At 34.2% G+C, this 144,179-nt stretch overlaps 3 protein-coding genes across 4 annotated transcripts; 2 read left to right on the top strand and 1 right to left on the bottom strand.

Annotated features, from left to right (window-relative positions):
* Positions 1–26,082: 26,082 nt before the first annotated feature.
* Positions 26,083–27,882, top strand: LOC120623856. The gene is made up of 2 exons (XM_039890126.1): positions 26,083–26,656; positions 27,201–27,882. Exons 1-2 carry the CDS (start codon positions 26,309–26,311, stop codon positions 27,777–27,779), a joined length of 927 nt encoding a protein of 308 aa, XP_039746060.1. The 5' UTR covers positions 26,083–26,308; the 3' UTR covers positions 27,780–27,882.
* On the bottom strand, positions 27,876–29,437 carry LOC120623855 (protein ANTAGONIST OF LIKE HETEROCHROMATIN PROTEIN 1-like). The gene is made up of 2 exons (XM_039890125.1): positions 28,969–29,437; positions 27,876–28,804 (listed from the first exon to the last, which is right to left on the bottom strand). The coding sequence occupies exons 1-2, from the start codon at positions 29,416–29,418 to the stop codon at positions 27,983–27,985; spliced, it is 1,272 nt and encodes a 423-aa protein (XP_039746059.1). The 5' UTR covers positions 29,419–29,437; the 3' UTR covers positions 27,876–27,982.
* Positions 29,438–39,609: 10,172 nt separating this feature from the next.
* On the top strand, positions 39,610–99,677 carry LOC120624117 (carbonic anhydrase-related protein 10). 2 transcript variants are annotated; one of them, XR_005658742.1, is made up of 11 exons: positions 39,610–39,833; positions 58,232–58,456; positions 75,127–75,177; positions 84,370–84,506; positions 85,020–85,211; positions 88,456–88,551; positions 91,066–91,132; positions 92,260–92,414; positions 98,193–98,310; positions 98,591–98,639; positions 98,950–99,677. XR_005658742.1 is itself a non-coding variant. In XM_039890473.1 (11 exons), exons 2-11 carry the CDS (start codon positions 58,393–58,395, stop codon positions 98,970–98,972), a joined length of 966 nt encoding a protein of 321 aa, XP_039746407.1. In that variant the 5' UTR covers positions 39,610–39,833; positions 58,232–58,392; the 3' UTR covers positions 98,973–99,677. The 2 variants fall into 2 exon arrangements, 1 of the variants encoding a protein (XP_039746407.1); XM_039890473.1 differs by having other exon boundaries at positions 98,179–98,310.
* Positions 99,678–144,179: the final 44,502 nt, after the last annotated feature.

The following is a 144,179-nucleotide window of genomic DNA, read 5'->3' as shown; positions in this document are numbered from 1 at the left end:
ATCCGCGTTTTCCGCGCTGAATAACTGAACCGACCCCTTAAAAAAATGAGCATACACTTTCTGTCTACAATAAAGTAGTAGTTTACGGGATTATTTACAATTAATTATTCTCCTAATGTATAACAATAATATTTAAAGGTAAAATACATTGTTTCGTTTTGTTTAATCCTCGTACTATATTCTATTCTATTAGCCATTTCCACGATCTTACTTCCTGTATAGGATGAACACAAAACTTTTTTTAAACATGAACATGATGTAAACATTAACCGACCTAACTACAGCAAAAGGAGTTGTTCTTGATCACGGAAAGGCAACCAACGTAAACAAGATACAACTAATGTGATAAATAATGTATAGAGGGCAAACGTGAAATCGAGGAGGGATCGGGTACATTTTCATGATCTTGCGGTTTGTGATGCTGGCTTGTTAATATTAGTTTATAACCCTCTTACTGAATTGTGTACAAGAGTCATGAATTTCTTATCTGCCTCAGTACAAACATTTGGCCTACATAACCTAATTTTATTATATTGAATGAAACTTATTTTAATATAGCCGACATAATAAATGGGTTCTCCCTAGAAAAGATAACTACTAACTATCATTGATAAAAGGATAGTAGCACATTAAATCAATGGTTATAAGTAAGATTGGTGAAACATGAAATTGTTGTCGTAGAAATTGATAATGTTAATTTTTAAGTTGCTTATTTGATTACGATTACCCATATGACGGTTGTTATAAGGCTCTCCCCAGAAATTGTTTAAAGGGGGTTGAGTCGTTCACTTAGAACGCATTCGTTCGCATAGATTTACGTTATCTGGTTTGCCTCTACCGCTGTAACTAATTTAATGGTGGTCGTAACGAATCATTAGACTTGATATAACTACTCTATGATTGGACAATAACTTTTTATAATAGGTTAAAAATTGAAGTTAGTTATTTATTCGCGAATGGCTTAAGTAATGTTATGGCCTTGAATGAATGAATGAATGAATGAATGAATACACTTTTATTGTACACCAAAGAAAAAAAGTAGTTACAGAGATATAAATACATATCAAGAGAGTACAATTTGGCCTTATCGCTACATAGCGATGTCTTCCAGGCAACCAATGGCGTAAAAGGAAAAAACATAGAAAAGAGATAGGTGGTGCAATAAATAATATTTAAAATTATACAAATATATAAATAAAATATATATATTATATATATATATATATATAAATATTACATATTAATACAAAAAAAATATATAACATAAATACCTATATAGATAGATAACAAATAACATCCTCAATTTATATGAAATACATAAATAATTAAAATTACACACTTAAAATGATCGCGGTACGCCATAAAAGTATATTCATTCATCTTAATGAAGGACATAGGAAAAATCGAGTATGCCGTAAAGTCGAGGGCCTCAGCTGGTAGCAGATAGCATAAAATATGAAAAACCAACAAATACATAGATAGATATTTGATAAATTCCGAGTTCAAATGAATATCCTCCGGGCTAGCGGCCGTAAAATCTGGCAATAGGATGTATGGCAAACACTAATCATATTTTGCTTTTTGTTTTCTGTTTTATTTCGTATTTCCATTACCGTATTTCAGAAGGTATTGACAAACGAGTCAGTTTTACGAGTTCTATCCCACGTTTACTGTATTTCAAACTTTTTTGTTGCCATAACCTACTGGGTTCTTTATATTTATTTACCTGTGTGGCTTTTGGTAAATAACGTGAATTCAAAATTAAAATTAAATAAAGGAAGTAATCCATTCAAATTCCATCAAACCCTGGGGCAGATTTGAGCTCTTTTTTTTCTTATATGAGAAAAAAGCCATGTAGTTGATATATGTATGAATAAAGCCGATTATAATTATGTAGAAGCTGTAAACTATTTTAAAAAGTAGAAAAATATGCAGAGGTTGAAGACTAAGACTTTAATACAGTTACCGTAGTTCAAAAATAAGTAGCATTGAATATTTCACAGGAATACCAATAATAGTGCGTCCTTCTTGTTATTTTTATAAAGTTATTCAAATTGGGAACAAAAATTGGGAACACTGGTTTATTTCCTGGTTGGGTCATTGTTCATGAATTGGCGAATGGTCAAAAGTGCTTGGGTTATATTTAATGAGAACGAATTATTATAATCCGAATCCGGTACGAAATACCCTGTGAAGCCTGAAGGCATTCAGCGGCACATGACTGAACGGTTGTACGTCTCCCTAAGTTCCGGAACGCAGATACACCGCTTCCCTTTCCTGTGCTATTCACTGACGACGTGAAGTGTTCTGTGGAAAAAGTTAAATGTATACTTTATATTTTTCCTATTTTTTAGAAAAAAATTATACTGCTGCTTTGGCAGTCCAGTAAAGTCAAATTAAAAATTAGAAATACTTTTGATATCTGCATTAAGGCTTCAGATGCAAAATCCCATTTGAAAAGCAGTTAAGTTTTGTGGGCAGAAAAATCCGTTAAGGTTAATTTACTAAACAGAAAAACCGCGAAATACAGATTATCTGAATGACTACCTTGTGTATTTTGGTGATCGCGCTCAGTATCTCCATGCTTTGAATGGCAGCCTTTTTAAATATAATAAATAATTGTCTGTGCACATATTTAGTAAATTACAAAAAAATTACAAAAGCCCTTAATTGGAATGCTATCAACCCACGTACACCGTAAACATGTACAGCCTAGCTATGAAAGATATATAAACCAAAGCCTTTTAGCGAACGCCAATTTCGATCCACGTAAATTCCCAATTTACGTTTGGTTTACAGATCTGTTTGACATCCGGCAAACGAATGTAGGGAAAAAATAAAATTTTTGTTACTCAGGTCAGACACCGTGCACGCGGTAATTCAATCCCGTATCACTTTGATCAACCTTTAAACATGGAAACGTGATTCGCTTACCGCCACTTGTTGTAGGCATAACTATCGTTGAACTTAAAATAAACACAACATGTAAACAACTTCGGGTTGGTACATATCGCGAAAGTTTTGTTTATTTATTCGGTATTTACACACCTTGCCGCAGTTATGTCGTGACCACGGATCATGTTACTTAGTAAAACTGACAGCAAATTATTTTATGGATCTGCAATTTATTAAATTACAGATCATTAAAATTAAGATCATTAAAACTATAGTAAATTATTAAAACTTCTTGTTTAGTCTAATATTTAGTGTGCTCAACAACCAATAACGAAGTCCTAGATTGCCGGGTCGGGCCATTAATTTGTATTGATTTTTTTCCGCAGTGGAGCAGCAAGGTGGGTCCATACTTAAAAACCCACTCTACTATGAGAGAGAAGGCATGTACCCAGCAATGAGAATTTAATAGGTTAGTGATGATATTCACTAATATCATTATACATACTGCCGTTCATACGTATTTTGTAGTGATTTTAAAATCATTCTGTCTGCCGTTTATGTACGCATACGTCATGCGGCAAATTCGATGTACGTTATTCTCGTACAAATAATCCCTATCCCTACTAATATTAAAATTTTTAATGTAAGTTTGTTTGTTACGCTTTCACGCAAAAACTACTTAACCGATCCTCATGAAACTTTGTACATATATTCCTGAAGGTATTAGAAGTTATATAGGATGCTTTTTATCCCGAAATTAAGCTCAGTTCCTTTGGGAGAGGGGACGAAAGTGTTTGACGATTTAACACCATAACGCCGTCAAATGATAACCGATTTAAATAATTACTTACTTACTTTTTTATATAAGAAAACACATCTTAAAAATTTCAGTATTATACCTGAATTGAATGCCACATGTCTTTCAAATACAAACGCAGACGAAGTCGCGGGCAACAGCTAGTTGTATATAAGTTTCGAATCCCTAAAATTTACTTATCTAGTTTAAAAAAAGTAAAAAAACTGTTGTTTACGGTTGTAAAGAATTTTTTTGAATTTTTTCTTTTAATGATCAGTTAGAATCCAATTGTCCGCTTCGGTTGCCTCACAAAGTTTTCATTAGATGCGAGTAAGTTGCGGTTGATGTGCTAGCGAGAACCTTTTGCACAAGGCCGATAACACAACAAACAACTTGTTACAAACGTGTTTAGTTTTAGTTGCTGCTTCGAGCTCGACGCTATAACTTATTCCCGCAATAATAGAAGGACAGCGACGTCATCAGTGACTTTTGGATACCTATTGACGTACGTCTTGTAAGTTTGTGAGAACACAGTATTGCCCTTTTTTACATTGCATTATAATAATAATAATAATAATAATAATAATAATAAATCCATAGCACAAACAGACTACAAGCACCGCCATGATCAAGTGGCTGCAATAATTCATCAGAATTTAGCTTTTCAATATAAATTAATATCAGAGAAAGTACCTTATTATAAATACCAACCACAATCAGTCTTAGAAAATAAAAGTTACAGGGTTTACTGGGATAGAACTATAGTAACAGATAAAACTATACACAACAACAGACCAGACATAACAATTCTAGATAAAGAAAATAGATCAGTTTATTTGATAGACATTGCAATCTGTAACACCCATAATTTAACCACCACCTACACCGATAAAATCTCAAAATACACAGATCTAGCCATAGAAATAAAAACACAGTGGAAAATCAATAGCTCCAAAACTATCCCTATAATTATTTCATCCACAGGAGTAATACCTCACACTCTCCACGTAGGGCTTAAAACGCTAAATATACATAAGTCTGCATATACACTCCTACAAAAAGCCGTTATATTAAACACATGTCGCTTGGTGCGAAGGTTTTTGACATGATTCCCCTGATTTTGCACTTGGCTCCGGCCCGTGCTCTGTTAATTATACCTTCGTAAAGAAGAGATTTGAATTTAATACAAAAAATATAATAATAATAATAATAATAATAATAATATACTTTATTGGGCACAAAGAAACAAGTACAATTATAATGGTATACAAAAAGACACATTATTTATCAGTTAAATTGTTACAGCAGCAAAAAAATTGACAAAGATATCAAAGTGTCATGTTAGTTATTTCAGATCAACCAATTAACGATTAATCAGCTTTACATAATGCAGCTTGAAAGTAAGACTTTTTATTTAGTAGGTTAGTTAGTTTTTTTTTTTTTTGTTAATTCATTACATTATTTCTGTTTATGCTTAGTTCTGCCGCAAAACAGCATTGTTGTAATGCTGTTTTCTGTAATCGGTATCTACGCGGCATTGCACCGGAACGCTAAATTGCTTGGCGCACGTCGAGTCGCCACCAGACCATACCAATATAGGATTCAGAATTTATTAATTCCCAAATTGTCTATGCCAGAAATCGAACCCTGGACTTCTAACTTATGAGACCACAGCGCTTACCACTGCACCAGGCAGGTCGAAAAAGCTGTTTTTCTTTTTAAGGTATACTTGCAGAGAACAGTTTCTATAACAATTCAATAGTATCATTGTAAGTTGTGCAAATGTGTTCTAGTGGGAAGCAAAAGTAGTTGTAACAAATGTATAGCATCAGTCAGGGCCCAGGGCCAGCAGTCGTCGTTAGTGGTCGAGCCGACAGCAATAAATCTGCGCTTCTCGAGGACAGAGACTATAAAACAATCCCTTGATCGGTTCCCTTACGAATTATTAATGCGAGCGGTTCAATACGGTTGCTACAATTATTCTATGTATGTACATAAAACGATAATTTTATGAATATAAGTTGCATTACGTAGTAGACCTTGCTTGGATTTTGACAAGTCATACAATATCCTTTTTACTGTTTTTTTTCTGTAATCCTGAAATGAAGATTTCATTCGAAAATAATTATTTGTCAACTCTCCCCGTGCTTTGGAATTATATAAATATTGCGCATAAGTTAAGTAACATAAACTTACTAGGCGAGGTCTAGAAGGAAAATAAGGTAGACACGCAACAAATAACTTTGTAGCTAGATCGCAATACTTGAAAATCAGTAAATATTGTGGTATACCTATGAGATATTGGTTTTATTAAAAAAATCTGGCCAATGAATGTTACACTAGTTTACGTCTAATTATTTATTATAATATTTTAGTTTTATAAACTGAAATGGTTTATGCAAAAATAATATGTCCGTTTTCTTATAAATTATGAAATAAAAATAGATTTACAGCACACACAACGCGACTTACCAAAAACTCATAACACAAAACGAAACATAAAAACTATTGCACGATAGCCTTAAAAGCTTTTCCGCGCTTTGATCACACACAAAATAGACAAATGGATATAAAAACTGGAATTATGGCGCAATCCATCCCCGGCACGATGCGTTTTATTTTGTAGTTAAATACGGCTAGCATTAATCATAACGTGGGGGTGGCGTCACTGTTCCGAGTGCGTGTGCAGTGGTGCACTCAGACAACGGAGCCATGGGTGGTGTGCTATTGCGAACAACTGTACCGAGCATTTAATCTTACGAGCGTCGAACGGTCTGCACAACATCGACTGATCTTTTTTTTAATATATGAACTAGTGCTAGGTCTCAATGCACATGCGGCGTAAGGAAAAACACGCTTGCATAGCATATGCCTATCCACTCATGATTTGAAGAAACTCATAGATAATAAAAAAGATAATAAAAAAAGTTGGATTGCGGTGTGTATTAAAAACAAAAGCAAAGCGCTTCGTACGTTTCTAAGGGAAATAAGATACATAACGGAGCAGATCCTTACGATGCCAGTCTCTGCTTAGCTTTAAAATAAGAACGAATAGTTTTTTTATGAACATTGAATTGCTTGTATTAGCATTCTTTTTTATGAATAGATGTTTTAGCTTCATCATATAAACCCATTACCGGTCCACTATAGAGCACGGGTCTCCTTTCACAGAAGAGGTTAAGGCCACCGCGCTGGTCCAGTGTGCATTGTTGGACTCCACACACTTCACCGTTGAAGCATATTTTATGCTTAAAACAGGTATAAATTAAAAAAGGTTAGTGGTTAGATAGAGTTAGATTCGAACTCAGCTCCCAGAAAGTGAAATAGAAATCCTACCCACTGCGCAATCAATCGTTAAAAAGCATAAAACCGCTTCTGTTGTTTAAGCTCGTTTGACTTAGATATAAATATATCATTATAAACCCTACTGACACAGGTCTCGTCTCAGCGTGAGCAGTGAATTTTTGCCGTATTCCTGGTGGCGGTATTGACGGATTGGTAGACTTTGACATAATTTACAAGCCTTTAACATCATTGTAATCACAGTCATGTGGGGTCTCACGATTTTTTCCTTCACATTTATATCAAATTAATTAATTGTTTAAAGTGCACATAACTTCATAAATTTAGGTAGAAAGTCTTAACCACCGCTTCAAGTTTAATAGTATAATAACAGAAAAATGTTATTATAATGTAAAGGATTGCTTAAACTATAAAAAAGGTATGTGGGAATTGCTCTAACTTCATAGCTTTTTACTGTAAGACGGTGATAACAAAAAAAAATTACCCGGCTAAGTTTGTTGTGGGCTCTTCTTAGACCAGTGCGCGTTTAGAACCCTCGTAGCCCTTACATGTAAACATATATGTATGAACGCTTACTAAGTGCCTGTGATAGGTCTAAATGAATAAAGGAATGTTGAATTTGAATAATATGAAATTTATTAATTAAAGTCAAAATGTTACTAATTAAAGTCTTGTAACTTGACTACTGATTGATCCATAATAACTATCCAATAAAAGAACTTTGGGATCGTTTGTAAGAGCCTCGATAAAGAATTTTTATACTTACACAAATGTTATAAATAAAGTAGTGTAACAACGGCAATAGCACCAAAATATAGATTAATCTCAATTTCTAAACTCAAGTAAATTTGCGCGAAGAAACAAAAAAATATATTAAAGATTTAAATTTTATATGACCTTTTTTTAATTTATTATTTAATATTCTGGTTAGCACCATAGAAAACTTGAGTGTATTAGAACTTTATACCTTTCTTAATTGCATTATAAAAAGCATCGGACAAACATGATTTCCAAGGAAACTCTACGACTTCACTTTGATTGGTCGATAATTATATATTAGTATATAAATAATAAATATGTTACCATTTTATATTTTCTTGTTTAATTTACCCGTCGTTTTTGTCGCGATATAGATAAAATGTCAGTAGGCTAACCAGACATTTCCTATTTCCCAATTGATTGCATTCGCGGTCGGTCTGCAGTCTACGGAATACTCGTATAGTAAGGGAAGTTTTAATGTCTCTAATGCTGTTAAGAACTTGAAACCGTTATTAATTTATGTAGTATATTAAAAAGAAGGCTTCGTAAATATAAGGATGAACAAATTTTATTTAGAGATTTTGCTTATTAGAGCGTTAATATTATCGGTATCCGTATGAATTATGCGCTTAGGATTTTATTTTACAGCCAAAGAATTCGAAGTAAGTTATTTGTTTCTAGATATGGACTCCACAGACCTTTGATAACATTATGTGAGAACTCTCATGCCTTTAGGTTTTCTCACGATATTTCCTTTACTGAAGCAAGTTATCTTTTAGTTGCATAAAACGCACATTACTTGGAAAGGTTAGGGTTGCGTGTTGGGATTCGAACTCGGCCCCCGAAAGTGAAGTTGAAGTCCTATTAACTGGGCTATCACCGCTTCAATCGATTAAAAATTACCTTATACAACTTCTCCAGCTTTTCGCGGAGTATAGCATATAAAGCTTCATTTTCATAACACATCATGGAATTCCTTACAAATAACGTCTGTTTCTATCCAATATCTGTTTAAAGTCGTTTATTATCAAAAGTAACCTGTTTCAATCAATTATACGAAGTAGTTGTTAGTTCACGTAGAACGTAAATGCAGTAGGTATCAAAAAGAGCAAAAACGGGTGGAAAATCGCTTAAGCAAATCCTTCGAGCGCGACGCCTTTATTTGCGTAGGGTTCTGGTTATAAAATTCCACCGTCTTTTAACGTTACGTTTATTTTTATAACTCCATCTACTGTGCTCGCAATATTACTGAGAGGAATTAAGAATACACCTATTCTGCTGTTTCATGATTCGTTGGCCTACGTAAATAATGTGTGACATGTCTGGGTGTTTTGTATATAATAAGTATTTATGTTAATTATCATAAAAATATTCATCAGTCATCTTAGTACCCATAACACAAGCTACGCTTACTTTGAGGCTAGATGGTGATGTGTGTATTGTCGTAGTATATTTATTTCTTTAACCATATATATCTAAGTCTTTAAAGTGGCACGGTAACACTTGACCAACCAACCTGATCAGTCAGGTTGATGAAGCCTTTTCTTACTCTTTAAGAAAAGGTTTAACCGAATCGACGCTCAAAGCAAAGAGTTTAAGGCTAGACCACCAGCAGCCATCAGTTATAATGTTAACGGTGCTGTCATGTAGTGAATATGGTCGCACATTTACTAGCAAAGATAGCTACGTAAGCCACCAGGGAGCCCACGAAGAACTCGCGTAACAATAAACAGAAAATCACTGAGCTTTTAAAAATCATCATTATTACTACAGTATTCGACTGTAGTAATAATGATGGTTTTTAAAAGCTCACTATAAATATAATATAAATTAAATATAAATATTTATGTAGGAGCTCATTACCATAGCTTATTTTAATAGCTAATTTTAATTCTTTGATTATTAGGTATATCATTTACACTGCCATCTTAAAACAATACCAAGCAATGTAGTAAGTGCCTGCATAGTGTGCAATTTGCTAATTTTTCAACACAATATATAGCGGTTCCTATACCTACACCACAACGTGGATATATAATATATAACGTGTAAGTACAAAACAATGTAGTGTACAAATATTTAAATCATTGATTACTTAATTAATTTTTAAAGCAAATTGTATATTATGTATCCACGATGTGCAGTGGCGTGCATAGGGTTTTCGGTCAGGGTATGCATAAAAAAAAAATAGGTACTGAACATGCTATTTTGATGTTACTGTATAATTTTATTTGTGAGTAGGTACCTAACCTAACATTGTTTGTGATACCCATGTAGATCTTCTCATCATCTCATATTTCCAGTAGGTATAGTAAGCTCTGAGACGACCGACTAGCGAGTTTTTAAAATTGTCTGCCATTGCGGCAATTACATTAAATAATGTTTTTTAGTGTAAACAATAAACAAACATAGGTATTATTATAAATAAATAATGAAACAAAACATTGATCACTGCTATTCGCCTGTTTCTGTAAGTCAGTCAGAGCTCTTTTTACGTGCCGCTCCTTGTAGGTGCATTCCTTCCTTTACGAATAATCTCAATTAAACGTTAGTTAAGAATTAGATCTAAACTTACCTACATTTTCCAAGCACACTGAACCATCAGATCACACGCCGAATATAAGAACTTTCTTACACTAAGAATATTCCTCACAATCATTTACAAACAGTACACTGTCACAAAGGTTAGTGTTAACAATAATAATTGTAACTATTTACAAACAACCGTACAGCAAACGAAAAAAATAGTAATTAATTCTAATTCGGTGAATATAAGTTGTTATGACAGAAGGTAAAAGGTAAACAATAATGGCGCTGAGCGATCGCCAGCGATAATGAGAATATCATAGTCAAAATATGTCCGTAATATTTTCTTAGTACACAAATGCTATTAAACCTGGTACCTATACGTTAATAATTTATTTAACATAATTCGGCAACTTTTAATTTGTTTATTTTAATATACTTTTTGAACAAATTAGGTACTTATAAATTTCTAAAGACCTTGAATGTAATAAAATACATTGATAAATTTTTTAACTACAAAAAAGAATTATTGCCGTTTAAAACAATAACCAACAAAGCAAATTACTTGTGCTTATAAAAAAACAAAGCATACATTTGGATTTCAAATTTCCGTAAGCAGTGCTTTTAAGATTTGCACACAAGCGAAACCCCTATACTGGAAACCTGAAAAACTCGCACACATAGAAAGAACCAAATATTGTGTAAGCACGCACGCGATTATATCACTACACACCAGAACTTCCTTGTGTGCTGGTGCACACAAGTAACGACAGATGCATTCAATCGCCGTGCTTCTATGGAGACTGCGGCGGCGCGGCGCATTAATTCGAGCGACGAATAAACGATTTGCCCGGCAATTGATACTTAATCGTGAAAACCCCAGCTAATTTTATGAGATTTAAATTATATTTAAAGCGTTACTTTTTATTTAGGGATACTGTTTACAACTCAAAATTAAAATATAGTCGAAATATTATGCAGTTTGTCTATTTTAGTTCTAAACCATGACACGGGACTTGTCCATTGATTTACATAGAAGTGCGGCCGGTTTTAACTAGATGGCGCTTTTATAGTTATCTATTAATTGTTTAATTTTTTTTTTATCTTTAAATTTTAAATCGTCCTTATGGTCTGAGAGGCCCTGAGGTCAGGGTATGCACTGCTTATTTGCATCTATGAGATGCACGCCACCGACGATGTGGTGTAGGTATAGGAACCGTCCTATATAGGACTATATAGGGCTATACTGTCAAATATTTACTTATAATAATAAACTACGACTGCGGATTTCTAAAATAGTAAAGTACTGTATCGCAGCAACTCTTTTAAGGTGCGCGTAAATGTCTACCGTAAGAAATACGAGAGCAGCTAATGACGCTATTTCCTTCTTCCCGACCAGTACGCAGAGTAACTCCAAATATAATTTCCAAACGTATTCACTACCTTTATAGGTAACATATAAATAAAAAGGCCGCTGGTATTCGCTGTACGGCTTAAGATAAGTTATATAATAAATTAGAGATGAATGTTTTTGTACTTAAAAGAAACGCATGAAATATAGACGTGGAAAGTTGACAAACTATTGCCAATGATTGTGACACGACAAATGCTGTGTCAAATGAATTTGAAACTAAGAATTAAAATGTCTTTTTTTATCAAAATCTAAATCAAATCTTATCAATCCAAGTAGGTCTATCATAGGCACTTAAGAAAACCTTGTACATAATTTAGTTTCAGTATTCTGAGGTGATACTTTTAATTAGCAAAATACTAAAAGATAATTTGTAAACTTGAAACTAACGCTACGGGGATTCCAAACATGCTTGCCTCGAGATAATTATCTCCAACCTTACTCGGATTTTTTCTATAGCGAGGGTAATGAGTAAAAATAATTTTCTCGTATCGCCCATGCTGGCCCTACTGGTCTAAGAAGAATACTACAACTTAGACAAGAATTAGATAGTTACAGCATTTCATACCCAAGCTTATCTAATATTATTTAGGGTAACAGTTAATTTTGAACTTATTAATTACACCGTGTTTAAGTATTAAAATCAATTTCGTACTTCTGGATGTAAATAATAAAAGGCGATACTCTAGTAATATGTTTAGGCAGAGACGAGCCTTGGATAGCGTTTTACAGCAGACAAATACTCTGTGAAATTAACTGCTTCTCGCCCGGCCGTTTTGGACGCTTCCACTTATCTCTCAAAGATTTAAAATGATCTAGAAGAGGCATATTAATATATAACGATCCTATGATGTCCTAGAAAGCTAATATCATGATTACCCTCAGTCTGCTAATAACTTATCACTGCAAGAGTATAGCACGCTAAGCGTTTTAAGCTTATGAGCAATTATGAAAATAAGACTATTTCTCTCCGAACAAATAACAATAATTCAAAAAATATTGTTTTCATGCAAGCCTCTTGTATAGTCCCCATCCCAAATTTCGATATACATCAAGCGTCATTGATAGTAATTCAATTTACTTTAAAATAACCCTTTAAAATGTTTATAAATTCTTTTTAGCTCGGTTTCCATAGAAACAATGAAAAATAAACATCGTCAATACTTAATCCAGAGATGGTTATGCAAAAAGGAGAAAATAACAGATTAGTTTTTTAAAAATTTCCAAATACACACAAATTAACATGCAATTTATACCCTCTTACTTGCCCTGTTGTATTTTGTTATTTTTCTCTGTGGTATTTATTCATTCATATTTGTGGGTAAAATTGCAGTTGACTGCACTAAATATTATGCCACATCCGATTTACTCAATTCTATGTGAAATTGGGGAAAATTGTATGCACAAGAAGCTAGTGGAGGGTGTGTGTAACAAGTCGAGTGGGAACAAAGGAAACTAACGGCAAGCGGACTGTTTAAGAATAGTTTGCTAACATGCTACTTACTCTTGTTGGCAATTTTAACTATCGCTCCGAGACCAAATATATGGGATGCAATTTACAACGAGATAGCATTGCAAATTACCATTTACTTACGTCCTAAATAAATTCGGATTGAATAAGAGATTTTACAAATAAGTTTATCTGTTGCAGACTGTTTTTGTGTAGAATGTTCAACTACGGATGTTCGAAATTACGTCGATTTCCAGTTCGGATCAAAAAGGGGTAGGTTTTGGATTTTTAGGTCAAAAGTTCTCAGACCCATGGTAACCTCCGTACCTCGGGGAGGATGTAAAGCCACCGGGTTATTTTTTTTTTGTTTCACTACAAGTTAGCCCTTGTCTGCAATTTCACCAGGTTGTAAGTGATGTTGCAGTCTAAGATGGTAGCGGGCTAACCTGTTACGGGGTACGGTAGTCATACCCCAAATTAATTTCTACGCGTCATCGCACCCACAAAATCAACTAAACTTTGAATCGCGTATTTGTCGGTCTCTTAATTAAAAATAATCTCGCGCTTGCCCATAATCCCAACTGACGGAAAGTATAGATTTTATGTTAAAGATTGTAAGAGTAGAGAGAGTAAGAATCAGGAAACACATAATTCGGGAAGAGTGTCCAAACCCTAGCTCATAAGAACATAATCCTGGCTATTATCACCTCGATTGTGATAAAAATCGTTTAAGCTCGCCAATTCATCCTGGTGTCCTGTCCAACTGGCCTTTCATATTCTTTTCACCAAATTAAAGTATACCGAATATGCAGTTATTTATTTATAGACAGGTAAATATCTAGGTAAGTAATGTTAAGTCCACAATTAAAATAGTAGGTATAATATGTAGTTGGAAAAGGGGTTATTTTGGATGTCATAATATTATGCTATCTTGAGACTGCGGTAAAGTTGCGATCGCCGCAAGCCTCGCTTGTAAGCGGTTCTGTAGAATGAACGTATGACTACTTTACATATTTGTAGATTCCATCTCGAACTTGGCGGTATTATAAACGTAGGGTCGCGACCCTTTTTCTGCGTGATTCCCCTTTAAGTAGAGCATAAGTAACTAGTGAAAATATTGGGAGCGGTCAAAATATTCGCTACTATTAACGCAACTTTGGCTAAAAAAGCTACATAAGTTGGTTTTGCTTATCAGGAATATTATTGAAATAAGTAACTAGCTGATAAATGCTATTCCATCCGTACCATTTGTTTTTATTTCTCATTCCAACTTAGAGTATATACAACCTACTTTTCATCTCTTTTCAATGTGCTACCTATCCTTGTAATAAATTTACATATGGTAAGTACTATAATTTTATTGATTGCGTACAAAATGTCTCACCCGATGTTGATTTTTTATTGTGTGTCTACATAATATTACTGCGTTACTGTCAATAGGATTGTATTAGGCATGTATTGGGTTCTGTTTTTATTGGCTAACATTTTTTCACCTCTTTTAATAGTGTAAGTTCTAAATGGATTTATAGCTTTCAAGATATCAACATACTCATAACTGCAACCACCGGTACAATTTTGGGCTACAATTCTACTTGAAACTTGTTAAGGGAAGCACGATACTCTGCCTCCATCAGCGACCTTAACGGCTTGCAAGTTTGCGTTAAGCGTTCGGTTAATCATTAGAAGCGTGGGCTCACAATACAACTATCCTTCCTGTGATCTGTGAGTGTGAGAAATCTATTCCATTGTGAGTGGCAGAACCAAAAATTGAAGGTCACTTAGGATGCCATAAGACGTCGTGTAGTTCACTAAAGTGTTTGATAACTGAAGTAGGTTGATTAAATTGTCTTGTTCAACATTCTACTCTTTATGAAATAACGTCAAAGATGTTCTACTCCTGGCTAGGAAAAAGGCCCCATGCCTGATATTACAATTATGAAAAAGTACCTACTAATTAAAACGAATTTTACAAAATGTGTCGTAATATTAAACAATTTCATCAGCATTTCAACCAATTGACATCCACTGCTGGACATAGGTCTTTTGTAGGGAGTTCTACAATCCACGGTCCTGGGTCGCCTGCCTCCAGCGGCTCCCAGCGACTCACCTAATGTTATCCGTCCACCTTGTTGGAGGCCGACCTACACAGCGCTTACGGGTGCGTGGTCGTCATTCCAGCACCTTAAGACCCCAACGTCCATCGGTTGTCGGAGCTATGTCCCCTGCCCATTGCCACTTCAGCTTCGCGACTCGCTGAGCTATGACGGTAACTCTATTTCTTCTACGGACGTATACGATTAAACAATTTAAGTAATCAATAAAACTATCCTATAACGTTGGTGTTTATTTAAGGTATGTTTTCTTTTTGCTCGGTTGCTGTTTTGTCATTATTTTTATTGAAGAAAAAAGCATGAACTGATGAAAAATGCTGGAAATAAACTTCTTTGATTATTTATTGCACGTAATATTATTATAATAATAAACGTTTTCACATTATTCATAATGTTCATGAGGACTCTTTGTCATTGAACCCCGACTAAATTGCAATAGCAGCAGACTTGGGCCTCAGACCTCCTCTCTCATAGAAAGATGGCTTAAACATACCACTATGCTCCAGATAAAAAATGACTGGCTTAAGCTACGACCTTAGGTCTATGTAACTTAATGCTTAATTTAATAATGCATAGCAGAAAATTTAAATGTATATCTTGATCTTTGTAATGTTTTAATCCTTAACCTGAATGAATGAACGTTTGGTGTTTTTCCTACACAATAATAAGGTACTATGAAAACTACAATACCTGTTTCTAAGATGCTTTGTTAGTCGTTTCAAAAATCAGCGTTTAGATAGCCAAATCTTGCTTTTGTTTATTAAAAAATAACAAGGATATTAAAACATTTTTGGAGGGTGCTTCTTAATTTTAATGATATGGCCAAAATATACCTGAGTACGCCTCTTAACGTGAGTGCGCATCTTAAAAAGGTCTAGGGTGCACAAAGTTCACCTCTTATGATAATACCGCTATAGACCCCACTTCAAATCTGACGCAAGATAAACGGGGCTGCTCTTATTTGGAATATGAAGAAATTGGAAATAAGGTCCTATTAAAAATATTTTCGTACGGGATTGGTTTCATTGTGTTGAATATTACAAATGATGTCGGATTCTTTTGTTCATTAGGTTATTTTAAGACGATTGACGGGATTTTTCGTATTCTTGATATATTTAGATTTCTTGTCATTTATTCAAATGAATCTTAACCGGTAGATTTTAACTCGCATGATATTTCATAACAACCACAAACCTAACAAAATAGATAGTCAACTATACAGCTACTTTATCTAATGGATGTTTGGTGTTTCAATCAATAACTCTTACCGTTTTTCTTAGGAATATTTTATTTAGAAAATGCATAAAGTTAGAAAGTAAGTTTCGATTAAAACTCATGATAATGGCTTTAAAAAAATTGGCTATGGAACGACAACCTATTGTGAGTGCGTGGTGCGGACCACGGAAGGCACAAAGATTATGACTAACTCCACTAACTAAAATCTGACGCTGTTCCTTCTCAACATACAAACTCAACTGTATAAGCAGACAGCTACAGAAGCGAGCCATTTTATCATACCTACCCTTGAATAACCTCATATCATGTTCCTGAGGAAATATAGGAACTAAAGCTTATTTCACAACTTTCATCCTACTAATGCTAAAAACGTGATAGGTTGTGTTAATGTTTCGATGTATGCGTTTTACTCTTTCACGCTAAATCTAGTTACAGAAAGCACGCGAAAAGGATAAAACTGTAAAGTGACATAGCCCATGCATCTCATGACACATAAGCTATAAATTATAAATATTTAATATTATTAATTGTTTCACTGCAACAGTGCAAAAAACTCACAAATTCAATCTTACCGGAAATCACAAATTCTACGCAGACGATGTTGACGACATTCGCTAGTTGCAAAAGAAAACTGGAGCAAGTATTGACAGATCAAAGGATATTTGAAGTAGACTTTAGTACATACTACGGCTTTTTCATAGCTATAGGTAGGTAGAGTTTATAATTATAATCCAAGGGTTGTCTAGGCGAGGTGAACTTATTGCCAAGTTGCGTGATATCAACGAATACATTACAAAGTCTAGGTTTAAACAATCCGGTCTTCAATCGTGATATTTAATATGCAACTAAAATAATAAGGTCTCTACGAATTCTTAATTTCCTAACAAGTCAGTACCCCGTTTGGCACTATCCCGTTCTCTTGCTGTAAGTAGGAAAAGGGGGAAGGGATCTCTGTAGTTGGCAGGTAATGGGTTCATATGATGATGATGATGATGAATAGAAGTTTCCATTTGCCGGTCTTTTGGCGGTTTTCGGCATGAAGATCTCTTTATGAGCCACTCAAATGTTGTTCGCAAGAACTTATAAAACATGTGAGATTATATAGTCGTGATAAACTATATCATTTAATTAGCATTTTTTATAAGATTTGAAAACAATATTTTGCGGTAAAATCTTAAAATATTATATCTACAGAAAATTGTAGGAATGAATCCTATCTGCTATCTAGAAACATATTTTTATGAGGATAGTCTTCACACATTTATTTTTCACATCCTATTATAGGGAGCCTTGAGGCAATGGCAATTTTACCGCAGTCGGGAGAACATATTATAACATTAGAAATAACTTATTTTTCACGAAGCTTGATAACTTCACAGATGTTATTCCAACGTTCTGGGCGCAATGTTTCGAGGAGAAAATAAATCCGTAGTTCAATTCCATATAAGTTACAACAACTCATTGTGGTATGGTATTATAAAAAGTGAGTATAATTTTAGAACGGATAAATTTGAGTTAGGACGACTAAAATAACACGTTTAAAAAAATCCGAAACGGTTTTAATCTGTGACTAGCAACAACAAAGTTTCCAAACAATGCGTGTTCAATAGATAACCTAAGCTAACTCTTTAGTAGACAGACACAGACATAAGTCTGCCTTTTCCGCTCAAAACTGACAAAGAAAACTAAGGTAATATTATATATTATCTGGTTTAAAGTGTACATACTATTAGTTTCCTACTTGCTTAATTGTCCGCCAAAATGTTTTTGTATTTCCTTTTCATACGATATAGAGAAGCTTTTACCTCTCCTTTTAACGTATTTAACAAAAAAAAGCCGGGCGGTCACATAGCGCTGTGAAACCATTGTACAAGACAAAACTTTGCAAAACGTGCTTCTGGATGCGTAATAGAAACGCACGTTTAGAAAGCTTTGTCTAACAAAATCACTGATTAGGTCGGTGATCAAAACCAAAATTATCGCTCAAATTATCAAAGCAAAGGTAGTTTTAGAAATCACAGACTTTATTTATGTATTTAACGATAACGTGTAATGGTAATTTATTACTATCAATTGGTAAGCCATGGAAGAAAACGGCATTTCCTCGAACTTCTTTACTTAGACCGTACTTTATGCAGTAACGGAAATCGTTGTCAATAAAGAAACGCAAAATGAATATTGTGAGAAATGATAGCTAAAGGAAGAATAACAAAAGCCACAATAGAACGCCATCAGTCAGAAGTGGTGGAGTGCAGTCAATGGCTGCTGTCAAAACAGCGCCATTGAATACGACTGCTTATGATTCAATAATGGCTATCACTTCTACCATCGTAAATAAATCAACGTCCAATTCCTGATGTTGTATTATAAATGTCTTTAAAGAAATCTTGGATATATTCTTAGAAATCAGGTCATTCTGAAATTTTAAAAAGTCAGGCCTATGTTTGACCCACTGTCAATACTAATATATAATGCGAAAGCGGATGCGTTTTTTTTTTTGGCTTAGTTACTGCACCAATCTTGATGGCCTTTTTTATCCGAAAAAGGACAAGAGCATTATTTCCTGGTGAATTAAACATAAAAAATGTGTTAGTGCCTGTGATAGGCCTACATGAATAAAGATATTTTGAATTTGAATTTTTTGAATTTGTTACTTATTCACAGCTTCACAGCTCAACCAATTTTGGAAAATTTTGCATAGAGATAGCTATCATCCTGGAATAAGATACATTCTATACTACAGTAATATTGGATTGCTGAAAAACATAAAAACGCTGCCTAAGTCCCGGGCAAGAGCGAGTTTTATTTGCATATTTTGACGCAACAATACAAAATTTTCTTTCTTCCAAGATGCCATGATGAATTCTCAGTTAGATAACAAGATAGTTGGAAATCTACCTGCGGCAAATTACCACAATAATAAAGAAACCGTTTAAAAATTCATGTATTCTATTATTCTACTTAAAATGTTTACTCCTTCACATTTAAATGTCTACCACTTCTATTTATTGCCCCAATAATGGAGCGCAGCAAACAAAAGCACTAATTTTTCTTAGGAGATTTATATTACTACAAAAAGTGTTGCAGCAAAGAAATAGGTATTTTCCACGTCTATTGTCAGGAACACTGAGAAATCCGAGAAAACTCATAGCATATATAAACTTTTTGAAACTTATTTTAAGTAATTTTTTATATTAATCAACCTTACTATGACAATTTAGTATAAGAAGTAAGAATGTGCATTTTGTTTTTAAATAAAGTAGGTAATTTATAAAACCAAATTGTAACCTATTCGTAACCTAAATTAATGTACGAAAACGTACAGCGAACGAAGTTTAAGCTCGAAAATAGTGCACGAATAAAGTACCTAAGTATGTGGCACTTGTATTCAAAACAGCCGTTACTTCCTTGAAATTCTTTTATAGAAAGGAAATGTTCCGATCGGCGAAGTCGCATTTTAAACTGATATAAACGGAGAAATGTTGAAAAGCGCGCTTCCCAAGAGGGCGAGTCATCGCAACGTACTTCCGTTGCATTCAGCACGAACAGACAGTTTGTTTTAGTTTTATATTAAACAAACAGTTACCCCTGACTTTGTCCGTGTGTAATTTCTGTTATGCAATTTCCCGTGGCAATCTACCTTTCAGTGGACCATCGAAAAAAATCGGTTCAACCGCTCCAAACACCAGCCTAGACTTGCTTGGTCTATTAATGTCTCACTACATAGCACAAGCCTCCTATCACATTAGAGCGAAAGGTTTTGTGTGCCAACACAAACACGCCAATCAGACAAAAATACTGAAAACATTTGGGTTATGCTATATAATGTTATTAAAGTGGAGGCAGTTATTTCTTCGCACACAAATACTTATTTGTGTAGAAGATTACTTAAGACACATATTTATATTATTATAATACTAGTACGAATGAGTCGACTCCGACAATTTCGACAATTCTGATGTATTCACTTCATACTTCCGTCGTTTGGCGTAACGTTTACCGTTCACGCATCGCAAGCATCAGAATCTCTCGAAAAGGATATTTTTTGCATTTATTGCAACATTTTTCATTAATGATAGCAGCCATTGGTCTTAGCGTGATGTTGTAAAGCCAAAATTGTTACTACAAATCCCAAAAAAATAATAAAAATCATCGAACAAGCATTTTCTGAGATTAGCGCGTTGAACCAAACAAAATTGGAAAGCTTTATAATATTTCAATTATGCCTATCCAAAAAACCACGTCAATCTAACACTCCGTTGCGCGGATTTTGAAAGACAAATGCGGAAAAAAATGTTATCCTGCAGAAGCTGTTTTCTGTTCCGGGGTAAAAAGAAGCATATGAGCTATTCCAGACTATATTGTAGGTATTTCTAACATATTTTAGCCAAATCGGTTCATTCGTCGTGGCGTTAAAGCGTAACAAACATCCATCCATCTATCCATCCATATATACATTCATCCATCCATACATCTATTCTCACAAATTTTCGCATTTATAATATTAGTAGGATGGTACGCATGCATTCGATCGTTGTCCCATATGCCTTGCGACTTGCTGTTATCTGTAAAGAATTATGTCCTTGATCTCTGACAATATTCATCAGATCTTCATTAAAATTGCAACACAACACAAATTGCAACAAAAACACACTGTCAAATAAAAAAAGTATTATCAAAATCGGTGCAAATTTAACGGAGATATGAAGTAAAATTGATAAAAATTTTCATCCTATTTCCCGGAGGAAGCTTATTGTTTATCGGGATAAAAAGTATCCTATATGTTGACCCGGGATATCAGCTACCACTATACCAAATTTTATTTAAATCCGTTCAGTAGTTTTCACGTGATGCCCGGACAGACAGACAGACAGACAGACAGACAGACAGACAGACAGACAGACAGACAGACAGACAGACAGACAGACAGACAAAAATTAAATAAAAATCAGTTTTGTACTCAGTATCGATTATAAAGCATCCCCCGATCAAAATTTTCAAAATATATTAAATGTACAGAAATCTTCCAGTTACAGTTTTATTATAAGTATAGATGTGTAAATAAATAGTTGTGCAAAGCACACACACACACATAACTTAATTGGAAGAAGGAATCGGTTGGTAATGCACTTTTGAATATTGCAAAGGTTTTCATAAACTTGCTATGACGTTTATTAACTACTGTTAGGGTTGTGACAACTTAAAAAAAAAAACAAAAAAAATATCACCTTGTCACATAAAACTTGTGTGGTTTGAGACGAGGTGAGTTACCGAGTTGTCGTTAATTGTTTTAGTCGAAGTTGATCAATAAAAATAATAATAAAAAAAAACGGCATTACGCTCATTTTTATATTATTTGTTGTAAGCTGGATTAGTTTTGGACTCGTTTGTGTTTCTTAATCATAAGCTCAACGTATGATCAGGAAACCTGTCCGAAACTAGTCAGACATTATCGTAAAAAACTGTCACTAACCCTTAACGACCCCCGATATTTTAAAATCGGACCACAACATCTATCGGATGTAATATCGTATATAGATAGGTACCTATTACCCAATTTTTAATTACTTGAACTGTATACAGTTAATTTATAACTTTTAATAATACTGGTGTTGACTTTAATGGAAAGTAATTTTCGCTGTCATTGAATTTTGGAATTCCATATTTTTTCAATAAAAGATATAAGAGATATTCTAGATACTGTATTTTATTTTCTTATAAGCATTATTTTCTGGTTTATCCTCGCTCTTTGGAACGGCGTGTTCACTTCATATAATTCAAACCAAAAAAATACGAATCAATATCACTTTTGTGTGCCTTTATATACGGAAATGATTTAGTAGAAATAGTTGTTTGTAAGTAAACAAAGCAACGTAGTAAACAGAGACGTCTAAGCCTAGACGCTGTGATGTATCGGGTGCTAGCACGCGACGTTGCAATATATGCGGCTCACCTTGTGCCCTTACAAAATAATTATAAATCCTGCAAATAACCTCAATTTGTTCCTGAGACTTTTGCATTTATACAATTCAGTCTTTCTTCTATGTTACAGGTAAATGGGTATTAGGGTGCTGAGAGCTGCTAAATGAGGTTGAGAGAACTGAAACTATAAATAATATATGCAATTATTCACAATGAAAAAAAGATGTCGACCATATTTCTTATTAAATAGATATCTGTTTTACACGATTTAGTGATACTTTCTTGATAGAACAAAAATGTAACAGAAATAAAATAAAAAAATAAAGTATTTTTTTCTAATAATATCAAATTTATAACGAACTCGACGACTTTTGTTAATTAAAGCAAGAAAAGTTTTAAAATCATACACCACTCTGTTTTATTAGAATTATATACAAAAAGATCAGGAACCTGAGTTTATTCCTGAAAGATGAAAAAAATAATTACGTGGAACTATGAAGATTCTGTTACATACACTGCGACAATCATATTTTTTTCAGATTGTATTTATACAAAATAATCAAATACAGTCACAATAAAATAAAGTGAAGAAAACCTTTAAAAAACAAGTTTCGTTTTATAAACTAGGTACTAGATGTCCCCACTTCCCAGCGGTTTCATATGCGTTTACTAAGAGTCGTAAAGTAGGATAACCTCTTCATACTCTTAACTGTACGTATTTTTATTTAACATCTTCTTCTAAACTATGTGCCCAATAACGTTTTGCAAATTGCATCATTCTGTGCCTAATAATGATGATCAAAATTCAGCTTATTATTTTAAATTTATTTTGAGATAAAATGCGCATTACAAAATATAGCTAGGTGATTATATTGTTCAGTGGATTTTTTCCAAATGTACTCAATATTCTTGTAATATTTAGTATTTATGTATAACGGACTATCGAGTGAGCTAAACTGGAACTCGGTTCAAAAGTTTTAGAGTTCATAGATTTCAAAAAAACAAACAAATCCTTCCCCTGAAATGGGTTTCGAATATCAGACTGAGTCGCAATAAAGCGTAGCTGGGTTTAAATACTACTAAACATAATTAAATATGTTAACATTTCAGTCAATCATCAGTCCAAAGTACCTACTTTCTTGTCTAGACTGATCCGATGACTAATAACGACAGGATTATGTTGTGTAGTACTAAAGCCAAGTCTGATCTGATCAGGCGAATTGGTCAATATCATACCATCCATTTTCAAGCTCTTACTGGTAAGAGCTTGAAAATGGATAGCAAATTAAAAACCAGAAAGACAAAGGAATAAGCTCGATATATTACTCTTGTTAAAAATATTCGTATGTAGTGCGTCTGATTTTGAAGCGTCACATTCATTCTGAAATGAAATAAAAATACTTACATAATAAAATTTCATCGCGATATATGATTAGTTTTCTGTCTTGTTTACAGAAATGCGGCCTTATTACTCAAACATAATATACGAGAAAAGGTCGTGATTACTTATTCACTCATAATGTCAAGATGATGCATACCGCTCATACGGCTAGTCCCACGTCAAGATTAAAGGACAGGTGCAATATTACCAACATTTTTGGGATATTGCCCAATTTTTTATTTTTTTACACGCGAATGAAACTGACAAATGATATAGATCACATGGCCAGCACTAACAAGCTGTGAAATATACACACAAAATTTTTCAGTAATAGCAGAAGCGCGCTACTTCATCAACTTAATTAGAAAAACACATTCGAGTTTTCGTTCATTATGCACCGGAAAAATACTTGTCATTCGCTTTTTTTTTTTGCTAATACAACTTCGGTCACAGTCATTTTGTAAACAGTGGATAAATAACTTGATTTGTACCAGATTTTTTTTTAAATTTATATTTTATTTAAACGAATTTGCATATAAAAATGCTTATTTAATGAATGTATAGTTTTCAAGGAAAAATTGAAATTATACTAATTGATTCACAGCCAATTTTCTTAATATTGGCCCGAAGAGTATTTTGATATAAGAAAAGTGCCTACGGGTGCATTTTCGACACACTGAATTCATTGTCACTATTGTTGTGGTGAATTGTCTTATAATGAGACTCGTTTGACGCAAATTACCTACTGTTGTCATCTTTATCACGTCTCGATAGGTAGATTAGACTTCAATTTTCATGTTAACCCTCTATTTTGTTGAAAAATTCAACAATAATTTCCAGAGCAAAGAATATATATGACAATAAACATAAATGGTACATTTTTATAGTATATTATAATAAATAACGATTTATAAATGGAGAAAGCCATGCACGTATCTTATTTTCCATTTGGAAGTAACTGGTTAAAAAGTTAATTAAGCTGTAGACGGGTCAGTCCCAGGGTGGTTTAATTTATTGCTTTGCACATTTTTCTCGCACTGCAACTGCTTCAAAATTTTTTAAATAAATTCTCATGATTTCTACGTTTCAGTTCGGTATTTTGTAGTTTTGAATACTTTATATTGTGTTGAAGAACCAAAAATTTATCATACGATACACCATTCAAATATACACGATTTTTATTTAAAAGTACGAAAATTGTGACGACTTTAGTTAGAGATGATAAAAGAGCATAGAGGCGCACCGCTCACCTTGCATCTGCCCCACGATGAGCGCGCGGTCCAGCCCGTCCAGCCGTAGTATAGTGCCTTAATTTCAGTACCATTAACATTTGACAACTTGACTATCTTTCAACATTATTATTTATTGAGTATTTTAAATATTCTTTTCACTTAAATATGTGTATTTCCCAAATATAATTTCAGAAAATATATATTCATAATGAATGTGGCGAATTACTCTACCTTTTTAGTGTTGGTCATATTATCATTACTTATATTTTCAGCTCGGTAGGATCTTAAATCAAACCCGATCCCTGGTCTTTTACTATCACAGTTTAAATTTATGTGAAAGCTATCGTTAGTACCTTTAGAAATTATATTTAGAACTGCGCACCGGTTAGTCCGGTTAAAGGAAATAGCATCATTAGCTTTGCTCGTATTTCTTACGGTAGACATTTCATGCTCACCTTAAAAGAGTTGCTCAATATAATATTATTAATCTTTTTTTGGAAACCGCAACTTTGATTGTAGCTTAACTTAACTCTTTTCTTATTTTTTAATGTCACCTAATAATATTACAACACGTTTTCAAACTTACTCCAGTAGGTTGCGATAGTGATGTTCCGTTATAAAATGGAATACGCTAACATGAATTTCAGATTATTATTATTATATTAAGGTGACGCTTAAACGATTTCTATATTAGGATTATACTTACGTTATCTTAGTATAAAACTATATATACTATCATTTAAGGGTAATTGTATATATTTTTATAACAAATTACCAGATGAAATCCTTGATATGTCTCTCAATAAGTTCAAAGTTTACATAAAACGTAAGCTTATAGAAAAATTCTATTATAATATTAAGGATTACATGTATGATAAAAAAGCATGGGTATGAATTGCTCTAACTTCATAGCTCAACATTAACTAGACTGTGAGATGGTGATAAAAAAAAAAAACCTGGCTAAGTTTGTTGTGGGCTCTTCTTAGACCAGGGCGCGTTTGGAACCCTCCTGGCTTTAGTTTTAAGTTAACGAATACAGTTATCACCATCATGCCGCATTTTCATTAGGGGACATTTGTAGCGCGACTCTGTCGCTCGACACGAAATTCACGTGTCTCGCGCGATGTCGCCCGACGTCGTCCGACGTCGCTTGGGACATTTACGGGTCGCGCAACTTGTCGCTAGTCGATGGTCTGCGAGCGTCGACGCGCGCGACTTTCGTGTCCCTCGACAGTCGCCGGACAGGCTTTGAGTGGTGAAAACGTGTGTCGCTTTGTGTTGCGAAAATGGCAGTAGTGTGGTCCAACGAGAATATATTGACCCTGATCGAGATGTATCAAAATTCGCAATTATTGTGGGACACTTCACATCGTGATTATAAAAACAAAATTAAAAAAAATGATGCATGGGAATCTATCGCGACTACATTAGATATACCTAGAAAAGACGTCGAGGGAAAAATGCATAACTTAAGGTCTCAGTTTCTCAGGGAGAGAAAAAAAATTGCAAGCTCAAAATCCACTGGAAGTGGAAGTGGGGATGTTCACAAAAGTACCTGGTTTGCGTATGATTCGCTGCTTTTCCTAGTAAAAGGGTCGACAAGTTCAGGCAGTATGGACACTATGAATACTCAGGTAAGCTCCCGTTAATATTGTTTCTATTTTTTTTATTTTGTACCAGTTTACAAATCATTTTTTTTTGTGCATCACTGGATATTGAACTATAGTGTTATATATTTTTGGAATCTACTCATCATTTTCTAGTTGATGATAGTATACTTAATCTCATTTTCGAAAAATTTTTTCAACTTCAGTCTTTAATGCGGGACCATAGTCACCCCATCAATTTTTTTTTAATTTTACTAGCCTATGTAATAAGCTAAGGATTCTAACAATACCTCATTCATAAAAACCGTTCAGGCGTATAGAAGTTATGGTGGAATATAGGAACTCACATACATACATACATACTTGAACCCTGAAAACAATATACTCCTTTTTTCAAGCAGTCGTATAAAAATACAGCTTATATTCTATAGATAATCTTCCTTTGGTAATAAATGCACAATTAAAATCTCTGTAGTTTTTTATACAATTTATTTTTATTTCTTGTCTTTTGTTCTTCGCCTGCGAAACTGTGATTTAATGTTTGTTTTACACTGATTTTTTCCTTTTATAGTCATCCGAAAGTTCGGTGGCACTCGAAGAAATACCAGTGGCATCGCAAGTATTAACGCAACCACCAGAGGCATCAACGTCGCCGCCATTACCAACTCAACCAATACCGGTGCCGCTTCCAAATACTCAAAATAAAAGGAAAAAAGATGATCTGAGTGAGGTATATGAAATAATGAAGAGCGCAAAAGCCAGGATGGATCAACCAAAAGACGAATTTCAAGTTTACGCCGACTATGTAGCTTCTGAGTTAAGAAATATAAAGAATGAACATGCTGTGCTACAGGCGAAGTACTTTATTAATAATATCTTATTAGAGGCTAGGATGGGAAAATACAACTATGCAGAATACCAAACGGGAAGTAATTCAAGCCATACTCAAAGTTATGGATACCGTTCTGCTCCTCAACAGTCATCCTATTCGACAAATTCTGTTAATGATGATATAGTAACTGCTAATGCTTCTCATGTTAATAATGATAATGAAGCACCAACTGCACCAACTTTCACAGAATTACGACAAATTGAGAATATTGAAGAACTAGTTTCCCACTTTGAATCAGAAACGCAGAACAAAGAATAATTATAATACTTATAATAATACTAATAACGTTGATTTTCTGTCACTTAAACATAGATTTTTAAAAAATAATAGTTAATAAATACTTAAAAATAATGAAAACTTATTAGTTAGTAGTTTTTTTTATATGATGCTAAGTTTATTATCATTTATTCCTTGGTCTTTAGCCCAAAGCTATAAAAAACATCATTCAAATTTCTTGCAGCCTATGATTGAATAGTTTGCCATGGGACACTTCCTTGAGCACTGCAGAAATATTCAGCAAAGAGGTTTCTTATTGTCTGAGCGGATTGAGGAGGAGGTCTGCCTTGCCTACTTAAGTTCCTCATATTATTATTTGTCAACTCCCTTCGCCACGAACCTTCCACAACATTATGACCAGCGTCTTCAAAATCAAATGTGGTATTTGGTGTATACCTCGCGGTTGAAGTTGTATTACGTCTCAGGAAATTATGTAGGTACACGCAAGCCATTACAACTAATTCAGCATTTACTGGACGTAATGGGATAGCTTTACGAAATACGCGAAACACTACAGACATAATGCCAAAAACATTTTCAACAATTCTTCTTGCTCTTGACAGCCTGTAGTTGAAAATCCGCTTTAAGCTTCCCTTTTCATGAATGCCGGGGTAGGGCCTCATCATGTTTTCAGAAAGTGCAAATGCACTATCTCCCACTAGAACGTATGGTATTTTCGGACCACCTTGGACCAGTGGCTCAGGATCTGGTAAATTCAGTTGCTCTTCATTAAGTGCTTTATAAAATGTAGTCTCCTGGAATACTCCACTGTCAGACGACTTCCCTTTTGCACCACAATTAACATATACAAAGTTATACTCAGCATCCACAATTGCTAAGAGAACTAAGCTAAAATTCTCTTTGTAATTATAATAATCACTGCCAGAATTGGGTGGCGCTTCTAGTAACACATGCTTTCCATCTATCGCTCCGATGCAGTGAGGAAAATTCCATAATATTTCAAAATTACGAGATTTCTCTTTCCATTCATTTACATCGGTTGGCGTCTGAAATACAAGAATAATATTAATAAATTAACATACAATATTAAGTATCAATATAAAATTTAAAATACCAATATAGTTTACCGTAACCCTTACTTACGGTAAACGTTTATGGTATTATTACTGTAAGTAAGGGTACATGAGATTAAATAATATTAAATACTTACTTTAACAAAAGAATTTAATGCCTTTATCAATTCTTTGCAAACTTCTGGTATAGTATGACAAATTACTGATTTTGACACTCTAAAAGTATAGGACAATGAACCATAACTATCGCCAGTTGCCAAGTATCTCAATGTTATAGCGAGTCTGATGTGAGGGTCGATAGATTTCCGAAACTTTGTATCTTGCTTGACTACGGCCGGCCCAACCATATTTAAAAGTATCTCAAAATCGGTTCTAGACATTCTAGTAAAATTTTCGAAAGATCCATCGCGCATTCGAAGACTGGTTATTAAACTTGAACTTTCCCTTTGGAGCAAATATTCCCGGACCCACCACCTCTTTTTTTTACGTTTTGCTAATGTCTTCCGAATAATTATGTAAGCTGCACTGAACAACACTACTTCCTCGGGCGACATACTGATCACGACTGGCCAATGTGAACGAGTCATATGTCGCGGGACATTGTCCCACAACTTTTGCAGAGACAACTACGTGAATGTCGAGCGACAAGTATCTGCGACATGTCGCCTAGTGAAAATGCGCCTTCACTAACATTAGTCTAACATGTTAATTGTGTGAACGCTTCATAAGTGCCTGTAATAGGGTCTACATTAATAAAATACTTTTGAATTTGAATTTGAATTTATACTTTTATACTAATATTAAAAAAGGTAAGATTCGTTTGTTTATTTAGTCTATAAATTTATAAATTTTGAAACTACTGAACTGATTTTGATAATTCATATGTGATTTTCTGTTTTTGTTGTAAGGGCATTCCAAATTGCCGTATGTATCTTAAAACGGTAAGCAACTACATAACAGTGCAGATCTTTTCAATGCCTAGCGGTTTCATGGCGGAAAGGTGGAAGGGAACTAGATCGCATATAGTTCAGGAGCCCACTCTGTTTTGAGTGATGGAATTTAAAGTAGATTCTTTATATTCTTTCTTTTAATTAAATATATATATAATTCTTTCTTCTAATAATTATTGTGTGTTAAAATCTACTTATATAAATTATGTTTGTTATATATTTATAATTTATATATATTGTGTATATTTTATATCTATATAAAATATTTATTTGAATTATATACGCATTTGTATCTTTACTTTTTGGAATTTATGTATCAATACCCTTGGCACTATCCTGTTCTCTTGCTGTAAGTCCTTTTTACAAAGGTTGCTTGTAAGAGATTGCTTGCAGCAATAGGGCCGCCTTTGCATGTCAACATTGTGTACTGTATACTTCTTTCTTCTGTTTTTTTTCCTGTATGTTATACGTGCAATAAAGTGTTTCTTCTTCTTCTTCTTACGACGATGCTCCAATCGTTGGAGTTCCTGTTAGGTCAACGATAAGTCTTCTAGCACTGTGAAATATTTGGGTACCTATAATGCTGCTACACAGTTTAATTCATCTTTCTTTTCAAAGACCGACGAGAATAGCAAAAACGGATGGTTATTTCAATTTTATTGTAGAAAAGATAGGAACAAGAATTCCCTCATACGAACGCTCAAATAAAAGATTCTTTTTTGAACCGAAAAACGAATGGATTAGAATACGAAAGTTATCTAGCGAACCGTGCGAATGAAGCAGGTGTTGGGCCACACTTTTTATTCTGCCTGCGGGCTATACTTGTATTGCAAGAGAGCACAGTTGTCGATCAACCTTTTGAATACGTACGTACACGTGGGTGAATTGTATATCGTTCACATTTTCAAATCTGTAGAAGCCCAACTAGCGCAAAAAAAATTCAATCACAGCTAGAACTTTATAAGATTGTATAATCTTTTATATAATAGCCTTATTGCTATGGCTACGAACACGAAGTCCGACAAGTCCGAAAAAGGACTCTTACGGGCCTCAGTAGTAAGAGGCATAGTCTCTATAGGCTATAGCGCTATCTAGACGATGTCTGCATTTATTACGAGATCAAAAACGTCAAACAGTAGGTTAAGAATAAGAAATACAGTGAAAAGTAATAGACTTGGTAATGAAGCGGTGAAAGCCTAGTGGTTAGAACTTCGGCTACACTTTTGAGGATCGATTTAGATGGAATAATTATTATTACTTAATGAAAGAAGAAAATGATTATGGAAACGGGATAGTGCAATTTTACTATATATAACAATTATACATAAATAGCTAATACAAATACAAATAATATAGAAAAAAATACATATATATATATATATATATATATATTATAGAAAAAAATACATATATATATATATATATATGTATTTTTTTCTATATTATTTGTATTTGTAAAATATAAAAATACATTCAGAGCAAATATATAAGTTTATGATTTCGTAGATAAATAATATTCTTTTAAACGACATTTGAAGATGCTTAATGATGACTATGTTATGTCTCTTGGCAATCCATTTAGAATCCCAGGCACGCACCTTTAACTTTTCTAAGTTATGTGCGTTTTGAGCAATTAAAGTATCACTTGCTTTAACGCTGTAGAAATACGTCGTGAGCATTTTGGCAGCTCGGTGGACTACGGCCCTGACCCTTCTCATTGTGGAAGGAGACCCGTGCCCTGTAGTGCGCCGATATAGGGTTGATATAGTGATGGGATTTTTCATAGCAGTTTTTTTGATAATATCAGAAATGGTACGCAGATAAAGTCACAGGAATCCTAGTCATCATCATCGTCAGTCTATCCGTCCTTCTGCTTATTTCAGAGCATAGAACAACCACCCGCTCGCATGCGGGTTGGGTAGCTTTATCAGTTAATATATTTTTTTATCATGTTACTAATAATAACTGAGACCATCGGGTTCTCTGAAGCTCCTAGTTCATCACCAAGTTCCTCGATCTGGTAGTGACATTTATAACATAAAACCCTAATAAGCAAATATTCTGTAGTTAATTATTCTTACCACCTGATCTAAGTAATAACCTATTATAAATTCAGTAGTGGTACCAACTAATATTCTAAAATACTGAAGTCAACTCTAAAACATTTGCATGGTGCATAGAGAAATATATTTCTGTAAACAAACGTAGTGGCCGGGACGGTATATGATCGAACGAACCACAAAATTCAATTACGTGGCAGACAAAATAAAAACGTTTCAGACTCCACCGTATCGTTGATTTGTTTCACTTTGTTGTGTCGTTTGATATTCGGGTGCGGTTGCAATCCATTTTTCAAATGGAATGGACACAGGTTGTTTATGAAAATTATGAGATTTATCATATTTCAATTCCGCCACAAACCCTATCTGAGATATACCCTATATTTTTAAAACTGGAGATATTTTTCAAATCTGAGAACATTCTACACTATAAGCAGACTACAAGAGAATAAAGAAGTCACTTTTTTGTTAATTACTCCACTCCTATCTACGCAAAGTTACAGCTTGTACGTAAGTATTAAGCTAAGCCACAAACAGATAGGCGAAACTGTATGGGTTTCTTGTTGATAACGGAATCCTAAAAACCTTATGAATCCCTTTTAGGATTCCGCGAAAACGCGGAAGTTGTATATTTAATATACTATTTAAATAATTGTCCATATGCTTTACTTGAACAATATTTATAAATACATTTATAACTGTTATATATTTTCGACCTTAAATTAAATGAGAAATGACAGTCATAATTTTAAATCGTAATGAATTGTGACTGAAACGTAACTTTCAACGATGTCGTTTCAATTTATGTTTGAAATCTTATGTTTGATTGACTGGAGGAAATTAAAATTTTCGTAATCTAATTTGAGTGACAGGTACTTTTTCTGTTGTTAACAACACGAGCTCTAGTTTGCAACACAAAATTACTTACTAGTATACCATTATAAATTTGTAAACGAAATCAGTAAAACATAAATTATGCTTAACATTACCTTAACGCTCCCGGAAAATACTGAATTAATCCGGTTCTTAGTTTAGATTTAAATGAACAGTTAACAGACAAATGATATTGGATGATCTCCTCGTGTAAATCTAAAAGAATGTAATGATCGCACAAAAGCAAGATTTTTTATTTTAATTCAAGGATTGGGTTTTAGGCTGTCCTTAATTGGGTAACACTTTTCAATTTTACCATATTTATTAAGTACTTTGGTCAAGGTTACTTGTTTTTGTTTTACTATACTTTAATTTTATTTCTTTTTAAATTTGTATGCAACATTTTATTTATTTTGTAACGAAATTTTGCTATAACAATGGAGGTAAGATTTTTCAAAAGTGGTTTTCGTAGCAGATAAAACCGTGCTACAGTTTTGCTATTGTGAAATACGTCAAGAAAATAATGGCGTGCAAGTTTTGCAGCGCCTCGGCTGCTTTCTGAGATAATGTCTTAAGATGAAGAAAATTGTATGGTAGATGGCGTGACAGACGTTTTATCTCCCTTTGAAAACCCATGCTTTGGGTTTTTTTAATGTGCTCGAATTTAATCTCACAGAATTTATGTTTTGAGTTTATTCTTTTATTTCGTAACACTTACAAGCGTGAACGAGCAATTTTCCCTCGTTTTCATTCAACATGCTCTTTTTATTATAGTATGATATGAGTGTTATTTTGTAGAACTGGTTACTAAAATACTTTTACTTTTTATTAACATTATTTGTTATCTTAGAGATATGAAAAAGAACTAAGAGATACGAGAAAGCACGAGAAAAAATATTCATAGAAGTAATTTGACAGACTTTTTGGTTTTGACGTATTTTTTTATATGCGGGTCCCGGGTTTTTTCCACGTCCGGGGCAGTTTCAGATTTATAATTTAAATTTTCTCTGGTCTGGTCTGTTGGGAGGCTTCAGCCGTGGCTAGTTATCACCCTACTGACAAAGATGTGCCGCCAAGGGATTTCGCGTTCCAGTACGATGCCGCGTAGACCCATTACGGGTATGGGTTAATTGCCATACCCCTAAAGAGTCGGCTCGTTACAATCGTAGACTACATTATCACTGACCACCAGGTAAGATTACAGCGAAAGGTTAAATTGTAGTGGAATAAAAAAAATCTGGAATATGTCTAACATAATCACCATTATAGTTATACTCGTATATACCGTAAGACTCAACAAGAATTTTATGGAAATGTATTTAAAAACAGTTACCTTGCATCACAATTTTCTGTCACGTTATTTTATCATTCACAGCGAGTTGGACTGTGGCCATTGGAGCCACGCCGCACTGAATTTTGGAATGTTTGCAAATCCAACATTCGGAGTGATGCCACACAGTCCACGCGGTTTTTTACATTCACGACGAGTTAATGTATTTTTTTTTGAGCGATGGATTAAACCGCTTCCTAATGGAGATTTTTGAATGGAAAACCTGGAAGCTGGAGAGAGTTATTTTCTTGAATACATGTGAGTTTGAGGAACTAATATTATCATTTGTAGATAAAACTTATTGAGGAATGGGTACTAATATAACTGATGAATATTTTTATGAACACAAAACTACATAAATACTTTTTTTTTTTTTTTTTCAACATTTTCCAGTTGTGGGAATCGACGGCCACGGCCTTGGACTCAGAAAGCAGGGTCGCTGCCCACTGCACCAATCGGCCGACAAATAATATGTTCTCATGTTAATAATAAAAGCCGAGGCTGGTGGTATCGTCCTTTTCCAGACACAGGGTTGGACTCTACCAACTTAGGAAGTTGGTAGTGTCCCGCACTGCAGGCTGGTTCTGACAATCGTTAAACAAACTTTTTAGCTAAGTTGTATTAAGTACCGATACTAAAATTATAAAGAGGCAAGATTTTTTTGTTTGCAAACCCAATAGGCTCCTTAAGTCCTAGACCGAATTTAACCATTACTCCTGCTAAGCTATAATTTTTTTTTTTAAATATTGAGGATCCTTAAGAGAATTGCAAAAATGTGACCCCAATACCTGTAAAATTCGTTATTTTACGAAGTGTTTGGAACATCGTCGCAAAGTTTCCTGCTTTCAGTATTCTATAGGATATATTTCGGAGAGTGTGCTCAAGAACTGTTTGATCTAGTTCCCCCTCGCCTTTTTACCATCGAACCGCAAGGCATCGCAAGGATCTGAATCCCTACGTGATCGATATACCGCGGACGCGTACGAAGCGCTTCGCATCTTCGTTTCTGATCAGCCCCGCAAGAATCTGGAATGCCCTTCCAGCTTCCTTTTCCACAGTACCTATAATATGAGTACCTTCAAATCAAGAGTGAATAGGCATCTTCTGTGCAATCGCGCTCCACCTTAGGCTGCTTTATCGCTTACCATCAGGCGTGATTGCAGTCAAGCGCGCAAGAATAATGTGATACATGATTAAAGTTCTCATAATTACCTACAAAAAAGTCCACGAGGAAGGATATCTAAGTATCATAGTAAAGTCGCAATAGCAGATTTTGTTTTCTCAAATTGTATTAAATCCCGGCGATTTGGAAACAAAAGTGGCTTACAGTAGTATCACAATATTGAAATAAAAAGTTTTATCACCCAAGATATTTAATTACTTAGTAGTAAAACAATTTCTAATTTATTCCAATTGGACATGTAACATGGAAGCAAATTTAACAAATTTAAGGACTACATCTAAACAAAACAGTTATTTTTAGAGATTTACTTTAATGAAAAAGTTCTTTTTAAAACTACACCCGATTTTGAAAACAAGAACCTACAAATATTAATACAAATAACTAAACCTTCATTCATCTCCCAAATAAACTGTCTTCGGGATGCTTAAAAACGAAAAGAAACGCAAACGAAGTCGCGGGCAACAGTTATTATATAATGTAGAGCTATTATATATGTCACTACCACGTATAGTTCACCAGTTTTATTTCTCTACAAGTTAGCCCTCGACTGCAATCTCACACTATTACGTTCGTTATTCGAAAAGAAAAGTCCCATTATTCTCATTGTTCATGGCAAAATAATATTACCCCGCTCAATCTCAGTTTATCTTTTGCAATTCACCTCAACATAGAATTATCTGTTCGTGACAGTTGGCGGAGTTATAAATGCAAAGTATCCTAACTAACTAAGCAGTGGTTAAACGTCTACTATATAACTTAACCAAAATACGTGACAATAATTTAGTTTTCTTTTGGAGATTTAATAATTGAAATGAATTTTTTAGTTCTGATATACAACAATTAGGTAAATAAACTACTCTGAAACTCCAATTAAAGCAATTGATACTTACGTTAAAGCTTATAAGCGTACCTACTAAATGTAAAACAAAAAAAAAGGTACGCCTCCGTTGTAATGACTAGGAAGAAATAAATTAATTCTATTTTACACAAGAGTGCTCTAAAATAAGAAGGCGCTTTGCTGCGGAAGAAATACTCCGTGAAATTAACTCTTGGATTCGGTTCACACTGGACACTTCAGGTACGAAAGATAAACGACCCGAGGGCAATCATGGTTTTCGAGGGATGTCGCAATGTTAAAGTATAAGATTGGTATTTTATTTCAAATACCTTGTAACATATATTTTTTTTATCTTAAGAATTGTAATTTATTTTCGAAAGTAATTAAAAAAAAGTAATTACGTTCAATCTAATTTGCCCAGTGCCCGTTTATAACTGGCTAACTAAGTCTAAGTTTAATGTCATTACCGAGCAATAATAAACCAACTAAAGAAATTTACGAGCCCAATGTTTGACCCTAAATTCGCGTAATAAATTATGGTTTACTTTGTCGTTTATGAGGGCTGCTGTAGACATAACCGTGCCCGAACATGTGTAACAGATTGCGGCAATAAGGGAAATTGTCTTTTTTATGAACGCCCGCCAACAACGTACAGTAACGACAGGAACAAGCTGACACGTCTGAACTCTTTCCTCCTTCACTTAAATGGCTGTTTGATTCGAAATGTCTTAAGGCTCAAGTTTGTGTACTTATTATTTAAATGTTTAACCAAGTTGAACGTCTATATCACAGGCCACTAGTAGTTCACTCCCAACTTAAACTTTTAAGGTAAAAGTTCACCTTGTTATTGTTGTTTGACTGACACCCGGTTCGAAGCTAAGCGAATGTTGTTTTTTAAGTTTACGAATGTCGTCATCACCATCATCTCATTACCGCATACAAAATCTATGTGTGGTAATGAGATGATGTGAATATATTGAAATAATCAAAAAAATATTAAACTTTGCCTTTGATAAGTATTCGACGCGAGAATTTTCCAGACTTCAACTTGGAAGATAAAGCCAGACTAAATATGTCCAAGCACAACAAGTTTGTTAGCCCCATCATACCGTTTTTCATCATTTTCAGTACAATTTTTACAGTACAGTAACACACGGTGTTCCTATTTTTTAGCCCAAATACAAATTTCTTAGGTCTATCTTGAAAAATGGGAAACTTTCATTCAAAATTAAAAAAAAAATTCAATATTCAAAATTCATTTATTTCAAGTAGGCCTAATATAAGCACTTTTGAAACGTCAAGTCTGTCTGTGTGTAGTGACTCTACCACCGGTTCTGAAGGCAGATTCTACCGAGAAGAAGCCGGCAAGAAACTCAGCAGTTGCTCTTTTCGAACATTAACAATTTACATTTTACATTTCAAAATTCATTTTTCTATCTTGTGAGAGATGAATGCGGAGCCGGATGCTTCCAAGCAACCTTGTCATTAAGAAATTCATCAATTGTATAATAACCTCGCTGTAATAAATGTGTTTTAACACATTCTTTAAACTTATGCATTGGTAAGTCCAAAATTACCTTAGGAATCATATTATAAAAGCGTATACTCAGTCCCACAAATGACTTCTGCACCTTTCGCAGACGATGTGCAGATGTCACTAATTTATGACCATTTCTTGTAAGTCGACTGTTTTTATCCACTTTTTGTTTATAAAGACTAATATGTTGTCTTACAAATACTATATTGTTATAAATATATTGTGAGGCTACCGTAAGGATACTTATTTCTTTAAATTTTTCACGGAGGGATTCACGTGATTTAAGTTTATATATTGACCGAACAGCTCTTTTCTGCAATATGAATATGGTTTCAATATCAGCAGCTTTGCCCCATAATAAGATCCCGTAAGACATCACACTATGAAAGTACGCAAAGTAAACAAGTCTTGCTGTTTCTACGTCAGTAATCTGTCTAATTTTCCTGCCGGCGTAGGCAGCCGAGCTTAGTTTACCTGCTAGTGTATCTATATGGGTACCCCACTGAAGCTTGCAATCTAAGGTCATGCCCAGAAAAACTGTGGAATCTTCCATTTTTAGTGATTCTCCATTTATTATTATATTTTTATTAACTTTCTTTACATTTGGTAAAATAAATTCCACACACAATTATTGACGGTAAACCAGTGCGACACATGCGACATAGCACGGCTTACATCGTCAGAGTTATCTCTACCTCTATCAGTTTTAAAAATTAGAGATGTATCATCTGCAAACAGTACAATGTTACAGGTCTCACTGATATGGTGTGGTAGATCATTTATATACACCAAAAATAGGAAGGGACCCAAAATTGAACCCTGTGGGACACCCATTGACGTAGCCGACCCCTGCGACTTAATGTCTTTTATGCAAACCCTTTGGGTTCTGTCACTGAGATAAGATACATTCATACTTTTTTCCCTGTTTAGGTTAAAATAAAAAAAAAATCAGGGTACAGTAATTTCTCCAAAACTTATAGAACTACTAAAAGAATATTTTGGGTACTTAAAGAATATTTTCCCCAATTTTTTTTTTTTAAGTCCGGCCCTTTGAGCTGTAGATAGCCTATCAGTCCGTCGTAACAAAGCCTTTTATAGTTATACGCTTTAAGACTCTCGTATTATTATATTTTAATCAAACAATTGCTATTTCAAAAGGCTATTAAGACCAAAATATGAAGAATACGTATAACATCCAACGTTGCAGTAACGACCGACACGCAACATGAGAAATGGAAGTATCTTAAAGAAATATACTAGGTAAAGTTTTGTAAGTCTGAAACATAGCTCTTCTTTTATTCATGTCCTGACATGTGGCGTTTTCTCCGTTGTATACAGGCTTTCTTCCTTAACAAAATAAACAACATTTTACTTTGAGTTAGGTCCTTTGGAAGTCTTCTTTTCGATTTATAAAAGAGCTCTTAAGTTGTATTATTTTAAGAGAATATAACTGAAGGAATATATTGTTAAAAAATATTCTTCTAGTGTAATCTTTATATAAAACCTACCTATGCGATGAATAGGACTTTATCTTCACACATCTTATAAAACATTTTAAGATCATCCCCTCCACTCAATTGATGTAGGCCGTTCCCTTTTGTCACTGAAAACTGTATCTATCTCTGTCTGACACGGAAAAATTCAAACATTTTCCAGCGGTCCGCATCACATTCGGTTCTTTGTTCACAGCCTACTCAAAATCTCAAGCTCTATGACATAAAGTTTATTATTGTACTACAACAGGCATGACTTTGTACCTTTTTATTCTTAGACGATTGAAACGTTAACTGCAACTTACTACGCATGTCATAAGAAAGTACTTTGGTTGAATCATTTTCCAAGGTAACAACTAAGCAATAAGGTTTATTCTCGAATAAATGCAATGGTTTGTATATCACGTTTAGGAATATTGGATACGTGGAAAACTTAAAAGGTAGGCCACTGGGAACGTGACGAGCGTGGTTCTCAGTGAAACTTGCATTCAGTCGCGCTGCGCACGTCCTGTCGTGTACATGGATTTTTAGACGGTTGAACGTAAAATGGCGGGAACGTTACGATAACCTAAAAACTTTTTATCGTTGCTTAAATTTTTTTCAAAGATTAATTTTCAATTGTGAAAGTAAAGAAAACTGTAGTTTTGTTATAATTTTGGCGATAACGCTTCGTTAGTTTTGTAGCAGTGTTAAATTACAATATTTTCTCATCATCATCAACTAACCTCTTCGAATGAGGTAGGTACCTACGATTATTTACCACATTATGTATTTAATACCCAAGTTATATGAACTCATTTATAAAAGTAATTTAATTTCTATTTTACGATGGACATAGTAAATACGCAGTACATATAAAATATATATTATCAAAATATAGTTATTTTATATCGTCATAAGGAATATTCTTTTCATTTATTAAAAATAAATAATACTAAATTAAATTAATGTTTATTTTGCTTTTATTTTGTTCATACGGTAGACACTTCAAGATAATATAAATTTAATAGTGTAATTTGTTGTCTACAGTAACATACAAAAGCGGTAGCTACCTATTATTAATTGTTTAACCCTGATGACCGTTAATTAAAATCAAAGTTAATACGATAGATAGCTAACATAAAATAATTATCTAAGTAATGTTTTTTTTTCTATCAAACCTACTAATTTAAAGGTAACCTATAATTGTTATTCTTCATCTATTAAATAAGCAATTATGTGCATTTAAATAAAATCAATTAAATAAGCAAAACCTGTTTTAAAGAATGAATATAAATATCTAGTTAGTGATATGTCAGCAAATAATAAAAATACACATAATATGTTATTTTATTACGACACAATATAAAAATTACGTACCTACTTATAGGATCCAAACCCAAGTGTAAGTCAGTTTTATTATAATTAACTACTAAATAATCAATATATTCAACCAACTTTTTACTTATGATTGTGCAGATAAATTTAAAAATATAAAGAAAGCCATAAAAATATGTGTTGAACAGTAAATGGTTTCATTCATTCTTCTTCATATAAATAAATGACAAAGTTTGTTATGTAAAACTGGATAGTTTTGTCATGGACTAAGTTTCTTCATCTGGATGATTGGAAACCGCGCAATTAAAGTATTGTATCAATTGCTTTATTTGCTTTAAGAAGAAATAAAAAATTCCATTAAAATGGGCACATGATTGACCACCAAAATTTCATGGTAATTTAAGGATTTTTTTTACTTTTGATCAAACAAAACTTTTCCCCAAACTTCCAAGCAACTTGCCGGGCGAAGCAAAACGGAAAGTCCATCTGTATAGAATCAAGACAGCTACTTTGAGTATGTTCTGTATTATATAAACTTAACTAAAGTTAACATCCTGAAAATTTTAACTAGTGCTGCATATTAACTTTTCCGTTTCTCTAGGAACGTATTACAAGTTGGCAAAGTAAACTTAGTAAGGCTTAAGTTTCTATATCTTCAATAATTAGTACCATCTTGCTTGTTTGAGGTTAAATGTATTAATATATAGAGCAATCATCATAATTATCAATCTGTTTATGGCAATGTAGAATGAGAAAGGTTAAGGCCGTAGTCCAAGACGCTAGCCAAGTGAACTCACACGGTCTTAAGAACGTTATGGCAAATTCCTACACCGTTACAGCAAGTTATATTTGAGTTGTTAAAATTAAATAACGCACATTAACTTAAGTTAGAAGCACAATCTTTCGAGGACATTATGCCCAACTCTCAGATTTGCAGGTTTCTTTACAGTTTTTACCCTCACCGATAAAGCAAGTTATATTCAATTGGTTGAAACCCACATAAGTTTTAAAAGTTACTTGTACATGCCTTGAATCGAATTCTAGTCATTAGGCAAACTAATAATAGGCTAGTTGCTGGCAAAGCCGTTAAAGGAAAGTTCAAAGTCAAAGTTGATTAAAAAAATCTTCACCGGCCGAGGCCCGAAGGCAGGGAATTAGAGGAGCGTCATTTCTTTCTTGTTCCACGGAGAGCAAGTAGAGCCGTCGGTCATAGTAATTATCTATCTAAAAAGCCAGCCTTCAGTGGAGCGTCGGCAAGGACTCAAGCTTAATAGGATTAGGATGATAACAATGATGACAAAAAGAAAAACCGAATCCACGCTCCGACAAGCTTTCTATGTTAACATGCAATGTGTACAGTTGTACATATTGCAGAAAACGTGACTCTGTAACCGCACGCGCTAGCAATTTGTGATTGCCTTCAGGTCAAACCTACATAAACAACACGTGCAGTGGGCTATAACCCTGCGTCCTATCATGCTGGCACAACCGGCGAAAGATCTAGTAACTGAAACTAATGTATCGAAATAGACCAAGTATGCCACGGGTAACGTTGTGTTAACGTGCAATGCATTCAGCTATACATATTCCACAAAACGTGACTCATGCGGCAGCAGTTCGAGAATGGCTTCAGACCAAACCAACACTTACGATTCGGGCAGTTGCTTACAACTCTGCGTCCTTACGTGCTGGCGCGACCGGCAAAACGTTTAGTAACTAAAACAAATGTATGGAAATACCAGCAGCAGAAGCAGTAACCAGCAACGCGGCTCGAGACGCGGCTACCCATACATTCATTCACATCACTCAAAATTTGAAGCGATTAGGCCAACATGTAAGTGTGACCAATTATTTGACGCTCGAGTATGAGCGAGAGTCTTGTGATTGGTCTAACTTAGGGCGTAAACTTGCACATCAGCCGCAAGCTGGAAGCGTCTGTTGAGCCTACTGACTATTGCCTATTGTGTGTTATCAGAAACATAATAGTCAGCAGCATCAGCAATACGTAGATATGAATTGCTCAGATCGGGTGAAGTGTGATAGCGTCGCGCTTCGTCTTGGTGGTGTTTCAGGCTAAGATTAATATTATACTGGATACACCCCGCGATGTAACCTGCGGTGAACAAGTCGTTTAATGGCTTCGTCATTACATTTCCTTCATGAAGGACTATACGTGGTGTAAAAATACAAATGTTCCTGTAAAACAATTGGGAATTTTGATGTTTTACAAGAAGCAAAAGTAGCCGATACCACTTTCCGTCCTTTCAGACAGCTCCGTACTAAAAAAAACCTGGCTATTTAGGAAGGACTTCAAATAAGGACAAACAACCCAACATTCTATCTTATTTATAATATTAGTATGCCTTCAATAAGTCTCAATAGAAAATAAGTTCTAAATTACAAACTGATCCAAGTTTTTTATTAACTGCTAGTGTTAATGCACACTTTTGTGTGCTTTCGCTAAGAATAAGCAATGGCAGTTATGATATTATTTTAAAAAAGAATTATATAATAATATTAAATAAACTATACATTTTTTTTTGGTTCTTATATTTTACTTAAAGTTTTTAGTACACCGGATATTGACCTATTTTTGTTCGAGTTTTTATGGAACTTCATATCTAGTACAGCATTGATCAAGAGGTCGCCATAACCTGTTTTGACTCGACATGAGTGTCGCTATGTAGGGTGTAAATTTGCTACGGAATTTCTATCAATAAAAATGCCTCTTATTCGTTACCCATTAAAAAGTTTGTATCGAGAAATCTGACTTTTTATCTCACCAAGATGTTCGCACCCGTTTGATGTACATACTTCAACGTGGCTGAATGTGGAAACTGGAAACTAGGTGAACATAAATTTAACCGTGGATTCGAGAACTATTAACTACCCTCGTAGGTAATCCAAAACCAATAGGTACTCGTATCTACATCACATGTACAGACATCTCGAAATATACTGTACTTGTATTAATAAGAGGAAAGGCATGACTGCTTGTTTGTTTGTTTGTTTGTAATCTATAAACTTTGAAACTACTGAATCAACTGAAATCACTCTTTCACCATATACGGCAGAACAGTCATAGCAAACAAACGAACTTGACGTTCTAAAAGTGCTTATAAAGTAGGCCTACGGGAAAAAATTAATTTAGATGTATTTTTAATGTTTTTACTAATTAATCTAGAAGTACCTAACACATTTAGCGTATTTATTTCATCAATAACAAGATTACAGCCTGAAATTATGGTAACTGTAAAGCAAGCCTAAAAAAATGGTGCGATCTATTTAATAGAGAAATATTATGTTTTACAAAAATACTAGTCTTTAGTAGATTTAAAAAATATATTAAAGGAATCTATCTCTCACGAGCCTCATGAGCCATAATAAGGCTTTTTATGCAAAATAACATAACCTTAAAAAGGCTTTGTTATACTTTAAACCATTAACCCATGGGGATAAACTTTTCAGAAAGCATAGGTGTCCAAACTTCAAATCTCTACACCAACTGGATTTGGCTTTAAGTAATTCAACATGGTATTGGTTTTTTCTGCCATGTGATGAAGGAAGATCAGAATTAAAAACCAAATCAAAATTGATTCAGCCGTTCGGGAGCTACGACGCCACAGACAGACACATACACGTCAAACTAATAACACCCCGTAATTTGCGTCGGGTTTTAAAAATACAATACAAAAAAAAGTAATTAAAACGGTAAAATTCAGTTGGAAATATAATATTATTCGAGCGAATGAAAATTTCGATGCACTTGATACTGATAGTCGCTTGGGGGACTTAATTCCCCGACTGTCACGAATCGGCGCATGTTTTTTCATTAAAACGCATTCAATACGACGACGTGGCTTTGAAATAGCGGGCCTTTTCAAAAATATTCCGCTGACATTCCTCTCGATTCTGCAACCATGTTTTACGGTTTCGAGAAAGCAATTTTTGTAGACGAGTATTTTGCCTTCATTTAATAATGAATACTGTAATGAATTTAAGCTTACATTTCGAAATGTTTACCTTTTAATCATTTCGTGCATTAAAACTGTTGTCAATTGATAAGTGTAGATTGAATTTAACCTTTTTTTATATTACAAGGCAGCTTTAGTCTGTAATCTCACCTGTCGATGATGCATTCTAAAATGTTAAGCTAGGTTAGCGAGCTAAAAATTTTGGGGATATGACAGTTACATCAAACTTATACCCCCTAGTCAGACGCTATAAATATTTCAAAATTCATATATTATAACTTCCCAACTTGTTACTTACTGGCGGGGTTTGAATACGGAACCACCCACATTTAAGACCTCAGGGCTCACCACTGCGGCTGAGAGGTTAAAATTGCTATAACCTACCTAATACATACTTAAATTATGAATGTATGTAATATATATTACCTAATACATACAAATTTCGAATTCAATAAAATGCTCATGTTTTTACAAAATGTGCAGATAAAATCTCTGCGTAAAAATGATATTTGGTCAAATAAGTGAAAATCCATTGTAGGCGTAGGTCGGAAGATTTAATTCCTTTGACTGTTGCGAATGGGTGCATGTTTTTTTCATTAAAATGTAAAATGCATTCAATACGACGACGTGGCTTTGAAATAGCGGATCTTTTCAAAAATATTTCACTGACATTCCTTTGAAATCTGCTCCCCATTCTATTAACGACTAAAAATAATATAGATCTCTTTGTATGTCTTGAATAAAGCGGTGTACTAAGTAGTAAGTAATGGTTTGCTGTAGTAAGATGATTTTACTGAATTATAGGTACATAGATATATTCGAACTGCCTCGTTGGTATAGGGGTTAGCTGATTGTTTGCGGATCATGAGCTCCAGGGTTCGTCGAGCCAATCCCTTCCCGGGTCATAACACGTTGCGATGTCGGCCCTACGTCTGACGGGTTACGATCTCTCTCGGTCGTACCGGAGCTGCTGTTTTATCGAACGATGGGACTGAGGTGATATTATAGAGTGCACCTGTTTTTGCGCAATTATAACTTTTAATATCATCAACCTACATTGCTGGGTTCAGCCGTTCGCTTTCATTATTCATCATTCACTTCGAGAAGAGAATTAAAAGCACATACCCAATACGCTGTTCCAATGCGAGTTGTTGGGTTTAACGACTATTATTATCACTGACAAGGGGTGAATAACGCTAAATATTTAACTCAGAGGTGTGAGGAGAAAATCGTAACAAAACAATCAGTACCTTAAAATTCTTTTCCTAACAAGGGAATTAGAACCCAGGATCGTTATCCTAAATCGCACATGCTATTCTATTCTGCTATTCTCACATGCTATTCTGGACTGGAGGCAGTTTTGGCAGTACATTTAGTATTAGAGCTTTTTTTGATAGAGTTCGTCCTTTGAAATACAACCGTCATGCTTATATTTCTGCCAACAAGGGCTGCTGTGTTCCGGTCTGAAGGCCGTGGTTGCTATTGTAATTATAGACACATGAGGCTTAACACTGACGCATGAGGTAGAATGACACGGGGCGACACTCTGTAGTACGTATTCCTTGAATGCCCTACGCAGTTTTGCTCTGTTTATAGGCGACGGTTTTTCATTTAGTATCAAGTAGACCATCTGCTTCGTCGGTCAATTATAACTATAAAATAAAACATAAGTTAGGATCTAGTAGGATTGTTTAGTGGTTAGAGTTCCGTACCCTAATGGTGCCAATAGACCTTATAACTAAGCGTCCGTTTTCCGTCCGTCTTTCTGACAGGTGATAGCCTAGTGATAAAACTTCGGTCTACACTTTAGGTGGGCTGAGTTGGACCCCCGGTATGCACCTTCAATTATTCGAAATTTTTAATAGTTTACATTAAAGTAAACTATTAAAAATTTCTTGCTTTCACATTTCACATGTTTTAAGTAAAATATCATGAGGAAACCTGCACGTCTGAACTGTATCTTATAAACCGTTATAGGTGGATAGTTGAAATTTTCAACGTGCATATAAAATAGTATAGTTCCTACTAGTATTTTATATTGCACCTTGAAAAGTCCCCTTCCTGTGGAAGTCCACCTCACGCCAAGCCGGTTTTAAGTTTTTTTTATAAGTTCTTTTTACACTATCATAATATATGCATAACACAAAAATATTTGGTTTAATGAACATTTCAATATCCTGTATGGTCGTACCGGAATTGCTCATTTGGGGGATTTTGCTTTCCTGCAGCGAAGCGGCGTATATTTTTTCATTAATGCTCATTGACACGGCTTTAGCAGTAAAAACCCTTTGAAATTGCTTTTGAATACATTCCTGTTACCCATATTATTTTACGAATCTTAAAATCAGAGTATTTGGTTTCTTAAAATATTGCTAAATGACATTGATTTAATATATTACTATCTGCTAAATGAGGATGAAATAACTAGAAATATTAATAACGTCTGTTGTTCCCCAGTGAAAACTGGAGAAAAATGAAATCTTGACCATATTTTGAACTAAATGGTTATCCGCTTTGTAAGATTAAGTAAAATTATCTTGACAGAAAATAATTTCTAAGTTACATTTGAAGTTCGTATTCAAAGCTAATATTTATTAAAAGTTTGTGATAAAATTAAATATAATAAAGAGTATTTTAGGAATTTTAATATGTTTTAATTTGCCATTTCATCCCGCTATTTCGTCCAAGTGTAGGTAGAAATACATTATTGGAAATCCTCTGCGAGCTATTAACGCCCACTGCTGGGCACAGGCCTCCTAAATCATAAGAGCGATGGTTTTAGAGCATAAACCAACAAACCCGCATTTATTTAAAATATAAAATGTAATTTATCCCTATCCCAATTAATATTATAAATGTCAATGTAAGTTTGTTTGTTACGCTTTCACGCAAAAACGACTTAGCCGATCCTCATGAAACTTTGTACACATATTCTTAGAAGTGTTAGAAGTAATATAGGATAATTTTTATACTGACATTTAGCTCGGTTCTTTTGGGAAAGGGAATGAAAGTGTTTGACGATTTTACACCATCATTCCGAAAAATTATAACCGATTTAAATAATTATTTTTGTACTTTAGAGGTTATATATGCGTTTTATTTTGCTAAAACTATGGTTGGACATAGAAGACAGAACTCCTCAGCGGACAGCAGCAAACCCCTCATCTAAGGCTTAGCGATACTGAATACTTTTTTTTTAGGACTACAACTTAATTTAATGACACATCAAAAACAAAATCAAACGCAGACGAAGGCGCCAGCAGCAGCTAGTTTGTATATAAATGTAACATAAAAATTCCTTGAAATAATTTTAAAAAATGCATAATGAAATCGAATACGTTCTACGAGTATCACGCTCTTCAATAGAGGAATATTCCTATTCCACTTTTTCATCTATAACGAGGTATATTGTTTACATTCAGTCAAATGAAATCCAATAACGGGTATGGTAGCCCAATGGCCGCTAGGTGAATTGCGTTCATGGTTGTTGCGAACAAGCCTTTATTTTTCCTTCTGTTCAAACGCATTCACTTTATAATAAAGGAAAACAACTATGTTGATTTGTACTACATAAAGGTACATCGACATAATCAGGTAGCCAATTGCTAGGCAAATATACTTTCTTATAATCGCTTTTCATTCTTCTATTCCATGTATAATGGCAATGAGGGACTTATATGGATCGGATCAAATTTATAGGTACTTTATAAATAACTACTAAATGTCCACGCTATACTGTTTACTGCAGGGGCTAGACTGGAATCTCAGCACAGCACAGCGGTGAGCGCTGTAGCCTTTTTAGTGTCCCGGGATACTTTTGGTAATTTGGAAGAAAAAAAAACAAAATAAATACACCCACCGTCATGTAGCCAAAGTAAAGGGAATAATATAAATATATAATATACAGATAAATACTCAGACACATAAAAAGAGTCATGTTGATTACACAACATTTTCCAGTTGTGGTAATCGAACCCCCACCTTGGCTAAGAGAGCAAGGTCGCTGCCCACTGCTTCAATCGGACGTCGATTGTTTCTTTGTATTGTTTTCAGAAATTATAAATTACCAAATTTTATAATTCGTGCCACCAAGCTATTTAGGGTTGCATTACGATGCTGCGTAGAGGAACTAGTTTGAGGTGTGGGTTTAATATAACTGCCAGACCCTTACATTATATCATAGGCTGCATCTTCAGTTACCGTCAGGTGGAATTGCAGTTAAGAGCTAACCTGCAGTGGAAAAAAATTAGGCAATAAATGTGAAGTTCATTGTTAATTTCTGCTCCTTGCGTGTCTTTTAAGGTATAACAGTATTGTCAGTTCCTTGTCCGGAGTTCGGTTACGCTATTTACAGTGTACCGTGAATTGGCAGTTTGCATGCCTCTATCTGACAGTTCTTCCCATTTATTAATAACATTCCATTTATGGGCATTCAGTAATTACAGTTAATGGCTATAAGTCGACATTGTTTATTTTATAAAATTTCAAAAGCATTTTTATTTTGTCTCTTAAAACTCAGCTATGAAATGTTTATTCTTTAATCTTAAAAGTGAAAATATAGAGTAATTGTAAGTTTATCAAGAATATTTACAGTAAGAACAGCTTTTACAATGTCACAAAAAAGCATGTGGTTAGTTATGACTTGCATATTGATGGTTTAGTAGGGAACTAAGTCAAAGCCAAAGAAAAAAATATCTTTATTCAAGTTGGCTACAGTGGACACGTTTGATGCATACATGCCTTTAAAATAGCATAGGTTAAACACTAACCTATTTGGTAACATACTAAATAATAAATTGGATTGCTTCGAAAAACCGAACCAAATGATATTTCATTACGTCTTTCCATACTTCGGAAATGTATAACGATTACTGACTATGCGGCTTGAAAATAAATAAAAACCTGTTACAGAATGTCCAAATGAAGTCCTCTCATATAATGATATCCCGCTTAAATACTTCGAAGAAAACACAAATCCAAACAATTTTGGCCCGATCGGGAAATCGAACCCAGGGCCTCGTGAACCGTTGTAGAACATGCTAAACCCTAGACCAACAAGGTAGTTAGCATAGTATTAGTTGCTAAAGTTTGCTAAAATAAACATTTTTGTGTCTAATGGATAAGGTTTCTTAAGGTTTTTATCATTTCGAAACGAACACCTAAACGCTGTGAAGCATCTACACACGAATATAATATTACTATTCGTCAAAGAGAATAATGAAATAATAAATGCATCAGTTGGATTCGACAAACAAGTTTAAGTTTATTACCGTAGATTTTGATCTCTACTGAAACATTCTTTTATCTTATTCGAACCGAGAACCGAGATAATGATATTTTAAAAATTCAGACACTTTGCTTGATTAAACGAAAATATGTCACAGACTGGTCAACAATAATAAAATATCTAGGCAAGGCAATCAAAAAGTCAAGGACATATACTGTGATGCTTAGCAATATAAACGGTGACATAAATCTCCATAGTAAAAACTTTGGTCACGCAAATTCAGCTTTGGTTTCACTTTGCATTGGCCTTAATCGTGCATTCACAAAATAAACGAAATATGAAACGTTGCAACGATGACTTTTACATGCTACTTTATCCAATAAATTATATAAGTCTAATATAAGTATCTTTAATATTTAATTATTTGGCGAATGGAAAATAAAAGATAATTTAAATAAATATGGGACAAAATTTAAAAAAAAATCAGCTTTCTTTAACCACATTTAAATTTCTTAATCACACATGAGGAAATTTAAATGTGTGGTAGGTGTGTAGTGGTAGGTAAGAACACTTTATTTAATATATGAAATTAATTTCATAATAAACACGTAATACTCGTATACTGGAATTATAACTATCACGATCTTCTAAAAATGTTGGATTAGAATAAAGTTACGGCATCTTTAGGAAATGGGCAAGAATATCTAGAATCCTACGCATGTTAAACCGCCTTTAAGTCTGGAATATGCGTATTATAGTACAAACCTACAATAGTCAGAAAAATCGATGTGAAATTTTATCCTACAAGTGCATAGGGCAAATAAGCATTCGCATTTTATATTTAATACTTACAGTTGAAAATACATAAATAATGTGAATAGAAAAAGTACTACGTGTCTTCAGTGTAACGCAATGTCATTGCCAAAAAGGTAATAATACCCTGCCTGTGACTACGTGCACGTAAAAAACTTGTTTCGGCTTTTTAAACATCCCGCGGGAGTCATAAGTTTTCCCAGGATATAAATTATTCTATGTCTGTCAAAGCCTGTTCCATGGTCAGCGTGTAAGCCGTGCGTAATAGGTTCAAAAGGCAATTTTTTTTTTAAATGTTTTGGGAACCTCTCAGGTCCTTTTGCGGGATAAAGAAGTTTGATAGCATAAATCTCCTCCACATAAACCTGATACTAAACGATTTTGGTACCATAATATGTATCGTTTAATTAATAAAAGTATAAGTAAGGCCGCTGATTGAAAAAAAAATAAAAAAGCAGATGAAGAGAAGTAAGCAAAACATTCAAACCCCTTTTGGATTTGGCAGTATTTGAACTCGCATCACTCTGGCAATTGCGGCCTCAGTGCTTTGCCAATCCGATGCAGTTCCCATATTGCCTAGTTAGTAATCTTATGGTAACTATGGTAACTGTTGAAGTGTAAGTAAAAATACTTGAGTTGAAAAATATATAGCAATCATTTTGTTCTGATTTTAAATTAATATCTATTTTTAGCTTTTTAGTGACAATCTACATCTTTGTTATATTAAGACAGTGGCGCTTTTAATTGTTCAATGAGAACCTATCATTGATGGTTACCCATACCTACTCAGAATAAAATTTAATGAATCGATCGTGACTCATCTGAAAACACGTCATAGAACATCCTCTGATTTTTAAGCCGTTTTAATAAACGATGCCTTTCATGCAATCAGAAATAGTTCGGGTATTTTATGTATTCCATTCCGAAACTCTACCATGGTTAAATTTAATATATTCTCCAATATTATGGCTTGAATGCACGTTACAAAATGTAAAGCATATAATATGTTTGTATCGGATAGCATTCGTATTATCTTGCATCCAATTACGCGCAATTGCGGATAAATGTGACAGCTCCGATAAACTTTTATGTTAACATAGAACTGTGAAAGCTTTTCATGGCAACCTATGATGAAATAATTCAAAATACTTATTTTTGAAGTAAAACTTCTTTAGTTCTTTAGTCGGTGCCTAAAGAACTTTTACTTCAACTAACTCAGATTATTTTCAAGTAACTCAGATTATTTTCAGACGTCTGTGTAGTTTCCGCTATTTAAAAATAATAATTTGGATAGGTCGTGGAAGTATATGTCGTTTACTCCACGCTTCTTGACTTATACGCCAGCTAGCAGCTAGTAGTAAGCCTTAATGTTATATGAAATTATTAAGCAACACACAAAAGTGACTAATATACTGATTAAATCTTAATATATATAAATCTCCTGTCACGATGTTTGTCCGCGATGGACTCCTAAACTACTTAACCGATTTTAAATTAAATTGGCACACCGTGAGCAGTCTGGTCCAACTTAAGAGATAGGATAGCTTAGATATTTCATTATAGTCGCAATTTTCTTTTACTGCAAATTATTTGTCTATAATTAATTGACAGTCACATGTACTCATTTAAGGCTTAGCGATACTGAATACGATAAAAACAAAATCAGACGCAGACGAAGTCGCGGGCAACAGCTAGTATATTATAAAAAAGAGCAATGAAATAACCACAGTAACTATTTGCACTTTCTATACTACTAATTAGATTAAATAATTATTGATTTTCGTTAAGGAGTTCAGTCTTAGCTGCAAAGATTTTGTGAAATCTTTAAAACATTGGATCAACTAAACGAAATAATAAAAAAAAATTACCGCAATCGATTTGGAGTTAATGAAATTATTTATTATAACATGCTCTTTTCGGTCGGTTGAAAATTATTTACACTTTGAACAAAAATCTTTTCGTGCATTTTAAAATTAACAGATTCCTCGAACCAAATATTCTTGATTAATTAATTTCGCCAACACAGATATTTTTGTAAACGCTACTATACAAACACTGCAATAGTGCAAGTTCAAAAAATTAACATGATGGAATATTATGATGGTAATTGCCTGCGGGCTTACTACCATCGCTTTAAGCAGTATTTCTTTTATATCATTGAAGCTTTTGCTCCCGGACGATTTCACGATGTCCTCCTCGTGAGCGCCGTGGTTTTAACTGTGTCTAGTTACCATCCAACCGACATAGACGTAAGAGATTTAGCGTTCCGCGTTGAGTAGAAACCAATTATGACAGTGGTTATTGTTTGGTTTTAATATAACTGCCGTAACCCTAACAGGTTTGCATCAATGCTTACCAGCAGGTGAGATTGCAGTCTAACTTGCAATTCCAAGGCTAACTTATAAAAATTAAAATTCTATCTTAATATTAAAGTATGGCATAAAGCTGCTATCTAAAATAATACTGCTTTAAGCGGTTCGAAGCGTTTTGATGGGTGAATATGGGTGAATATGGGTGAAACGACTTTTCTTATGTTAGGGTTGCAACAGCATTAAGACCGGGAGCCGCAGCTGAGATAGTAAAATTCGCTAAAAGTATGCTATAATTATGTATGCACGGCTCTCAACATCCAAAAAAATATTTAAAATCACGTTTGTTTCCTTCACCTAATGCCAGAAGGGCTGAATTATTTTCTGCGGAATGGATCACCTTGTTATTCAGCGCGGAAATGCAGCCAGCATTCTTGGCATAATTCCACGCGGGTATTACCTACATGTATGGGAATTAGTTAAGGCTATATTTAAAATAAGTTAACTATATAGTAAGTAGTAGTAGAGCTTTTCGTGACAGAGTTCGTCTTGGGAAGTACTACCATCTTGCTTATTTCTGCCGCTAAGCAGCAGTGTCGCAATCCTGTGTTCCGGTCTGAAGGGCGTAGTAGCCGGTGTAATTACAGGCACATGATGCCTACCTACGCCTCAGGTTGATTCACACAGGGAAACACTTTGCAGGATATGTTCCTTGCATTACCTGGGACGACTTGCTCTTTTTATAAGCTAACGTTAGCCACTATTCATCAGGTGGGCGATCTGTGGGTATATTAATTAATAATAATAAAAAAAAACACTATCGAAACAAAGATCATTCATAGTTACTAATTTTAGTTTTAATCATCGGATTCTGTTACCAGCTGCTGTAAGCTAAATAGTATCTTATATTCGTATCCACCATTCAGGTTATCGTTTGAAATTTCATCTAGATCCAACGTCAACAATATGTAATCAATCACACTTTTGTATTTGAAATATTAATCTTTCTTTTAGAAATATTAGAAATATTGATTATTGACAACGGAGCTAAACTTGGTAGGCCATGCAACACGTCCGACTAGTGCCGCACTGTGTCCATAAAGCTATGGTGTAGACCGTGTAAGTAGGCCGTGGTGTAAGCCTCATCATATTTAACATTTATCGGTCCACTTATAGGGCATAGGTCTCCTCCAACAACCGTAGCAATTAGTCCACCTCTCTGGCCAAGCGCATATTGGTGGACGCGCTTTCTAGAACATTATTTATTTATTTATTAGTAATCCAACAGCGTTACAAATTATTTTGGTTAAGGGTTTATCTTATTACTAAAATAAGGCCAAATCTAGATTACAAATATAAACTGTGGCAATTAAGCAATAGGTGTTGCGTACAACATATACAAAGCAATCAGTTACGATATTTACAACAGCTTGAATGAGTGTGAGTGGGTGTGAGTGTGCGTAAGAGTGTGCGTGTGTGTATACGTGCGCAAATGTATGTGCTTGGGTGCGTGTGTGAGTATTCATTTATGTAGAAGTGCAATCTTAAATGAATGATTTCACATCATTTATTATCTCTCGCGATGCAGTTTAGTTATTACATTCTTTAATTATAGAGAGCTCTCAGGCATGCAGGTTTCCTAACACGTTAAAGCGAGTAATATATTTAATTACTTAACACGCACTTAACATTGAAAAGTTAAAGGTGCGTATCAGGGTTCGAATTCAGCCGAAAGAGAAGCTACGTCATAACTACTAGGCTTTCACCGTTTAAGCCTCATATGCCTGTAAATACACCAGCAACTACGGTAGTACTTCCCCGGACGAGTTTAAATATTTTTTCTCTAATAAAAATGTGAATTTCCTGAGATTTTAAGAAATAAATTATTATTTGTGCCTTGAAATAGGTACAAACTAAAAGATAAGTAAAACATCATACTATTATTGATCGGTCTGGTTGCATCTGTCGTCGGCCAAGTGCCAGAAAAGCTGTTGCGTTAAGAGGATTGCCTGCAACTCTTTCATAAAATATAATCGTTAATGTTTGCTTATTCTTTAGCAAAAGACTGCTGAACCAAGAATAGCAATATTTCATTAAAAACGTGATGGAAAATCATACCACCTCCGTTCAAATAAGACATTTTTGAAACGTTTATACATATACTAGTTGTTGCCTGCGACATTGTCCGCGTTTTTTTTTTGTTTTTTAAAAACCAATCATGATTCGTCATACATGATTTTATACACCATATCAAAATATCACGTTACTTCAACGATCAACCTACTCGCTAAAGGTACTACCTACTATTTGTTTGTTTTTAGCTTATTTAAGTTTTTTTGTTGCCTAATTTAAAGATCATGTCTTTTTTTTATATTGTTTAAGTTGTCTTTTTTCCCAAATAAAAGATTTTATTATTATTATTATCCAACAAAAAAATAACCAATTCAATTCGGACCAGTAGTTCCAGAGATTGGCGTGTGTAATCAAATAAAAAAAATAAAAACGCCTCAGCTTCAAAATATTAGTATAAATTATTTGAATTATTGATAGCCATAACAATATTCACATCTTAAGCTACATGGGTTTAGAAAACATTTTGAATTAACTCAGTTCCGTATTATTTATCCAATAACCATCTAAGGTGTTTAGCTAAACACCTATTTGTTGGCTTCATCTCGAGAGATGACACAGTCTGCCTTCTGGTAGAGTCACTGCAAACAGACAGACCGACAAACTTGAATTAGAATTTCGAACAATTAAATCATGCGTTAAGTTTATTGTTCAATGCGTTTATGACAACATTTTTTTAATAATATTACATTTATTTAAACTTAAAATTGGATAAAACAATCCTCAATATATAATTCAGTAAAGTTTAATAATAAAATTGTTTTATTAAGGAAAATATGTAATACATCACTTTCACGGAACATATATTGACGGCCGATTGGCGCAGTGGGCAGCGACCCTGCTTTCTGAGTCCAAGGCCGTGGGTTCGATTCCCAAAACTGGACAATATTTGTGTGATGAACATGAATGTTTTCAGTGTCTGGGTGTTTATCTATATATTATAAGTATTTATGTATATTATTCATAAAAATTATTCATCAGTTATCTTAGTACCCATAACACAAGCTACGCTTACTTTGGGACTAGATGGCGATGTGTGTTTTGTGTCGTAGTGTATTTATTTAATTTATTTATTTATATAAATAAAACTGGGCTAGCCATAATAATAGAACGGATAAGGTGAGATAAAACCCCATATCAATGTATTTATGTGAAACATAATCTCAGGCGAGTTGTTTTTAGGTGGCGGTTTCGTTGCGGTCGTTTTGACACCCTCAGCTCCCATTAGTAAACCGTGAGGCAGGGTTAATGACCGGTTCGCGTGATACCACACTACTTCACGTTTATTTATACGATGAACGAACAAACCGAGACCTTACATTCAAGTGTTACACGGCGCTACCTATCAAATTTCCATTATCAGCAAGTTTCAAGCGTAACTTATGTAGACATTTTTAACTCAGCGCTGTAACGAAATTATAGTTGTTATACCGTGAAAGCGACTTTCGTTGTTCTTGTAAATATTCGTTATAATGGTTCTTACTGTTCAATAAAATAATTCCATCCAAACTTAACGGCATAAAGGTGCTCTTACATAGGAATGAACGAAAATTCGTTTTCCATTTTAGGGGCTTTATTAATAAACGTAAATAATGACTTTAAAAATGATACGGTTGAGAGAAAAGAGGAATTGCTGAATTTTTGCCTTTCCAAAAGTGCTTATATTAGGCCTACTTAAAAGAAACTAAACTCAACTGTATCTTTCAAAGGTCAGAGCGTAAAACAAACCCACCGTTACTATTCTGACGTTATGCCACGTTTATTAATAAGATCCATGGAGTATTCTTAGTAAAGGACTAATCTAATCTTAAATTTGCAGAAATAGTAAATCTCATAAAATTGAGAGCTTCACACTTTTTATAGGTCTATTAATAACGTCAATTTCAGTAAAAAAAATTGCAGTAAACGATGACACAATGCTGGACACACTATTATTTCAAGAGATTTCCAAAATTCACTGCTTTGTGTTGCTAGTGTCAAACGACCATTTTGTATGTCTGTAGGCTAGAAAGGCTGCGTTATCCATTAGCATCAGAATTTTGGCTTCGTTTCTACGGATCTCCTCATTTCTGATTTGATCGCGTTGAGATTTTCCGAGCATACCTCTCTTTATAACCGTTGAATTATATTGAGCTTGCGTATCTGATGTTCTAAAGATCAAGAATGTTACCCAAGAACAATTAATAATAAACCGTCACCCGTCTTTTTATAAAAAGTCATATTATTATGAAAACATATCGTAATATTGTATCAAATGTAACTTAAGTAGGTTCTTACTGAATTTACAATCTATAAGTTTTTGCTAATCTATCCATCTAAGATCATTCTTAGCTATGCCTCACCAACTAAGCAGGCTTTTTAGTAAAATTATGTACCTTAAGTTTACCCAAAGTTTTCAAGTACCTGTAATCTATACTTATCTGTTCAGTTCAACATCATGTTAACTACAGAATAATAAAATAAATTGCCACTTCATTTATTTATCACGCGTCACCGTACGTAGGGTTGCAGAAATAAAAAATGCACAATCGCATATTAATTCCATAAAGCAAGTTTTCGGATCGTAACACGTTGGAATCGGGCCTGCATTAATTTATAAAGGCCGTGAAGGATTTATGAACGCTGCACCAATTTCACAAACAGACGTCCCTGTGTGTGTGCGCGCGCTTGGAAAAAAATCTATTTGCTAAAAATGTTGCATCCATAAATCACTTTACGTTTGTTTGTATAAAGTTCGTATACATAATCTATTTTGTTACGATCACTATAGGAGCCAAAGAAATGATAATTCGGCCCTTAAAATGTAATTCAATATTATATAATATGCAGTTGTACCGTAAGTAAAATGAAAATATGTATATTTTTTTAATATCTTGGATGGAAAAGTATACTTTGTGCGTGTCCAGGACACACTTTATCACTGTACGTGTCAGTTTACGATTGTTGCAACAGTTAAACAAAACATAGGTACAATAATAATAATAATAAAAAAAGGTACATTATGCTACAAAGTAAATATTAATAATAAAAAATACCTTAAGAACCTTTATGTTCCCGGAATAAAAAGTATCCTATGTCCATCTCCGGGATGCAAACAATCTCCGCAACATTTAAGCTTTAGCAAGACATAGGTAATAAACAAACAAACAGACACTCTTTCACATATATAATATATATTATTGATATGGATACAGAGTACATGTATATAAAGTATTTATATATATTATATAAATCTTATTAATCTCATATGATATCCGACTTGAAAAATATGGCATGATTTCATATCGCTCTTGTAGAGAGCTGAATCTTTCATAGTGTTATTCGTTTAATAGGATTTTTGTTTGAATACATTTTTTTCTGTTTCAGGTAGCATTATGAAACTGTTTAACGAATTGCGTCGGTCAGGCCAACGATAACCCAAAGTTTTTAATTATCAACAATGAAAAAGTTAAAGGAGGAGAATTGTGCTATTGTTGTGAAGTCATAGACAATTTCCAATGTTGGAGCCGAAGAATATGCCATAGACAATGTACAACCTCCTTGGAGTGGCAACAGCGTCGGCTTTACTGCAAGTACTACTCTCTTATACAGGTACGCTCAAAATGTATTAGTACTATCTTTTATGTATCTTTACTCCTATACAACATTAATATAAAATAATAAATTATTGACATACTTTTCAACATGAGAACATGCAATTTGTCTAAGAGCCGGATAAAATTCATTTTTTTTAAATTTACAACGTCACAATATAATTTTAAAACTATTCAAAAGGATTCTTAAACGAACAGTGCAAGCTTATTGGCTTTTCTGCAGTATAGATAACTTGTGTTTAATTTCAAATTCTTTATTTAAAAGTAAAAAAAATAGAAGCTATATTTTTGTTTTATAGTTTATTTTGTTTTATAGTTTGAGGATTTAATATTTTACTATACTATATTTTTAATTACCGGTAAGTAGATTTTGCAACGAACTGGATCAACATAATCAATTGCAATTTAACAAAACATCGGAGAATGAATTAAAATAAAGCCAAATGTGGCTAACTTTCTATACTACTTTAGTAGGGTAAAATAATCACTATTTGACATAATTGTTTTACTTTAAATATTTCTATCAGACCGTAATAAACATTACAGCAATAAATAAATTTACTTAAATCGGGCTTCCACTAAACTTCTGTTATAAGTTATAATTGAATTCAACAACAATAAAGACTTTTTGCTTTGCTAGCTTCTCGAAATGCTATTTCTGTTTTGAAATGATAAAATTCAATACCTTGGGTAATGCAAGTCAATATTGTTCGGTGTAGACAGTGGTCGCTGAGCTATGAAACTGCTCAAGCAAATAGACTAAGAGCTACACCGTAAACTTATGCAGCACTAAGACTCCGATTTATTGCTTTTCATGATAGCTTTGGTAGAAAAGATGATATTAAACCTTTTATTATATTACGTGCTAGTTTCTAACATTGTTTCATTTATTCAGTTAGCCAATAATGCACACTTAATATTATGTATGAACTTATCGCCAGTTTCTGGAAAGTCTTTATTTTTATAGATCTCATAATAGGTTTTTTATGTTTTTTTTAGTCCCATGTTTGTAACAAACATGTTTCCACATTATTTCGATAGTTTTACGACGAAAAGTGTACAATAAAGTTCATTAAACTACAGAACACTCTACAGTAGTCACTAAATTGCAACAATTTGTGGAAAAACTCATTAATAGTTTACAAGCCGTTTTCAGCAGCGTGGTACGGTCTAAATCTCTCGCTTTCCTTTTATCTGCCGATTAGCGCAGTGGGCAGCGGCCCTGCTTTCTGAGTCCAAAGCTGTGGGTTCGATTCCCACAACTGTAATATGTTTGTGTGATGAAAATTAATGATTTTCAGAGTCTGGGTGCCTGTTGTTTATATGTATATTATAAGTATTTATGTATATTCTTCATAAAAATATTCATCAACCATCTTAGTATCTGTAACACAAGCTACGCTTACTTTTCTGCTAGATATCGATGTGTGTCGTAGTACCTATATTTATTTTTTATTATAATGATCCTTCCAATATGCGGAACATTCAGTGTGTGAGTCTTAGTCCTAGTTGGATGGTTTTTTCTTTTTCCAAAACTACTACTACTTTTTTTATATACTAGACGTTGTTACATTTTTAAGATCACTACCTCTTTATCTATAAAGACAATCATCGCGTCGCCCCGGGATACAGCTGTGTCGTTTGCGTGAGGTTTACCAATTTATCACTAAGCTGATTATATACAGGCTCGTTCCCGTGACGTGTTTTATGACCTTGCTTAACTCTTTCTATTGTTTTACACTGTCTTGGGCTCACCTTTATAAAGCAACAAGGTTAGACAGAACGAATTTCTGGAAAAAAAAAGTGCCTATTAAAGTTCATTATCGATCACCATAGCCTATTACAGTCCAATGCTTGCTCTGCAAACATGAGGATTTGTCCATAATGACCACGTTGGGCAGACGGCTGGGTGAATGCAGCAAATGGTAATAGTAGCACAAAAGACGCAGCTACCCGCTCTCCGTTATATTCTCTAATTCGCCTCGTACGACACCTGCGGCACGAAAAGGGGTGACAAATGTATTCTGATCTTTCGTCAAAACACGGCACATAAATCAATTTGCTTAAATTATACAGCTAAGATAGTCATCATCGCCCTATTAATGTCTCACAGCTAGGTACAGGCCTCATATCGCATATAAATAAATACAATATAAATATACTACGACAATGCACACCTCGCCACCTAGCCCCAAAGTAAGCGTAGCTTGTGTCATGGGTACTAAGATGACTAATGAATATTTTTATGAATAATATACATAAATTGCACGCCTCGCGAAGCGTTGAGGTTGTGCTCTACTCTCGACATTTCAAAAAAAGCAGTTTTCTCGAAACTGAAATTGATTTTTTGTTATTTATATTGCACTTACAGGTTAATTTGAGTACACTAATATCAAGTCGAATAATTTGTCAGGCACATAAAATACATTTCAATAACAATTTTTTTGTTTAACATAGTAAATAATAACATTAAACATAATCTTTTCTGGACGTCCGTGTACGGATGGGTGTATGTGGCATCAAAATTGGTCGAAAAAATGATCGTATCGGAATATTTTTTTTTTAATTATCTAAAGTAACACACGACATAATTTCTTAGTTAATATGAGCGTTCAATTCACTGTCGTTAAATTTCCATGTAATTATTCTAGCTAATATTAATTGTAACTTTCAATGTGCCATCATTATGACATTCCCGTGTCTTGTTTACAAAAAATGAATAATAATTAATATGAAAAAAAAAAAAATTTTAATGAGCATTAAAAGTTTCAGTTAAAAAAAAATCAATTTTATTGTGAAAAAAATGAGATTATGAGGCGTGCACTTTTGGATTTTCCAAATTTATATTTAGAATATACATATAAACATCCAGACACTGAAAAAAAAACATGCTCATCACACAAACATTTTCCAGTAGTGAGAATCGAACCCAAGGCCTTGGGCCCAGAAAGCAGAGTCGCTGCAAACTGCGCTAATCGGTCGTTGGCAATATGATAAAGGGTATTAGAGTTAAGACCAAACATCCGTTTTGGCAGGCGTTAGCTAATATTAAATGATGCTCATAACCAGGCGGCTTAGGTCCAATAGGTTTCTATCAATTTTTGAAACTAAAATGCTAATAATACTAGACCAACGAGGCAGATAGCTCAAAATATTAAAATTATATAGGTACACACCCTCTTTTGTATTAAATGTCCCGAAAATGTTCTTACCAACGAGCTCGCCCGGAGTTTGTTCTAACCTGTATAGAAGCATTACTTCATATTAAATATTCGTAACCTTTCCAAACCAAGCATCGTACTTACTGTGTTTGTATGGTAGCTGTAACGTTTCCTACTAGATGACGCTACAGTCGCTATAAGACTGATGTAAAAAGGCATATACTAATTTCAGCATCGACGACAGGAGAGCCGTAGCTTAATTGGAGAAAGCGCTCAGGCCGCGATTGCCAGAGAGTAGCAGGTTCAAATTCTGTCGGTTCCGAAAATTTTTATACGCATTTTACATTTAGGAAGTTTTGGAGGTTCAAACCCCCCTAAAAATTACCGTGTCAATGACAATATTTGGATTCAACGTCTTTTGAAACTCAGAAAATTGAAATGTAACATCTGTAATTATCATTATGTAAATTGTTAATAAATTAAATGAATCATTAAACTTTTATCGAAATGCATTTTCCACGTAACTTATTATAATATCTTGTACAAGGATCGATACTCCATTCCACTCTACCCGAATTGACTTCCTGTATATGACTCTCCTAGGAAGTACACGTACAGTAACTGACGCATCCCAGTGCTTCGTGAATAGTTCATCAAAATCCATTAGTATACCATACTAATACTAATAATGTAAATGTATCTATTTGTGTATGTTTAATTTGTTCGGTTATTTGTTATCATGCCGATTTTCAAGTTTGCCTTATCTTTGCTTGTAAACTTATACATCCAGGAGATGGACATATTATATTTTTAATCCGGGTACCATTTCTGCTAAGTCTAAAATATTACGTATTTACTTACCTACTAGATCTGAGCACGGCATTGCCCGCTTTTAATCCTTCTGACTAATGCTTTGAACGCAAAGTTTTAGCGGGACAAAAAAAAACTCACCGTCGCATTTATGATTTTAATAGGGTTTTGGGATAATATAAGTAGTCTGTTAATTCCGAGAATTAAGATACCAAATTTTATGAAAATTGGTAAATCAAAATAGCATCTTAGGAACCGTGCATTTTTCTGGAATAAAAATAAGACAATGTAACATTGGCTACTTTTCTGCGGTACATAAACTATCAATTGGCAAAATCGCATCATCTGTTGTTGCGTGTTTGCATGCTGAAGATAACGATGGGATACTACTTTTAAGGCTTATTTGGACGACCTCCATCCGGGTGCAATCCCCGGTAAGGCCAGTTTGGAAATTTATAAATTCAGAATTTTCACAGGTCTATCCTTGTGGGAGGCTTCGGCTGTGGCTAGTTACCAACCTACCGAAATATGCCGCTATTCGCTACTCTATTAGCGTTTCGGCACGATGTCGCGTGGAAACCAATTAAGGGGTAATTAATGTAACTGCTTTACCGCTAACAGGTTAGCCCGTTACATCTTAGATTGCATCAACACTCATAAGCAGGTGAAGTTGCATTCAAGGGCTAACTTGCGGTGAAAAAAGGGCTTGAGGGTCCTTTAAAACACCGAAAAAAACCACGGGTAACAGCGCAACTGTATAAAAAAAATTATGTGACTGTAAAAGAACAAACGAGCTTATACAAATGCAAACAGGCGAGCATCTGGCGAATTAGAGGAACGCCATGAATGAATGCCGTGCAGCGTACATAAAAAATAAAAGTAAAATGCATAAAGTAAACAGAAGTCACAAAAGGCACCGCAAATTGTGTTTTCAGTGGTAGGAATAGGTCGAGGGTGCAGGTGGCCAGCCTTAAGCTCAGTCGGGCCGGGCCAAATCCGCGTGCGACTTCAATTTAACTTTGCTTCACTGAATGCTGTTCTTAAGCTAAAATATAATAATTTCCAGTTATTAAAACAATGAAATGTCGTGACTTGAATTGCTGAAATTTAATTTCAGTTTATGCAGTTTGTAAGTTAACTTTGAATAACAGATTTTTAAAGATTTTTAATGGTGTGCCTTTATAAAATTTTCATACAATTGATATACACACGTGAATAATGATAATTATAGAAACTAAGAAGCCGATGAAATTACTGTCATTCTACGCTAATAATTAAATATGATCAGTCATTAAAAGGCTTGTATTTAATAATTTATTTTTTTAATAGGTGCAAGAAATCCTTAAATAAATGAAATAAAAACGTGAACTAAATTGATATTTAAATTTAAGATTCCTTTAGTCATTTGACTTTTATTTTAACAAGCAATGGATTGCGTGTTTATAATACAATTAAGCTCTAATTTAAGTTTTGAAAATGATAATTGAATCAAAAAAATTGGTTAGCTGGCCAGCTATGAAACTGTGTTTATTTTTAATTCTCTAGAATTTTTTATCGATGTGGAGTACCATACTACACACATCAATGTTTCTACTACGGCAACAGATATTTTTTTAAGAACTTGCGAACTAGATATTGGCTTATACTAGTATAAATACGTCACCTTATTCAGTAGCTCGCTATTGATGAATTATTTATACTTATACTAGCTGTTGCCCGCGACTTCGTCTGCGTTTTATTTTGTTTTTAAAGTATTCAGTATTGCCAAGCCTTAAATGAGCATAGTTGTATATATATATATATAACATGTGACTGTCAATTAATTATAGACAAATAATTGGCAATAAAATAAAATTGTGACTTTACTTAAAGATTTAAGCTATCCTATCTCTTAAGTTGGACCAGACTGCTCACGGTGTGCCAATTTAATTTAAAATCGGTTCAGTAGTTTAGGAGTCCATCGCGGACAAACATCGTGACAGGAGATTTATATATATTAAGATTATAAGTGCGAAAGTATGTTTGTTTGTACTTCCTTCAAGTTCTAACTTAGCAACCGATCAACTTGTTTTTTGACATAAAGTTAATTAAAATGTTAGTTTTTATCCCAGGAGAAAAAACGGTTCTTACGGGATTAGTTAATAACCGTAACGAATGAGCGAAACTGCTAGTTTATTTATATTTATAAAATTTTGAAACCCATTTATTAAATATAATTTTAGTGAGTCCATTATATTATTTAAGTGTAATACCGTAAAAAATACAATAAATACATAATATTTTTTAATGTGTGTGTGTGTACCTAACACACTTTCTTATGAACACAATTTTTATAAAACACTACTACGTGAGTAGTTTCATATTTTCAACGCCAAGGTATTCCGTCTATAAAGGTTAAATTCTATTAAGGTTATCGTTTCCAGATGCTAGGAGCACAAATGCAATAGTGCAAAATTTGCATGGACGAGAGTTCACTCGCGATACGGTTTGAATATGTAACGTTACATTGCACCGGTGCGGTGACCGAAAATACTGTTTCATAAGCGGCAAACCATATTTTGCTGATGTTTGTTTCAAGAACAAGAAATTTAAATATAAGTATATCTTAGATTTCCATTGTTATCTAGGATGAGATAGGCAAATTTATAACGAAGGTTTTTAACGCCTCGTCAAAATTGTTTTAAATGGACGCTTTAAGAAAATTGCTTTTGACCGTAATAATTATTGGCTTATATGGTCCCGGTAGAGGGTCTCGAGTTCGAACCCCAGCTGATTTAGCGATTGGTTATGACAGGGGTATAATGTAACTATTATTCCGGATTCCCCTGTCAAGTTAACCCTGTGAGGTTGCAGTCAAGGGCTAATTCGAAGTGAAAAAAAATAGAAAAATACACAATAGAAAATTGTTCCAGATGGGGGGGTTGCCTAGCGTAAGCTTTTCTACCCTTCGCTTGTACTAACTAACAAACAATAATAATTGGTTTCATCGATATATAAAAATGTTTTTTTTTAAATATTATTATTCTACCTCCTTTCCATAAATAATGTGTAATAAATTGTTAGAATAATAAATATAATATTCTGACAAATCTATTCTATGGGACTATTGCCTGAAAATAATAATGTTATTTCATTCTTAAAAACCCTTAATGTACTATCAAATAAGTTCAGGCCTTTTTCAATACCCCATTCTAAATTCACTTCTAAAGTAGACCGATACCAGTACCATTTCGACAAGTTTCTAGAGTTCTACTAGAATTATTTGCGTCAATAAAACGTTTATTATGCGGGCGTCAGCGGCAACAGCCTAACTCAAGCTGCACTTGCCACGCAAAGAACATTCAATGCACCGTGAAATAGCCTATTTTCCGCGTGATTTTATGTATTTATTTTCTATTATATTTTGAAATAATCATAGAAATCACCTAATGTATGCCTCGTTATCATGTACCAATAATGATGAATACCGGTGTACGGATAAACCCGTCTGGGTTTTTGTTACGCCGTAACAGATATTGTTATGTTAACATAAAAAATGTATATTTTTCATTAATAATAATAATAATCAACCATACGTAATACAAAGCAGATTCTGCCGGGCACTTGAAAATTGAGGAATAAACTTCCTATGTATCCTCAAAATTACGATTTGGTTGTTTAAGGGTCGGATAACCTAATTGCATTGGTGGCCCTTTGGTGATGAAGATGTTCATGGGTAGTGGGTGACATCAGCATATCTGCCGCCTTGAATATTAAAATAGTTGGAAAATCCAAAAGTGCAAGCCTCATAATCTCATTTATTACAATAAAATTGAGATTATTTGTAAATAATAATTAAACTACATCTAATTATATCGTGAAAAGTAATAGGCTTCTATTTCTCGACCCGACTCGAAACCAACTCGATAAGTTAAAGAAGTATTTCTCTCGTTATCGTGACCACAAGATACGGGATCCGCACATACAGGACATAACTTTTTTAAACAATTTTTTAATTAGTTTAAATAATTAAAAGAGATTTAAAAATATCATGAGTGTTAAAAATAGTGTTTTTTCTCAACATGAGTCTATTTATATTCACTTATAAAAGCAATAAAGAATAAAAAAGTGACATTTTAAGTTGGAGAATCACTCGGTGTGCGTAAACTGACAGTAATACCCACCTCAACGCTTCGCTTATGAGGCGTGCAGTAAAAAATGGTAACACTACCATTTCAACTTACAACTTTTTAAAATGATCTCGTTATCTTTAAAAACTACAAAATCGTAATCGCTTCGCTAAATGTTTAAATATTCACAGCAAAGCACAAAAAGCAAGTGCAAAACTAAATTGAATTACTTTTAATTCACGAACTTACACTATGAATTTAAAATGTACGAACTAGTAAGTTCAATGTGTTCCTACCAGTTCTTATTCCAATTGATTTTTTTCGCTATATCGCACCTTTCTGCTTATAGCTTAAAGTCGAAAATCAATTGAGTTTTGCCATTGAGATATATCATTTATTCTACACGAAACGGAAACTGATTCATTTCCGATGCATGGTTGAAGCTCTTTGTGGAGTTCGTCGGCTGCGAATCGCTCACGTTTTCAACATTTGATTGCGACATCAATACCATTGAAATATTGTTGGTCATGTTATTCTATACCTGTAAAGTTATCAATTTTGATCACTTCTAACTTAGATGTTATATCCGCAATACCGGAAATATAAATCTTTTATAGGAAATAATTCCGTATTCCCGAAGGCGAAACCGGCGCACTGTCTTCCAGACTCGGTCGAGAGTTAAGACTACAAAACAGACGCTGACTGGCATCTCCCAGGCGGGCACTTCCCTCAGTCACGTAGCAAACGCGTCTGCAAAATGCAACAATGCATAAGAATTCAATCTTATGTTTGTTTCGGAGCGTTTGCAGCACTAAACGAGTCAAAATACGGAATAATTTACTATCAGTCTCTGGCTGTTTGCAAGTATTTAAGGATAACAATGTTTTGAACATATGTTTAGGCGTGATGTTTTTAACCAGACTCGTATAGTTACTTACTCGTACAAAGTAATCTATAATTTATAATAAAACCAGACAGTAAAATTTGGACTGAGACGTAGTTTTTACTAGCAATTATTTGTTATAGGGAATAAAAAGTATGTAATTCTTTGTGTAAATACTGCAATTGCAAATAAACCCTTCGAGAACGTATTCCCGCTTCTAGTGATCATACAGTTAATTAAGCGTCGATTGTGTTTAATGTGTAAATGACCTTGATAAGATCACCAGATCTGACTTCTTGATTTCTAAGGTATTGAGTTTTTAAGTTCTCAGCACACCGCTCTGCTGTCAAAATGGTAATTGAAAAAATCGTTGAGACTGTTTAGTTTCTTTCTTTCTCGGTGCCTATCAAACCAGTGTTACAGTCACTACAAACAAACAGACTTGTTGTTTTAAAATAACTTATATAACTACTTGGTATAATTGAATTTTTAATTAAGTTTTAGGCTTCATTGGCGTTTTATAGCCCCGTACCACTGGAAACACCTATGCCCTCAATCTCGTTTGTTATTACTAACATGAGCGTGTTAATAATCGTTATCCTACTAAAATGGAGGCCTGTGCCGTGAGGAGCTACTATGTGATAGTGATGATGATGATAATGATCAATCTGAATAGTGTCAACACTGTTATCAATAAAACCTTCAAAAGTAGTTTCATACTAAATGTATTTAACTACAATGATTTTTTTTACAGTACGTAAAAGAAATATGAGAGAAAAAATACAGGGTTATCCTTGGGTGTAGTTATTTCAAATTTAAGTAATTCATGGAATTGGCACAATGTACGAGCCACCCCAGGTGTTGTTTTCGGCGGTAAAGTTACTTTAAGCCGCTCTGAGCTATAGGCACCTACTGCGCCCGTAGGCTAGTAAGCTCAGTTAATGTTATCCCCCTTCTGTATAACGGAGCAATAAAAAAGTCATTAGGCGACGTTACTGACCTTCTCTATTTCTGATAATGATAACAACGTTCGCCGAAAACTTCAGTTTATTTTCAAAATTAATGAAATTTGAGAGCTATTATTTTCTCTTTACGCTCTAATAGTTCAACCCCGCGTGTAATACTCTTAGTGTAATATTCACTGTATGTAATGTAATAAAGTGGAAATTTGCTTCTTGTTCACTTTTCATTTCATAGATGACAGACACCTTTGACTTTATCGCGTTTTTCATATTTTTTTAAAATGTCGCGAGAAAAGGTTTATTTTCCGAAAAAAAAGGATCCTATTTCCATCTCCAGGAAACTATCTGTGCAATGTATCACCAAGATCGGTTTAGCTATATTAAGTAGATAGAGATAGGATAATTATTGTCCCAGAATAACACCGAAATAACCTTCCCGGGCTACTTAAATATATAGCCTTTGTTACCTATACACAGCTTCACAGTTCGTCATAGATATACACCTAGCTTGGAACCTGAAGATGGGCATAGGTTTCTTTTTGAAAAGAAACGGTTACTGCAGGATTTTACTAAGCTATCATTTACATCTTAGCTAGTATCAAATAACTTTAAATTTTACAAAAAGAATAATACATAAATCGTTATAAAACTTTCACCACAATGTATGAATGTGGAGTCTCTTGGTTGCTTTAAATCTCTAAAGTGTTTTGCAAACACATTATTTCCCAGCAGCTCTCTTATTAATAAAAAGTTAGGCGTGTACCCAAGTCCCTACAAAAACTTTTATACGAAACATTATTATTAACTGAAATAAACGTGAGCGTACTCCGCGAGGCAAAAGTTTGTTGAGTAGCATTAAAAGATTAAAAGTCGACAGTTCGCTCAAGCTGTATCGAATCGAAACTGGGAACGATATCTGGAGAGTCGACTGCGACATATATTTGCAATGCAGGCAGCGCGTCTGTAGCCAACTTCGCCTGGCGAATGCAAAAATTTAAATTAAAAGCATAAATCAGGCATGTATCGAGTAAGTTCGAGATTGGTATACATTTCAACTGCACGCTTTGGAAAACGTACTTCGGAAGATATCGCTTTGCTATTTGGTTGCTACTCATTCTATTATTTGTAACAAAAATTTTAGGAAGATGTTTATTTTAACCAATTTTCAATAATATTTTAAATTATTTCTAATTTTCAAACGCAACAAAGGTATCTTCTCTGATTATCTGATACTATTCGTAAGGCAACCAAATTTGGGATGTAAGAAAATTTGCTCAATTGCTAAACACGTTGGGTTCACTGCCCTTTACAATTACCGTCTAGTTGGCTCCTATTAAAAGAGTTCAAGATATCCAATGGCACCAGATCGACGTTGAAGTAATCTATTGGTTGAGATTCGACTCAATATTAATAGAAAGCATTAACATAACTCTTAAAGTTTCATCAGTTTTGATAAAATGACCGATTTGTGTTTGGAAGCTTATTCAGAGCTTTGAGGTAGATTAATTTTATTCATTCATCTAAATAAAGAAAAATGGTTTGTGAAAATTTCCACACCTACGCATGATTTGTGTGCCCTTATATATAGTGATTCGTATCAACTCTTTTTGTCTTCTGTCTGCCCTCTGTTTGGTCTATCGTAGTGACGCTTTCTGGTGCGATATTGCCACTCCAGCCCCTTGAGATCCTGGCGTGCTCATTTTTAATGCAATCTCGTAGTTACTCCATGATATTTTGCGGGGGCAAAGACCTTTGGGCTCAAATATTCATTGGCTCCGCCCATAAAGGTTTAGCAACCCATTGAGCTTTTGGTAACTAAGGTTCTTCTACAAGTCTTCTGAGACCCACGTTACTATACCATCTGTTTTAGATATTATACACATTACTTATACCATTGAAGAGTCATAAACAATCATCGGTGGAACGTAACACGAGTATTAATCGATAAAATTATTATTAATTAATTACCAACGTTCTAGGTATTTTAGTAATTTAATTGGGGAATCAAGAGATAATATTATATTTCATTAAAATAGCCGTTGTATATTAAAATAATTATCCGGCATCCTTAAAGTGAGAATATTTCGTTATAATAGAATTCGCAGATAATTACGGCATAAGAATTTCATTTTAAGAATTTTTGAATTAATTGCTCCGAAATATTATGAGTATCATAATTCTATAATCTTAATTAAGAGAACTCCAGAACACTCAAATTAGAAATTTTAATCTCTTGAAAATCCGTCTCTTGCGAGTTGCTAGAGCCCGTGGAGTTGGAATATTTATGTTTCCGAGGTAAAAATTATTCCTATTTTCGTATTTTTTTGAGTTGAAGGATGAGTTGCGGAAAGTTGCTATAAGCTTTATGAAATAACAAAAATAACGAACACCGTAGTTGTTGTAATAAGCCTAACCTGATTAATGTTCCACCTTATGTGATACAGACTTCAGTCCCACCATGCTGCCCTAATACACGTTTACGGGCTCAGGTATCGACGAGATATAATAGAAGATAACGATAACGATAGAAGATAACGATTATTACTGTGTAAATTGGTAATGATGTCTGAGAGAGAGAGAGAGAGCTAAACGTGATTTTTAGGCACGTAGTGTAAAGTAGAGGCCAGATTAAGGCGTCTAGAAGCCTCAACCTATTGGTGTCCACTGCTAAACGCCAATCAGTGATGGAATTCCGGTATTGAAACGAGATTGTTTCACTATGGCCAGAGTCACTCAGCAGATTACGGAGAGAGCCATTCCGGGAGTATCTTTATCTGATCAAATCAATGGAATAACCGATGCACATCGTAAGATGCTGCAATGGCGAACCCACAACGGTAAACGGTATCGTTGGTCGTCCCCCAAGGCGTTGGACAGACGACATCAAACGAGTCACTGGTAACCTCTGAAAAAAAGGCGGATTTTTAAGTCCCTACAAGAGTAACATTGAAATATGCATGCTTAGAAGAATGGAATGCTTAATTCTTATTGTTATATAGCGCAAAGGTACTCTGCTTACCTAAATCTAATAGAAATACGAATAATTTTACCTAATAATTAATTAACCAAATAAAAATACCAGCATAACAAGTTGCGCATAGAACTTTATGCTTTTCACCGAACATCCCAACTTTCAGAAGGTAATAACGAAACAATCCTAATTAGTATACTACTAATCATTAAAATAAGTACCCATAGCTTCCAGGAAGAAAAATATCGTAGGTGCAAAAAATACGGAACAAAATTTGTACATTTACTGAAAGTAAAAAAACAGCGATGAGGACATGTAGTATGATGACATGCGTGCGATAAATTATACGGCTCATATTATCTAAACCCAAGAAAAAAAAAATTAAAATAACTGCGTTTGCAAATTTGATTTCTTGTTTAGACCTAAGCCTAAACTAGGCCAAGCGAAACAATTTCTAGTTAGTTTTCTATTTATCATACTCGTGGTTTATAATTACAAAATACAAAGAGTCAATTATATTGATACATTGTCTAAATAAAAAAAAATCTTGAATGTAATTTCAGTAGTAAATTATATTGTAGTCTAAGATGGTAGCGGGATAACCGGCTTGGGGTATAGCACCTTTATTAAACCCAAACGGCAAGGCCGATAGGCAACTAAAGACGCTTCAAATGGATTGGAGCGGCAGTATTTGTATATAAACATATACAAATACATATATTTTTTTACTAATGTAAGAGTAATGTGTTATTTACTACCAAAAAATATAAATGAGCCTTGATGCCTGAAATAAACATTTATTATTATTTATTAGTGTAGCAAATATGAATGTTATATATCACATTTAATTGATGCATTGGTTGTCTAGGTCGAGTTAAAAGTTAACAAATACAGTACGTAATATTTGATTAACGATTAATTATAAATATACTCAGCGTCCAAGAACTACACCTTAGTGCAGCGTCGAACTCTGTTCCATAAATAGAAAGGCTGCGATGAAGGCAATATTATAGCGTAGCAATCATGCATGGGATACATTTCAGTCATCTTGCTCGACCTGGCGTGTTTTGTTAACTGAACGCACGCAAGTTGCAAATTTGCACGCCATCGTAGACGCAGGTAAATGCCATGCTTTGCCTGACTATTTAGGCCAAGTTAAAAGTAAACAAATAATTTTTATTCGATTAAGGCAGAACAATAATTGAATGTAGCCAATAAATTAAAAATTTAAAACTAAAGTGTAAATTATTCTACAATTCAAGTCCTTTCATTTGATACCAATATCCAGGGAGTTAGTTGGTAAAAATGTAATTCGTCATTTGATGGTGGCGGCCATCTTGAATCGATTTTCATCAAACCTAGTTAAGAACACTCCCGTTCGAGAAATACACACACACGCACACACTCACACACATACACACACACACAAACATGCGCACACATTTGTGTCGGGGTTTAAAAAGAAAAGAATACAACCCACGCTGAGGTAGTTTTGATACATTTAGGGATTTACAAATAAACGTTGTATAATGAGTTATGCTGTGTTTTTTTACTCAGATAGGCAATTGCTATCAGTAAGGCCTAAAAAGTCTAGGAGCTGTTGCTTGGATAATTTTCTTATAAAAGTCCTATTATACTCGTAGTGCGGTCAAGAATGAAAATATTTCGTACGTACAACGAGCCAAGTTGTGTCGAAAATAAAAAAGGCAGCGATAAGGACATAATAACGATTTGTGAACAATTGAAGTGTAGCAAGCACCATCGCGCGGCGTCAAGGAAAATGTTTTGTTTCAAAAGGAGACCGCTTTTACGCTCCATTGGCTTATTTATTTCATTATGATTGATTCGCTTAAATAAAACTGAAAGAGAAATGGCACAGAAATGAAAAATGATTCAGGAATCCGTATTGAAATAGAATATAACATTTGTATATTACTATATTTCTCATACGTATTTTAAGCTAGTTTCTAATCTCCAGGGCATTATCATGTAAAATTTTGTCATATACATATTGACACCTATTATTTTTTTTTTTTTATTTATACACTTTATTTGTACACCACAAATAGTAAAAAAGAACAATGGACACAACAAAAATAAACTTAAAAATGAACTTATTAGTACAAGGGCAGTAAATTTTTATATCACAAATTGTTGTTAAAAATAACACACGATTACAATATAATAGATCCTCTATTGGAAGTTGAATTTGTAACTGATCCGTGGGCGAGTGGCCTTCCATCGCTTACCATCGCTTAAAGCAGTATTACTTATGTTCTTGACGTTTCCAAGGTTTTTCGAGGCTTGTCAATTAAACGGTAATTTTAAGGTAATACTGTTTTATAAAATGGTAGTAATGCTAATAATAGTGGGTAGTGCGACGGCCGATTCTAATGCCGTGGGTTCGATTCCCAAAACTGGAGAATGTTTGTGTGATGAACATGAATGTGTTTCAGTGTCTGGGTGTTTATCTGTATATTATAAGTATTTATGTATATTAATTATTAAATAAAATATTCATCAGTCATCTGAGAACCCAAAACACAAGATACGCTTACTTTGGTGTTATTAGTAAAAAATAGTAACTTTAATGGCGTTACATTTTAAGTGAATGCATAGTTAATTAATATGCTTTGCAAGTATAGTCTAAAATGTTCGTTCGCAAAGGAAATATATCTAATAATAGGAAATAATAATTGACGATGTGACTTTTTCGCTTAGATCGTGGTTATACGAGAGGTCTTATGATAGTCACCAAGCCGCATCGCAAGCTGGTTTACGTTCCAACGTTTGCAATTTAAGCCTTCTGTAGCTTAGTCGATATGCCATCGAGTTTCTGCATGTAAGCCTCTACCTATACAATTCTCGTAATTTGTTCATATACAAAAAAGTTATAATATACTGTATAATTAATTAATATTATTATCTATTTAATTGCCTGCTAGATGCTTTAGGCAATCCTAAAGTCATAAAATTTTTTACCGCGTAATTAATTGTAGCGAAATTGCACGAAAGGTCATAACGGAAAAGACTGAAATAGGAAGCTGGAGGTAGATTTGGTATGATATCTGGTTTTAGGGCGCGATAGACTTGTCACCAAAGGGTTTCGTTACCATGAATGTTAAAAACAAACCCTTACGTGCGACTTTTTACCCTAACGTCTGTCATATCCATAGGTACAATATTTTTCTTTTATTTTATATTAGTGTTAAACAAAGATAAACAAAATAGATTGCAAAAGAAAGAAATATAAATAAATTATATACAGATAATTTTTTTTCAATTTCAACAATGTTACAACAACAAAATAATTTAATTTGGAAGTGCGTTTGCAATATTTTTATTTATTATTTTATTATTTGAATTTAAATTTATCTCTTTCGTTGAATAACTGGGTTTATACCTTTTAATAAATATTATTTTTATTACTATTAATATAGAAATCGATCGACTTTTATTATTCCGTGTTTTATAAGTTCCTATGGGGACTAATTCCGATTATCGCCGAGCATAAAAATATTTTTACCTTTTGTTTTGTTAATCTTGTTTTCTTTCCTTATGTGCAATACTGACTTATTTATCCATCTGATTCATAATAAAGTCCGGCCAAATAAACAAGTTGAAAAAATTAATTAATATTATGTTGTGACGTTGTTAAGTTTTTCACTTTATTAAATCTTTATGCAAATTGTATTAAGACAAGTGGCACAAGAAATGTAAAGCTATGTTCATAATGAGAGTGCTGACTTAATTAGACTCGGTTTGATTGTAGCTGTGAGCGGCGTCAGCTGGGAAGAATGGTGGACCTACGACGGCATTTCAGGTGAGCTTTCATAATTATTATTTGTATGTATGAATATACTTGAATTTCGTATTGCATTCGCTCGGTCTCGTTTGGTATTATTAAGCCTTCGCTATCTATATAGATATGCCGGTGTGGTGAGCGTTGTGGTCTTATAAGTGGGAGGTTCCGGGTTCAGTCTCCGGCAGAGGCAATTCGGCAATTTTTTATTTCTTATATTTCTCTGCTTCGAGGCTTCGGCCCGAGTTACAAAAATATCGTGTGACCAAACAATTTAGATTTCGGTACAATGCCGCGTGATAACTAATAACGAGTTTTACTAACTGCCATACTCAGTACTGGTTAGCCATCTTAAACTGTATAACAACACTGATCTTCGGTGGGATTACATCTCATGGGCATAATTATAAAGGATTAAAAAAACCAGCCAAGTGCCAAGTGCTCTGACTCGCGTACGAGGTGTTCCGTACCATTATCTTTAAAAGAGTAATAAGAAATCATGTTTGTTGTATAGGAGTCCTACATCGCCTGTGAAAATTTCAACTGTCTAACTATCACGGTTTGTAAGACTTTGTGACTGACCGACAGACAGACAGGCGGGCGTACAGCGGAGTCTAAGTAATAAATTAGGTACGACATCCGAAACAGATGGAAAACCCTGAAAATAATACAAACAAAATCCTACAATCTGATCGCAGCACCATCTATCGGGTCCAATTATGATACTTAAAAGTGATAACTAAAACACACAAAGAATAAAATGTGCAAGTGATAAATAAAATGCGTTCCTACTGCAGACAACTTGCACTGCGGTATTTTACTTCACCATTAGCATTTTTAAAATCGCCGTAACTACTCAATGAAAAGGTAAACGAATAATTCATTAAACTTAAATATTTGTCAATTCTGGGTGACTATATTCCTGTATTCAGCAGTGATAGGTGTCTGAAGGAACGGTGATCAGACGGACGGTAGTACAGATAGATAGATGAACAAAGTGGAAATGCGATGAAGTGACGGCCGATTAGCGCAGTGTGCTGCGGGTTCGATTCCCACAACTGGAAAATGTTTGTGTGATGAATATGAATGTTTTTCAGTGTCTGGGTGTTTATCCGTATTTATGTATAATATACATAATATGCTTTGTGGCTCGATGGGAATGTGGGTCAGAGGGAATAAAAAAAAACTAAAATTACACCCAAGTAAACCCTAAACCTAACTTCGTCCGGTCAAAAAACTTTATAAATAGTAACCTACCCTAGGTTAGCCAACGTATTACATGGTACATTGCCGGTGAAAATCTCAATCCGATGACCTACCGCAAATCCACAAATATTTCGATTGCGAACCGTATCAATTCCTCTGCGCCGATAACATTTTTGCCAGTTTACGTGACATGAAATTTATACGGGCGATTTATCTTGCATTCATATTGCGTTACTGGCAAAATTGTGAGGTGTGTTATCGTATCATTCGCGTTCAGATATTTCATACGGTCTTACTTGAATTTTATCATTCGTATTTTGCCGCAAAATTATGCTCCCACCAATGCCATTTTTCCATGGTTCAAAAGTGTTAGATACTTATCGCCTTGTGAAAGGACTAATAAGGGCCCAATTCCAATTCCCATTTCCACCCAATTTTTGAACGGGTCCATCAAGGTTTCCTTTGGATAATGTCTCCTAATAGCAGCGTGGTAATGTCTATTATACTTATATACATATAAATAAGGAACAGAGTTAGTCAGTTAGTCCCAAATAACCCTTTTAACAAAAAGGCTTTTTATTAGCGAAACGAAAGAACAACGCTGAGACGAGCGTATCTTGAGCGCGGACGAAATTAATGAAGGTCGACATAAATTTCATGATCTTTTGAAGTTATAGCTGATAGGTTATTTTCATTTGGCTGTTAATTTACCCCGAATTAAGACATGGCACTCTAAGGGAACATGAATAAGAATCTCGTCAAAAAATTATTTTAACTTATAACTTTTCATTTAGCTTTGCAGTATTTGTGTAGCTTCTACATGTCTTAGCCCATAAATGAAAGTGGCAGCTACACAGACTGATTGAGGAACAGTCTTACTCGAGTGGAAAAATCAGGAGTCCGTTTGTCCGTCAATATATCGGACAAAGAGGAGCGATATAAAATTAATTCCTTTCAATACCAGGCTACTCTAGAAGTACACTGTAGACGCTTTTTTGGGGCACATTGATGATAAAATTAAATTTCTTTTAAATATAGCTGAGCTTAATAGGTTATGATGGTCATCATCATCATCACCATCATATAAACCCACTGGGCTATCACCGCTTAAGGTAATCATGGTACTAGAAAGTATTAAGTACATGCAGTGATGAAACATTTAAGTTAACCCATCATAATTTCTTTAAGTGTGATAATATTATGATACGGAATAAGGTTATTATTGAAACCTTAGGGATTTAATCTTCTTCTAATCAAATAAAAGGCGTTAAGAATTTATCGAACATTAGCAGTGGTCGACTACCGATGTAGTCGATATGCACATTTCCACTAGGCGATACGGACACGATTCGGCTTTGTTACACAAACTATTTGTGCTACGTCCGCAAATTCAGAACCTGCTTATGTGAGAGATGTAGAGTTAGAATCTGTTACGCTTTGCTCAAGCATTGCTTAGCTCAAACTTGGACAAACTTATGCTTAGGTAATCTTTGATTACAATTTATAGAAATATCACGCTGAGTTTATCTTGAGCATGGCTAAGACCCATTTTAAAATTCGCTACGTATCTAAATCTGAAATAACTTTTTGATACAGTTGTTCAAAAATTTGTATTTTTTGTAGCTGACCAGATGAGTAATACGAATAACCGGTTTTATAACTTCTATGAGACCGCTAGTTTAAAGAGTATTAAGAGGGGCCGCCCTGCTTAATAGAGTATATATTTTTTTAGCAAATGCAGTTATATTTTAAAACTTTGTCTGCAAGTTATGTATGTCGAGCTATAATTTTGAAATAACATATTATTTTCAGCACTTGCATTAATATGTTCTAACTCCTCTTTAATAATATATTGTACGTATCTATTATAAAGAAGTCGATCGTATAATGTAAAAAAACCGGCGTTGCGTGAGCTCAAACCCTCATCCCTTCTAATATTCAAGCCCATTAGTAATCGTTCTTACGATATTTTGCTTCCTCTTTTTTTCTATAACTGTTCCCATAGTATGAATATTATTTACCCACTCAATGGATGTTTTCTTACTATTTATTATTTATTAACGGTAAAATAACATGCTAAGTCCAAGAACACACTTAGTGAATCCAAGATTTTGATAACAATGGAGAAATAAAAATAAACTTGTAGTGCAGTTTACTAGGCTGCATAAAATTAAAAATTCATTCAAGGGTAATTGTATATCTTTTTAAAACAAATTACCAGATGAAATCCTTGAGATGTCTCTCAATAAGTTCAAAAACACATACACATAAAACGCAAGCTTATAGAAAAATCCTATTATACTATTAAGGATTACATGTTTGATAAAAAAGCTTGGGTATGAATTGCTCTAACTTCATAGCTCAACATTAACTAGACCGTGAGATGGTGATAACAAAAAAAACCTGGCAAAGTTTGTTGTGGGCTCTTTTTAGACCAGGGCGAGTTTGGAACCCTCCTAGCTTTAGTTTTAAGTTAACGAATGCAGTTATCACCATCACTAACATTAGTGTAACATGTTAATTGTATGAACTCTTCATAAATGCCGTAATAAGGTCTGCATAAATTAAATATTTTTGAATTTGAATTTGAATTTGAAGTTGTTTTTTCTTATATTTAATTTGTACAATATAAAAAACACAATGCTAGGGTTACGTAGGAAGCCGTTAAAAATGCTTTATGTATCTGATTGCTTAGCAGAGGTTCGTGCTGGGATTCGAACTGGGCCCCCGAAAGTGAAGTTGAAGTCCTACCCACTAGGCTATCACGTTAAGTAGAGACGATTTTTTGAGTTGTCTATGTCGCTAAATAGATCTTTAAAAAATATAGGGGTGTAACAAAAAACATTGTCGATTCAGGGATCCGATTGGGATCACTAAGACTTTGAGAGCTAACGTTTATTAGAGGCAAGTGCCCCACACCCACTGCCAGCTAAATGGCTGTTAATAAACTAGTATATACTCGTATAACGAAGTTAAAAGGAAAACTATCACAGCTGGAGGTTTTAACGAGCAATAGTCGTCAAACTTATCAAACGTATTTACGAGTAGGGACGGTAGGTACAGGTGTCTCAATATATTATATTGTGACGATAAATACAGACCCATATACTGTGTGTGGTTCGACATGCACTTGGTCAGTTTTTCGTTAAATTTTAGTCTACTTAGGACTTAACTTTAAATCCTTAAATCAGCCGATATAAAGACTACAAAAAGTATGCCGAGATATAGATTTTTTTCATTATAAGCAAGTCTCTATCGGAAATGTTTTTATATATTTAAGAATAAGTACAAAAAAAAAGAAAATAGCTAATTAGGTACGAATACCTACAAATACTTAAAAATAGATTAGGCGTGTAGGTAGCAGTTTGCGTCACCCGTTCAGAGTAATACTGTGGTGAGTACGCTGTTTCTGACGTAATTGCAGTTTTTATTTCAAGCTAAACGGTGCCAAAAAAGTATTTACAATAAGGCAAGTTCACACGTTTTGCCATAAAGTAGGCGTGACCACAACCACTGCGCCGGCTTTACCCATGCAATTTTAAAGGCCGTAAATAATAAAAACGTGAACGCTATCCAAAGCGCTTTGGCTTCTTTTGCGCTGTATTCTCCATATTGAAATACCGAATGTAGACGTTAACCCAATTTGGCCTTCCCTGCTTTGAGCGTATTCATGTAACATGGCAGGGAACAAACATTGGCGTAGGCTGTGTCTGTCTGGACATATCTGCTTTAGAAGACAGACATAAATACTAATTAACATCTTTTCAATAAGGTACTCTATCTTTATATCATATGCAGACGATACTGCCCTAGTATTTGCTGCGGATACTTGGACTGAAGTTTTCGATGCAGCACAATCAGGCTTCAACGCCGTTACCAAATGGTTACATAATAATATTCTATCACTCAATATAAGTAAAACCAAATATGTAAGTTTTTCGATGCGAATACCAAGCCTACCCACTAACCTTTGTCTTTTTTCACATGCATGTGCTGACCCTAAAACTGTCCCTTGCTCATGCCCAATATTGGAACGAGTCGATTATATTAAGTACTTAGGTGTGACCCTAGACAGCAACTTAAACTTTAAAAAACACATCGATATTCTAAGTGGTCGATTAAACAAAATGATTTATATCTTTAAAAACTTAAGATACGTGGTCGATTTCGAACTTTTGAAACGGATATACATGGCTTTGTGCCAATCTTTAATAATATATTGCATCTCGTCATGGGGTGGAGCATCTAAAAGTATTATAAAGAAAGTAGAAGTCGCTCAACGTGCAATATTAAAGGTTTCATCTTTTCGGCCCTTTTTGTATCCAACAGCTTTGCTTTATCAAAACTTTGAAGTTCTTTCAGTGAGAAAGTTGTTCATATTAAGTGTCTTACTGAAGCAACACACGGAACTTATATATGATACTTCCTATTTAAATAAACGCAGAAAACATACTGTAGTTAAAAGATCAAAAGTATCGAATACCTCATTTATTAAAAAATTTTACTATTTCCAGGGCCCTCACCTTTATAATAAAATTAATGAATTGACACATATCTACTCACTCAACAAAACAAATTGTAAAAAAACAGTAATTTCTTACCTACTTAGCTTATCTTATGAAAATACTGAAAATCTACTAACTATTTTAAAATAACATTACTTATCTTACGGAAAAAAAAAAAAAAAAAAAAAGAAAAAATATACTACATATCATTAACTTCCACACACACACACACACACCATTACACACCCTCTCTTTCGACAACATTATACACACATCCAACAGACACACATCATAACATTTATTTATTTATTTTAGAGAGGAGCAAGTATAGAAATATGTATTTATTTATTTATATATAAATTGTAATTATGACTTTTGTTTTTGTATAAGTAGGTACCTAGATATCAAATTTTAAATTCTCGTAAATGATATCTGGCCAAATTTTGTTTATTTAAATACACCCAGGGGAGGTGGCACTGAAGCTGAAGCACAAGTTATCTTAGTTTGGCTTCAGAAGCTATGTATTGTATAAAACATTAAAATTAAAAGGATACCCCATCCGTAAGAAAATAAGTACGCCTAATAGCACATAAATATTATCCTTAGTCTAGTTATTTAAGTACTTACTAAAATAATTATTGTTTTATTAGAATGTAAGTTTTTTGAGAAATAAATTATATTATATATTATATTATATTATATATACTTCTATACATAATATATTACAAAGAGAAACGATACATGGATCAGCAATGCCATCAGATTCAAGGAATTTTACAGATAGAGATTATTAGATAAAAATCTTTTCAATAATTTTATCTTTTGCCTTATTCTACGTTTGTAGAAAAAACTACACTAACAATAGAAAAAATGTAAATTGTCAAACCTTTTTTAGAAAAACTAAAATGTTGACTGCAGCTAACTTCATGGTGTCGGTTTTTTGTGACGGTGTGCGCGCGCATCGCAAAAATTTACTCTCACCATTTTTCCATAACGCGCTAAAAGAAGTATAACTTTAAAAATTAAAATAAAAGCCGTTTTCAATAACAAGAAACAAAACAATGCTTACATAAGTAACTTTCAACAATAGTATCACCTAAGAGTTGGTGAAACGTTTTTTTTCTATAGGCATGCTGCGGTTTAGTATAAGACACACAAGTTATGCACCGTAATCGAGAGTGCAATTTGCAAAAGATTTAGGGGTTGGCTCTTTATTTAACGTCGTTTCGTGGCTATAACGTGAGCACGCTACCTTTGTCTATCATACACACTCGTAGTTAGCTTAGTAATTGGTTTTACGGCAACAATGTAAAATATTATGAATGGAAAAATTATAACGATCCTTTCGAACCACGTTTTCTCTTCATCAGATATATAAACGTCCCACAGGCTTAGGCTTTATCTCTGGTAGAAAAGGATATATAGCTTAAATGTAGGGTACCACTTATCACATTAAATTTTTCTGGCAATAAACGGGACTGATATTATCATAATATGCTCTCCGGAAAAATTCTCCGTGAGAAAAGATTATCGCAAGATTTTAGCTAACTAGAAATTTTAATTCTTTTCGGTATATAACTTTTCATGCTTTATTACACTTCTTGTAATACGTACGTGTTAGTATATTATCTTAAATAAAAAATCTTTCTGATTAATTCGTATAATTTGTTGTAGCGCCATTCGTTTTATCAACAAGACATGTTTCTTGTTGTTGCCTATTTTGCACATTCGCGTAGATCATCCTCGATGGCAGCCATTACTTGTTCCGTCCATGGTGGACCATCTTCCTTATGCACCCTTTTATATACTGATTAACTTCTTAATTTTATTAAAAATAAAAACAGTGTTACGAGTATTAACTTCGGTACGACCATTATCTTTATTTAATTAGAAGGATAAACTGATTCATTGCTTTTTAAAGACACTTAAGACATTTGTAAAAATTGCAACGAAAGTATGTAGAGGTTTACATTTGGTTCAGTAAGTAAGTATCTTTTATTTAATACTAGAAAAGTCATGCTTCATCTCCCCACTATTACTCGCCAAACAATATTATTGTTACAGAGTTTATATCAAAATTGTTTCAAATGCATTTTTGAGGGAATATAATATTACAGATTAAACACATATCTGAGCGCTGAATCAAATAATCGTCTATTACCTAATAGCACTGCGGTTAACATACAAATGCACCTTTATGAGGCTTTGTCGTTGCGATAATTAACAGAGCGGTTGGTTTCACCTGATTTCAATGAACTAGGCTGATTGTGCATATCATATGAACTATTGCGTACGTCATGATTTCGAATTAATATATCCTTTAAATTATCCGAACGACCTTTGACGTGTTACAGAGATTAAACGCTTGTAAAGAGTCTATTTACATTATTTAATTTAAGGTTTTGATTTAAAATTCGCATAATCCGGGATAGCGAGATACATATTTACGTTGTTATTTATAACTTCTTTATACTAACCTTACCAACTCAGAAGATAGGTACGTACTCTTTTTGTGCACGTTTCACTTTGACACCAGAGCGTCCTCAAGAGATACCGGCGCGTATTCACGCGTATACTTTATATTAAACTATTGTCAATATTGGCTTGCACATTTGCATTTTAGCAATATTAATTGGCGTTGTAAATATTTGTCTATTCTATTTATAATTAGATTATTATTTAAGGATGGACGTTGGGGTCCCAAGGTGCTGGAATGGCAGCCCCGTACTGGTAAGCGCAGCGTTGGTCGACCTCCGACGAGGTGGACAGACGACATTAAGCGCGTCGCAGGTAGCCTTTGGATCCAAGCGGCTCAGAATCGTGGAACTTGGAACTCCCTACAAAAGACTTATGTCCAGCAGTGGACGTCTATCGGTTGATGTGATGATGATGATGATGATTTATAATTAGATTGAATCAGTTTATTCTAATTTGTTCTATAAAACTAATGTTTTATTGACGTCATTGGGTTAAACGAGACATTTCCACCTTCTTAACGTTTCGATTGAATATTTATCTCATATTTTTATTCCTTAAATTGTTTTATAGTACACTACAGACATATTAAGAATCTTTAACAATTATTTTCAAGCCCACTTAGAAATAATTGGAATGGAAAAATTTTAATACCATTTAAGACCATGACGTCATTGCGAAGTAAGCTCGGATGAAATGCTAGTTGTTCTATTTAAATCAAAAGAAAAAAATATACACGTTTTATTCGATACCACGTTTCCACCCACCCACACCACCCACGAGAAAACTACCTACAATTTTGGAGTTCAATCCGTAGGAGTAGATTCGGATTTAAAGCAAAGAGGTAATTTTTTTATTGGGAAAAAATATAACTTCATTATTACGTTGAACACGAGGGTGGTTTTTCGTGTATATTTTGATGGTCGCGGGTAGATGACCCGTATCGTCCTTTTCTAAATTTAGATTTAGCTGATATTTCATTTAAGTTACCTGAGAGCATTCTGTAATTAATTCCTTTTCCTCACAGGGCCGGCGTTCTGGGGGTTGATCAACCCCGAATGGTCGCTATGCAACAAGGGGCGGCGGCAGTCCCCTGTCAACTTGGAGCCAGAAAAGCTGCTGTTCGATCCAAACCTACGATTTTTACACATAGATAAGCATAGAGTACGAAAATTTATTTACTAACTTTACTTATGGCTTATGTGTAGGTACTTTTTAAATGTTCTTATATATTCAATCACACCATACAGAGCAGTAATATTCCACTGCTATTTATTTAGACCCTCCATCCTGATCCTGAAAATAACCAGGATCGCAGCTTTAACTTGCTCTCTGAAACGAAATGCATTGCACGCCAACTTCCTAACTAACTCCGATGTTAATGCTTAATATTTTCTTGCCGGAGTTATCCTTACCCAACAATTTTCGGCTTGTCCCGTAAATGAGACACAGTACCACTTTAACCTTAAATATACTGTTATATGTTTTAAATATTTCGCGCAATTTATTTTTGCTTTGTTTCGAAATTATTTTATATTAAAAAATAAAGCCACTTAAAATCCTTAATATCCTCGAAAACAAAATAAATTTTCGTGTAGCACAGCTAAGTTGCATGCGCGATAAATGCACGATTAATGCCTACAGCAGGAAAACGATTAATTTAATATTTTGTTTTAGATAAATGGTCTTATAAGTAACACTGGTCATTCAGTAATATTCACTGTTGAAAACGAAACCCGGCACCATATTAACATTACGGGAGGTCCTCTTTCATACAAATACCAGTTCCACGAGATCCATATACACTATGGGCTCCACGATCAGTTCGGTTCCGAGCACGCCATCAACGGCTACTCATTTCCTGCAGAGGTAAGACATATAGTAATAATATTTACTTTTTAGATTTTATGTGATAACGTTTAAAGTTATAGTAAATTTTCTATACTCCATATTGTAATTTAATAAAGTACGTATGGCTCATGGATAGTTTTCTTCAATGGTCTTAGGTGATGATAGCTCTCAGGCAAGCAGGTTTCCTCACGATATTTTCCTTCACCGTTAAAGCCAGTGATGTTTTAATTGCTTAAAACACACATAACTTAGAAAAGTTAGAAGTGCGTGTTGGTATTCGAACTCGGCCCCCCGAAAGTAAAGCGGAAGTCCTACCCACTGGGCTATCACTACTTTATACCTGGATTATACCTACATAATTTATAGGCACCTAAAGTAATAGATGTAATGTTTGCATTCGTGAGCTGCAATCAATTAGTGCGCATCTCTCCCCTTGTTTACTGAGCGAAACTTAGACGTGACTGCAATACTGCAACGAATATAGTAGCTAATACTAATTATTTTAATACTTGTACATTATATGTATATTATATTAAACCAAGCGCGACTTTATCCGAATATATTTAGGGTTTTTATAAATCCCGCATTTCAGTGATAAAATGTTTCTATGGGCACCTCCAAAATGAAAAATATTCCTTTGCAAAATTTCTCCAAGATAAGTGTTTAAGCCGTGCATAGGTAAGAAATGCGTGTTTTTTAGAATGATGTGCAGAATCTTTACTTTATATCTACTCTATAACTATATTGAAAGTCGAAAAATATATATATATATTTTCATTGTATTATTTTCTCACTTTTTCATATTATGTTTCATTTAATATAGCTCTCTGCTCTAATCTTATAAACGTACCTATGTATTTGAATTATAAAATATGTATTCGAAACAGAAATCATCAAACAATATTATGTTCTATATTTGTAATTCCCAAGCAATTAGTTCAAGCAAAGCTTTGTGAAGTAGGTACCCACTCGTCGTGTTCTCTTACATGTCTACTGCTCGTAAATTACCTTGTAAGTTAACAAAGTTAAACAGCAGTTCAGTACTTATGTCTTAGTTAATTTACAAATTCGTTACACGAACCTATACAAAATACATTACAATGTCACGGATTTTTCCTATGAAGTTTCCGAGCGGTAACAGATGTTTCACACATAGGCCGTGCGTTACCCCCCGAGGCGGCCAAATCCCTAATGTAATCCCGAAGAACGACTGCGAACCAACTCAAGCGTGGCTCCTGTTTATTTATGTGACAAATTCTTACGCAGCCGCGTTTTATCCTAAATCATGTGCTTATTCTTGGCGAGATTTATTTTTATTTACATTTCTCTGAACCATTTATTTCAGCAAGAGTTGTTGGCTAGCACAGTATAAGTACGAAATTTTCTAAAATTAGTACTCTTGACATATGTGCTGTATTAATACATAAATAATAAGAATATTAGGACTTTATTTCGTCAGTCGATCCAATCAAACAACTCAAAAATTATATGTAACCAATTTTTATAAGGAGTTTCGAACTGTAACAATTTTCTCAAATAGGCCAAAGGTGTACTCCCTAGATGCCAAAATCCCTAATGTTATACGCGAAAACGACTAGAACACTCAAATGTATGCCGTGTTTACTTATGTGACAAATTCTTACGCAGCCACGCTAAATCGAAAATCAAGTAAATTTATTTATCGTTTATAACCTAACATAATAATGTAGCTTGTTGATATAACAGCCGAATCAAAATGTCTTAACTTGACTGAATATATAATTTTCTTTAATCAATTATCTACTTATTAGCTCATATATGAAATAAATTATTTAATACTGGAGCTCAGCTTTAATTGCTGAAATACTTTCTTGGAATGGGATAAAAATTCCGAATGTAATAAATGTAAATAATAAGTAAAAGTTGAAATTATTGGCAATATATTTAAAAAATAAAACGATTTCTTTGTAAACTAGGTTATGTACTCCGCGAAAAGTTTTGCAGTGTATAGAAAGTTAAGCTTCATTATCATAGTATATCATGGAATTCCACAAAGTAACGCCTGCTTCTATCCAATACTAGGTTATATAATAACTTGTACGGGAAAAGAAGGTTAAACTACATTGTGCCTTACCTAATTAATCAGCTACCTAAGTCACTCAAAGATACCATAACACATAAAAACATAAAATTTAAATTAAAACATTACTATCAACAAATAACAATTTCAAAGTACAATAACAGTTAATTCCTAAAAATATGCGACAACTGAACATCCTGTATTGCGTTGCTCGATGGACGTTCGTGGCATTAACTTACCGCATTTTTAAACTACCTGCTTTGTTATCCACTTAAGGTTTTTTGTAAATAGCAATAGTTTAAATAGTTATAGTTAACATTACTAATAAAGTTATAGGATATAGGTTTAAATAAGATTGTTAGTTAATATTAAAATATATTTATAGTACCTACCTGCCTACCTACTACCAATTTTAAACTTCCGATGTATCTACCTAATTATATTGAGGGAATTTTATTTATATGGAATATCTTGATTGCTGTAGTAAGTAGGTGGGTGTTAATTAATGTCTTTAGATGTTACCTTTTGTCGACGGCACGGTGGTGTACGGTAAAATTCGTAAGAATTTATGATTACACCATAATAGTTTTAAGTCTACTTGTGAATTTTGGTTAATAAATTATTATTATTATTATTATTATAGTTCACATGCGTAAAAGTCTTCAACAATATTATTTGATAGTACAATTGAGCACCTATAATAAATAGTAAGGAGGTATCTCTACGAATATTATATATTTAATTTTTTATGTATGTCTATTTGATTACTCTAATCTCAGGAGCATCCACATCAATTTGAAGTAATACTTTTGTCTGAAACGACTCCTGTCTTAAGGAAGGTTGCAGAATAAAACATCAGGTACCTAAAACCTTTTTTTAAAACTAGAGGTTTGTATGAAATTCCACGAGTTATCTCTGGAGCTACTCGTCGAAAATATGTTTAGGATTTCACCGCCCTATCCTTGAGGCAGGTTAAGGGTTATAAATTTACCAACCGTTGCCGACCATTGCCGACCATTGCCAAGCAAATAAAGTGATAGCGCGGTAGGGCTACGTGACGCGTTGGGTCCTGATATATTGTCTAGAATAGCGGATAAAACTTACGGTGCAGCTAGTTTTGGGTATTGAATATAAGCAGATGATAAACTTAAGTAAACCACCGAGTAAACCTTATAAGTACTAAATGATTATTTTTTATTTCAGATTCAAATATTTGGTTTCAATTCACAACTATATTCCAACTTCTCTGAAGCTCTTCACAAAGCTCAAGGAATTGTCTCAATTTCTTTACTGCTACAAGTAAGTACCTATTTATCACTTTTTTAAATATTCTTATAATAAATATGTGTTAATACACATATTTATTATATACGCACGGGTATTCATTATTTTTGACATATTTAAAAATTTTAAAGATTAAGAGTTTTTTCTCCATGTCTCAGAAATAATGATTTTTGAGGAAGCTAGATATAAGGTTAAATGAATTGTTTTTTTTAGAACAAGAAAGCAAGGCATGCAAAAGTATTGAAATATTTAGTTTTTTTTTCATTGAATTCGTCACTCTGTACAAATTCACCAAATTGAAAAATTAGCATGTTATGTTTTTTTTTTTTTTAACTATCTTGGTCAGGGAGGAAAGCGTTACGACAATTCCCTAACTCCGAGTTTGTATTGAGGCAGACAAAACGTGGCTAACCTAATAGTTTTCGACCCAACCTAGCTCATAGTCGAACATTCTAACTAGATAAATGAGGAGGTTGATCATAACGAAGTGCAATATCAATATGAAAAATAATAATGTAATTATCTATCATGTTTGAACAGTGATTCAGGGCGATAGTTATCGGTGAATTGCTATCAACGGAGCCGCACCTATCAATGGCCTCCCCCAAAGTAGTGGTAGTTAATTAAGTAAATTGGTATTTTTTGCACGGCATTGGATTAGCCAAAGCTATTAGTTCAAATTAAGAGCTGTCTGAACCGTGATAAAAAAAATATGTATTTCTTTTTGCTTTTGTATAGAAGGTATATTTACGGCTCTGTGTTAAGCTCAAAAAGGTAAAACCAGTTGCTTGGTTTTACTTTTTTTTCTTTCTTAACATAACCCACTTACCGAAGTTAGGGAATTGGTGTTGCCCATTCCCGTGTCTCAGGAAACTAATCTTTCAGCCGTCCATGATGAGCTGGCGATGATCATCGCCTGCGTCCGAGCAGCATGGTATGCCTAACATCAAAATTCCTCTCTTTTTTAGATTAAGAAGAAGAGAAGAGAGTAATATTGATGCTAAGCACATTATTTTAAAAAAATACCTACCTACACAAGCGTAGGTAGAATGAAAGTGGGTTTCGTTGCTCGTAATCGGGTAGGAGGTATCTCTAAATAGTACAAAACAATATAAAGTGAATTGTATAAATATTTGCCTGATATCTACTTAACTATTTGACGAAGGTGTATGTGTTAAATGCATTTTAAAATAGTTTAAAACAAATTATTAAACGGTAAATATTAGGCGGACCACTAGCCATTCGATATATAATGGTGTGTTAATTTATCTATGTGACTTAATGTATTTAAAGCAGAACGAATTGCCTATAACACCCCAGACTTAATAAACTGATCGTAATTAGTTGCGTAGACTTAGCGTTGTTCAAACGACTGTTTTCTTATAGCAAAGTAACTGTTCGATCGTTTACTCCTTAATGAGGGCCGGCTGTTGTCCCAGGGTGTTTGCTGGCGCGCTCATATCTCCCTAAGCTGCACGCTATACGATACCTGTGATACTAAGCAACTTTCATTCCGTACATATTTATATTGTATGAAATATTAATTTACTTCTTACATACTTAGCCCCGACTTGGAGTTTTATTGAAAGAGGCTTTATATTTTTCTGGACCAACTATTTTCTCGGGTCAAAAAGTATCTTCCCCAATAAACGCGGATTTAAAATTAATTTAAGAAAGTTAATATAAATAAAGAAATATAAAACCTAACGAAGAATAAACTAGAAGGTTATAGCTGATAAATACGCAAACAGTTCAGTTTCAGTAAACCAACTATTACCTGCATACCCTACGTTTATTTTATATGTTATATATTACATACAAACGAAATATTTTGACTTCTCACATTGCATAACAATATACATCTATAAAGTATGGTGGGTCTATCGTTTGAAAGCACTGTAAGGCATCGCGGTAATGTTTATATCGTATACCAACGTAAGTATGGCAAACACATAGTTATAGCAATACCAGATTACAGTCTGCATGATGGACTGGGGGAGTTAGATCTTTGAAGCTCCCTGAAACATTACCGCAAAGTCAAGCTACCATGTAACTTAAATAAGACAACTAAATCGCTTTTCACTGAAATAAGCGGTCGATTATTATCCTGAGACCTGTGTCTTTGTATAGAATCGTTCATAGGTATATCTTGAAATTTGCACGCTACACGAAACGTGCAAAAGCAAGCAATTTGCTCACACGATACACCTATGTACCTCGCTCTAAACTTGTTTATCTGTATTAATTAAATTTACCTGGTCTATTTACCAGGTTAATGACATTTAGTTTGCTTTTCGCTTAAACGCTAATGCTCAGCTCTGCAATGATATTTGCATTAAATTTTCCTTTAGTGGGTTGGTGATACGAAATATAATTATTAATTTAAATCACGATAAATTTCGAGTTATATTTATAGAGCTATTACTAATATTAATTTTAATCGTATTTTATTGAAACTAGAGTAAGCTTATTAATATTATTCAGTAAAAGTATATCGTAAAAAAAAAAATTAACAGCATTTATTTTCAGCTTGGAGATTTATCAAATCCTGAGCTCAGGATATTAACGGAGGAGTTAGAAAATATAAAATACGGAGGTGAGTTATAACTTTTAACACAATTTCAGACACCGTTTGAAAGTTTGCGTAGTTGAGAATTTTATTTCCTGCGACGATAAATCTATTATATTCTCCGGCACTTATCACCGTTGAAAAACATCGTTGTAGACAACGACTTCATATTATAGCATGGAGAGAATAATGTTTCGACGACCTCCCTGGCGAAGTTGGTGGTTGCGGCTTCGATTCCCGGGCGGGAAAATTTGGGATTTATAGTTGTTGATTTTTTTCTGGTTTAGTCTTGGGCCATGGCTACCAGCGACAAAGACATCCCGCCAACCGATTTACCTTGATGCCGCTATAAAAAACGAAAACGGGCATGGGTACTGGCTTACCCCTAACCTAACAGGCACGATAACCATCTTAGACTGCGTTATCACTTGTCATTTCGCAATCTAGAGCTATCTCGCAGTGGACAATAAACCCAAATTATACAGCCAATAACCTATTTAAATTGATAACTTTCTACGATCACGATTAATTGGTAATTAATGGCAAGCTTTTAATCTGTTTAAAGGCAGTCGACATTTTAATAAAGGGTAACACTTCAATAAAATGCTGCCTCGTTGATCTAGTTATCATCATCGACTGTGTAACCTGAGATCCTGTGATTCGATTCCCGGGTGGGCCTTGCTAGATATTGGGTTATCCTATTCAAGAATTCCTGAAGTACCGATTTTATTACTAAGATGGTGTGACATATAATATTGGAGCAAAGTGCAGAGTCTATATGGGTTTTGTTCCATTGTGCAGAATTAGTTGTAATCATTATCTTTAAGCTTTATTCACTCTAATTCACAAGGAACGCTTGTATGTAATTATACCAACTATAAAAGATTTTAAATTAATATTTTCGTGGTTAATCAACATTTCTTAAATATAGTTCAACGGGTACATACCACGATAATATTTTTGGATTTGTCGATATTTGGACCCAGTTGCATGGATCGTGGTCACGATGGGACGCGATCCATGCAACTCGGTCAAAATATCGACAGATCCAAATTATTATCGTGGTATGTACCCGTTGAACTATATTTAAGAAATACACCAACTATAATTCAATTCCGACTAAAACTGAATACGAATATAACGTTGTTCTGAAGGAGCGGAAATGCCAGTAAACCGGCTGTCGGTCCGAGGCCTGCTGCCAGACACGGACTATTACATGACGTACGATGGCTCTACCACCGCACCCGCCTGCTACGAGACCGTCACATGGATTATTATCAACAAGCCCATTTATATCACTAAACAACAGGTAACTGCGGAATGTAGATATAAGGCTTTATTTTGTGAAGGTTTGCTATTATCTGAGAAACAGACACATTAGTACGATGCAGTTTATAATTCTTTTAGTTTTTACTAGCGGCTTGCTCCTTGAGTTAACTAAGGGTTTTAATGAACTTTATTTAAGATTTCATTATCTCCAAAACTATGCATCAAACCACAAGTAAATAATAAGAATAATTGTATGCCTACCTGCTATGTATTCATTATCATCATCATATGAACCTATAACCAGCCCACTGCGCGTCACGAGTCTCCTCCCACAATGAGAAGGGTTTAAGGCAGTCCACCATGCTGGCCCAGTGCGGATTGGTGGACTCCAGAGACATGCAGTTTTCCCCACTTTGTTTTCCTTCACCGTTGAAGCAAATGATATTCTAAGTGCTTGAAACGCACTTAAAATATCACTTGCATCAACTTCAACTTTCGAACTCGGAAACCACGAAAGTGAAGTCGAAGTCTTATTCACTGGGCTTTTCTGGGCTATTATCGCTACGTTATGCATTATTGTGGCGTATAATTATAATAAAAAAAATATGGCTCGGGAGATCGTCTCATGACCAACTTTTCACTTTATTTTATTTATTTATGATGGATCATTTTGGATAAAATAGCTCGTTAGCACCTTTTTCAGACTAACTAACTTATAAAGAAACTCCAATTTTATTCATTTCGATTCTGAAGCCCAAAGATTTTGAAAATAGGTTAAGGAATTGTTTAATGTTTATCCATCACACTTATAGAAATACATTAAATTGCTGATAAAAATAAGAGAATTATAAATTACACTGTGCTGGTTTGTATAGTTATAAAAAATTAAACTTGATATTAGTTGAAAGTACCCACATGACAGTTTTTGACTGTGTTAAACTAAAACCAATTTAATCTATATCACGAATTTATTACAAAAATGCGGCATTAAACAAACGCGAAGCAAATTTACAACCCTAATCAAGGGTCGTTTAATACATCTGATTGTTTGTTAAGAAATAAGATTTCGCTTGATTTCATGTTATCAAGTTCGTATGCGGTATTTAACTAAGAGTAGGTATATGTGCAGTATTTTTTACGAATGTGTAATTGCCGAGACTATGTACAGGTGCACCACCGCGCCGATCACCACTATCTGTGGCATGCTTGGTATATTTTCATTCGATTATTTTAGTTAAAGTAGAAACAATGTCGTGTCCCGTGGTCAAAACAATAGGCACGTATCCCAAGGAATTAAGCTACCAGGTTGAACTTTAGCTGTAAAAGCATCTACTACAGTATAAGAAATGCCGGTCGATCGGAATCACTGGAACATCGTAATCGATAATTTACGCTCCTTTGAAGCCATTCTATGCTGTTATTCATCGGCTGCCATTTATTAGTTAAGCATTTAGATCGATCAGCGATATGCGCGAATTCGTAGCGAGTGTTTGTTGTGTGCGGGAGCTGTGGTTACGCGCTCGAACGTTATAATACTAAGATCTTCCTCCACACTCGTTTTGTGCGTGGGAAACAAGGTCCTAGATTTTTGGTAGATATATATAGAAATTTGCACACATAGGGATGTGTGAAAATTTCTAAAGCGCGATTTAGGGTATTCGGTATCAATACGTTGATTTTTGTGGCACCATTTAGCAAGTAGTAGCGAGTGTACCATTGTAGCGAGGATTTGGTACAGAGTGTTTCGTAGCGATTATTTGTAGTGAGTTTTCGTAGCAAGTGTTTGTAGCTACTTTTTATAACGAGTGGTTGTAGTGAATGTTTGAAGAGACTGTTCAGTTTGTAATAATGAAGTAAAAAGTTTATTTAATTTTTGAAAAAGTACTTTTATAAACAATTGCAACAATCGCATCTTAGAGTTACGAAATAAAATTCTCGGGAACCGTGACAACAAAATTTACAAAAAGTCCCGGGACTTCCAGACACGGTCACACTTGGATTGCGCTCCGTTACACATTGGCGCTCATTTCTCCGTATTCCCCTTGTCGTTAACCAACACAAACAAATAAGACGTTATATTGCATGTACAAATAATAATAAAACTGAGGGTTAGTTTAGCATAGCTTGTTTAAAAACTCTCGAAACTCACATACTCGAAATATTGGATGTCTTGGTTGCTAGGCAAAGTAGGCCTTACAAAGTAGGTATATAGTTCAGCATAGGAAGTTGTTATCTCCATAAGATTCAAATGAATTCAATATTATTAATTTTTTAATCAATTTATTGTGAATTTGGGTTAAGTAGATCTTCTTTTACGCATAATGTCATAAAAGGTATTCAGAAAAGTTAAGCCTTAAGCATATTGGATGCCAAAGGCACCATTACATATTTTTTATGAAAGGTTTTTATTGTATGAAACTGTATGATTGATACGCAATTTTTAACCGATTACTGTTACTTTCCTGGCTACTATATAAAAAGTAAAATGTACATAGTAACTTTCTACATACGACTTCAAAGAAAACGACTTAAAAAAGTTGTAGAAAATATTTATTTGTTTATTTTTAGTTGGATACATTTTTTAATTATTTAAAACAGTTTCCCACAAAAACGAAATACAAATTACATTCACAAATTTAACTTTGATAACTACCACCTAGTATTGCAAATATGTAGCAAGTGCAAAATACACCGATTGAGTTTTTTATGTCAATAAAAAAGTTATTGTCAAAATTATTTATATCAAATTTATTTATGTAAAAATATTTACATTAAATCTTAAATTATGATTTAATCAATAGATGTTTAATGCAATTAAGTATTAATTATTCAGTTACCTTTAAAATATACTTCTTTTTCTTGTCTTTATACATATATTTATATTCATTTATGCTTATACTTATTTATTAATAAAAAATGGAACGGGGAGTTGGTCATAGTAGGTACGATCAAATAAACGCATACTCGTATGTACAGTACCTACGATACTTGAAAGCGGTAACTCAAATTTAAACTCGACGTTGCTACGTTTATACGAGCCGGTACTTGTAAATCAAACTGAAAACCTGTTCAGTGTTCATGTTTGCATACATCTGGTATAGCGGTAGTAATATTCATAAGCAAGCCCCGCCTGTGGGTCGTAGTTAATTTGAAATTAAGAATAGTTGCCGTTTTAAATATGTAATGATTTGCAAATGTAATTAGGTACTTCAACAAATAACTACTTGGTTCATTGCCTGCTGCTTTCAGAAATTTTTGTTTGTACCCTAAAAATAAAATTACGTATATACAAAGAATATTTATTACATATTAAGATGAAGACTTCAATTAGTTATCTATACCTACATAAAATAAAATAAACAACACAAAAGTTATTCAAACTTTTACAGAGAATGCAAATGTTTATTTTATATAGTACGCAAAATATATAATACAACTATATAATACAGTCCTAATCAATTCCCTAATATTATTATTACAAGCCTTTATGTACCTGTAACCATATTTGTGTGATGACACATTTTAATGAAACGGGAAAAATTGGGAAACCAAACGGGAAACTCCAGAATACTGCTAGCTATATCTATGCAAAACTTCGTCAAGAAATGTTATTTTCTGACATCTGTTTACCAGGAACTGTTTTAGTCGATGAAAAGTATCCTAGATCCATGAACAGGATGCAGGCTATATACAAGTATGTGCCAATAATTTTCATCAATATCAGGTCCCATTCAACAGAAATTTTCGCATATTAGTATGGATAGACAAATGTGGGAATTATGACGAGTCTTTTATATTTCTTTGCTAAATCCCAGTGCCGCGGTCGTCACATCTAGGACGAGCCGAGTCCGTGAACCGGCCGTGGCGGAGGCGAACGTAATAACATTTTCATTTGTGCTCACGCTACAATAAACAACTCACGTCCCTCGCCTTTAGACAAAGACTCCACCGTGAATTATGTACGTGTTAAAAGTAAACTGAAAGTGCCATTGTATGCTGTTATTATAAATCATTGTTTATGTTTTCCGTTTGTTAGTGGGGAAATTAAGTGCTAGTGGAAACTGCTGGCAATCTTGCGGGTAGTTCGGCGAACGCCTCGCGGTCGAGGCTAGAACTTTATCACTTGCATTTTCGGTTCCTAATTTGCGTAAATAACCTACGTAGCTTTTACAAGAAATAATTTAAATTTCTTATAAAAAAGTTTTATTAACATAAATATCAAGTGTGTGCTGGAAGGATTCAGCCTTTGCAAGTTACCTTACCGAGTGCCGCTAAGCGGTTTAGCATTACGTTACTGATTAGCCCGCTACCATCCCAGACAGCCACCTTAAATATTAAAATAGATGTATAGCTTGTACCTATGTATTGAATAACTGAAGGTTTGAAAGTTAGCACAAAACATAGGTATTCTTAATTTTAAAACGATCTTGTCTTGTCTTGTGTAAACCAATAATTCTTTATATAATAGTAATATGAAATGAGTACAATTTATGAGTCATAGCTATGAAGTATTTTTTCCTTAGCCGTCAAGGTTTTTCTCGAATTTCAGACGTATTTAATTATACAAAAAAAAAACAAGATGAATCCTTTCGAAAAAGAGCATTCAACAGCTGTGTAAGTTAATAAAGCCATAAAGGAAACGTTCGAGTCATTTTCGGCAATCCACAATTCTTAGCTTCAAAACGATGTCTATAATCACAATCAAACGGTTTAATACGGCGTAAACAGCGATGGAATGAGATACCGGGCGCTCGCGTGTCTCGGGCCCGTTAATCCCACACGGCGGGCTATACCAACACTACACCTCCACTATTGTACCTACCCACTAGGAAATTTCAATTCAACGCAAATCGTTTGTTCTTGTACACGGCAAATTTTTATATTATGTTATTATGTTATAAACAGTAGTTTATTTATGTGTTTCAATCTCATTGATTAAATTTAAGATCGTGACCGTGACTATAACCTGGTGTAACTGCATAGCGTGCTCTTCGAAGCATGGGATTTTCCGACGCCGATTTACTAACTCCAGGCTTTCTCTTGCTATAGGATATTATACTATTAGACATGCGTTCCTCACAGGTCATTTTCAAATGGACGCTGAACCTTTGATGTTTGATAATATTAGGTAGAAGCAGGCGTTACGTTGCGGAATCCCTTGATATACAATAAAAATTAAGCTTAATTTGCTATAATCCGCGAAAAGCAGAATAATCTATACATAGGGAGTAACGTGTGTAGAGAATTTATTGCCGAAGATTATGTTGTGGAGTATAAAGATCGATTACACCGTACAGATTCTACTGCTTTTCGCGGATAATATAAAATTAAACTTGATTTTCATTGTTTGATAATATTATTTTTATATATTATTAATAAGACAACATGCAAAAAACTTATAGTTTTGCAGTTATATGTTTATATGTTTCATTTTTGTATAAAAAGAATTGAAAAAATTGATAAATCATAAAAGTATACATTGATAAAAAATATATTTTATTTGTTGTTATGTAGTTTAACACATTTGTTTTTCTTCTATTTTTAAAACCAACTTAACACTGAAAAGTAATGAAAGATTGAAAGAAAAGGGTGAACTTATTCAATACTATATTTAATTATACAGAAACAGTATTATAATGTCATAGTAAAGAACTTAGCTTAAACATTAATTAAAGAGTATTTCAGCTATGTACGCTATTGTTGTTTAACACAACCAAATAGCCACGAAAGCTCTTTCGCAAATTTGAAAAGTTAGCTACTGTTCCTCAAACTGTGCGGTTAATTAAATTTATTTACAACTTTAGTTGCACGCCCTAAGGCGATTGATGCAGGGGGATGCGAGGCACCCGAAGGCACCCCTCGGAAACAACTTCCGACCTCCTCAACCACTTCACCACCGAGCCGTGCGGACTAACATTGACTTTGACTTGAGCAAGGTATTATATGTACAATATATTATGATTTAATGCAATAACTCTTGCAGTCTAGGTAACTAATATAACTTACATCGCATTTATTCACATCCATCTACGGAGTCCGAAGCTTTAATATGAAGGCTAAGTGTCTAAATGCTAGACCACAACAAAGTGTGGCGTATTCAGTATATTACGATAATTAATTAAATAGTTTATCCGATTTGAAAATCGTACATTCGTAATGCGAAAATTATATTTATACATATTAATCTCATTTTGTAACACACCATTTTTATTTCAGTATCCAGGCAAAACTTGCCCCAGCATGCATCGGGACATGCATTATAAAGGTAAGTCATTCTACTAGAAATATTATATCCAAGCCAACTAATTCCGAGCACTAAATATAATGTGAGAGTATTTATTTCACAGTTTGGTCAATTTAAGATGGAACATTTTATAAAATATCTCAAAGAATAAATTATCCTACACGTTTTCATTAGTATCACAATCCCATTATTGAAATACCTGTGAGGCCATAAATATGTCCTATTTCTTCCAGAATCCCAAACCCGAATCCCAATAACGAAGTCACTAAAGACTTCTTGGTTCAGGCTTTTGATAATTGATTCTACAAGCTAATTATTGTATTTGTTACAGCTAAAACCTGGACACAGTATTAAACAGCATTCAACTACGGCAGGCATTCATATATTATTACTGCTACTAGAAGCAGTTATTATTTGGATAATATTATTAGGGAAGTAGAGCCTAAGTACATTGTAAATATCTCTTGTACAGTCTTGTTAATAGAATATTGCTTATCCGGTGAAAATAAATGTATTTTAAAATTAGGTTATATTAGGTTAATGTAATTTAAGCATTTGTAACCAAATTGTTGTAGAGCTGAATTATCTATATAACAGTAGCCATAGATAACTCTTGGATAAATAATATATTCTAATAAAATGTTACTGTTAGTAATATTGTAATTTATAACAAATATTTTCGGATAGATTATTCAAACTGCGTTGCGCTGTCAATCAGTACTTAGTACCTTATAGGGTTAGTTTAGAGATAAAGTAATTTTTAAAACGTATGAGTATTTAAACGGTTATGTATCCTTTACGAACATAGCACGCATTATAGAAAGCTAATTTAGTGTTAGTTAATATAACATGTCATATCACAAAACATATTACCATGTCAGTATGATATCATGTTATTATAAAGGATGTAATCGTAAACGGATTGATGTTTAATAATTATACATGTATTTAACTAGGATGTAACATAAAATTATTGATTTAATAAAATTATTTACCCATACGTAACCATGACATAGAAGATTGAAATGTAACCATATCATTACAACAATCGATATTGAAATATTTGTAAATGGGTTTGAAAATTTATTAAATAAATTTATTTATAGATTTATAGTAGGTACTGCTGTGAAGCATAATTACAGCTTTAATAACATATTTAGAAATTAATATGTAAAATTTAATGTCATAGCTGATATATGACTTTAATTTTGCTTCCGAGAATGTAGATAATATTAATGTTTTATTTAATTAAATTATACTTCCTGACATCTTTCTTTATTGATCTTAAAATTCACAGCCCTCATCTTTCCCAGTAAGTAAATGTTCGAAAAATTATGATAGCAATGGAAGGCCATTACGGTTCCATTCGGGGTCTTTTGCAGAGTCACAAAGTCTGCGATCGCGAGTTTAAAATATACGTCTGTACCTTTTTTCAGCGGCAATGGTGCGGAACCGTCTGTTTTAGTGTTTCTTCCACTCCTGTGTTTGAATAAAAAGCTCATTTGAATTCTATGTGAATCGAAATTGGCTCTCCTTTTCGCTGTAGTAACTTAATTTAATCGAGTTCCATCACGAAGTTCTTTGGATTAGATGTTTGAGAATTAGGTAGGTGGTACTTAGGTAAAAGAATGAAAATGATATTATGCTGGCATTTTTTATTTTGTATTATGATAAAATTGAAAGTTCTCTTACCGTATATACTCAGTCAATTGATCGTTAGGTGTTTAAGGCCGACAAAAAAATTGCATAACTTTTAATAGATTACCCGAATTAACAGTAAATAAAACAATTGTTAATTAGATTTAACGATCTTCAGTAAGATTTTTAACACATATTAGAGTTTAAACGCTAACAGACACGCTTACTTATATTGTTAGCTCTATACTCTAGCAAAGTAAAGCTAGGTAATTACACTCTATTTATTTGCATTGAATTTTATTTGGTGCTTATCTTCGATCATAAATAAAAAGTGAATACGAATACCAAAATATTATGATTTATTTTGACTGTGCTACTGAAGTTTGTGTTTCGTATTTATAAAGTTTTAAAGCCAGCCCTTTTGATTATTTAAATTAAGCAGACACAATATGATCGGCCCCGAATGATCGCAATAGCTAATAATAAATATATTATATAAATAGCTTCTCGACGGAACGCGAGGTCATGTTATTGGAAAAGTTTCCATTTGACCGACCCTAATGGACTCGCATAAATTAGATCAATGAAAACAATCTTGCTTAAGCCAATCAACACTTGAATTTGTGTGCGGTAAAGTAATACTTCATAGATGTTTAATAAAGCACGGTAAGGATACGACGTTTGCATAGTTTGACCTAACTTAACATAGATTTTTAAATTTTTTTGATTTTTAGATTTTTAAATTTTCCGTCTGTCGAAGCAGCATAATACAAAACTCATAACTTAATTGAATCCCGTGTTGATTTTAAGCTAATTATGTGAATAAAGTAAGTTTATTTAATTTGATTTATTTAAATTTCCGTTAGAAACCGTAAAGTTTATATTTTACTGTCAATGTACCTAATAGGAGTGGTGAGTACTTCAGTATTAGTAAGTCTATTAGTAAAAAATAAAACTCGTTTTTCAAAAAGGTGAAATCTAAAATACTTATAGGTTTCCATTCTCTTATTCGATTGTTGAACCTGAAGTTATTATCAAATAAAATATTTTTTGTCAAACCAATTCTCGTATCATCACAAAGTCCCGAGAGTGAGGGTGTTTGCAAACGCCGCTTAACACTTCACGAGCGTGTCGAGTGTACACTCAAGATGAGTGTAAGCTTTACTACACTCTACAGCTCCAAGTTTATTTGCTTTATTTTCATTGAGTGATGGAGATTTTAACGGCCTCTTATGTTAACTTCTAACTTATTTGTTAGTGCTTTAAAAGCACAGTTTGCATCACATAGGAGTGGGGATTGAGTGCAGATAGCCCAAGCCGATTTGCCTGTGTATCGTTATGCGAGGTTTATTAAGGCACATTTGGTTATATTAATACTTGATACTTAACACTTATATTTAAAAAAAATCATCATCAGTGTAACTCGTTACAGCCAAAATTTAAACGTCCAAAGAATAATTAATGTAAAAAAACTATTAGTGTAATAAATAAACATACAATTCAGTTTGTATTCGTGATAAATTATTAATTATACATATAAGGCTTTTTTTACTAAGTAATCCATGGATTTCAAAGTCCTAAAAGAAAAGCTTTTTACAAACAACACTAAACATTTCACAAGTGCGTCGAGTATATTCTTCAAATGAGTGCAAGCTCTTCTTCAGCTTCAAGTTTATTTGATTTATATTCATTGAGTGACACAGATTTAGCGACGACGCGTGACGGAGATTTGCCAGAGGGAATTTTACGGGCTCCACGCAAAATGTCACCGACACTTAGGATTATGTATTTATTTAAAAAAATATATAGAAGATACATATCTTTTTAAAAAACATTATAGACCACGCGTATATATAACATCAGTGTCAACAATCATCAGATATAGGTACTTTGGTAACAACAAAATTTACTAATTCCTTATTCACTGACTTTCATGTCGAAATTTACGAACGAAATTTACTAATCACTTTGTGCAACACATCAAAAGCAATCCAGTATTCAAGCAGTAAGTATGTTAAGCACAGAAAATATACTAAACCATTGGCCTTTTCTTCTCATTCACCTGTCAGTTACGGTCAATTCCATAGTAATTGTTACCCTAGAGCTCAACTTGCTTAACCACAGTGAATCAAGGTAATCAAACCACGCTCCCACCCTTTGACGACCTCTCGGGTGGAGCGGTGAGCACTGTGATTTCAGTTGGAGGTCCCAGTTTCGATTTCCGGCAGGGGAGATTTGGAAATTTATTATTTCCAAACTTTCTCTGGTCTGGCCTGGTGGGAGGCTTCGGCCGAGGCTATTTACCATACTACCGATAACGTTGTGCCAATAAGCGATTTAGCGTTCGGTATGATGTCGCGTAGAAACCGATATAGGCTAAATATAACTGCCAGCAAGCTATCTGCTACAGAGTACCTAACAGGTTAGCCCGCAACGATGTAGGTGCATCATCACTTACCACCAGTCGAGATTGCATTCAGGGGCTAACTTATAATGAATGCTAATGAATCCATTTTATCAAATGATTCTCAAAACAAGTAACAAAACGGCTAACAATTCAAGCATTCGTATTTTCAAAGTATGCTAAAGACATGTAATGTAGAACTTCTAGTTTAACTTTCATAGCGGGTCGCATACGGTTTGTTGAAGCCAATTTGTCTTTATGCAAATGCATTCGTTGTTGAGGCAAGCTTGTGTGGGACCATAGCGGTAGTTAGCAAAAACAATGGCCGAGAGAAATGAATTTGATATGAATTGTCTCCTGTTCTGACTCGCTTGAAGTAGAACTCTTGTGCATATGGTTGACGGTTTTAACATTGTATTTAAATTATTCTATATTCATTTTTTTAGACTCATACCTTCAAATTTTAGTTGCGATACCGTCAATTCATCTGTCTGGCTTAGAGCACTTTATCTTTGGCTAGTATTCATAATCACTTGAAATCTCGTGCCTAAAATTTCAATGACTCGTAAAGTATTTTTGCTTTTTCGCAAAACATTTGCGCTTACCTAACAACTTTGTAAATATATTTCAATATTAATGTACACTGAACTACAAAGAAAGCCTCCCCGCAACTTTAAAAAATCATTTTCATAAGTTAACGAAAGTTTTCGGTGGCAAGCGGCGAAAGAAGTTTTTACCTCAACTAACTCTTTATTTGTATGGCTGATCCCGAGGGAAAGAAGTTAAAAACAGCTTTCACCGGCCGACGCGTTTGAATAAGTTTTACACAAGTTTTATTGGAGTTGTAACATCGGGTCGGTTTGATATATTATGTACTTCAGCATCTGTAGTACCGTGGTCGAAGTTAGTGCATCGTAAATTATTCAACCCCTCTCTATAATAGGTAGTTTCGGTTGTCGTATCCAGCTGTTCGTCGACATTGTGATTTTTGGTGCCCCGCAGGTCAGTGCCCTCCGTGTCCGGGTATATTGTTCTCGGTACCCCGTTACAATATGCAAACAAGAAATATGTCAAACGATATACAAATGAATAATATAATGTTATACAATTGTAAAAAACTATAAAGTAAAAGAAGAAATAAAATTACTATAGATAAAAAAAAAACTTGGACTAAAATATTCCTCAATCTACATTCCCTTTAAATATTCTTCCTTTCAACAATATTCTTTGATACCCCTTCATTGAGGAAGTTGTGAAAAAGAAATATAATTCGCGATTTTGCGATGGTGGCCGTCTTGGATTTGAAGTTTGTCATAATGTAGTATTTCTACTAGTCAAGCCCTTTCATTTTATACTCATATTGAGGGAGTTGTAAAAAAACATTTAATCCTCCATTTTGTGGCGGCGGCCATCTTGGACCGATGTTCTTCAAGCATAGCTGAAACATTACAATAAGAACATTCCCACAAAAAACACCACAACTTAAAAATCAGCAAAGCCGTTCGGGAGCTACGATGCCACAGACAAACACACACATACACACAGAACGTGAAACTTATATCACCCCGTCATTTTTGTGTCGGGGGTTAGAAACCTATAAGAACCGTTACTTCTAAGTTTTAACGACCCTAACTTTGTAAAACATTGAACTCTCATGCAGTTTTTCAATCCTTTTACCCCAGTAGATTCTTCTTTAAATAAAAGACTTATTCGTATGACTCCCTCTGTAATCCTATACCTGCCTACAAAAAAACCATCAGACTCGGACCAAGCATTTACGAGGTCGGTCGGAAGTGACAGACCGAAACAGAAAATATCATTCAACAAAAAACAGTTATTTAACATTACGATCGAGTATTTCTATTTTATTTATTTGCTTAACAAGATTCTGTAGGCGATCTATACAAAACTGTAGCTCGTAGCGGTAGAAGCGGACTGCGCGATACGTAGACATAATATGCATTGCCTCTAAGCAAGTTGGGAGAAACTACAAAAACTACTTAAATATTTCGCACAATTTTGACGGTTTTGGCCCTCGCAATTCTTTTGAAATAGTAAAAAATTTACTGCATTGCTAATTTTCATCATCATTAATTCATAGATGCAAAGAACATAGAGCTCAGAACCACCACACTACTCCAATGCGGGTTTGCCAACCCGGCTTAAGATAGGAACGCCATCAGTTATTTAACGATCATTTATTATGAGGTGTTAGTAATAAATAACGGTTTAACGAACGCGCTCTCGCAAGGAACGGTCATAAAGACTAGGACGTTCGAATTTCTTAAGTAAATACTTATTTATAAAAATCTGCTTGTGTCTCCGAAACAGGAAAATGGACCAATGGAAGTTTATACAAAGAAGAAGAAGAAAGATAGACATGACGCATCTTTTTCTTGAACTATAAGATGTTTTGTCTTGACTGAAGAGAAACTAAAATAAAACTAAAACGGAAGATTTTCCTATGTGGGTGGATATATAAGTCTTCCAAAATTTCAATAAAAGAGGGTCACGAGTCTACCTACCTGGCCCAATGCGTATTGGCAGTCTTGATGAATATTATGGAGAACTCTGAGCCATGCTGGTTTCCTAACGATGTTTGCATTCATGGTTAAAACAAGTTATACTCAATTGAAGGCATAACACCGGAAGGTTAGAGGTGTAGGGCGAATCAAACTGGGTCCCCCGAAAAGGAAGCCAGAGTCTTTACCACTAGGCTATCACCACTAGGTCTATTGTTGGGTTTAAGAAGAAAAAGATAAAATTTGTTATTTAAATATTTGGCACACCAACAATAGTTTTTTCAGCATTTGGCACAGTAACTTGTGTTCGTTCCCACGGTTGCTTGCAGACATGCGAGCCTCAGAGAGCTCGTTTCGTAGCCTGCTGCGAGATTTATTAGTTTTAATTACATCTCTTTGTTCGGCACTCCTTCCAGCATCTTACAAGACGAGATTAGATGCTTACAAGGCAGTGATTTAGGGTAATAAATAGCTATTATTTTTAAAGGTTTTTGTAAAATCAGTCACAAATGTATAGGTTAATAGAAGGCTCTTTCTTCTTCTTAAACTTAAGAACTAAGCTCTTGTTGGTGTAGCTCTCCATAACTGTCCATGACCATCTTTTCCACCTCTCTATAAGTTTCTACCCTAAACTTTCGATTTATATGTCCCATAAATCCAATCTCTTGCCCATAGTTTTCTATCAATTATAATTGTGAAATTTATCAATGTAATGTAATTATTTAGGTAATTAAAATGAATTACCTTACGTTAAAATTTCAAAGTGTTATTGTGGCCTTGTTGAAATAAATAAATTTTGCATATTTAGGATTTCATTCTCGGTGAGTTGTTGAGGTCACACACGCATTAAAATGGCCAAGACCTAAGATTATTGAAATTAAATGAAAACGAGTAAAATTGGAAATTTACCAATTACTTTGTGATAACATGCTGTTATATACAATAAAAACTGTGTATGATTAGAACAATAATACCTATGGACAAAGGAACAGCTCAACTTTTCGCTAATGTTTGATTTGAAATACAAACAAGAAACTCTGCAACACACACCGAATACTTCGATTTTAAATTTAAAAGGGTAATAATTGTAAAAAATGAAACAGCAATACAATTGAACCATTGCAAGCTGAGTGTGTGAGTGCATATACAATGAGTATAGAATTCGAATAAAATTATTATTCCAAGATAGCAAGTTTTGGATTTGGAAGATGGTAGCGGGCTAATCTGTTTGGGAGTATGGCGTTACACCATACATAAAAACCATACCCCTATTTGGTTTCTACGCGACGTCATAGCGGAACGTTAAATCGCTTGCCACTGCAAGTCTTTGTCAGTGGTAAGAAAGAAAGAAAGAAAAAATGAAAGAAAAATTTATCTTTTACATTGCGCCACACATTACAATATTAACGACACCACGTACGTTATGTGTGGCAAAACCTAGAAAAAAGGTACCAGCTCAGCATTGTGCTGCATGCGCCAGTGGGAGCATATTCAATTGGCACCTTGTACCAGGTGACACCACGGAAATGCGTAGCCATCTTTTGACCAAATTTTAATATTTTAATTGAATAATAAACTAAGCAAAAGGTATATAAGTAATAAAAACAATCTATAAGCGATTTAACGTTCCAACGTTTCTAGAAATGGCCGAAGCTACCACCAGACATGACTAGATAAAATCCAGAAATTATAAATTGCCAAATTTTCCATGCCAGGAATCGAAACAAGGATCTCCTACTTGAAAGCACAGCGCTCACCTCTGCGCCAGGCAGGTCGTCAAAGGTCGTCAAGCTATTGTAGTCGTGAATATTACGCACTGAAGCTACAAACGTCGACTCGCTTTATTTTGTTGCTTTAGTTTCCTGGAAACCCATTATGGGCCCATAGGAGAGAGGGTCTTAGAGAATACACACACCGCGCTCCAGTTTAGTTAAACGACGATTATCACTTTATATTAGTAAAAATAAAAGGGCCAAACGGCTGAGACAGATGTCCGCGGCACGCGGGTGGACACTACCAATTTTAGATTGGTACCTACTGAGAATCTTTAACAGAAAAATGCAGAACCCAACAATTCAGGCTCCAACGTCATAATCGAATCCGGGATTACTTGATTCGTAGTAAATCATGCTAACCACTAGATCAACGTGGCATTATGAATTATTACCAAACATCAAACATCTCCGTTTCGTCAATAATTATACCAGTGGGCTGCTACACCTTTCGACCTTTTTCTATTTGAAGAGGCCTTTTAGAAGCCCAAAATGCATTGATGGAAGAAGTACTGCAAGTCACGTTACTTTAGGCCTTTATACATACAAAGAGACATCTCTTACAGTTATACTAAATATCAATATAGAAGTACCTTTGTTATAAAAATAGCATTGGAATTCCAAATCTAAAATAAATTTACAAACTTCACCTCTAAAAATATTTGCACAGAATAAAACAGTAAATAAAAATGAAATATCTATTCACGTATACGGTAACATAGTCCAAAGTAGTTACAAAAGTCAACAGTGTAGATAAAACATGAATTTTATAATATGTATCTCTAGTATATATAACACTGAAGGTTTCTATAGGTATTCATCGCGGGATAGAGGTATTCATTAAAATGCGTTGAAAAATGACGTTCCACGTTCACTGACGTACATTTCAAAGATGCATCTACCTCACTACAATATATAAAATATTTTTATTTACCTACGTTAATAATAAAATTCTTTCTCAAAAGACTGTAGCTTTTAACCGAAAGAATGTTGCGTCTATATCTAGCTTAGGTTTTGGTATTACCTTGCTCAAAGGTTATCCATCACTGCTGCAATGCTGCCATTCTGATGGGCACTTTTGGGCCGGGAGTAACCTTGGGGGGTTCTTTTTAACGAGGCGTTATTATTGTTACTAAATATGTCAACTTCAATAACATATAAATTTGTATCTTGTGTATCTTACGTATAAGTCTCTACCTAATGTAATTTTAACTTAGATTTTTTAAAATATTTTTATCATCCTAATTCAAAAACAAATGTTTAGTTTGAACCATCAAAAGGTCGCAGTGTCTTTGCGTGGAAGTGAAACGAGGAACATAATTTCATGCTCGCTTTGGTCTGGATATGGATGAAACACGCAAGATTTAGCCAATTGCACGTTCATGTGAAGATTTCATCATCTTGGTTAAGATAAAATAACAACCTAAAATGGGAAATATAAAAATAACACTTAACACTCAAATAAAAAATACACTGCTGAAGACAGGAAAAAAATAGGGAAAATGATAATAATGCCGCACGTGGATTGAACGATGTTTTTTAATACATTGGGCAAGGAATTAAAATAAGAAAAGGAATATCTTAATTCCATACATAATATATTTATAATACGATACATAATAAAGAATACTAGGCGACTAAGGGAATATAACAGAGAACGGGTAATAGCATCCTTTTTACTACTACTACTACCATCTACTCCGATCACCAACCCTGGGATAATCTTCCCAATAGAGGTCTTTCAAGTCCAGTCCACCTATGAAGAGTATTTACGCTGTCGCATAGTTATTTCATACAAAAACTTTGCACAGAAAACTTGTTTAGAAACCTCCTTCATACATATCTATATATATAAAACAAAGTTGTGTTAGTTACACCATTTATAACTCAAGAACGGCTGTACCAATTTTTATGATATTTGACTTTTTGGATTCCTCTTAGACCTGAATAGAATAATAAGTATTGAAATATAACATTCATAGAAAAAAATATCCGCGGTACGAAGTTCGCCGGGAAAGCTAGTATAGAATATAGAAGGGAAACAAAAATTAGCATTATAAAAAAAAAATGTGTTCAGAAAAGGGTTCAAAATAAAATATAGTAACATAGTTTACAGCGTGGATAATGTTTTTAATTTAGTGAGATATGCTTGTTTATTACAAAACAAAAGGCCGCGATCGGTATTCAACGTGTGTTTGAACGCTTCATTTAAATTCGACGAACAATACCTTTCCCCCATGGGAGCGTTCTGTGGTTTAGAACTTTTTTTTTATTTATTTAGACCAATAACACACACATACCTTTGTGTATTTTCTTTAAATAAATAATAATAATTTTAGTAAATGCATATACTACGACAGTACACACATCGCAATCTAGCCCCAAAGTTAGTGTCACTTGTGTTATTGGTACTAAGATGACTGATGAATATGTTTATGAATAATATATATAAATACTTACCCACAGACACTGAAAAACCTTCATGTTGCTCACACAAACATATACAAGTTGTGTCACGCCACACAAAGTAAGAGTAGCTTCTTTTATCGGTACTAAGATGACTGATGAATATTTTTTTGAATCTATACATAAATACTTAAAATACACAGATAATAATGATATAATAATCATAATGATATAATAATTCGCGATCATCACACAAACATCTTCCAGTTGGGACCTTGGACTCAGAAAGCCGATCGCTGCCCATTGGGCCAATCGGTCGTCAAAGTCTTTAATATAATTATGTTAATGAAAAATATAAAGTTACTAAAATCTGCTAGAGATTCGAAAGGAATGATAAGTATTTTTTAGTAATACTTCCATAATATTTATTTATAGGTAATAAACGCGCAACTATAGTTGTTGCGTGTTTATTTCAAGTTTTTTAATATTCCGCAGCAACCCTTTATTTTCTTGGGATAAAATGTTTCAAATGACCGCCACCACGATCCATAGGTAACCAATTCAATTATTTTTAGCCCAGCAGGTACCTTTTACCAGCAACTTTTTTGGGATATATATTATTTTAGCACCTCCAGTATTCAAGCTTCATTTCTGCCAAATTTTATCAACGGTGGAGCCAAACTAGACAAACAAATAAACAAACAGACACTCTTTCCCATTTATAATATTAGTACAAATTTAATGAAATATAAGGTTGATAGGTACCCAAAGTAAGTCTAGCGGTTTATACTAAGTTAACCTGGACTGTGTGAACTCATCGTATAAACCACACGAAAGGCGACGCCCGATGCATGTTTTTGTTATCAATGAGGTAGTTTCTCGTAAATTTGCATATCCACGTTACAAAATAATTAAATGTTCGCCAAATAATGCATCCTTTACTAGAAACTTGCTACCTAATAACATTACTTCAATGTTTACTTGATAGAAGTCCATATGGGTTATAATAATAATAATAATAATAATAATAAAATTTTATTTCAGGCATAGCCCATATAGTGTGCACTTAACAGTTTTTAAAAATAACATAAAATGAAGCACAAATTAAATTAACAATAATAATAATAATAATAATAATAAAAATAATTAAAATTAATAAAATACTAATAATGAAACACGAAACAAATATTAAAATAAATAAATATAATGTTAGTAACAGCGTGCGTGACTCCTTAGCGTGACTCCTTAGCGTTTTTTGCAGACTCCTTAATATTTCTCAAAATACATGAAAGAAATATAGTACCTCTTTTCTCTTTTGTCTTTTCTCTAACAGTTTCTGACCGAATAGCTCCGATACAATGAGTGTTGAAATGTTTTTAACAGAATCCATGAAAACCCAGTAATCGAACCCAAGACCTCGTGTTGTTAAATATGTCAACCACAAGACCAACGAGGCAGTTAAAGATAAGATATATGAGAACAAGGAAACGTAGTAGAAAGTATTTTACAAGTACCTAAAAGATGAGTTTATCAATAAAAGTGATCTCTTCCAAGCTACTCGTATGTATACTATAGGAACCTGTTTCTAACTTTTTTATTTTGCTTGAACTTTTTGATATCAAGATAAGAGATCACTTCAAGAATGCATCGGGCAAAATTTTCGCTCGAGTTCCGGCAGGGTTCATCGTAAAGGCACTCCAAGTGGAATGATACGAGCCGTAAAATAGGATTTCACGCATGTGTTGACCTTTGTGACAAAACGTCTGCAATTCTACGATTCAGAGTTAGATCTATTACCGATGACTCTCTTTGTGTTATCCACAACTGACCTACTCGTAGATTTTTATGTTAAGCGAACAGATAGTATTTATTTATAGGGCAAGGACACTTAATTATATATTTATATGAATGCATAATTATTACCGATTGATTTAACATTAAAAAGTAAGCAAAAGTAAAGTATAGCAGTGTGTTGGGTCAGTACTCTAAAACCCACTTTGCTTAAGATAATAGGCATGTAAACTGCAATGGCCAATAATACGAGTACTAGGTAGATGATTTTTAAATAAATCCCAACCTATCGATACGAAAATATCAGACAGAGAACACTTAATACTGGAAATTGTTTTAGAGTTAATTCTGGAACTGTTTTCACAAAGGAAACGAGAAAAATATGTGCTCTACAATATTACAGCACTGTATAAGCCATTTTATTGGGTACTTACGTTGAAAAATACAAACGTCTTAAGCTGCATTCGAGCATTTTGCTACACGTTAATAGCAAAAACGTTATCACTACGTATTGAACAGAAGATTTCATTACGCGTAGTGGCCAGTATCGTCTTTATAGTATCATAAACGACGAAATAGCATTAAGGGGGACCATAAAAACACGAACTATGACATTGCATTCCTGTCTTAGCGCTCATACAACGTTGAACTTTCATTTTAGCATGCTATAAGAAGAACATGCATTCCCTTTGTGTTTTGCAAGGTAAATTATATGATATACATAATATTAAACGCATTATAATGACCATTTATGTTATACAAGAAACAATCTGCATTTATTACTGGAATTTATACAACATCATCCGTTTGTTTGTGTTTGTTTCGGTTTATTAAGAATTTCGCGAACCGATTATTTTCAGGTTAGAAAGTATGACATGTTTGTCTCTAGAATGCGAACTCTTAGAATCTTGCCAAGATCAGTTTTGCTGTGAATGGGTAATAAAGTTTTGTTTTCAACACGCAAAGGACCTCCCGGGTTCTTTTCTAGCATAAAAGTTTACCTATTATCTCCATCTTCAGGTGAAGTGGTTAATTATATAATGACTGATTATATTTATATAATGACTGATTATATATTAATATTTTTTTTATTTTAAAATGTAAATCATTATATTTATTATTCAATAAATAATACGTTAATCAAAACAATGTTGTATAATACAATCGTATCACGTGCATGTTAAATTACTAATAGTGTAAATTATAAATAAATACTAAATTAAGGTCATTTAGCGTGTTGCAAGTTGTGGAAGGAACGGAATAAAGTTGAAATATAAAATATTAGTAATGACAATTGTGATATCCTAGAACATGTTACTATTTACGTAAAAGATGCACGTAACTATGAGAGCCTAAAAGCAATTTAGCGGCGAAATCTCATATAAGTTAGCAAGCTGATGAAGCTCTGCCAAAATTGCTAATGACCGCGAAAACGGCGTGCGGCCTCGCGGTCGCGCATTGGATCGCGCCAAAAACCAATTTACTACTAACAAGAACATTATTATATTGCCCGCTTATTAACTTCATATTTTGATATACCTTTCATATGAAACCGCACAGAGATTTCATTTAATCAGTTATAGATATTAAAACACGTTTGTGGAATATTACAAAGCGATTCGGTTAAAAGCTGATGCCGAATCGACTATCGGTACATCCAAGTGAATCCATCCAATAAACCCAATTCATGTCAGCGAGAAGTGCGACAGGGAAATGTGATCTCTCCTTCTTTCCGGTGAGAGGCTCAAGACGTGGCTAGTCAGTTACCTACGTTCCGAAAAAGACGTGGTGCTAAGCCACTTAGCGTTCCGGTAGGATATCGCGTAGAACCCGATTAGGGGTATGAGTTTTATATACCTAACTGCCATAAACCCTAACAGGTGAGCCCTTTACCATCTTAAACTGCATCATCACTTATTAGCCGGCCGTAAACAAGATTCTACTAACTTGTAGTAGAAACTTGTTTACGGCCGCATTGGAGGAACTCTTTGAGCATCTAGATAGAGAACAAATTCCCTGGGAGACCGTTTTTAATTAATTACGATAGAAATAAACTCTACAAAATTGTACGTACGAAAAAATACGACTCGACTCGACTTTGGTCTAGAGATAGGTCAAAATGACGCAAATAACGATGGAAACGGAACGAAAATCGTATTGCCGGCCATATTATCCACATCTGACAAATGTCAAATGTGAAACAACAAGCTTCATTCCGTTTATCTCGTAGTCACGCGAATGTGCTCTCGTGTGTTTTCTGTGTTTTTACCTGTGACGACGGTATCTGCTGCACTTTTGACTTAAAATATATTAATATTTTTACTAACATAAAAAACCGCCAAACCTCTTCCGTCTCTATACGTGAGAACCGATTATGTCCATCATCATCATCAGGCTATCAAGCTATCATCACAATACCTCTCAAATTTTGCCCTACCTGGGAATCGAACCGAGGCAGTTAATGTGTGTATAGCTACTAACTACTATATTATTCCAATGATACTAGACACAAATGTGTCGCTTTGAAAACATTCAATAATTTTCGGAGGTTAGAAAACCAACGTATTAAGGTACTAAGAAGTAATATCAAAGATTCCAACCTTTTTATCAGCTGAAAGCATGAGGAAATGGATTATTTAGTTTGAAAGTAAAACTTAATTCAAACACTCAAGCAAAGTCAAGGTTCGATTAACACCCAAACTGGTGAAAATTTTCCAATCAGCCTCTGTAAATTGGAAAAGTTTTATATGCTTTCAAACGTCCAGGTATCCCTTATCGTCTTTCGACTTTTTGTAACTGCCCCTAAACATGTAATTAGAAATGTTTTTTTAAACTATTACTGACATATTTCTTATAACAATTAATGTAAAAACATTGATAGAAGTCGACGAAATAGGAATAAATAGTTTTTTTTCCTGAATAGGTGTTACAGTGTGCAGAATGTGTATAAATGAAACATTGAAGGTCAAATGAGGTCACGGATAACTAGGGCTTAGGAAAATGCTTAAATTTTCAGATAATATTAAAGCAATGATGCAGATACGCAATGTCACATTCTTTTTTTTTCTTCTACAAGTTAGCCTTTGACTTCAATCTCACCTGGTGGTAAGTGATGATGCAGTCTAAGATGGTAGCGGGCTAACTTTTTAGGCGGTATAATAATAAACCCACACCCCTAATCGGATTTTACGCGATATCGTACCGGAAGCTAAAACACTTAGCGGCACGTATTTTCCACAGGGTGGTAACTAGCCAGGGCCGAAACCTCCCACCAGAGCAGACCACAGAAAATTTAGAAATTAAAAATTATCGTCAATTCATAAATTATAATATATCCGTTTCTTGAAATCATAATTAAATTCTACAAACCTAGGACTTACTATACTTTTAACAGTTTAAGATATTTAAACCCTTTCTAAATGAAAATATCCATGATATCAAATCTTAAAGAGCTTATATTGTACGCGCTTTCCTCATTATTTATCATCAAAACTTTGCTGGTCACAATTTCCAAATTAAGTATTTATACATTAGTTATAGTAATATTAGTTAGTATTTGCTTATAAGATTTTTTAAATTAAGTTTTACTTCTAAATTTGTTGAGCGGAAATATTTAACTTATCATAAAGTGTACTGATTATTTTGTATTCTCTGCCTCGAGCCTCAACTAGGATTATGTTTGAGGTACGACGTGCAAGCATAAGATAAATTTGTACGAGCCTTAAAAGGCTTATAGATTCTAATTCTATAAGCGTTTTGAGGCTTATAGAATCAGAGTAGAATTTGTATAATTGGTTTTATGAACTACGAGAAACTTCATGGGTTCTAATTCATTTGGTAACTATGCTACGATAAAAACTATAATAAAAACTAAAACGACACCTTTCGCCGCTAGTCGTACAAGTCCTTCTTTTTAAGGAATGTCTTCTGGTTTGAATTTTTACCATGTTTTGAATCGAAGAACCCGTAGGTGCAACGTTTGTTTTGTATTTCAATAAACACATTTGCTACTTGTATTGGACGAGAAAAATGAGCCTTGGTTTTGTAACCATAAGCAATGATGCGTATGGCTTGAAAGCGAAAACTCATAGCGTTTGAAAACAATATCCGCGTGCAACCATTCGGTAACTCAACGGTTTTTACTGATGATTGTCGAAATTAATTGTTCTGCTGGCAGCCATGATGAATGACGCAAGGAACGAATCCAAGTAGCGTACAAATTGCGAGCATAAATTATGCTTTAATAATTTCGTGTACGGCCTGCTCTCTCGATCAGCGAAGTATGGAGGCCAGGTGTCGCCGCCATAAATCCAGTCTTGTTAAAAATTACAAAACCCTGTCGACGTTTTAGGACCAAATTTATTAACGTCACTTTGCAATGAAAACTCATAGCAACAAATCAAATAAAGGAAGATGGGTAGACACTGTAAGTCAAAGTAGATACAAATACCGAAATGTAAATATAATTGAGCGTTCCAATCGTAAACTAAAAAAATAATTTCATGGTATGCTCCATTCTTTCGCAGACAATTAGATTTCGTCAAATATATTTCGTGATCGAAAATAAAGAAAATTTTAATTTATTGGTAAAATCAACGAACCATTTCTTTTTTTATAGCTAGCCAATTGAAACGTTTCCAGCTCTCTGAATAATTCATCTTTCGTTTGAACAAAGACGAAGTGGGCCGCGCGGCGATTCTTTGATCTTTTGTAATTGGAATCGATGCTCATATTAAAAAGAGAGAATTCTTTAGCGACCGATGAAATGCACCGAAGCTATTTTCTTTCGAGTCGATTAAAGGCGGCTATGATTTCACGCCTTCGATCCAAAAAGCGTTTCATTTCAAAAGCAACTTACGCTTCAAATGCTCATCACGTTTGCATTGCCTACTTCAATATTATTCTCAAGATGACATATTTATTTGTAGTTACTATATAGATTGATTTAACTTATTATTCAGATTTTGAATTCTTCAATTAGTGTAAATACCTCAACGCGATGTTCTTTGAGGTATTTACCATTGAATATTATTGCAAAATATTATAAAGTTTGTTATATGTACATATTATATTTGTATATATAGGTTTATGCATGTTTATTTGCAACACAGTACAGTTAAATGCACCACCTACCTCTCTTCTTGAGCTGTTTTTGGCGCCTTTGGTTGCCTGGAAGAGATCGCTATGTAGCGATAAGGCCGCCAAATTGTATACCTTTTGTTAAATTTTTACTGTTAATTTGTTATGTTTATGTGGTGTACAATAAAAGTGTATTCATTCATTCATTCATTCAAAGTTCTAAAAAAAATAATCCAAGCCTTAACCAGTTGCCATAGAAGCTGCTTCCGAACAATTTTTTCTCTCATTGGAAATATAGGCTTATTGGAAAGTATTTACAATTTGAGAGGTATTGACTTAAGTTTAATTATCCTAAAGAGAGACAAAACTCGAGAACAATTTTAAATATGTTTCACTACAAAAATGTTCTCCAAAAAGTTTTACTTTTAGAGTGAATGTTACAGTTTGTTATTCTCCTAATTTTTTTTCTGACTAAAAATAACTCTCTGGTCTCAATTTTCATTCTATACGCATCATCTTCTGTATGCAGCGTTAGTTGTTATCGCAAAAAGTGCGAGCTAAAATGTAACAGTACTTATAATAGATCGTGTAAAGTGAATGTCAGATAATTCTGAGTTGTTTGATTTACCAGAAAATAGAAAAACTTAACCAAAATTACTTTCTAAATAAAAAACATTTATTCATTATGACTTACCGAATAATATAAAATCATGCCCGTAAGCCCTGTTCAAGTATAAATCCAACTCATCAACTTTATGAGGCTAGTCGGAGGAAGTTTAAAATTTAATCCCCCGTGCGGGTAAGAGACCAGAAAAGTTAACCGCCCAAAACTTTGTGTAGCGTTTCTGCCATGTGTGTAAAGGCAGTATGTTACGTATATCCACTGATAACTTCATAATATCAAATATGCAGAAAGGATTTGTAATTCGGTTCCGTTGTCCTAAATCTTAAAATGTAAATATCTTTTATTCATATATTTATTTCATTATTATTTTTTTTACTTTAATCTTATCTTATTAATAAAATAGTATCCGTTCATCTGTTTGTATTTTATTATAAGCTCTTTTATTATACTATTAAACTAAGATGAGAAAAAAGCTGATAGTAGCCTTTTTTGTTGACCTAGAATTTAGTTTGAACAAGTATGGATCACAGTATGGGACCTCGTGATCCGTACTTGAAGAAGCTAAATTCTCGTTCAGCCTTGAATTTCTACACAATTTAATTATATATCAAGCATTCATAGTCCACCATAGAGTTAGTTAGTGGCGTTGTTCACCCCTGAGCTTCGGACAGCACGTCCCTTTATAATCAGTACCATTAATTGGAGCAGAATAGTAACTCTAAGAGCTCAATCATTTCTGCCTGTGAAGGATGAGGCACGTGTCAAACTGCTTATGTATAAATATTATTGTAATGAAGTCAAAATATTTTAGCTTTAGAACCAAAAATAATGTTCAACGTTATTAAATAAAAGAAGAAAACACTCAAGTTTTTAAATATCTGACATAGAAAAATATTTTACATACTTTACTAAATAACTCACCTGGCATAACAATTTTCAAACGAAATTATCCTCAAAGACAACGAACTCCGCATTTATGGATGGTAAAAATATTTTCCCTTAAAATTGAGACAAGAGGTATTTAAGCTGTCTGGACTCTGGACATGTCGTTGAATAATAATTGACAATAAATCGGAGATTTTGCGTTTTAACACTCTGATGTAATAATTGGTAACGACGAAATCGTATCTTAAAGTAATTGCTAGATTTCTTATCTGCTACCAACCAACTAACCCAATTACGGCCTACTACAGGGCAGGGGTCTCTACACTGAATGAGAAGAGGTAAGTATGATTGCTGGTAAGTAATTAACCACTGCTATATGCAATGAGCGACAACCTTATTGGTCTATCAACAACAGGCTAAATATTTGCTTACTGAGTCCAGCCCACATGTATTGTAGGAGAGAAGTATATAGAGCTTAGAGCTTACGCTGCTTCAAAGAGGGTTTGGCAGGCAAGTTCTTCTTTTTCTTCTGTTTCTGGGCTTTTTTCCGTGCTTGTCTGCAACGTGACGGCCGATTGGCTTAGTGGGCAGTGACCCTGCTTTCTGAGTCTATGGCTGTGGGTTCGATTCCCGCAACTGGAAAATGATTCGTGTGATGAACATGAATGTTTTTAGTGTCTGGTATGTATATATTATTCATAAATTCATCAGTTATGTTAGTGAGACAACCTACGCTTACTTCGAGGGTTGATAGCAATATTTTTGTCGCTTTAGCCGAAACTGTTCGTTGTACGTATTGCCACAGTTACGGCTCCCCGCTAAGTCACTACAGCCAGCCGAGCTCACTCCAGAAGCTTAGCGGGCCGCCCAGATCACCGAGTGCTTCAGAGCCTGATGCTAAGGCGCCAAGGTTGGCGGCGCGTTATTCTGCTTTTCCGTTGCATTGGAGAATTATATTGTGTATCGGTGTTTCATCTAGCCCCATACATACTCTGCACAGAAAACTGTTAGCTATACCTAGAATGAACAGATGTTTGTTTCACTTTCAGTGGCTATCCGAGCTAATTCAACGGCTGCGTTTTTACCGGTGTTTCCGTTGTGACGTCGAATCTATCCCAGCAGGGCTAGCACGGGCGGGAGATAAAAATTATATCCCCCGATTATATCCCCTGGCTAGGGATATAATGAACGTGCCCAACTGCTAAATCACTGGAACATGGAATAGGAGAAGTTTATCCCCGTTTATTAATACACATATGTTATATGGATATTATTTCCACTTGTGCGCCAGTGCTCTGAGAGTTGATATAGCTGTGGGAGAAGATACATTTATATCCTTTCCCCGGGGATATAATTGTCTCCTACCCATGCTAGCCGTGCTGAGTCAGTTTGTTCGATTTTGTTAGGGTTTTTAAGGCTTTGTAAGAGTTGACATGAGATCGTGAGTTTGGTAAGTGTGGCGGGCATGTCATGACAATGCATAGTTAACCAACATTATCATGTGTCATAACTATAACCGAGAGCGAAGGAGTAACGTGTTAAAGTACGGATAAATACTAAAAGCCAAACTTCTTACATACTTAGCCGTACGAATCCAGGTTTCGACTACGAAAAACGTTGCTTAACAAATGCAATCGATAGGTTTGCGCTCTTGCAAAATCGTAAGGTCACCGAACCCTTATACGTATTGGTTACCTTTCTGAAAACCATTAGAGTATTTACTGTCATTTAATAACAAAAACTCTATGACTAGACATTGAAAAAGGATTTTCATTAAGCTTAGTGGTCGGTATCGTCTTTATAGTGTCGTAAACGCCAAATAACATTAAAGGGGAGAATAAAAACACAACCTATGACATTACATCCCAGCCTGAAACTCATCAATGTCGAACTATCATTGTATCGTTTCTCTTTTATATTTTAAACCGACTTTGTCAACTATGAACCTTACTTCAGATTGTGTTTGGATGTCAACCAGCAAAAACGTGTCTAAGCGAGGAACTTCCACCTAGAGTAGCTTCCTGTGAGGCTTAGAACTTGATTTAGGGTGATGTGAATGGGGTTCCAGGTCGGTTAATCTCCATATGTGCCTGAATGCTGTGGGTCTCTTTTGATTCGTCCAAGGAGAAAAGCAGCGTTCAGGCCAGTTCACCCTGGAAACTTTGGATGTCGTTAACCGACGGCTAATAACCCGACGATGTGGGGTACCTTCGCGCGTCTCTTCAATCTCCAGCGGAGGTGGATGGCCCGGACAGATATGGGACTAGAAAAGCGGGGTGAGCACCATGCTCTCACGTGGCATGTTGGTTATGCATTTTATAGGGTTGGAGTCTGTTCAGGTACAAGACTGCCGCGGGGTTGGGCAGCGAATGACTTCATGTTTTTTGATGCTGCAGGCCAGTTGGAGACATTCGCATCTTCAACGTTGGAGGTCTGGCCCTACCAGGAGTTGGCTATGGTGGGGAGCCGCATACCTCCGTAACCAAGGACTGTTCAGGTATAAAACTGGCGGAGGAGTGCAGGCCTATATCTTTGGAACCATGCAGGTGCAATCGTAGGTGCAGGGTGTACTTCCTGTGCGTTTGCCCTATTGCTTCCAGTACTTTTGTGGCCTTGTGGGTAATGGAAACGGTAATTTCCATTGTCTGCAGTATAGTCTTCGCGTTTGTTTGTTCGTTTGTAAAGATTTCATGATTGAATTGAACCCGGATCTAGCCCTATGAAAAAATTGTTTGAAAAAAATTATTTACTTTTGATTTGAGTTAGCAGCTAAATTGGTGGTAATACATCTTTAGGCGTCTGTGCCAAAAATTTAACAATCACATAAATGTATGTTTAATTTCATTTCAATGGTAATAAACGATTTTTCAAATGGTTTTATTATATTATTTAGGTATTTAAATACACATAAAAATCCTTTAAAAATTTACTAATTGCATACATGCACATGTATAAAAATTGTCATGAGGCCCTGCCCGAGCATTGCCATTTAATATGCTTGACTTTAACTACAAGTACTCATGTTCCAGTCTTAGAATCAAAATTGTTTTTTTATATCAATAAACAAATTACTTAGGTGTATTATACATTTTCGGTTTCATTCATGACAGTGTCCTTAACCACTATAAGATTCCCCATGGTCGTATTGCAAACCCAACTTTATTATAAAGTGTAAACATACATTTAAAATTACATCGATGATTGACTATTTAAACACATAATACAAATTTATGATTAGAACGTGCATAACGTAATTGATGTAAACAATAGAGGGCCACTAATGGAAGTGAGGTATCACTCCATTTAATTGCCATACATGGCGAGGTTACATGTTAATTGAATGTTAATAAGCTGGCTACCCCATACGCTGCATAAAAGCTCTATGTAGGAAAACCATAATATGATCAAATTACTTTACCTACCTTAATTGCTTTTCGTTAAAAGCCTGTACCTACGAGTACATAAATCAAATATATTTAACTGTAACAGTCCATCCCCTTTATCACTTATACTTTCATGATATTCCTACGCTTAATGCTGATCCCTGGATGTGGACTGAACTTGGACTTTCAGCTATTAGACGATAGCCGCAAGACTGACCCAGAAGGTATCGTGGACATACTTTGTTCTGCTTGAAGTGGTTAACTTTTTATTTTTTATAGTGATATATTGATGGACCAAGCAGATATCCCTCCTAATAGTTAGTAGAAAACTATCTCCTGTAAATAAAGCAGGACCTCGCATGGCATGCAAAAAACATGTCCTACGAAGTGCCACCCTGTGTCCATCAATCTGAAGCGTGGAAGTTTGGTAAGCCTCAAGTGCCTGTATATGATGCTTGGCGACAGAAATAAGCATGGCGATTCCCCGAACGAGCTCTAACCATAAAAACTCTACTAACTACTATTACTACCGTACACCATGTAAGTTATAATAACCGCGATCAACCGGTTCACGTGCTCTCCGGGCATTAGGTGGACAGCCCGAAGTCTAAGTCTGCCCGATACTGCAAACTTCTTAACAGAACACCCAGTGACTAAAATTATTTATCTTACTCCGAAGTCTAATTTAAGGCCCTGTGATTCACAGTCAAACATCCTGACCACAATACCAACGAGGCAGTTTGTAAACGAAGTCTATGTTTTTCTTAAGTTTTAATATTGAATGTACCAAGAGGTGATTATTCTCTAAAAACTCTCTCGTGAGTAAATTCTGAGTTTTATAAATAAAGAATTGTGAAAAGCGGATAGTTGCAGTAAATGCAATATTCAAATAGGACGCTGGGGGCGCAGCAGACAATCGTATATGTTGCTGATTGCTCTGAGAATACGTTCTGTTGTACGGACAGTAAAGGAAGATTTGAGTTGAATAGCCAGTAGCACAATGATCAAACCCTATTCGATGGACCTTTACTAAAGTAGAATTATTATCTTCATATTTCCTAGGAATTTATTTGATTATCTCTAAAATATAATTTTTATTAATACATAACTATAACCTAAAATAAACTATTTAAAAACTAAATAAAATCTAAAACGTCCTCGAAACCACCGCAGCGAGGCACAGTTCCTAAGATGCTGGCAGCATTTCCCCTCTGGATGGCCAAACTAATTCGTTGGCCAAGGTAACTGCCCGCTCTAGGATCACCGGTAGACTCGATAACCCTTTTCGATAATTCTTTGAAAAGGGCTCTTGCCTCCGGACCCCACGGTCCCAAAGTCTCTACACCAAAAGGCACAAAAATGAAGCTGCTATCCAGGTTTTCATATTTACGCCTCTTGGCCTGCTCGGCACTGGAAGCAGCCGCACCTACCATTGACGAAGTGGCCTGGATGTGTGATGCAGCTAGGGTATCAACACAAGTTGCATCCCACAGAAGTGACCTTCCAAGCCTCCAAGGTATGAGCGTCATACCATCAGGTCTCTTGCCATCGCTCCGCGCCAAACCAATAGGTTCTAATACAGCTGGATATTTAACGTTTTGTTGACGATTAAAAAATAATAACAACTTCAACATAACACTTGTTGGAGCACGTTAAGAAGTCCACACACTAAAACCGTATACAATAAAGTCGGGTATATAATATCAGCGGGTAAAAGTGTTTAAAGTGTAATATTTCACCTCGCAATTTGAGGACAGAACTCCATCGAACAACTCATGTCATTTACGTTATAAGCGTGTGAATCGATTGTTTTTGTTATATCATTAAAGATTGTTACTAGAATGATATTAAATTTAGACCCATTTACCCACCTGTGTGGATCCCACGCGGGTCAGTTTGTTTATTTATAACTTTCATTTCAAAGGATCAAAAGGAAGGAGGAGGAGAAGGATGAGTCTCCTTTCCTAAAAATTACTCCTATCTTAGGATAATTAAAAGACAATTAGGCAAAGCAACGGTCATTGTTACCTCTAGCAAGGAGTGCTCACTCCCACGGCTTGCACAGCCTTGCGACGCTTTAGTCGCTTTACTGTTGACGCGTTTTATATTCCGCGGAGATATTTGTGACTTTTAATTACACTTCATTGTCTGCACTTATCTCAGGTTTTCCTAGACAAACATTTATATTTTAACTGGATATGATAAAAATATAATAGGTAAAAAATCGACATAACCTTTTAAAAAGGATTGTCAAAAACATCGTGAGGAAACCTGCATATTGGAGAGTTCTCCATAATGTTTTTAAGGTGAGTGAAGTCCACCAATCGGCACTGGGCCACCGTGGTGGACTACGGCTTTAACCCCTTATTGATATAAGATTGATTATCTTATATCAACCTATTATTTATATCTCATTAATTATATCTCACGTAATATTATTATATAGATACCTATTTACTTAAAAAAATTATTTGTATGTGTAACTTCGAAGAAATATAAATATTATAAAAATAGACGCGTAATATAGTTTTCCCTATTTTCTCGAAAACATGCAACGTTATTGTTACACGTTTTGTGGCCCGCTGAGAGATTTATTACTTTTAATTATAACTCATTGTCCGCGGCACTTGTCTAGGCGCCTTAAATTAGATGCTTCTAGTGAGTCGACAAAATAATAATATATGAAGCTCCAGGTATTTGTTATGAAAAGATTAATTATCATAAAGCTGGTAAAATCAACTAAATAATGTCGTCATTAGATTTATTTTTTTAGGAGGAAAAAGTTTGAATGTCATAGCTTGAAATATCTACTGTTGTCATGTATTTAGTCAACGACAATTAAAATATAGTCATATTTAGTTTTCGGTTAATTGCTGGCTGAATTGTTAAGTTTTCTTATAACAAGTCTCTTATATTGTTGAATAAATCTGCATTTTCGTATGCACTGCATTGAGAATTCATAGAGTAGAATTCTCAAAACAATAGCTACGGTATTCGTTTGTCTGCTGAGTCCCGAACGGCCCATCCGAAAATGCTTGAATATTGCATTTAATACTATAGGTACTTCTAAGCCGCCCAACGGTGACGACGCGCGACGCTTCAACGGCATACTGGGGAGTGATTCTTGAATTGTATATACAAAGGCAGAACTCGTTTTTCAGGCACATACTATTGTTGCCTCTGAAATGTATTAAACTTTAACTTAATCGAAAAGTGTCTCGGTTATTGTCACTCGCATATAGTCATATTAATCCCCACCAACCCGAATTGAAGCAAGAAAATATACAAAAATAAAACTATAATACATTATTATTATACTATAGTTTTATTTTTGTATGATAAACAAAAAAGATATTATCAGCCAAATAAAAGTCATCCACTCAAAATAAGCGCCTGATGGTCGGTGAAATAATTGGAGCAGCATGGCGGGTGGGTCTATGCTCTAAAACTCTCTGTCCTATGACAGAGGAGGCCATTGCCCAGCTGTGGGAAGTTGGCTAATAATTGTCTTTAAGACAAAATTAAATCTATTAATAGTGCATGTAAAATTAAATAGGATATAAACCTTCATGCCCGTTATAAAACTATCGATTATTGAATAATATAAAAAGACGTACTTCTTTATTTGTAACCATAAACCTAAATAGAAATTACTGCGCATACAACTAGAAAAATATCTTTAGGAAGTTAAGGAATTTCGTACAAGTAAGACACTTGTTTCTTAAGCTTTAACCGAAATCCTTAATACTTATATTTATGAAAACTTACAGACTTTCATGAAATATTTCTTCACCTGTATTTTCAGGGGTTAAATAATTATTTCTAGAGGAGTACTAACCACGAGAAATGATTGTCTGTTATATCGTCTATCAGTTAGTCAGAACAGAGCCTTTTATAGTTTCGAGAGACAGCTGATAAAATATATAAAAAAAATATCACGGACATGACTGCGACTCCTTGCACTCTTTTTGCCCCTAGTACATGAACATGAACGTAATGATGTGTGGTGACGTCAGATTAGAGTACAGTGGTCACCACACGTCCTTTTCTCGCATGTCGAATAAGGGAATATAAAGTAAAACGTGCGTCCTCTGTGCTATTACTACCTACTACTTCGATCACCAACCGGCCCATCGTGGTGATATTGAGCAGGGAGAGGCCTTTAGTCCATGTTAAGTCCTTAAGGCCTTTGTTCCAAGGACTGTTATAGGATAGTAATGATGATAATTAATATGAACATAAGAAAGGCTTACCCGGTAAAGTAAGTCCCGGTTAAGTAGTTAATGCAGTGGCGTGCATACAGGTAATGCACTAAGCGGGATATAAAATAGGGAAAATCTCCTATACGAGTTTAAAAATTTCAAGGTAGGCTTTTATACCTCGCACAACGCCTACCCTTTAGTTTTTTTATAAATCGTAGTGTATTCCCTGTATGTATGCAACTGACATAATGTATTGAATTAATATTTATTGTATCAATTCAATAAATTCAAGTTCATTATGGTTCGAGGAGAAGCTAGGTAGGTACTTAAATATAATACTATTAGCTTTGACGTGGCATTTCGCAGTAAACATTCTACGTAATTTCACAGTTTGCTATTGGATTGCAAAACAGCGGAGACCTAAGTTGCCAGATTGTGGAGTAACTTAGACAGAACTATAGGACGAAGCGTACCCATTTAACTAATGCACTGTCCGACTATTGGTCTTAGTGCAAACGAGCCACTTTGTTCTGCTGACTAACGTATTTACTAGGTTACATTCAAGTAGGTTCTCATATGTAGTGTTGATTCTCACCTCAGACACCGCGGGCTTCTTGCCTACACTTGCACAATGAAAGAATATGTTTTTGGTTAGCTAAAACCAGATTATTAGAGGCCTTTTTATTTTTATAACAATTCTTCCTAAATCACGACAGGATTTAAGAAACTCTCTGAGAAAGTTCAATTGGAATCGAAAATTTAAACAAATTTACAACAAACAAATTTAACCAAACAATTTTAATTACAACAAATTGAAACAAATTTGAAAGAGAGCTTGACAACAATGCAAGTTGAGCAAATGATATAGATAAAGCTGTTAAAACACTTGTACTTTGCTACAATCAACCGTTAGGTTGTCCTAAGACGCTTTTTAGTTTTTTTAGACGCTAATTTGCGTATAACACACAAGATAAACTATGTTTTTTTTTGTAGGTACAACAGTGAACCACTCCAATGTCCACTCCTCACTTGGTAAAAAATAAATAACAAAAGAAATATTATTAATTTATTTGTTTGGTTGTATGAAGCATCCTATATCGAGTGTGGTGTAGCGGTATCAATTCAATTACTTTCGCATATTAGTGATAATTACTGGAACTCCGGTTTCGCTTGCTCTCGGTGCCTCATCCTAACTTCAGGTCGGTACCGAGATATTTTATCAGAGAAACCTAATAATTAAAATTTCTTGGTTTGTCCAGGACCAAGTGATCTGTAGTTGAACTTGCTAACCACTAAACCAACTAGGCAGGTTGTAACATTGCATGACAAGAAAATTAATATTAAGGCACTCCCCGCCAGCCCTATTTAAGAATTAGCCGGCATTTGGGAATAATAGGTTCAACAGTGACGTTAGACTTCAAACAGACCGATTGCTACCGGATTGCAAAACAGAAGTGATCTTAGATGCTGCCAGATAACTTAGGCGGAACTGTAGGCTTGAATTTACTTATTCATTGCACAAGCCGAATAAGTTTTTACTTGAAACCGTCTGCCAGACGGTAAATTCAAGACCCAATCGCAATAGGTTCTTATTCATTTCAATAATATTAGTAGACGCCTATTTTGTAGTGAGCTCAATAAACAGGACGAAGCTTATGAAATTATAATATTAATTCATTATCAACGCTTCGCTTAGGTATATCAACAGGCCCGCATAGTGTCGCATTGTATTAACAAGACGCTATGTACTCTCAAACTACCCATTATTTACTCGAAGCTTCATATCGCAATTCGATCTAAAAATATGTTGGTAATTGTTTTAGTTTTTTTTTTTACCACGATGGCAGTAACTTTAGGTTCTTTTTTTATAAAACTTAATGCTTCATATTCATATTCATGAATAAATGACAGCAACGGCAAGAAAATAAAAACGTAGATAGAATAATCCATTTAACATGACTTGACGCCAGATCAATTTATGTTATTTTTAGAATTAAAGAGAATATGAGTTCTTTTTTCCATATTCTATTATAAGTATTTGTACCTGAGATTCTATTATTATGATTCTATTATACAAATATTAATATTGTTCAATGATTTAAAAGTTATTTTGGTTTCGTATTTTCCTGCATTTCTTAAACTATCATTTGTATGAGAGTTTGGAAATTGGCGGTGATTCACTAAGTTGTCGGCCCTACGCCTGATCTCTTTTTGGACTATCAGAGTATGGAAACCGTTTTATGTAAAATGGGTTCAAAATTGCGCTACAATCGTATTAAAATGCAGCCCTGCTAGTTCAATTCGAAAAATTACTTCTTCGATAAATATTCCGATAATATAAAATTAAGCGTCACGCTACGATCGAAAGCTAAGCAGTAGTCATTTATATTAGAGGTTTACGTATAATATTAAATTAATTTTAATAATCCATACTCAACTTAAAAGCTTGATATTCAACAATGTTTTGCTATCCGATCTGATAAAAGTTATTCCGTAAATAACGTTGAATCCTAGAAAAGCATCCTCAACATCGCGAGAAAGTTAACAGCGTTGCACAAGCTCATGTCACTAAAAAGTTGGAAGTGACATTGTCGAACACGTTTCCTCTCTCCCTAATACTTCAGTCGCTTTGGACATCTAACTTTACGTAACAATTCACAGTTCAGTATGTTTGAGATATTTATTTCTTAGTCGACTTCTCGCCTTTGAATATTTACCCTGTTACACAATGTAGCGACAAATATGTGCGTGGAATGGGGAATTTAAGATAGAATTTGTCACGTTTGTTGAATAAACTTACTTATATAGACGGCGAAATTAAATATTATATATGGTTTGGATAGACGTTTATATTGGCCGCTTCTTACGTTTAGTTCAACCGCAATATGTACCACATTTAAGCAAATAATAAATTCTATTCCATTCTATGAAAAAAAAAAAAAAAAAGGTACTTATTGCTTAGCTGTATGGCTGTCGTTATATTCCCTCAGTGTCATGCAAAGGGTTCACCTAGATGATATAATATAAAGAAAAACCCTTACACACTTTATATACCATAATACATACGTACTTGCGTATTCTGGTATGCAGCCTATAAATTTTGACACGCCATAAAGCTTGGCATGACAATACAAATGAATAGGCAAAATTATCGTGGTTAAAACACATTTTTTGCGGAAACATCAGTCTGTAGACGCGGTAGGTAATTGTAATGGTAAAGTTTAGTGATGATTATTTTATTTATTAATTTATTTATACACTTTATTTGTACACCACAAATAGGAAAAAAAAAACAATGGACACAACAAAAATAAACTTAAAAAGTAGGATACAAAGGGCGGCCTTATCGCTTAGTAGCGATCTCTTCCAGGCAACCTTAGGATTAGGAAAACCAAGGGAAACCGATTGGTGGGGTGTATTATTATTATATACATACTTACGAACAAATACACGCTAATACTTATCAAGATTACACACATAAAATACTAATAATAATAAATATAAAAAATAATAAACTAATATATACTAAAACATACTTAAATATGATGATTACTGCAAACCTGCTTACGAAACCATACCAAAAACATGCATAAGTAAATTAATATTAAAGAAGAGACTTTTATTGATAAACAATAAAATTTGCACACACAGACAATGGAATCGAGAGTGGTGGCACGACGGCATAGGAGAACGCTAGGAGAACATTGCGATATAATAGAAGTTTCACATCAAAACTAACTAGATGTGCCCTGTGGTTTCGCCCGCGTAAACGCGTAACCTTTAGTCGCGTAAATATTGCCAATCGCAAAAAACCGTCCCGGGGACCTACTGGCGTATTGCCTTGTTTAAAATACTTTTAATTTTAAGTTAATTTGGTATCCATCAGTCTCAGCTCCTATCATTTACAAAGAATATTGTTAAAGGAAGCAACGTAATCGCGTTGTTAGTTGATCTGTATGCTAAAGGTTAATCAAGAAAAATATGTTAAATTTATTATTCACTAAAGCACTAAAGTTTTCAGAAATGCGGCAATACTCAATGTGTTCAGTATTGTTCATCCTTAACCGATAGGTTTGCTGAGTTTTGCTATCCGCTGAGGAGTTCTGTCCTGTATCTCCGATCATATTCACCGGATATCCGATAACCTATCCAGTACAAAAATCTAAATCGGTTAATATTTGACAGAGTTATGGTGATATATGATCAAACACTTTCATCCCTTCTCCTGAAGAACTGAGCTGAATTTCGGGATGAAAAGTATCTGTAAGTAAGTTACTGTATTATTATTAGTATAGTTGTGAATACATTTTAAATAACAAATTAAATAATGGTATTTAAATTTTATGTTAATTCCTCGTTGATTATTAAAATCTTTTTAAAGAAACTAGATTATAGGTAATTATTTGTAAAAGGTAAAAAGTTTTGATTGATTTATTACTCAAAAGGACTAACTAAGTTTACAACTTAAAAAGAGCATTTTAGTCTCAGTTTGCGGCACCTATTTTTCAATAAATCGGTTAAACCCGCAGCCCACGTGTCCATTGTACACAGCAGTGAGCCTATTGTCAAACGGATTGTGTTTACGACTGTATAAATCCTGTGAGCATTTTTTTCTCCTTTTTTTTTTTTTTTTTTTTTTTTTCTCTTCTGGCTTTACAGAGATTAGCCAATGTCAGGTGATTTTTCTCCTTTTCACATTTGAAAGAACGGCTTTACATAGGCGAGGGCACAGAATTAAGAACATACAGAATCCTTAGTCAACTATTATTGGATGCAGAGCACGTCTCACTTCACACCCACGAAATGTTGCCAGCAAAACATTTCCCATTTTCCTCAATTGTTTAGAACATTAGAGGTGAAATAATTACTGTCAACTGCTAAATGAATGAAGTTACTAACTTGCTGTTCGAGAAACACTACTAAAGTAGAGTGGTTAAGGTTGCTACAATATTAGTCGTGTACACGGATTCTGTATGTTCTGAATTCTGTGGTCGAGGGAGGGACGATTCATTTTAACCACCATATTCTTCCCTGTATATAAGAATAGCACTACCAGATTCACATTGCCAGTCTAAAATTGTTGGCTTAGATTGATTTTATCTATTAATTTCAGGCGTTAATCCCAGTATTAAACCGTGTAGGTATAGGTCATCTAGAGTATGGTCATACCGTAAAATTTTAAATGTTAGCATAATCAACCAAAACTTGCATGTTATGGAAGTTTATTGAACTCAGTAATCAATCAGTTTCCACACGGAATCATATCGCTAAACCAATTAGCGATACGTCTTTCAGGTAGAATGGTAAATAGATGCAGCCAAAATATAAAGCTGAAGATCTATTGCATATAATATAAGGTTTACCTCCTTCCCTCTACGGCGGATGGGGAGAACTATGATCAAACCGACCTCCTTGGCGAAGTACTCTTAGTATGCGCTGTGGTCTTATAAGCGGAAGGTCCGTGTTCGATTCCTGGCAGGGTCCTTTTAAGAATTTCTAACTACTGAATTGTCTCTGTTATACCTCTATGAATAATAGTAATAAAGCTGAAGAATTTATTTTGGTTTCGTCGTTTCTGTTTGAACTGGCGTATAGAAATCGATTAGGGATATCACTACTATACTCTCTAACAGGCTAGCCCGCTACCATCTTAGACTGCATCATCACTTACCACAAGGTGAGATTCCAGTTAAAGGCTAACTTGTAGTGGAATAAAATTTAAAAACATATGCTTTATCACACACTTATTATAACAACCAGAAATTCGTGGTATAGGGGACAATTTAAAGGTATAAAATAGAACCTCTATTTCTTAAAATTACTCCTTCATTTGAGGTGCATAAGGCGTTCTTCCAAGCACATGGCAAAAACACCATTTAATGAAGTTTTGGCTGGTTAATTTTCTGGTCTCTTACCCGCATCGGAGATTTAATTTTAAACTTCCGCCGACTGGCTTCCTAAAGTGGATGAGCAGAATTTATACATGCGAGGGATTTGTTAGTGAAATTTTCGGTTTTTCATTTTCCCATTAATACCTACCTAAAATTGTGCGGAACGTCTCATCCAATCAAATTTTATTTATCAAAAACAGCAGTTGCATTTGACAGTAATTAACACCTACTAAGTTTAGTTAGTACTATTTTTAAAGGGAATGATGGAAAAAAATTTAATGCCTATTTATTTATACCCAATAGAGTTTTTTTTACTTACTTCTAGTCAAGAGATGTGATCATATTCCAATTTTATTATATTTTCCTCGATTGTAATAGGGCGTGTACTAAGAAGATAAACTTTTTTAATATTACTGTGGTACAGATAGTATTATTTGATAACATCAGAAACTAACAAGTGGAGACAAGTCGGATAGCAATCTCCCTTCTATTATATAATCGATTGCTGTTATTGCACAAGTTCGCGACTTTATTGATAGAGTTGCTAAAGTAATGCCGACCAATGTTCAACATCACAAAATAAAATCAAATCTTATTTATTATTGTTAAGATCCGAAGTTATTTTTTGTTTTCTATCTTAAATAAAACAAACCAGGATCGATCCTGGCGACTTCGTTCGCTGATTTTTTAAGTAAAACTTCTTTAGGCTAGTGACTAGGGAGTAACTCAGATTTTTTCTGACAGAAGTAACGCAAAGTAAAGTATTAATTATAATTATTAATAATTTGGATTTGTCGTATGTATAAGTCATATACTCGCTTGACTTATACGCCAGCTAGTGGCAAATATCATAGAATATAAAATGAAATAGTAAATATTAAATGAAATTGCGGAGTCCCAGGAACATTTTACTCTTTCATCAATAAATAATAATAAAAGTTTTACTTCAATCGCGCGTAAATGTTACACGCACATATTTTTTTCTTATAGTAGGTAATAATATTGACAAACCAAGCAGATGGTTCAACTAATGGTAAGCGAAAAACCAATCGCCTATAAACAAAACAACACTTTGCAGGGTATGCGAGGGACACGTTCTGCATAGTGACGCCGCCGTGTGTCCAGTCTGAGAAAAAGGTGTTAAGCGTCAAGTACCTGTAATTACAGCGGCAACCACGCCTCGCAGCCCGGAACACAGCAATGCTGGTTAGTTTTAGCAACGCTGCTCCGCAACAGATCGAGCTCTACTACTTCTAAAATTGTATTCATCTTTTAGCCTTATATATTATGGGTGCTTCACATCATAATGGGGTGTCACCTTTGAACTTAAAGACAGATTTGTTATTTTGGTTTCGGCACTTTTGGAGGGCTGACGTCAACCGTATGGGAGACTTTTGACGTGACAACGTCTTATAATTCAATGGAGCCGGCTGTACGCACGAAAAAACATGACGTATGCGGCGTTACCTCGCTCTGAGGCGTTCCATTCAAGGCTTGAAGTGCAAGCGAGATCGCGGAACGAGCGATAAAGAGGCACAGTCAACAGGGGATCTTTTAGTGTATGCCACGCACATCTGGGGTGAAGCCATGGATAAGCACGGTGAAGCGCTCGCCGTTTCACTCGATGTATCGAAAGCTTTTGACCGTGTCTGGCATGAAAGTCTTCTGCACAAGCTTCCAGCCTACGGGTTACCCATTAGTTTTTGCAACTGGATCGCTGATTTCTTGAGTGGACGATTTTTTCGGGTTGTCGTCGATGGGTCCTCGTCTGACCTAATGGCCATCAACGCTGGTGTCCCTCAGGGATCGGTTCTTTCTGCTACGCTCTTCCTGCTGCATATAAATGATCTGTTAAAACCCGGCATCTTTGGGTATGCAGATGACAGCACTGTGACGGTTAGATACATGTCCAGTCCACGAGCTAGTGGAGACGAAACTCTTGTGCTCAGAGAGGCCTTGGTGGAACGCGTTAATCTGGCCTTAAGCGAGGTGTCCGATTGGGGTGACACTAATCTGGTACAGTTTAATGCTTCCAAAACCCAAGCGTGTTTGTTTTCCGCCAAACGGAGTCCGTTCCCCCTAACTCCGACTGTCCGAAATGTATCTGTGCCAATCACGAATAGTATTGAGCTCCTAGGTATCAGCATTTCGTCCAATCTAAGCTTTGGACAATGCATTGAGTCCAAAGCTAAAACTGCTGGCAAAAAACTTGGCATCCTCAACAAAGTTAAGCGCTACTTCACGCCAGAACAGCTTCTAACCCTGTACCAAGCTCAAGTTCGGTCGTGCATGGAGTACTGCAGCCATTTATGGGATGGCTCTGCCAAGTACCAGCTCGATGCTTTGGATTCGGTGGATCGTCGTGCTAGGAGACTCATTGGCAACCACCTTGTAGTCAGTAGACTTCAAAGCCTTGAACACCGGCGCAAGGTTGCTTGTCTGGCTGTTTTCTACAAGATACATTTCGGAGAGTGTGCTCAGGAGCTATTCGATTTGGTCAAACCATCTCCTTTCTACCATCGAACTGCGAGGCACCGAAAGAATCTGCACCGTTACGTGGTTGAAATACCATCAACACGTACGAAGCGTTTTGCTTCTTCCTTTCTGATCCGCACCGCAAAGGCCTGGAATGCCCTCCCATCTTCCGTCTTCCCTGATACCTATAATCTGGGTACCTTCAAATCAAGAGTGAATAGGCATCTTCTAGGGAAGCGCGCTTCATCTTAGGCTGCATCATCATTTACCATCAGGTGTGATTGCAGTCAAGCACTTGTCTATATACTTAAAAAAAAAAAAAAAAAAAACAGTCGGCCTCCGCGTTCGACATCTGTCTCTCTCCTACTTGAGTGAGCGTTGCGTCCGCGTGGACAGCTTCTATACAATAATACATTTACATGTTTTCGGCAAGGATGAAGTGCAGTGAAAAGTGAATGTGGTGTCAATTGTTTATAGCAACGATAATATCTATCAAACAAATAAAATTAAAATTTTCTTTTGAAAAATGCAACTATTCCATCAGTATTTTTTTACGACGTTGTCACGTTCAAATATCGTCAGTAAGCCGACTTTACAGACAACCATTTTTTTAATGGTGGAATAACCGCCACTTTTCAGTTAAAAGCCGAGCACACCAGAGAACAGATTCAGGCCACTCGGTTTTATATTGTGACAAATATAAAAAAGTTCGTCATAAACTCGACAGGTAGTTCCAGATATTAGTGTGTTCACACAAACATACAAAAAATATTGAAATTGTAAGCCAAATTTTCTATTAGCTTTCTCAATGTTTCGAAATGTAAACCCGTTAAAAACGCACGAAAGGGCACGAAATCAATGCCGTCTTCAATCGACTCCGAATAAATGGCTTCGGTGCATTTCATTGGTCACTGTCTTAGTTCTCTCTTTTTAATATGAGCATCGATTCTTATTCCAAACGATCAAAGAATAGCCGCGCATAGAACACTTTGTCTTTGTTCAAACGAAAGATGAATTATTCAGAGAGCTGGAAATGTTTCAGTTGGATAGCTATACAATATTTTTAACAATTATAATCCTTACTTACATTTTTAATGCAAAAGTATGTTTGTTAGTTTTTATATTCTTTCTTCGCGCCTTAAACAACAGCAACCAATCAACAGAACTTTTTGCGTGTGCACGATTCTCAAGGAATTTGTAAAAAATCGTAATAAACACAAACAAAAAAAGCAGGCTAGTAACTAATAGTGGTCTCAAAAATGTTTTTGATATTCTGATGTTTACCTTTAATAAGTAGCCTACTACCTTAGAAAAGCTTAATAGAGAGTCCCATAATATTTTTCCGTTTGCCGTCTCGGAGTCCAAGTGCCATAAAATCTTAGGAGAGATTACACCGGCGTTGATTGCCTAATCTGTTGGACCTACAAATGCATAAGTTTAAAGAATATGTTAAAACACATTCATTACATTGAGGTTACTATACAATTGATAATTTCTTAATGACAAGGTTGCTTGGAAGCATCCGACTCCGCTTTCATCTGCCTCAAGATAGAAAAATGAACATTAAAATTAAAATATAAATTGTTGATGTTGGAAAAGAGCAACTGCTGAGTTATTGTCGGCTTCTTCTCGATAGAATCTGCCTTCCGAACCGTTGTTACATTCACACACACAGACACACTTGTCGTTACAAAAGTGCTTATATTAGGCCTACTTGAAATAAATTAATTTTGAATTTTGAATTTTTGAATTTTGTTGACAAAAGCACTGGCTCAATTTTTGCGCAAAGTTTCCTTCTGGCTGCCCAACACTCTCTAGCTTCCGTCCAGGCATGACTCGTCTAGTAATAAGTTAAAGTTACCTATATTTTAATTTAGTTACAAGTTATATTGTAACATTTTCATTTAACATAATATTTGAAGTTAACCTCCATTTCAATAAGTTCAACAGAATTGTCGTACCAATTATAAAAGCGACAAAAATTTTGTCGTGTCTAAAAAGGTGACGAAAGGACATAGCAATTTTTAAACTCAGGATTTATGGTGGCGGCACCTGGACGGACTTCGGTGATTGAGAGAGCAGGTCGTATGCCAAATTATTAGGGTTAAATTTATGCTCACAATTTATACTCTTTTAGAATTATTCTCTAGCGATGAATCATGATTTACTTACAAACTAACAGTTTTGTAATTCATTTCTACAATAATTACTAAAGTAAAAGCTACCCATAGCCCAACTACTAAAAAAATGAAAAAATCTTTGTAATATACGTGGACCTCTCGATTTATGGGAAAGATGTATGTTTGCGACCCGATGTTGCTTTAATAAGCCTACCTACCTAAGCCTACTGTAGAAAAATCTCACTCTACATTCGTAAAACAAGATATGAATATTAATTTTCTACATTGTTTGGCAAAAAAAACAATGCAAACCGTCATAATGTTTTCTCTCAAACGTTCACGTTAAACTTATTATTATTTATTTGCTCATAAATAATTCAATATCGCGGAGTTTATTAAACTGGTGGTGCTTAGATACAGATAAGTGTTGACTTCGCATCCGCTTCCTGTCGCCGCTTCCATCCGCTCGTTAATTTTATTTTAGTAACGCTTGCCTTAATCCAATACTGGTTATAGCCTTACGTGTCATATTATTTTCGAATCCAATAAATTAACGCAACCTTTGTTTATACGGGGTACCATATTTGTCTTATGTGTAAATACTATAACCGTTAATACTTTTACGAAATCGCACATTATGGAGCCAATTATGTAGTATATACCTATGGCTAAAATCATTGAATAAAGAACATTCAGAATCCTCATTCAGACATTCTTATATGTAGTGCATTGTGACCAAAAACAGACAAAACGCCCCGCGCACGTCTCACTTGAAACCCGCAGAATGTTGCTAGGTCACAATTATTTTCCCATTTTATCATTTTATAGTAAACGCTTTGAACATTAGAGGTATAATAATAACTGTCAACTGCTAAATGGTATGAAACGACTAACCGTTTGTTCGAGAAAACAATTGGAGCGGTTTTTGATGCTCCTATATTAGTCGTGTACTAGTACTAGTCCTGGCTGAAATACATTGACACACTAAAAAAACTGACACACTGTTTCAAATTGGCAAAACATCAAAAATGAACAATAATAACCTACTACTGTAAATAATATTTACAAAAATTATATAGGCCGCCCACTCTTCGCTTATAATTGATTCGACATTAAAGAAATGCTTGGTATTCTATGACCCTAGTCAACGAAGTTCAAAAACTTTATTTTTATAAAACTGTAGATAAATTTTATCATAATATTATAAATACAGCATATTGTTTCTAATAAATATAGAAATTGAATAAAAATATTTAATTAAATTTCTTATGGTCCGATTTAATTTTTAGAGACAAATTAACAAAAAGTTAAGCTATTGACGATAGAACCGGGACGACGTTTATACGTGGAACGTATATAAAACTTTTCTAATTTACAGAGGCTGATTGGAAAATTTTCGCCTGTTTGGGTGTTAATCGAACCTTGACTTTGCCTGGGCGTTTGAAGCAAGTGTTGATTTTTATTATGCACGTGTGTATTAAGTGCAGCTTATACAAAATTAGCAAGGTCTAGGCGTAAGTAGAGTAGTGACGCGTATCTACTTGGCGCGGTCTTAGAAACGACAGCGAAATAACACTCTAGCTTACATCTATGAACAGCTCCTTGCGCGATACTATAAATGAATGACTTAATGAAAATACTTTTATTTACCACCACAAAAAGTACATGAAAAAATAAAAGTACAACAAAACAATGTATACAATTTGGCAGCCTTATCGTTTCATAGCGATTTCGTCTAGGCAACCAATGGTGAACAAATACCGAAAATAGTTAGGTGTTGCATATATATAATAGAAAGTAATATATGTATAATTTAGGGTGATCCAAAAAAAAAATATTTTTTTCTTTTTTTCCAAATAGGCTCAAGTATCTTCTGGGTGTAAAAAAAAATCTGTGAAAAGATGAGCCTTCAAATTCTTTATAAAGATTGAAACAGTGACTTATATGTCAATCAGTCGTTTGGACGGTACTAAAATCAGAAGAAGCAAAAGAAAAATATGTTATTCTTATGGGAATTTAAAAAATGCGATGAGGACAATCTTAATATTAATATTAAGGGCTCATCTTTCCACAGAATTTTTTTTACACCCAAAAGAAACTTTTGAGGCTGCTTAAAAAAAAAAATTTTTTTTGGATCAACCTAATATATATATATATATATTATATACCCATAAAAACATAAATATATATGAAACAATATTTGTAACTAAAGACAAACAAATATATAAGTAACTAAAAATAACATAACAAATTAAATATGCAACAAAAAAAAAAGATAAATAATTATGCTAAAACATAAATAATAAAAAATGTAAAAAGAGAAGAAGGAAGCAGTGAACTATCACGGATCATCAGATGATTGAGACAAAAAGTGATCTTTCACAAGTTTTTTAAAGATTTGGATAGATTTTGCCTCTCTTATAGCCAGAGGCATATACTATATAATTCTTCTTCTTCTGTTGTTGTTCCTCGCTAAACTGTAATTTATTTATAAGTACCCAAATTATTTGTGTTGTTCACGGCCTCTTTTTCCGTCTCGTATATTCATGACTCTTTCAGTCATATGGTCATCATCTCGCTTCATCACATGAATGCACATTCAAACTTATTTCAGTAAGCACGGATACAGTGGTTTCTAATTTCATACATTTCCAATTATAATAAGATTATTTATGATTAATTTCGCATAAAAGTAAGATTTTTTTAATCTTACAAGGTTAAAAGGTCCAAGGTTCTGCCAATATCGTTAATAGTTTCCAAATTCAACTAAATATAACTATAAAGAATCTTACAGGTTGTATTGATAATCTTCTTATTGGAATTGGGAAACGTTACTTTGTAACAAAGTAGAGATATGAAAATATTCTGTAGGCAAATTAAAAAGACCCGTTACAGAAAGTAAGGTGGTGGAGAGACCTGTTACAAAAAATGTATTACACTAAGCTTTTCAGTGAGGCGCCCACACTCCAGCATCTTAAGCCACGTTCGTGTAAAAGATAAACCATAGCGGGAAAATAAACATAATATCATGCATCAAACTCAACTCAATAAGCGGGTAATATAACGAAATTGTTGTTAGTAGCAAATTGGTTTTTGGCGCGATCCAGTGCGCGACCGCGCGGCCGCACGCCGTTTTCGCGGTCATTAGCTATTTTGGCAGAGCTTCATCAGCTTGGTAACTTATACGGGATTCTACCGCTAAATTACATTTAGGTGCTGATATATTTTTGATTATTAAAACAATAAAAAACCTTACTTTTAATTCGACGTACATTACAGAGATTAAAATTTACCCCACTAAAACCATTTTTTACCATCATAAATTCATTACCAGCTCAAAATGCTACTACCAGGTCAAAATTCGCCTCTCGGAATGTGAAGAGTTTAGACCGTAGTCCGTGTCCGTAGGGGGAAAAAAACTAGTATTTCTCATTTACTGGTTGATGATTTTGGGATTGAAACCTATACGTCAGGACCGTAAAGCGAAGTTGTGTAAACGTGATTATATCTATCTTGTTTTAAACAATATCTACTAACGAAGTGGCAACTTCGCTTCGGTGGATCGCGTATTACATAATTTTGGGAAATGTAATTTTTAACACCTTATTAGTATTCTGATCTTGCTTTTCTGTCATTAACACACTTTTGTCCTCACAACTTGTTATTCGCACCTGAAATCATGTTAATTTTCAAATTAACTAAGTTTGCTAAACTCACAAACAAACATATTTGTAAAAGCAAAAGGTAGGGTGGGCCTTCTTTTTACTATACTGTTTCAGCGTTTTTTATTTTATACAGAAGATCAGATACTACGAAAATATGTGGAGGTAAAAAGGTATGTTGAAATAGTGACGAGTATCAAATGAGTTGCAATAGTAATTAGAACTGGTAAAACCAAACCCTCCCATTCATCGGCTCGCTAACTAGATGCAGCACACGGCATCCTTTCATCAACCATTTTCTGTTCTGAGCTTCTACATTCAGTAAATAGTAAACCAAAATCACAGTCTATTCAAATTCCATAGAAGGATTTTTCAAAGCAATCTTAATTGGCTCTTTTCTAAAGATTATTAAAATTTTGTGAATTTATCAGTGATATTATGGCAACGTCACTTAATTTTTTCACTATCTCTTAAGTTCAGCTTTACTTAAACAGATAAAATAAATGTGACAGAAGTGAAACATCATAAAACACTGAACAAACTGCTGTCCGTAGACAGAGAAGTAAACTGCTGTCACTCGTTTTTATCTCCAATTGATTAACGTCATTTTGGCGCTGTCAGTTGAAGTCAGTTAGACACTAATATTAATTCCAGCATACTCCGTATGACTAATGTGGCCTTTCAAATCGAGACAAAATTTCAGTTATTTGTGTATTTCAGTGGTCATGATAGATGTAAGTCCTTTAAATAAATCAGTTAAATAGAATAGATAAAATAATTGTCATATTACATTTCTTTTGGCGCTAACTATATTAAATATTCAATTTATAGGTTTATTTGCGTTACGAAATATACATAAAAATATCATTGAAATTTCGTCCAAAAAATGGATAGAATGAATATCCATACTTATATTATAAATGCGAAAGTGTGTTCGTTTGTCCTTACTATACGCCCTAGCCAATATACCAATTTTAACATGGAGGTAGTTGAATAAAAGTAGTGTAATATAGCCTAACTGTAATAACACGGAAGAATGCAGGCAACAGATAGTAAAAAAATATATAAAGAATAAAAAAAGAAATCATTCTCTAATCGTCAAATTACTCAAATAATTTGACGGTGAATTGAAGATATTCCGATGAAAAGCTTTCCTTTGTGCATACTTTCTTGTAAATCAATAATTGATAACACTCTTAAAATAAAAAATAAAATTGTATTAGTTTACAAAATTAAATAACATCACGGTCAATCACTTTAAACTGACTTTAAAAGTCATAGAATAGAACGAAAATATAAGCAGTCAATTAAAAAAAGGCCCTTGAGAATAATCCATTGTATCTGCACGTTACACGAGAGCCAGGAAGATTTAGAGCAGTAATATTATAAATTTGGAATATAAGGACTCTCGTTCAGTTCGGAGGGTGTACTTGACAAAATTACAGAAAGGTGGTCTTATCCTCTTCAGTTAGCAAATAGTCAAATATGGATAAGTTAATAACATTCATGAAAGTTAGAAAAAAATCAGACCTTTGATATTTCTTCGGTCAAAACGTGTCCAGGTTTTTGACATATAAAATGTATTTGTCAAAATAATATATAATTTTTATTATTTTTATTTCTTGAAAATTTTGTACGAGTAATTCTACTACTTATTAATTACATCGTGATTTTCTTATCGTCAAGCAGTAGCTTACACGTGAGGATGTTTCTTTTATACCACACCATTAATCTAATTTACTTCATTATTTTTCACCCGGAATAGTAGACATTGGACAGCTTAGCTGAGTTATTGTTCGTAGACGAAAAATAAATTATATATACTTCCAATGACGGAACATTTTTTTTCTATTTTTAATAACTCGTCAATAATCAAAAAAAAATTTAATGTATACACTAAAATGATATTCATTATGAAACTGCATAACTAGGTAACTTACTAAAATTTATTTCGAAGCTCAGCTAAAACAAAACGAGAAGAAGGGTCCTCGATAATTATTCAAATTGCTCCTTTATACTTTTACCCAGATATCGCAATAAAAAAATTAATTTAACGTAATTTAAGTCTTATCTACTGCGGCAAGAGCATATCTAAGAATTTTCGTAAATTATTCATGAAGAAAGTTTTTACGGCGACATGATTTTAAAACCGACATTTGTAAGCCTCGCTACGAAATAATTTTGAGAGTTTGAAAGTTTTATTCTTAAACAATGTAAAAATTTAATTTTTAAAAAGACTACGTTTCGATAATCCTATATGACATCAATTAATATTTGTAACACCTTAACTGAACAAGTATAATTTAATATTCCTCTGCACGTGAACAAGACGTATAATTGAATATATAATAACTGTGTTGTTATTATATAGTTGCTGAGCTGAGTTTCTTCTTCTCAGTAGAATCTGCCTTTGGAACCAGTGGTAGAGTCACTACGCACAGACAGACTTACGTTTCAAAAGTTCTTAAGCCTACTTGAAATAAATAAATTTTGAATTATGAATTATATATTCGTTTATTTTAATATTTATTCATTAAACTATGTTTGATGTATTTGTGTAAACTAGTTTGTGTATTAGTATGTAGTTATTTTAAAAATTTGTACCACTAGTAGCCTATTCTCCTCTTCTTTTTTCCTAATTCAAAGGTTGCAATAAGACCGCCTCTTGTATTCTACTTCTTTCTTCATGTTTCTGTTTTGGTTCTAAATTGGTATGTGTTAATGTTATGGTATACAAATATGTAAAGAGTTAACTAATAATAAAATTATTGTAATTAGAGGTAATTTAAAAAAACCCATTTCGTGAAAAAAAAAAACATTTCTTAAACGAATTAAAGCAATAGATTCCGTTTTTTGTGTTCAGTGATTCAATAGGTAGGTTTTATGCATAATACATGCATAATGAAGAACAGAAATACTGATAAATTTAAAGATTTCTAAAATGTGACGTCGTAAATAAACGCATTTTTTTGCGCCTACATTAAAAACGCTGGCTGAACTCTACAAGAATGATCAGAATAATGTACTATTCTATAGTACACCTTAACTCGTGATGGTTTATGTTTATCTTCAGAGCATAACCCACAGTATCTATTTTTATCTTTTACATTTTCGAAAGAAAATTGTGTCATTTACAAAACTGTTTTAAACAATACATTATTATTCCTTACAAAATTAAGTTCATTATATACGTTGTGCATTTCATAAGAGCCAAAATTCTTCTTAACTTTATATCATTAAAATAAATATCTTAGAGTATATCAGAGATTTAAAAAGCAGGGCAGGGCGGGTGGCGGGCGAGACATTCACACTCCCGAAAAACAAATTCAAAATACATACATACATAAGTGCGAAAGCAGGGCAGGTTACTAGTGAGGTATAAATTCATATGAACAAAAGTCCAATAAACATATTGAAGCTGTATATAACCCAACAAATAATATTTTCCTGGTAATTACGATACGGATTCAGCAAAGAGCAGAAACTAAGGGGGCTATAGTATAGTGATCGGACGATTGGATTTGAAACAAAGCTAACGAACCGTTGAATCATGTAAACAGAAGCAAGACGACCGTCTTGTTTACCTAAAGAGCCTTTGCTTCATTAGGATCCAATTTACTGACATCAAATTAATCCCTTTCCGGCTGTATTGTAGTTGTTTTAGTTAAACGATATTGTATCGCTTCGTGAAATTCTATATCCTACCTGATGCGTAACTGGTATTTGCTATTAATTAATTTAAATGTTACTTCACATAAAATTGGACTTCTATTTTGTTTTCTTTTTCATAATTAATTGGCGATTCTCAAGAAATTGTGCTGAAATGTAATTTTTTCCTGAAATTATTACCGAGATATTTTGGGTTATCTTTATTGGAATTTAGATCATCTCTATTTGTACCTTATGTCTAGTTATTATTGAATAACTGTTCAGAAATATTTGAGTTTTTCAGGATTACATTCATAGGTAAAAATGACTACAATTTTAAATGTTACAAAGTATACTAATACGAACCTCTACTATGTACCAGAACCGGTATTTTTTCCTTTTTTTTGTTACTTTCACGCAATAAGAATATACAAGTTGGCTCAAAAACACTACTTCAGCATACTAGACGCTTCGCGCTCCATTACCTAATTCATTTAATGCATGTCTACAGACGAAGTTAATATAACCACCCTGTATCGATAAAAAAATACTTCGATATTAAAATTATACCTATTCATTTAAATCTTTTTAAATGGACTCTGAATGATCAAAATGTAAGAAAGTCTCAAAATAAAAAACTTTGACAATGACAGTGTATGAAATAATTAAAAAAAAAATTGTAATACCTACTTAGCTAACGATTGTATGCCGCCAAATAGGTACAAAAGAAAATACAAGGCTAAGGAAGGAAAACTTTCAATAAGTCGGTTCAAAATAGCAAAATGAAACAGTTAAACGGACACAATACGTCAAAACAGAGAAGTTTTCTATTGTGCTATTCAAATTAATTGCTTTCTTGCTAAATAAATTATAGCTCTTTGAGTACTCCTCCCAGCGAACAGTTCGCGACAACTTATTTACTCGACGGACAAACGAGTAAATTGTAGTAGTTTACTGTACATTGTTTGAATGTACTTACTGTTTAAGAGCAAATACTCCGCTATTCGTTTTTGAGGTCATACTATGCTTGAAAAACTGGATTTGGTAGGTAAAGTTTA

The sequence above is a fragment of the Pararge aegeria genome, chromosome 5 (genome assembly GCF_905163445.1).
Source record: "Pararge aegeria chromosome 5, ilParAegt1.1, whole genome shotgun sequence".
NCBI lineage: Eukaryota > Metazoa > Arthropoda > Insecta > Lepidoptera > Nymphalidae > Pararge > Pararge aegeria.
This window is presented reverse-complemented; position numbering and strand designations above follow the sequence as displayed.

What these genes read in the sequence shown, in the direction of transcription:
- LOC120623856 (XM_039890126.1), top strand. Translation starts at nt 26,309, where the DNA reads ATGGCAGTAGTGTGGTCCAACGAGAATATATTGACCCTGATCGAGATG. An exon ending in TGGACACTATGAATACTCAG is followed by an intron (nt 26,657 to 27,200) that starts GTAAGCTCCCGT and finishes TTCCTTTTATAG; the next exon opens with TCATCCGAAAGTTCGGTGGC.
- LOC120623855 (XM_039890125.1), bottom strand. Translation starts at nt 29,418, where the DNA reads ATGACTCGTTCACATTGGCCAGTCGTGATCAGTATGTCGCCCGAGGAA. An exon ending in CATTAAATTCTTTTGTTAAA is followed by an intron (nt 28,805 to 28,968) that starts GTAAGTATTTAA and finishes CTTGTATTTCAG; the next exon opens with ACGCCAACCGATGTAAATGA.
- LOC120624117 (XM_039890473.1), top strand. Translation starts at nt 58,393, where the DNA reads ATGTACAACCTCCTTGGAGTGGCAACAGCGTCGGCTTTACTGCAAGTA. An exon ending in TTTATATCACTAAACAACAG is followed by an intron (nt 92,415 to 98,178) that starts GTAACTGCGGAA and finishes TTACAACTTTAG; the next exon opens with TTGCACGCCCTAAGGCGATT. An exon ending in TCGGGACATGCATTATAAAG is followed by an intron (nt 98,640 to 98,949) that starts GTAAGTCATTCT and finishes TATTTGTTACAG; the next exon opens with CTAAAACCTGGACACAGTAT.